Raw genomic sequence first — 144,179 nt, 5'->3', positions numbered from 1 at the left:
GTCCCTGACCTGATATCATCATACATCATATCACACAGTCCCTGACCTGATATCATCATACATCATATCATACAGTCCCTGACCTGATATCATCATACAGTCCCTGACCTGATATCATCATACAGTCCCTGACCTGATATCATCATACATCTTATCATACAGTCCCTGACCTGATATCATCATACATCATATCACACAGTCTCTGACCTGATATCATCATACATCATATCATACAGTCCCTGACCTGATATCATCATACATCATATCACACAGTCCCTGACCTGATATCATCATACAGTCCCTGACCTGATATCATCATACATCTTATCATACAGTCCCTGACCTGATATCATCATACATCATATCACACAGTCTCTGACCTGATATAATCATACATCATATCATACAGTCTCTGACCTGATATAATCATACATCATATCATACAGTACCTGACCTGATATCATCATACAGTCCCTGACCTGATATAATCATACATCATATCACACAGTCTCTGACCTGATATCATCATACATCATATCATACAGTCCCTGACCTGATATCATCATACATCATATCACACAGTCCCTGACCTGATATCATCATACAGTCCCTGACCTGATATCATCATACATCATATCACACAGTCTCTGACCTGATATAATCATACATCATATCATACAGTCCCTGACCTGATATCATCATACAGTCCCTGACCTGATATCATCATACAGTCCCTGACCTTCAGTGTGGTGGGAGAGGCCAGGGTGAAGCAGGTGTACCTGGGGATCATCCTCCCACCACTGACGTCAGCCAAGTCCACGGGCAGCCAGGACCCCCCGTCGTTGTACTCCCACACCCAGCGGATTTGCTTCCCCTCAGTCGCCCCCTGGATGCCCACAGGGTCAGAGCCGCTGGCACAGGACAAGATGACCATTCCATTGCTCGGGTAGATTCTGCGGGAAGGGATGGCACGGATGGAGATGCCCGGAGGGGAAACGGCCACGCTGAAGCTGGCGCTGGCGCTGTTGCTGCTGCGGTCACTGAGGTGGGAGTTGCACGTGTAGGAGTAGCCCGCGTCATGGCACGTGGCTGACGTCATGGTCAGCACCAGCTCTCGGTCCAAGTGGCCTGCCGTGCAAGTGATGGCTTTGTGTTGGGGTCATGAGGTCCGCTTTGTGTTGGGTCATGAGGTCAGCTTTGTGTCATCTCGTGAGGTCCGCTTTGTGTCAGGTCGTGAGGTCAGCTTTGTGTCAGCTCGTGAGGTCAGCTTTGTGTCAGGTCGTGAGGTCAGTTTTGTGTCAGGTCATGAAGTCAGCTTTGTGTCAGCTCGTGAGGTCAGCTGTGTGAAGTCAGCTTTGTGTCAGCTCGTGAGGTCAGCTGTGTGAAGTCAGCTTTGTGTCAGCTCGTGAGGTCAGCTGTGTGAAGTCAGCTTTGAGTGAGGTCGTGCGGTGAGCTTTGTGTCAGATCGTGAGGTCAGCTTTGGGAGGTGAGCTTTGTGTCAGCTCGTTAGGTCAGCTTTGTGTCATTAGGTCAGTTTTATATCCGGTCATGAGGTCAAGTGTCAGGTCATAAGGTTAGGTTTTAGGTGTCAGCTCGTGAGGTCATGAGTCAGGTTGTGAAGTCAGGATATCAGGTCGTGAGGTCAGGTTTGTGTCATGAGTTCAGGTTTGTATCAGGTCATGATGTCAGGTCATAAGGTCAGGTGTCAGTTCGTGAGGTCATGAGTCAGATTGAGAGGTCAGGATAATGTCAGGTCGTGAGGTCAGGTTTGTGTCATTAGGACAGATTTGTATGAGGTCAGGTGTCAGGTCATGAGGTCAGGCGTCAGGTCATGAGGTCAGGTGTCAGGTCGTGGTCAGGATAATGTCAGGTCGTGAGGTCAGGTTTGTGTGAGGTGAAACCCGTCCAAAGGGAAAGAAAACATAGCTGAACACATAACAGTGCATCGGTGGAGAAAGATTGAAGAAATGTGGGTCGCCACATGATACAGCAGCTCATGTCAACCAAATTCTGCAACTCTGTTTCAAGTCACTGCTGAAGTTTCTATGACAAGTATTCTAGCATCACAAAAAACAAACAAACAAAAAAACCAGGACAGGAAGGCTGTATACATACAGGGTGCCGGTGCCAAAGCACAAAACTCACTAATCACCTGAAGCTTTATTCTGACGATCACTCAATCGAATGTCCGCCAAACCAATCTTCATGTCAGCCAAGATCTGTCTGTCCGTGCTCCCTGTCCTTTGCAACAGAGGCCTCCGAATCAATGTCAACCTAGTCCCATAAACGGAAGGGGACAGCGGAAGTTGGCGACACACCACCCGAACCTTGGCTTCTTGGGACGCTTGGCTCAGCACCAGAACCTGGGGCTGGATGAGGATGTAGGTCTGGTCCTTCCTCTGGCACACACAGCTGAAGCAAAGCAAGCACAGGCAGGCGACAGGCCAGAGCGCGTGTTGCAGGGGGCCTGTCGGATCCATGTTGATCAGCAAGGGAGAGGTGGAGGGCAGAGGGCTGCAAGAATCAGCGGTGATTACATGAAGACTGTGACAGGAATGGTAGTGAGTCAGTGGTGATTACATGAAGACTGTGACAGAAATGGTAGTGAGTCAGTGGTGATTACATGAAGACTGTGACAGAAATGGTAGTGAGTCAGTGGTGATTACATGAAGACTGTGACAGAAATGGTAGTGAGTCAGTGGTGATTACATGAAGACTGACAGAAATGGTAGTGAGTCAGTGGTGATTACATGAAGACTGTGACAGAAATGGTAGTGAGTCAGCGGTGATTACATGAAGACTGTGACAGAAATGGTAGTGAGTCAGCGGTAATTACATGAAGACTGTGACAGAAATGGTAGAGTCAACAGTGATTACATGAAGATTGTGACAGAAATGGTAGTGAGTCAGTGGTGATTACATGAAGACTGTGACAGAAATGGTAGTGAGTCAGCGGTGATTATAGGAAGACTGTGACAGAAATGGTAGAGTCAGTGGTGATTACATGAAGACTGTGACAGAAATGGTAGTGAGTCAGCGGTGATTATAGGAAGACTGTGACAGAAATGGTAGAGTCAGTGGTGATTACATGAAGACTGTGACAGAAATGGTAGTGAGTCAGTGGTGATTACATGAAGACTGTGACAGAAATGGTAGTGAGTCAGCGGTAATTAAGTGAGTCACCGGTGATTATAGGAAGACTGTGACAGAAATGATATTGAGTCAGCAGTGATTATAGGAAGATTATGACAGAAATGGTTGTGAGTCAGCGGTATTTCCATGAAGACTGTGACAGAAGTTGTAGTGAGTCAGCGTGTTTATAATGAGAAAGATTGTGACAGAAATGGTAGTGAGTGGTGATTATAGGAAGATTGTGACAGAAATGGTACTGCGTCAGGGATGATTATAGGAAGATTGTGGCAGAAATGGTATTGAGTCAGCAGTGATTATAGGAAGACTGACAGAAATGGCAGTGAGTCAGCGGTGATAACAGGAAGACTGTGATAGAAATGGTAGTAAGTCAGTGGTGTTTATTGGAAGACTGTGACAGAAACGGTAGTGAGTCAGCGGTGATTACATAAAGACTGTGACAGAAATGGTAGTGAGTCAGTGGTGATTACATGAAGACTGTGACAGAAATGGTAGTGAGTCAGCGGTGATTACATGAAGACTGTGACAGAAATGGTAGTGAGTCAGCGATGATTACATGAAGACTGTGACAGAAATGGTAGTGAGTCAGCGGTGATTACATGAAGACTGTGACAGAAATGGTAGTGAGTCAGCGATGATTACATGAAGACTGACAGAAATGGTAGTGAGTCAGCGATGATTACATGAAGACTGTGACAGAAATGGTAGTGAGTCAGTGGTGATTACATGAAGACTGTGACAGAAATGGTAGTGAGTCAGCGATGATTACATGAAGACTGTGACAGAAATGTTAGTGAGTCAGCGGTGATTACATGAAGACTGTGACAGAAATGGTAGTGAGTCAGCGATGATTACATGAAGACTGACAGAAATGGTAGTGAGTCAGCGATGATTACATGAAGACTGTGACAGAAATGGTAGTGAGTCAGTGATGATTACATGAAGACTGTGACAGAAATGTTAGTGAGTCAGCGGTGATTACATGAAGACTGTGACAGAAATGGTAGTGAGTCAGTGATGATTACATGAAGACTGTGACAGAAATGGTAGTGAGTCAGTGATGATTACATGAAGACTGACAGAAATGGTAGTGAGTCAGCGGTGATTACATGAAGACTGTGACAGAAATGGTAGTGAGTCAGTGATGATTACATGAAGACTGTGACAGAAATGGTAGTGAGTCAGTGATGATTACATGAAGACTGTGACAGAAATGGTAGTGAGTCAGCGATGATTACATGAAGACTGTGACAGAAATGGTAGTGAGTCAGCGGTGATTACATGAAGACTGTGACAGAAATGGTAGTGAGTCAGCGGTGATTACATGAAGACTGACAGAAATGGTAGTGAGTCAGCGGTGATTACATGAAGACTGTGACAGAAATGGTAGTGAGTCAGTGATGATTACATGAAGACTGACAGAAATGGTAGTGAGTCAGTGATGATTACATGAAGACTGACAGAAATGGTAGTGAGTCAGCGGTGATTACATGAAGACTGACAGAAATGGTCGTGAGTCAGTGATGATTACATGAAGACTGACAGAAATGGTAGTGAGTCAGTGATGACTATAGAAAGATTATGACGGAAATGGTACTTCGTCAGAGGTGATTATAGGAAGATTTTGACAAAATGGTAATGAGTCAGTGAGGATTACAGGAAGATTGTCACAGAAATGGTAGTGAATCAGTGGTGATTATAGGTGGATTGTCACAGAAATGGTAGTGAGAAAGCAGTGATAATAGGAAGATTGTGACAGAAATTGTTGTGAGTCAGTGGTGATTACAAAAGTGAGCTGATGGTGGCAACAAAAGCAAACAGCAACAGCAGGTGGTATCAAAAGTAGCAGCAGCAACTGCACGTGGTAGCAGCAGCAGCAGCAGCAGTAGTAGTAGTAGTAGTAGTGGTGGTGGTGGTGGTGGTGGTAGTGGTGGTGGTGGTGCTGCTGCTGCTACTGCATGTAGCCTAATATACCTCCTACCAACAGAAACAGCGACAGAACTCAGTGGTAGCTAGGATCCCATTCCCCCCGAAGGTGTTGACTGTTTGTTTGTGGTAGCAGCAGCATTACAAGTAGTAGCAGGCTAATTGCTTGCAGCAACAATAGCACGTAGAAGTAACAGCAGCAGTGAGTAGTTTTAGAAGTACCAGCACCAACACAACTTTTTGTTTCAGTAGCTGCACTGATACTGATACTGTGATAGCAGCGGCAACAAAAAGCAGCAACAGCAGCAGTTTGAATTGTAGTTGGGAAACAAATAGAAGCAGCAAGAACATCAGATGAATGTAACGTGTTTACTTCTTTTTTATTTTTATTTTATTATTTATTTATTTATTTTTGTGAGGCCTTTTTATATGGCATTTTCCGTGGGGGGGGGGGGGGGGAACACACACACACAAAAAAAAAAACCAACGTGTTTTTACCTCAATACATTTTGCTCATGGTCTAGCTTAATTTTCATTGAGAAAAATTGCTTGGAAATTGTTAATCCAATACTTGTTTAAAACGAGTGTCCGACATTGTTCAAGGCTCTGCTCTTCAACCCAAGAAATGGGCCCCGTCGTGCTTGACCAGAATTTTTGCAGGAAGTACACACACACACGTCAGAGATCAAAGGCATAGCCTAACCTGACATATTCTTTTTCACCCGATAATAGCTAATCTATATTCTTTTCAATTCATTCTTCTGAACCAAATCAAAGATGCATTTCATGTGAATCTTTTCACCTACCTTGTTGCTCGAGATGTCTTTGTACAGTTTTTCAACTTGAATAAAGATCAAATTTGATTCAGTGTCAACAAAGTTTTCGCCAGCTTATTCTAAAAACAAGTTCAAACGTTCTCATCAAACATTGTATCTCACAGGTTGTGACAATAGTTGAACTAATGACAGAATTACGTCATTCGAAAAGCATGACGTTGGTCCATGTGCACACGTTGCGACCATGCGTGCACGTCAGTGTGCGTTTTCGTTCATTTGTCGGTTTATCCGTCTGTTTACAACGGCAGCATCATTTCACCCAAAGTTAAAGGCTACAGCTGGTCTGAAAACACTGTTTGTTGATGGATATTTTATGAAATAAGATCAATGATTTATTTGTCTTCTCATTGGTTTATTGGCTTACTCATTGTGTTTACACACAACCGGAGTCAATAATAACTGTTTCGGTGGTCTCTGTCACAGCCATGTATGTGTGTGTGTGTGTGTGTGTGTGTGTGTGTTGTTGTTGTTGTTGTTGTTGATGATGTTTCTGATCTTAATTTCTTCTGCAATATTGATGCCCACACCATATGCAGTCATCAATCAGATTGCTTTAATGCCACACACAAGGTTTCATACAATATTTTCACGCACGCACACACACACACACACACACACAGAGTACACACCTTCTGCATATTCTGCACTTATTCACTTTAAAAAGAAAAAAGACTGAATATCAAATAATTTTTATTCATGTCAATGTAAAAGGCAGTCAAGCAGTTCCTTAATTTACAATTTTAAAAAAAAAGGATATAAAAAGATAAAACTGCAAATTAAAAACAAACAAAACCAAACTCAAATGAATTTCATATTCAATAAATCATTAATGTACAAATTATTCAGAACTGTATTTAAAAAAAAAAAAAAAGTCAGTGCAAATATACTTCAGTTCAGATAGAAATTTATATACAGTGATAACGTGTGCATCTCCATGAATGGGAAAATCCTCCGCCCACTCAACAATCAAAAACTACCGTTATTTCCTTACCAAACTGAAAATATTTGTCTCCCCACATACATACTCACACATATACTCCTCACCCCCCACCCCCCAAATAATTGATACATTCTACATAATTAATGGCTATTCACAAAGATGGGGTAACTTAATTTGGAAATGACACTAAAATGAAGGCATGAGGATAATGATGAGCATCGTGATGATGATAAAGGGTTGGAAAGGCACAGACTCCGTCAAAAGGTTTGTATTCTGTTTGGGTGTACTGCTGTGAAGCACTAGACACTGTTCCTCTCTTGTACTGTCACTGCTAAAACACATCTGGAATACAGGCATAAAGCTATCTCAATATTATCAAGTTGAGTAAAAGTGTGTGTGTGTGTGTGTGTGTGTGTGTGCGCGCATGCGCGCGCACGCACGCATGTGTATGTGTGTGTGTGTGTTAGACTATGAATCTGTAGTTTGAGTGTGTGTGTGTGCACATGCATGACTATAAATATGTACTTTGAGAGAGAGTGTGCGTGTGCATGTGCGTGTGCGTGTGTGTGTGTGAGTGTGTGTTTGTGTGTGTGTGTGTGTGTGTGTGTGTGTGTGTGTGTGTGTGCGCTTATATATGCTTGTGTGTGTGTGTGTGTTAGACTATGAATCTGTAGTTTGAGTGTGTGTGTGTGTGTGCGCATGCATGACTATAAATCTGTACTTTGAGAGAGAGTGTGCGTGTGCATGTGCGTGTGCGTGTGTGTGTGTGTGTGCGCTTATATATGCTTGTGTGTGTATGTGTGCGTGCACGTGTATATATGTGAGTGTGTGTCTCTGAGCATATGAGTGTGCATGTGCACATGCATATACACGTGTATTTTATATATATATATATATATATATATATATATATATGCATGAAAGCACACATTTCAGATGCAATATAGGAATACATACTGCAAACCATTCACTGTGGGCCCCATTCCCTGCAATACATCCAGGCACTAAAACAATGAATTAATATACTTCAAAAACTAACAAAGAAGAAAACACAGCAGTACAGTGCATACCAGTGGCTATTGTCTCTGAACAGCTGAAACCACGCTGTCTGACAAAGAGACTCTGGGCGACTACTGTTGTCAGCTGCACCAGTGCTCTGCAGCATGATGTGTGAAACAATCCACACAGCTGATGGATTATGGACATCAATCACATCACATTCTATACACATTAATTGTGCCTGGCAGTAGAACGGCTGGGGATCCATCAATTTCATCATCGCTTTACACTATTTACTTCTTTCTTCCCTTTTTCATCCAGACAACAAAAAATATATATCTAAAATATCATTGTCAAAAAGCTATCACTAAGGTCACTTTCCTTAAGCGACTATCACACTGGACGTGGAAAATATGATTATATTGGCTGATTTAAAAAAAAAATTATAATCATTTTGTCCAATGAGCATACATGTGTTTGGATATTATTATAATACACTGTGTTTACTGTATGTGTAGGTGCACATTTCAAGAGTGCAAATGTGTAAATGCATTGAAATAAAAACTCATATGAGGTTAACAGACTAATTACTGAATGGGTGTGTGATAGCATTGTTGCTTTTTTTTGTTTGTTTGTTTTGAAACGTGCATCAGAAATATCCTAAAATGATCCATGACAATAATTTTGTTTCATATGATTTTATTATGCCTGGCTAAACACTGTCTATAATGTAGACTGATAGACATCTGTGAAGGACCGAAGAAGATATGTATCTCATATGTTCATTCTCTTTCACATACACCTCTCCCTCCCACCCTCAAGAAGACTTCATTTAGTCACAGAGAATCTAAATGGAATGAAAAACTTGCAAAGCATTAATTCACCCACATCATTCTAACATTCACCCACATCATTCTAACCCAACTGCAAGCTGGAATGTGTCTCTCGCGACAATCGGCTTTCTATGATGCTATGACATACTGTCAAAAGATTACACAGGTCTTTACATACTTTTTTCTTTCTTCATGCATAGCGCAGTCTGTGACAAAAAGTTAATTACAGAGCAGCTGCACATTTCCTTCACAAACAGACTTCACGTGGGTTTGGGATAGTTGTACGGAGAGCCAAACTCTGCATCCGCTTCCCGAGCCCCCTTGTAGAGGGCAATGGCAGCAAAGAGGGATGCCCAGCCTGACAGACAGCACAGACCATAGGACCAGGACAGGTAGTTCATGTCAGGTCGGGGCACCCACTGTCGATCCTCCTTCTTCACTCCAAACACCACCAGCACCACGAAGATACACACCACTGCACACAGGCCACCACAAACACATCTAGCCCTTTCACTTGGCTTCAGACCAACACAAAGCCCATCACAAACACGTCTAGCCCTTTCACTTGGCTTCAGACACACACACAGGCCATCACAAACACATCTAGCCCTTTCACTTGGCTTCAGACACACACACAGGCCATCACAAACACATCTAGCCCTTTCACTTGGCTTCAGACACACACACAGGCCATCACAAACACATCTAGCCCTTTCACTTGGCTTCAGACCAACACAAAGGCCATCACAAACACGTCTAGCCCTTTCACTTGACTTCAGACCAACACAAAAGCCATCACAAACACATCAACCCCTTTCAAGTTATTAGACAACACACACACCACAACAAACACATCCACCCCTTTCACTTTATCAGACCAACACACACATCACAAACACATACACCCCTTTCACTTTATCAGACCAACACACACATCACAAACACATACACCCCTTTCACTTTATCAGACCAACACACACTATCACAAACACATACAGCCCTTTCACTTTATCAGACCAACACACAGGCCACAACAAACACATCCACCCCTTTCACTTTATCAGACCAACACACAGGCCACAACAAACACATCCACCCCTTTCACTTTATCAGACCAACACACAGGCCACAACAAACACATACACCCCTTTCACTTTATCAGACCAACACACACTATCACAAACACATACAGCCCTTTCACTTTATCAGACCAACACACACATCACAAACACATACACCCCTTTCACTTTATCAGACCAACACACACATCACAAACACATACAGCCCTTTCACTTTATCAGACCAACACACACATCACAAACACATACAGCCCTTTCACTTTATCAGACCAACACACACATCACAAACACATACAGCCCTTTCACTTGACTTCAGACCAACACACAGGCCATCACAGGCATGTCCAGCCCTCTATGACATGCACACACTGTGTATTCCAAAAGATTAACAAACAAATTTATTGTGAACTTTCCTTTTCTTTTGTTGCACCCAGTGGAATTCACTACCCTCACACCTCTGTCACACTCCAACACCCACATTCAAGAGAGCACTCTTTTCAAGCTGTATGTTTCTCAGTGAAACTTTTCCATATGGTCTACATGTTTGCTGTGATCTGATTGGTTGATGTGCTCTTTTCTATACATGCATAAATTTGTAATTGTAATTTGTTTAATGCCTGGTTCTTTGGTGTATATTTTGAGAATGGTGAATGTGATACGCGCATTTGTTTAATGCCTGGTTCTTTGGTGTATATTTTGACAATGGTGAATGTGACATGTATTTGTTTAATGCCTGGTTCTTTGGTGTATATTTTGACAATGGTGAATGTGATACATGTATTTGTTTAATGCCTGGTTCTTTGGTGTATATTTTGACAATGGTGAATGTGATACATGTATTTATTCTGCTGTGATTTGGGCCTGTGTCATGTGAAACAGTGATATTGGTGATGTTGATTTTTTTATGTATACTTTTTTATGTTACTTATTGAGTTCTTCTTAAATCTATGTACAAAGCACTATGAACCAACCCCGTCTTATTGAGTTCTTACATCTATGTACAAAGCACTAGGAACCAACCCCATCTTATTGAGTTCTTAAATCTATGTACAAAGCACTAGGAACCAACCCCATCTTATTGAGTTCTTAAATCTATGTACAAAGCACTATGAACCAACCCCATCTTATTGAGTTCTTATATCTATGTACAAAGCACTATGAACCAACCCCATCTTATTGAGTTCTTCTTAAATCCATGTACAAAGCACTATGAACCAACCCCATCTTATTGAGTTCTTCTTAAATCCATGTACAAAGCACTATGAACCAACCCCATCTTATTGAGTTCTTAAATCTGGTAATTCAATTAATAGACCCAACACACAGGGCACAGACAGAGTATAAAATAGAATTTTACCATTAGTAACTGTTAATTCAATTAATAGACCCAACACACAGGGCATAGACATAGAGTATCAAATAGAATTTTACCATTACTAACTGGTAATTCAATTAATAGACCCAACACACAGGGCATAGACTAATAGAGTATAAAATAGAATTTTACCATTAGTAACTGGTAATTCAATTAACAGACCCAACACACAGGGCACAGACAGAGTATAAAATAGAATTTTACCATTAGTAACTGGTAATTCAATTAATAGACCCAACACACAGGGCACAGACAGAGTATAAAATAGAATGTTACCATTAGTAACTGGTAATTCAATTAATAGACCCAACACACAGGGCACAGACATACAGCATGAAATAGAATTTTACCATTAGTAACTGGTAATTCAATTAATAGACCCAACACACAGGGCATAGACTAATAGAGTATGAAATAGAATTTTACCATTAGTAACTGGTAATTCAATAAACAGACACAACACACAGGGCATAGACATAGAGTATCAAATAGAATTTTACCATTAGTAACTGGTAATTCAATTAATAGACCCAACACACAGGGCACAGACATAGAATATAAAATAGAATTTTACCATTAGTAACTGGTAATTCAATAAACAGACCCAACACACAGGGCACAGACAGAGTATAAAATAGAATTTTACCATTAGTAACTGGTAATTCAATTAATAGACCCAACACACAGGGCACAGACATAGAGTATAAAATAGAATTTTACCATTAGTAACTGGTAATTCAATTAATAGACCCAACACACAGGGCACAGACATAGAGCATAAAATAGAATTTTACCATTACTTAATTCTATGAATAGACAGTCACACACTAATTTATATCACAGCTGGAAGACATGTGTACATATATAACAATATTATATACAAAACTTTGATGCACATACAACATAGGACTTACATGCAAACAACATGACGGCTGCAGACCCCAGTAAGACCATGGAGTTGAGATATTTGGGGAAAAGCTTGAATATGTAGAGAACCAGAAAAATGGCGTCCACAACTTGAACCAACAGTGCCAGGCTCACCATCACTTGCATGGCAATGAACCAAGCTGAAAAAAACACGTTATTTTAACATCAACATCACTTGCATGGCAATGAACCCAGCTGAAAAAACAATGTTATTTTAACATCAACATCACTTGCATGGCAATGAACCCAGCTGAAAAAAACACATTAATTTAACATCACCATCACTTGCATCATTGAACCAAGCTGAAAAAAACACGTTATTTTAACATCACCATCACTTGCATGGCAATGAACCCAGCTCAAAAAACAACGTTATTTTAACATCACCATCACTTGCATGGCAAAGAACCCAGCTGAAAAAACAACGTTATTTTAACATCACCATCACTTGCATCATTGAACCAAGCTGAAAAAAACATTATTTTAACATCACCATCACTTGCAATAATGGTCATTCTGTGGCATGATACTGATCAATAGTGGTTATTCTGTAACATGATACTGATCAATAATGGTCATTCTGTAACATGATAGTTGATACTGATCAATAGTGGTCATTCTGTGGCATGATGATGATACTGATCAACAGTGGTCATTCTGTGGCATGATGATGATACTGATCAACAGTGGTCATTCTGTGGCATGATACTGATCAACAGTGGTCATTCTGTACATGATACTGATCAACAGTGGTAATTCTGTGGCATGATACTGATCAACAGTGGTCATTCTGTAGCATGATACTGATCAACAGTGGTCATTCTGTACATGATACTGATCAACAGTGGTCATTCTGTACATGATACTGATCAATAGTGGTCATTCTGTAACATGATACTGATCAACAGTGGTCATTCTGTGGCATGATGATGATACTGATCAATAGTGGTCATTCTGTGGCATGATGATGATACTGATCAACAGTGGTCATTCTGTACATGATACTGATCAACAGTGGTCATTCTGTACATGATACTGATCAACAGTGGTCATTCTGTGGCATGATGATGATACTGATCAACAGTGGTCATTCTGTACATGATACTGATCAACAGTGGTCATTCTGTACATGATACTGATCAATAGTGGTCATTCTGTGGCATGATACTGATCAACAGTGGTCATTCTGTGGCATGATACTGATCAATAGTGGTCATTCTGTACATGATACTGATCAACAGTGGTCATTCTGTACATGATACTGATCAACAGTGGTCATTCTGTACATGATACTGATCAACAGTGGTCATTCTGTGGCATGATACTGATCAATAGTGGTCATTCTGTGGCATGATACTGATCAACAGTGGTCATTCTGTACATGATACTGATCAACAGTGGTCATTCTGTAGCATGATACTGATCAACAGTGGTCATTCTGTACATGATACTGATCAATAATGGTCATTCTGTACATGATACTGATCATAGTGGTCATTCTGTAGCATGATACTGATCAACAGTGGTCATTCTGTACATGATACTGATCAACAGTGGTCATTCTGTAGCATGATACTGATCAACAGTGGTCATTCTGTACATGATACTGATCAATAATGGTCATTCTGTACATGATACTGATCATAGTGGTCATTCTGTGGCATGATACTGATCAACAGTGGTCATTCTGTGGCATGATACTGATCAACAGTGGTAATTCTGTACATGATACTGATCAACAGTGGTAATTCTGTACATATACTGATCAACAGTGGTAATTCTGTACATGATACTGATCAACAGTGGGAATTCTGTACATGATAATGGTAATTCTGTACATGATACTGATCAACAGTGGTAATTCTGTGGCATGATACTGATCAACAGTGGTCATTCTGTAGCATGATACTGATCAACAGTGGTAATTCTGTACATGATAATGGTAATTCTGTACATGATACTGATCAACAGTGGTAATTCTGTACATGATACTGATCAACAGTGGTAATTCTGTGGCATGATACTGATCAACAGTGGTCATTCTGTAACATGATACTGATCAACAGTGGTCATTCTGTACATGATACTGATCAACAGTGGTCATTCTGTAACATGATACTGATCAACAGTGGTCATTCTGTACATGATACTGATCAACAGTGGTCATTCTGTAACATGATACTGATCAACAGTGGTCACACACACACACACTAACAAAATAAAATGTTTGTTCTCATCTCGAAATGCAGTATATAATTTTAGCCCCCCACCCCCGCACACCCCCCACCACACTCCCCCACACCCCATCCACCACACACACGCACGCCTTCATGTAGGCAAGCACACACACACATACTACACACACGCGTGCGCGCGCGCGCACACACACACACACACACACACACATGCACGCCGCACACACGCACATCAGTGCACAGTGAATGTGACATGATAATGTAACAATGTTTTTCAAACAGTAGGAATGCGATGACTATGAGCATGACAAATTCTGGCTGGATTAAATAACTTGCTATTAATAAATAAAGTTAGTTTTATGACAGAAATCTTTATCCGTTGTAAACTTGTACGTTGGGATCACATTGAGAATAATTGTTTAAAAAGTTTGGAAAGACTTCACTCCAACTCCAAGCAGTGGACGGCAATTTCCGGTCGCCATGTTTGGTCGCGCTTCCGCGTTTGTCACCTGTTCTGGGATCTCTATGATAGCGCAGGTGTTGGCATATTCTCCCCTTAACCACCCTCCTCCACACACGCACACCAAATCTCAGACTTCCACTTACGTGGGGACAGCCATTCCCACAGCGGTCGGATGGTGTCGGAGAAGATGTAGAAGCATCCCAGGTACCGTTTACCGTTGTGATCTTTGTAGAAGGTGTAGTCATTGAAACAGAACTCCCACAGTCCCGCTTTTACAAATTGATTCCCTGTGAATTCTCCGAAAGATTCTACCCAGTAAGGACTAGCAAAGGCCAGAACCATAGTTCCGACCGCCGCAGCCACGAAGAAACATCCAACAAGAGCCACCGTTCTGCCCATGTTTGTCTTCAGTAAGTTCACACTGGCGTCGTCATTTCAAGTTGTCAACCTTTACTTCCGTGAGATGATCGGTAATTTTCGGCAGTCCTCGGTGATAAAGTGGGTCATTACACCTGACTGGGTCGGTCCATTTTGCGAGTGGGGAGGTTGGATTACGGTGTGTACATGTGTGTATGTGTGTGTGTGTGTGTGTGAGTGTTTGCGCGCGCACACACGCACCCCCCTCTCTCTCTCTCTCTCTCTCTGTGTTAGGTGATTATTATTAATTAATTATTAATTGGACGGGTCAGGTGAAGTAAGACCACGGTACCGGGGGTGTAGGCTGCAGACCTCGTGTTGACATGTTGACCTGTTGATATGTTGACATGTTGATATGTTGACCTGTTGACATGCACGTCAGGGTGATGATTCTGTGGGACTGAGGTGACTGCGGCATGATTATCTGATGTTTGACAATGACCAGTGTGCGTGATAATCTGATTGTCTGATGTTTGACAGTGGCCAGTGTGCGTGATAATCTGATTGTCTGATGTTTGACAATGACCAGTGTGCGTGATAATCTGATTATCTGATGTTTGACAATGACCAGTGTGCGTGATAATCTGATTGTCTGATGTTTGACAGTGGCCAGTGTGCGTGATAATCTGATTATCTGATGTTTGACAATGACCAGTGTGCGTGATAATCAGATTGTCTGATGTTTGACAGTGGCCAGTGTGCGTGATAATCTGATTGTCTGATGTTTGACAGTGGCCAGTGTGCGTGATAATCTGATTGTCTGATGTTTGACAGTGGCCAGTGTGCGTGATAATCTGATTGTCTGATGTTTGACAATGACCAGTGTGCGTGATAATCTGATTATCTGATGTTTGACAATGACCAGTATGCGTGATAATCTGATTGTCTGATGTTTGACAGTGGCCAGTGTGCGTGATAATCTGATTGTCTGATGTTTGACAATGACCAGTGTGCGTGATAATCAGATTGTCTGATGTTTGACAATGACCTCTGTGCGTGATAATCTGATTGTCTGATGTTTGACAATGACCTCTGTGCGTGATAATCTGATTGTCTGATGTTTGACAATGACCAGTGTGCGTGATAATCAGATTGTCTGATGTTTGACAATGGCCACTGAGTGTGCGTAATGATATCATTATCTGATGTTTGACAATGGCCAGTGTGCGTAATGATATCATTGTCTGATGTTTGACAATGACCAGTGTGCGTAATGATATCATTGTCTGATGTTTGACAATGGCCAGTGTGCGTAATGATATCATTGTCTGATGTTTGACAATGGCCAGTGTACGTAATGATATCATTGTCTGATGTTTGACAATGGCCAGTGTGCGTAATGATATCATTGTCTGATGTTTGACAATGGCCAGTGTGCGTAATGATATCATTGTCTGATGTTTGACAATGGCCAGTGTACGTAATGATATCATTGTCTGATGTTTGACAATGGCCAGTGTGCGTAATGATATCATTGTCTGATGTTTGACAATGGCCAGTGTGCGTAATGATATCATTGTCTGATGTTTGACAATGGCCAGTGTGCGTGATAATCTGATTGTCTGATGTTTGACAATGGCCACTGAGTGTGCGTAATGATATCATTGTCTGATGTTTGACAATGGCCAGTGTGCGTGATAATCTGATTGTCTGATGTTTGACAATGGCCACTGAGTGTGCGTAATGATATCATTGTCTGATGTTTGACAATGGCCAGTGTGCGTGATAATCTGATTGTCTGATGTTTGACAATGACCAGTGTGCGTGATAATCTGATTGTCTGATGTTTGACAATGGCCAGTGTGCGTGATAATCAGATTGTCTGATGTTTGACAATGACCAGTGTGCGTGATAATCTGATTGTCTGATGTTTGACAATGACCAGTGTGCGTGATAATCTGATTGTCTGATGTTTGACAATGACCAGTGTGCGTGATAATCTGATTGTCTGATGTTTGACAATGGCCACTGAGTGTACGTAATGATATCATTATCTGATGTTTGACAATGGCCAGTGTGCGTAATGATATCATTGTCTGATGTTTGACAATGACCAGTGTGCGTAATGATATCATTGTCTGATGTTTGACAATGGCCAGTGTGCGTAATGATATCATTGTCTGATGTTTGACAATGGCCAGTGTACGTAATGATATCATTGTCTGATGTTTGACAATGGCCAGTGTGCGTAATGATATCATTGTCTGATGTTTGACAATGGCCAGTGTGCGTAATGATATCATTGTCTGATGTTTGACAATGGCCAGTGTACGTAATGATATCATTGTCTGATGTTTGACAATGGCCAGTGTGCGTAATGATATCATTGTCTGATGTTTGACAATGGCCAGTGTGCGTGATAATCTGATTGTCTGATGTTTGACAATGGCCACTGAGTGTGCGTAATGATATCATTGTCTGATGTTTGACAATGGCCAGTGTGCGTGATAATCTGATTGTCTGATGTTTGACAATGGCCACTGAGTGTGCGTAATGATATCATTGTCTGATGTTTGACAATGGCCAGTGTGCGTGATAATCTGATTGTCTGATGTTTGACAATGACCAGTGTGCGTGATAATCAGATTGTCTGATGTTTGACAATGGCCACTGAGTGTGCGTAATGATATCATTATCTGATGTTTGACAATGGCCAGTGTGCGTGATGATATCATTGTCTGATGTTTGACAATGGCCAGTGTGCGTAATGATATCATTGTCTGATGTTTGACAATGGCCAGTGTGCGTAATGATATCATTATCTGATGTTTGACAATGGCCAGTGTGCGTAATGATATCATTGTCTGATGTTTGACAATGGCCAGTGTGCGTAATGATATCATTGTCTGATGTTTGACAATGGCCAGTGTGCGTAATGATATCATTGTCTGATCTTTGACAATGGCCAGTGTTCGTGATAATCAGATTCGGTCTGATCTTTGACAATGACCAGTGTATGTGATGATAATTATGATTGTCTGATCTTTGACAATGACCAGTGTATGTGATAATATGATTGTCTGATGTTTGACAATGACCAGTGTGCGTGATAATATGATTGTCTGATCTTTGACAATGACCAGTGTGCGTGATGATAATTATGATTGTCTGATCTTTGACAATGACCAGTGTGCATGATGATAATATGATTGTCTGATCTTTGACAATGACCAGTGTGCGTGATGATAATTATGATTGTCTGATGTTTGACAATGACCAGTGTGCGTGATGATAATTATGATTGTCTGATCTTTGACAATGACCAGTGTATGTGATAATATGATTGTCTGATCTTTGACAATGACCAGTGTGCGTGATAATATGATTGTCTGATGTTTGACAATGACCTCTGTGCGTAATAATGTGATTGTCTGATGTTCAAGTTGATAATGACCTCTGTGCGTAATAATGTGATTGTCTGATGTTTGATAATGACCTCTGTGCGTAATAATGCGATTGTCTGATGTTTGATGATGTCAGTCGACCTCTGTGCGTAATTATATGATTGTCTTTTTTTTCTTCTTCTTCTCTTCTTCCTGTTTGCCAGAACTGGTTCTTCTTCCTCTGGCAGCCTTTATCGGAAATGTAATCCTGATGCCGACGGTATGTGCAGTGTGTTCAGGAACTTGGAGATTCCAGAGTCGTTCTCGTCAGTCAAACCAGTCTTTATGGCTCCTCTGTACAAAGCCGAATGTGTCAGCTGCTGCTGTGTACACAGCATCACTAAAAGTGCTCCATACTTCATCTATATCAGTCGATGCAGGAATTTCTTGGAGAGCTGCTTGGATTTGCTGCTGCAGCATGTCAGTCCTTGGTGACAGGGAGGCGGTGGATGTTCAGCTTCCTAGGGGGTTTCTTCCTGGCTGGTTAGAGCTTGCGTGTAAGTCTGGTGTTCATCTTCCTGTGTACCAGGCGATGGTCCGACCAACAGACTGCTCCTCTCATGCAGCGTGTAATGGAAGTTTCACCTCTGTCCCTCTGCCGGACAATCACATAGTCCAGCATGTGCCATTGCTACGGTGGAACGGGGGTGCATCCATGTGTTCTTGTACTTGTCCGCTTGTTGGAAGAGGGTGTTGGTGATGGTCAGTCCATGCTGCGCGCAGAGCGAGAGCAAAAGCAGTCCGCTGGAGTCAGTTGCACTTGCCAGTACTGTTGTGCTGACCATGCACCTTGTCAGTGTACTGCTGTGAAACATGGACTAACGACGTAGCGCCGCCACATTCAACAACTTGAGCAGTTTCACCAGAGATGCCTACGAAAGATCCTCGGCATAAAGTGGCAAGACAGGGTCTCGTCAGTCCAACCTCCAGGTCCTAGAGAGGAGCGGCCTGCCCAGCATCGAAAGCCTGCTGATCCAATGCCAGCTACGCTGGACAGGACACATTGTCCGCATGACAGACAGCAGGATCCCGAAGATGCTTTTGTATGGCCAGCTGAAGGAAGGCCACTGGGAACTTGGAAGACCCTGCAAGCACTTCAAGGACACCTCAGTGAAGACAAACCTCAAAGCCTGTGACATAGACATCGCTTCCTGGGAAACTGATGCCCTTGACCGCTCTCGCTGAAGGATGCTGCGCTCTAGTGGCATAAAGACGTTTGAAAACAAGAGAATGCTGGCCATTAAGGAGAAGCGTGAGCGAAGGAAGCAGGGCTCAACTTCTGGAGACGTTTTCCCTTGCAACACATTTGGGAAGTGCTGCGTATCCAGAATCGGCCTCTTCTCCCACATGCGGACACACACCGACAGATAAGCCTGCCTGCCTACTCATCCGTCGGTCCGACGGGAGACTCCATCACCATAATCTTCCTGTACACAAACACTGTGTAAGGACTGTGTAATAAAGTTATGTATCAACCATCGCTAACATATACATGCATATACATATACACACATATAGAAATATACATCAACGTTGTTTTTTTTTTTTAATATATGTTATATGTCCATGCAATAACATATCCTGGAGGCCCCATCTCCCACTAAAAATGAAGTGTTATAACTGCATTCAGCACGTTAGCCTATTTTGTGTAATCGAGTTCCACTCATTCATGAAATACTCCAACTGTTTAAACCTTCTCTTTTTTTGTTGTTGTTGTCTGTTTATTGTTTGTCTGTCTTTGCCCATACATATTGCGTTTGCATTACCCATCTTTCTCTTTACATGTTGTATTATCTTCATTTTCTTTTTCTTTGTTCTTTGTGCGTTTGCATTACCATCTTTCTCTTTATATGTTCTATTATCTTCATTTTCTTTTTCTTTGTTCTTTGTTCTTTGATCGTTCTGACACTGTCCGGACCAGCTGTTGTGTTCTTTTTCACTCTCTTTCATTGTTTGAGAACGTCGTCCCCAGAGACAACTGTTCTCTCCCTTTGTTGGTCTGAAGGAATCGTGCCTTAACTGTACTTCTTGAACAGGAATTAGAACAATGACATGTTTTAATCTTGACACTGCATCCTGTACATATCCATTCGTAATTGCATGATCATATTTTTTTAATGTCTTTTTCTCTCCTGTATATATCAAACCAATTCCAGTATTACTGGCAAATGGGTGCTAAAATAAGAAATTATTGTGTATTTTATTTTGTTACACCATGTCATTGTTATTGCTGTGCTCCAACTAACCCCTCAGTTACCAGTTCAAGCTCATCTAGTCAGATGCAGAGCCGTATTGTAAATCTAAGTTGTGTTCTGTGCATTTGTCTACGGAGTATTGATTTCGCTATTCCTATTGCATTGTATCAGACTGATGATTACATTTGGCCTTTTATTTTATTTCATTAATTTTTTTTCCCATTTGTATTATATCCCCTTTTCTTTCTTCTTTTTAAATTATCTTCGCTCTTCCTCTGTGGCCGTCATCCTGTTATTGTCATGTTTCCTTGTTTCTCTATGACTCAAAAGAGTTAATGGGAATAAACAAACTCTGAAACTCTTGGTCAGGAAATCAGTCAACTCTTTTCTACCGTCACTGAAATCATAACAGTCAAAATGTGCATGTATGTCAGCGTGATGCTGTGGGCAGTATGTGTGTGTATGTCTGTATACATATATGTCAGCGTGATGCTGTGGGCAGTATGTGTGTGTATGTCTGTATACATGTATGTCAGCGTGATGCTGTGGGCAGTATGTGTGTGTATGTCTGTATACATGTATGTCAGCGTGATGCTGTGGGCAGTATGTGTGTGTATGTCTGTATACATGTATGTCAGCGTGATGCTGTGGGCAGTATGTGTGTGTATGTCTGTATACATGTATGTCAGCGTGATGCTGTGGGCAGTATGTGTGTGTATGTCTGTATACATGTATGTCAGCGTGATGCTGTGGGCAGTATGTGTGTGTATGTCTGTATACATGTATGTCAGCGTGATGCTGTGGGCAGTATGTGTGTGTATGTCTGTATACATGTATGTCAGCGTGATGCTGTGGGCAGTATGTGTGTGTATGTCTGTATACATATATGTCGGGGGTTAAGGGGTGCACGGGAGGGGTAGTACCTCTAGAGGGGGTGGGGGGGGGGGGGGGGGCTTGGCACGCTCTTCCGGGAGTGGTTTGTCCTCTATTGGTCCCCACCGGCACCCAGCTCTGACCTATGGGTCCTAGAAGCTGCTAGCATGCGGCAGCGCCCAACCCCCGGGCAACGGCTTTGACAGGCTGGCTAAACTAGCTGAGGGTAGCCGACGGGTCTCAAACCCTCAGTGAGTTAGGGCTTGTCTACCCAAGCATGTGAAGACTGGATCCGGCGGACTCTGCGGAAGAAACCTTCATGGTTCAACGCAGAGGAAGGCGGTTGCAGCAGAGCACTGTGGAGTGCTGAGGGCAGGATGAGGCACATAGGACATCCTGGTCATCCACTGCATCCGTTTCCATCTCCAGTCGTCTTCACCTCGCCTTGCCACTGGATACAGACGGTCTCGGACAAGAGAGTGAGGTCGACGGTGCGGAACTCCTCCTCACTAAAAACAAAGTCATCGCGCAAGTCATCAGTCATCCTTCATCCCATATCATCATTTTCCCCAAGCCCTGTGGCGACAGGCGAGCGACGAAGCGACAGGTGTGGGTACACTGGCAGTCGTAGCCGCGGACCTGCAAACAGGCGGCTCAGGCCATCGGGTCGTTTTTCACCGACTGGAGCAGCGGTGGAGATCGGCAGCCCCCTGAGCGACTGGGCAGCCCTCTTCAGGACAGCACTGCTCACCTCCATGGCATGAGGAAGGGGCTAGAAAACGTGCCCTAAACATTGCCTGCTCCACACCACCCTAGTCAGCATACCGCGGCTCACGGGGACCCTGCTCAAGCGGTCGACACACAAAGGAAAGAAAGAAGAAAACAAGGAGCACCCCATTGACCATTGCCACATGGAACGTGCGTACGCTTCTGGACAGAGGCGACTCAGACAGACCACAGAGACGCACAGCACTCATTGCGAATGAACTAGCCAGGTACAACATCGACATCGTTGCCTTAAGTGAGACCAGACTGGCAGAAGAAGGCGAACTCTGTGAGCGAGGCGCAGGCTACACCTTCTTTTGGAGTGGTCGCGGACCTGAGGAGAGACGTGATGCTGGAGTTGGCTTTGCAGTGAAGACAACCCTCGTTGGCAAGCTGGCTGGCCCCCCCGAAAGGAGTGAACGATCGCCTGATGACGATGAAACTCCCTTTATGCAACGGGAAGAAGTTTCCACCATTGTCAGCGCCTACGCGCCCACCATGACCAACCCGAATGAGATCAAAGACAAGTTCTACGCCTGAGAACCTGTACGCTGTCATCACCACTGTTCCCAACGCAGACAAGCTCATCATTCTTGGTGAGTTTAACGCAAGAGTTGGCTGTGACAGCACCTCCTGGGAAGGCGTGATTGGGAAGCATGGGGTTGGTAACTGTAACAGCAATGGTCAACTACTCCAAGAGACGGCCTCAGGGCATGAAAGCACCCAAACGCCTGAATGAAACGCCTGAACGCCTGAGTCCACCGTACTGGACAACCAGAATGTGGAGGCAGCATGGGGCGCACTGCATGAGACGGTGTACAACACTGCCTTGGAGTGCCTGGGGCCTTCTGCCAGGAAACACAAAGACTGGTTTGATGAGTACTGCACTGAGATCAAGCTGCTGCTAGAAGACAAACGCCAAGCCTACAGAGCCCACATTGAAGATCCTAAGTCACAGTCAAAGAAATACATACTGAAGAGCACACGCAGCACCATTCAGCTGAAGCTGCGGCAGATGCAGGATTCCTGGTTGAGCAACAAAGCTGATGAGATCCAGGGCTTTGCAGACAGGAACGACATGAAGAACTTCTATTACGGCCTGAAAGAAGTCTACGGTCCCACCACCTCCGGATCTGCTCCACTCCTCAGTGCTGATGGTTCTACCCTAATCACTGACAAGGACGGGATCCTTGAGAGATGGGCTGAACACTTTGACAGCGTACTGAACCGCCCTTCCACCATCAAAGATGAAGCCATCGACCGACTCCCCCAGGTGCCAGTCAGTGAGTCGTTGGATGCCATTCCAACTTTGGAGGAGATCCAGAAAGCTATCCGTCTGCTATCCAATGGCAAAACCCCTGGCTCAGACTCCATTCCAGCCTGAGGTCTACAAAGAAGGTGGTATGGCGCTGACTGAGAAGCTTCACTAATCAGCTGTTCCAGCTCATCTGGCAGCATGAGGCAGTTCCACAGGACTTCAAAGACGCTTCCATCATACACCTGTACAAGCGCAAAGGGAATTGTCAGGCCTGTGACAACCATCGTGGAATATCCCTATTGTCCGTCGCAGGCAAGACTCTGGCCAGAGTGCTACTCAACCGTCTCATAGCGCACCTTGAGCAAGGTCTCCTACTAGAGAGCCAGTGTGGCTTCCGGAAAGAACGCAGGACTATCGACATGGTGTTTGCTGCCAGGCAGCTCCAGGAGAAGTGTCAGGAACAGAACGCCGACCTTTACTCCACCTATGTCGATCTGACCAAGGCCTTCGATACTGTTAGCAGAGATGGCCTTTGGAGAATCATGGCGAAGTACGGATGTCCCAGAAGGTTCATCACCATCATACGGCAACTACACGATGGGATGCTGGCCCGAGTCCAAGACAACGGAGAGACTACAGAACCTTTCCCTGTCTCCAACGGATTCAAGCAAGGGTGTGTTCTTGCCCCCACCCTGTTCAGTCTCATGTTTTCAGCCATACTGACAGATGCCTTCAGAGACACTGACGTAGGCATTGGCATCAGGTACCGCACAGATGACTCACTCTTCAACCTCAGGAGGCTTCAAGCAAAATCCAAGGTGAGGACAGACACCGTCAACGACTTCCTGTTTGCTAATGACTGCACTCTCAATGCTGCCTCTGAAGCTGACATGCAACACAGCATCGACAAGTTCTCTGCTTCCTGTGACAACTTTGGCCTCACAATCAGCACAAAGAAGACTGAGGTGATGCACCAGCCAGCTCCAGGAAAGCCTTACGTTGAACCAAACATCTTCATCAACAGGCAACGACTGAACGCGGTGAACAAGTTCACATACCTGGGCAGTACACTCTCTCGCACAGTTGTCATCGACGACGAGGTGAATGCCAGACTCGCCAAAGCCAGCACTGCCTTCGGCAGACTCCATAAGAACGTTTGGAACAGGAGAGGCATCACCCTGGAGACGAAGCTCAAAGTATACAAGGCCATAGTTCTCACCACACTGCTCTATGGATGTGAATCAGGGGCGGTCTACAAACGTCACGCCAAAAAGCTGAACCACTTCCACACCACCAGCCTCAGAAAACTTCTCGGCATAAAGTGGCAAGAGAAGATCCCTGACACAGAGGTGCTCACTTGTGCAAACATGCCCAGCATCTACACCATCTTGATGCAGGCCCAGTTGCGCTGGGCAGGCCATGTAGTTCGCATGCCAGACCACCGGCTCCTCAAGAAACTGCTGTATGGCGAACTCCAACATGGCAAGCGCTCCCATGGAGGCCAAAAGAAGCACTTCAGACACTCTGAAAGCTTCTCTGAAGGCCTTCAACATCAGCCACGACACATGGGAGCTGAATGCAATAGACAGACCAAAGTGGCGTTCAGCTGTCCACAAAGGCACCAAATCCTGTGAGGCCAACAGAATCGCTGCAGCAGAGCAACGCAGACAGGCCAGGAAAAGCAGTGCCAGTAAGTCCCCGACAGCCACAACCATCCCCTGTCCACACTGCGTCAGAACCTTCCGGGCGCGGATTGGCCTGGCCAGTCATCTGCGCACCCACAGAGCCCAACCCAACCACCCCCAGGATGACAAGATGGTCCTCGTCGATCCCGACGGACGAACCACACATATATGTCAGCGTGATGCTGTGGGCAGTATGTGTGTGTATGTCTGTATACATGTATGTCAGTGTGATGCTGTGGGCAGTATGTGTGTGTATGTCTGTATACATGTATGTCAGTGTGATGCTGTGGGCAGTGTGTGTGTATGTCTGTATACATGTATGTCAGTGTGATGCTGTGGGCAGTATGTGTGTGTATGTCTGTATACAGATGTCATTGTAATACAGTAGGCCACAAGTGAATGCAGGAGACACAGACACACAGACACATGGTCATATCGACAGACAGACAGAGGTTTTAGAGAGAAAGAAACTGAAAGAATAAACTGAGTGGTCATCATAATGCAGCCACATTCACAATGCAGTAATGACCCAGGTAAGCATCAAACATTTATTCATGACCCAGGTAAGCATCGAACATTTATTCATGACCCAGGTAAGCATCAAACATTTATTCATGACCCAGGCAAGCATCAAACATATTTATTCAAAGTAAAAGAATAATAACATCATTTATGGTTAAAATTCTTATTCACAGCCAAAACAGTTTTTTTTAAAAATTGTGGCTTGTACAACTCATTAAAATTTCATTTCCTGAAAAACATTTCTTTGATATGTAATAATGTAAAAACAGAATTTGCAACGTAAATCAATCTGTCTTGCAATCCATATTTGCATATCAATTATGTACACTTACTCACAAACACACACACTCAGAAACACACTCACAACCAGTCAGAAACTATTTGACAATATTTTATATACATACATTCTGAAAGTGAATTATTCAGTGGAAAATCTACATGCTGATAACTGTTATGGACAACAAATGAAAAACTTCAGTGATAACTGTTGTGGACAACAAATGAAAAACTTCAGTTCACAACTGACAAGAAAGGGAGAGAAGAACTGAACAGAAACAAGTAACACTGTGCAGCAAGCACTGTGCAGCAAGCACTGTGCACAATCACGCACACACAAGAAAAAAAACTCACAAGAAAGAGGCAATAATCAAGATGCTGCATGCCCCCTATACAGGACCTAAAAGCTGAACATCCTTTGGAGTGGTGTTTTATTTCAGCCCCTTCCCCCACCCTACACCCCACTTTTTCTTCTGTATCTGGTGTAGTGTAACTCCTTTTCCCTGAATTAAGGTGTGTCTGTTGTGGTCATGTACTGTAACCCCTGACCTCAAGTGTATCTGGTGCAGTGAAACTCCTTTTTCCTGACTTCAAGTGTATCTGGTGTAGTGTAACTCCTTTTTCCTGACTTCAAGTGTATCTGGTGCAGTGAAACTCCTTTTTCCTGACTTCAAGTGTATCTGGTGTAGTGTAACTCCTTTTTCCTGACTTCAAGTGTATCTGGTGCAGTGAAACTCCTTTTTCCTGACTTCAAGTGTATCTGGTGCAGTGAAACTCCTTTTTCCTGATTTCAAGTGTATCTGGTGTAGTGTAACTCCCTTTTTCTGATTTCAAGTGTATCTGGTGTAGTGTAACTCCTTTTTCCTGATTTCAAGTGTATCAGCTGACTATAAAAGGATTGCAGAATTTTGCTAGGGCCGACCCTTTTGCTGGCATAGTTGTCTTTTTATATGTGCGCCAAGTGCACACTGCATGTATAGCCTGGGTTTATTGTCTGATCCAAATGACTCCCATCTTCTTGTCACTCAATAGCTGACACTGGCTGAACAGAGCGATGGACAGAGCGGACATCTGATGGGGGGTTCTGCAGTGAACAGAGCGGACATCTGGTGGGGGGTTCTGCAGTGAACAGAGCGGACATCTGGTGGGGGGTTCTGCAGTGAACAGAGCGGACATCTGGTGGGGGGTTCTGCAGTGAACAGAGCTGACATCTGGTGGGGGGTTCTGCAGTGAACAGAGCGGACATCTGATGGGGGGTTCTGCAGTGAACAGAGCGGACATCTGGTGGGGGGTTCTGCAGTGAACAGAGCTGACATCTGGTGGGGGGTTCTGCAGTGAACAGAGCTGACATCTGGTGTGTGTGTGTGGGGGGGGGGGTTCTACTGTGGACAGAGCTGACATCTGATTGGGGGGGGTGTTCTGCAGTGAACAGAGCTGACATCTGATGGGGGGTGGGGGGGTTCTACTGTGGACAGAGCTGACATCTGGTAGGGGGGTTCTACTGTGGACAGAGCTGACATCTGGTAGGGGGGTTCTACTGTGGACAGAGCTGACATCTGATGGGGGGTTCTGCAGTGAACAGAGCAGACAGCTTGTGGTTCTTTTTTTTTTATACTGTGAACAGAACGAGAAACAGAGCTGACAGCTGGCGGAGGGCTCTACTGTGAACAGAGCTGACATCTGATGGGGGTTTCTGCAGTGAACAGAGTGAGGAACATAGCTGACATCTGGTGGGGGGTTCTACTGTGAACAGAGCGAGGAACATAGCTGACATCTGGTGGGGGGTTCTACTGTGAACAGAGCTGACAGCTGATGGGGGGTTCCAATATGAACAGAGCTGACAGCTGGTGGGGGGTTCTACTGTGAACAGAGCTGACAGCTGATGGGGGGTTCCAATGTGAACAGAGCTGATAGCTGGTGGGGGGTTCTGCAGTGAACAGAGCTGACAGCTGGTGGAAGGTTCTACTGTGAACAGAGCTGACAGCTGGTGGGGGGTTCTAATGTGAACAGAGCAAGGAACAGATCTGACAGCTGGTGGGGAATTCTACTGTGAACAGAGTGAGGAACAGAGCTGACAGCTGGTGGGGAATTCCTAGGAGGGAAAAGTTCAAGAAAAGAATGGTGAACTTTTTACGGTAGTTCCTTCCTTTTTGTGTGTGTGTTTGCACATTTAAGTGATGTCACTGACTTTGTTGACCAGACAATAACACCATCCCATGAGGGAAAAGTTCAAACAAAGACTGGCAACAAACATCCTGAACAGAAAGCTCTGTGTTACCTCAGTCAGGTGACAGCCCTTCACTGACATCCTGAACAGAAAGCTCTGTGTTACCTCAGTCAGGTGACAGCCCTTCACTGACATCCTGAACAGAAAGCTCTGTGTTACCTCAGTCAGGTGACAGCCCTTCACTGACATCCTGAACAGAAAGCTCTGAGTTACCTCAGTCAGGTGACAGCCCTTCACTGACATCCTGAACAGAAAGCTCTGTGTTACCTCAGTCAGGTGACAGCCCTTCACTGACATCCTGAACAGAAAGCTCTGAGTTACCTCAGTCAGGTGACAGCCCTTCATTGACATCCTGAACTGAAAGCTCTGAGTTACCTCAGTCAGGTGACAGCCCTTCACTGACCTGCATACCTGGCAGCAGCAGCAGTTGGACAACCCAAGTTTATTCTTCCTGCTCATTATTGCTTTATGTTTATTACAATCTATTGTGTTCATTACTGCACAACAAAGTAGCACACAAAGAAGACAGTCACTACACAGAATGTAATGTCAACCCAGCAGTTCACAAGCACTGAGAAGACACTGTCACTACACAGAATGTAATGTCAACCCAGCAGTTCACAAGCACTGAGAAGACACTGTCACTACACAGAATGTAATGTCAACCCAGCAGTTCACAGCACTGAGAAGAAGACAGTCACTACACAGAATGTAATGTCAACCCAGCAGTTCACAAGCACTGAGAAGACACTGTCACTACACAGAATGTAATGTCAACCCAGCAGTTCACAAGCACTGAGAAGACAGTCACTACACAGAATGTAATGTCAACCCAGCAGTTCACAAGCACTGAGAAGACACTGTCACTACACAGAATGTAATGTCAACCCAGCAGTTCAATCAAGCACAGAGCAGAACAGTCACTACACAGAATGTAATGGTCAACCCAGCAGTCACAAGCACTGAGAAGACACTGTCACTACACAGATGTAATGTTCAACCCCAGCAGTTCACAGCACTGAGAAGACAGTCACTACACAGAATGTAATGTCAACCCAGCAGTTCACAAGCACTGAGAAGACAACTGTTACTACACAGAATGTAATGTCAACCCAGCAGTTCACAAGCACTGAGAAGACACTGTTACTACACAGAATGTAATGTCAACCCAGCAGTTCACAAGCACTGAGAAGACACTGTCACTACACAGAATGTAATGTCAACCCAGCAGTTCACAAGCACTGAGAAGACACTGTCACTACACAGAATGTAATGTCAACCCAGCAGTTCACAAGCACTGAGAAGACAGTCACTACACAGAATGTAATGTCAACCCAGCAGTTCACAAGCACTGAGAAGGACACTGTCACTACACAGAATGTAGGTCTACTCTAGGAAGCAGAAGTCTGAAGTTTGAGAACTGGGCTTGGTGTGAACAGATCCTCTTCGTCTTCACACTGCGGTACCAGTGCGGACCCTGTTACAATCAAACAGTTAGATGGACAGCAGGTATGCTGGTGTTTGTCAGTCTCTTTTTCCTTTAGTAAACTGTTTGCTGTTATTGTCTCAGACTATGGAAAATGCCAAAGGTTAGTCAAAAAGGTTAAAGGTCTCACAGCCTTTTACGACCATCAAGGCAGTGAACTCATGTCATTTACCTTGGAAAAAAAAATTGGGGAGGTGGGAGAAGAGAAAGAGAGATTGTGTGTGTAAGGAGGTGGGAGTGGTGAAGGAACTTTGGGTAGAGACAGGGGCATAGAGAAGAGTAATTCTTTAAAAAAAAGATTATTCCATACCAGTATCTATATACCCGCTATCTATGTATCAATATATGTATCTATATCTATATATATGCATAATATATACATATATATATTCACGAAGAGGATGGCTGTAAAGTTATCATCAGTATTTAGTATTCCATTGAAACTGGTGTTGAGAACAAGCCAGTGTCGTGTGTGTGTGTGTGTGTGTGCGTGTGTGCGTGCGTGCGTGCGTGCATGTGTGTGTGTGTGCGCACGCAGCACACAAATCACAATGATTATGCAAACTAATGTTGTTTACACAGGTGAGTCAAATGCCGAAAATTATTGACAAACAATAATACAGCATATCACAGCATGCATTGCAATATGCAACACTTTCAATGTACAGCATATCGCAGCATGCATTGCAATATGCAACACTTTCAATGTACAGCATATCGCAGCATGCATTGCAATATGCAACATTTTCAATGTACAGCATATCACAGCATGCACTGCAATATGCAACACTTTCAATGTACAGCATATCGCAGCATGCATTGCAATATGCAACACTTTTAATGTACAGCATATCACAGCATGCACTGCAATATGCAACACTTTCAATGTACAGCATATCGCAGCATGCATTGCAATATGCAACACTTTTAATGTACAGCATATCGCAGCATGCATTGTCAGTTGGGGTTAGGGGGAATGAGGGGAGTGTGAACTGTGAATGGAATGATATGGGTGGGGCCAGAGGCAGAGTGGAGGGAGAAGATCAGATCTGTTATGTAAGAAACACATCACCAAACACACTTGTATATGTAAGAAACACATCGCCACACACACTTGTATATGTAAGAAACACATCGCCACACATACTTGTCTCTATCTGGTCTAAACAATACCACTTTCCCTGTAATGAGGGAGATCTGGTCTGTAATGAGGGAGATCTGGTCTAAACAATACCACTTTCCCTGTAATGAGGGAGATATGGTATAATACCACTTTCCCTGTAATGAGGGAGATCTGGTCTAAACAATACCACTTTTCATGTAATAAGGGACATCTGGTCTGTAACAAGGGAGATCTGGTCTAAACAATACCGCTTTCCCTGTAATGAGAGAGATCTGGTCTAAACAATACCACTTTCCCCGTAATGAGGAATATCTGCTGAAAATTCATACATACTGCACTTTTATACTGGTCCAAAGCAACAGAACAATATGTGTGCATTTCTTATACAGGTATGCAATTCAAACAAATACAATTTTTATATTGGCATGCAATTTAAAAATATTGACTTAAAGATCTGGAAGACATCTAAATAAAATGACCAAAAAAGAAACTGCAACTAAAGAAGCCAATTTCACCAGTAAACAGAAACAGGAAAGCATGTAAACCAAAAGTAATGTTTATCTGCAAGTTCCTATGTAACCCATTTTTCTCCCCAGTCACTAGTACTTCTCAGCCTGAAATCACCTGTCATGAGTCATACGGGTAATGACAAGTGTTGTGGTCAGCCTGAAATCACCTGTCATGAGTCATATGGGTAATGACGAGTGTTGTGGTCAGCCTGAAATCACCTGTCATGAGTCATACGGGTAATGACGAGTGTTGTGGTCAGCCTGAAATCACCTGTCATGAGTCATACGGGTAATGACGAGTGTTGTGGTCAGCCTGAAATCACCTGTCATGAGTCATACGGGTAATGACAAGTGTTGTGGTCAGCCTGAAATCACCTGTCATGAGTCATACGGGTAATGACGAGTGTTGTGGTCAGCCTGAAATCACCTGTCATGAGTCATACGGGTAATGACGAGTGTTGTGGTCAGCCTGAAATCACCTGTCATGAGTCATACGGGTAATGACAAGTGTTGTGGTCAAATGGTTGGAGAGCTGGATTCTTGCCTGAGTTTCCTGAGTTCAATGCCCATCGCACCTGGAGGGTTAAAGGTGAATTTTCCGATCTCTCGGGTCAACATATGTGCAGAGCTGCTAGTGGCTGAACCCCCTTCATGTGTATATGCAAGAAGATCAAATATGCATGTTAAATATCCTGTAATCCATGTCAGTGGTCAATGGGTTATGGAAACAAGAACATACTTTGGAAGCACACCCCCCAGAAAACAGTGCATGGCTGCCTACACAGCAGAGTTAAAAACCAAGCAATGATACACATAAAATGTTACATATCTGTGTGTGACTAAAACATGACTAAATGACACAGGAAAAGAATGATGAGCACCCCAAGGCAGCTGTCAGTCCGTTCTACCTAGGTAGGCAGCCTGTTGTGCATATGGATCCATGTTTGTAAAGCACTTAGATCTTAGTCTCTGATCAAGGATAGGCACCATATAAGTAACTATATCATCTTAAAAGGAGGAAAATGAAAATGAAAAGCAAATCTCCAAGCCAACATACGCCAAGACAATTAATACAAAAAGTTATGATCAAAGAGGCACAGAAATACATCATGATTCAAAACTTTTGTTATTATCCAGAGGCAAACACAAATAATAATAATAATAATGGTATTTATATAGCACTGAATCTTGTGCAGAGACAAATCAAAGCGCTTTCGCACCAGTCATTCACACTCATGCATGATAGCATTCTGAATAATACCAATAACAGTACATGCACATACACAAACATAAAACACACGCACTACTGCAGCACACAAACGTGGCCCATTTATTCAGTCTTAATGATTATGACAGTAAGTTATGTACATATGTACATATATATATCTGTGTGTAGCCATGTAGATTCATTAGAAAGAGCGCCCACTGGAGTGATCATTCCAATCCCTGCCTGTGTACTGGTAGCATGCTGATGGCTGGCTAGATGTGCATTTCCTGCCTGTGTACGTGTGTAGCCAATGGCCTGTGATCGGCTAGGGGGGTGTTGCATTTCCTTGCCCGAGTGGAACATGGGGCTTGAGCGAGTGGGGGGCCCTTATGGTTGGGTTTGTTTGTTTATACCTATGGGGGGGGGCCTGCTAAAATGGGGGATGGTTTTGTTTTTTTTTATTTCTTTTGGGGGGTGGGCCACCTAAAAGGCCCTTGTGTGGGGGGGGCTTGAAATTTGCTGGGGGGGGCTGGGGGCCCCCATTTTTTTTTTATTTTTCTTTTGGGGAGGTGGGGCCCCTGGGTTGTTTGTTTTTCGGTTGGTGGTTTTTCTTGTATTTTAGCCCCATTGGTGGTTTTTTTTGTGGGGAAAATGTTCTGGGGGGGGGGGCCTTTATAAGGAAGTGGCCCCTGGGTTGGCCCCCAATGTAGAGGGGGGGGGGGGGGAGGTGATAATTTTTGGGCCCCTTAGATTAAAGGGGGGAAAAGGGAGGGTTTGGGTTGGGGGAGCAAATTTTTTCTATTGCCCCCTTGGGGCCCTTTGGGGTTGGTTTTTATAACACCGGGTGTTTTTAGTTTGGTTTAGGGGGGCCCCCCATTTATTGTTATTTGGTGGCTTTGGATAATAAATTTCTGGTCGGCCTTTTAAAAAAACAGGGTTGTTTTTTGGGTGTTTTTTAACTAAAAAAGGGCCCCACCCATGGGCGGGGCTTTGCGCGGAAATTTTCTGGGGGTTTTTTAGTGGGGGGGTTTGCATATTTGGTTTTCCTTGCCTTTGTGGGTATACTTTTTTTTAACGGGGGGGGTGGGTTTTGGTACTTGGCCCCCCCATGCTTTTGGGGGGAATTTTTTTCTTGGGGGGGGCTTAAGGTGGGGTGGTGGGGTGGCGGGGGGTGGGGCGGGGGGTGGGGGTGGTCTGGGCCCTAATGGGTGGGCACAAATTTTTTTCCCCTGTTTATAAAGCCCCCAGTAGCTTGGAGATGTTTATTTTGGGGGGGGGCGCCCTTTGGTTTTGGTGGGTTTACCCTTTTGTGGGGGGGGGGAGGGGGGCTTTTTTAAGGGGAGGGAGGTTTTTTTTTTTTTGGTGGGCACATTGGGCTGGATTGTTCTGGGGCCATTTCTTATTAGGGGGGAGGTGGGTGGTGTGTGGAGGGGGGGGCATTTTTGCCCTTTATTGGTTTTGTTTGGTTCACGGTGGATTTGTTTTAAAAAGGGGGGTCCCACATTTTTGGGCTTTGGGATTTTTTTTTTCCTTTTGGGACCCTTGCCCAAATATTTTATTTTTCCACTTTGGCCCCTGGGGGTTTTGTTTACGTTTTTGGTGTAAGCCCCCCCCCATTGATGTACAGTGTTGTGCAAATTTCCCATTTTGGCCCCCCTGGGTTGGGGGTAGTTTGGATAAAAATTAAATAGGGGGCCAAAATTTTAGTTTTATTTTTTATTATGCTTTGGTATTTTTGTTCCTGGGGGGGGGGCTAGGGAAGTTTGTGGCCCCCCACATTTTTATTTTTTTATGGGGGCCCCCCCTGTGATCTTTTAAATAGTGTTGGGGTGTTTGTGTTTTGGGGACCATTGAGGGGGGGGGGGGGGGGTTTTTTGGGTAATTTTTTTTCTTGGGGCTTAAGGGGGGTAGGAGTTTGTAAGCCAATTTTTTGTTTTTTTTTTTGCCCCTTTCGGAGCCTTTGTGGGGGGGGGGGGGGGGGGGGCTTTAAAAAGGGGGGGGGGGAGGGTTTTGTGTGGGGCATTTTTTGTTTTATTTTCCCCCCCCTGTTTGTTTCCTGTTTCTTGTGTTTTTAGTGTTTCATCGGGGGTGGTTTGTGATTAGGGCCAAATTGGGGGGGGGGGGCCTTTGTTGGGGGTCAATCTTGGGGGGGGGGGTGGGGGGGGTGGGCTCGTTAAAGTGGGGGGTGGGGGGGAGGGGTGATGGGGGGGTTTGGTTGGGGGGGGATGCATTTTTTTTTTTTTACCTTATTTGGGGCCCTTTGGTCGGGTTTGTCCCGGGGTGGTTATTTAAATAAAATTTTAAGGGCCCCCCAATAGCTGATGGGGGGGGGGGGGGGTAATTCCCCTAAAATTATGGGGGGAGGGCTATGGGTGGGATGGGGGTATAAAAAAAAATTTTTTCAGGTTGCTGGGGGGATCCTGGTAGGGTGGGGGGTTTTTTTAAGGTAGGGGGGGGGAAAGTGTGGGGGGGGCACAAAAAGTTGATTTGTTTCTTTTTTTTTTCCTGTGCTTGGTTTTGTTATATGGGTGTGGTTTTGTTTTTTTTGTTTTTTATTAATAAACAAAAATTAAAATAGGGCCCCCCATGGCTTTTTGGATTTTTTTGTTATTTATGGGTCCTAAAGGGAAGGGTTCATTTTATTTTGTTTTTTTTTTTTCCCCTAAAGCCCCCCCATGGGGAATGGGGGCATAAGGGGGACCCACTTTTTTGAAGTGGGGGTTCCCCCCCCACCCCCATCAATTTTTTTTTTTCTGGGGGGGGGGCCATGTTGGTTTTTGGGGGGGTTTTGTTAAGAGGGGGGGAAGGGGGGTGGGGGGTTTTTTTTTTTGTTTCATACCTTCCCAACCCCCTGGTTTTTTTAGGTTTTGTTTGGGGTACACCCATTTTTTCCCTATTAATACATTAAACTTTTTCTGTTTGTGGGGTGGGCGGGGCGGGGGGGGGGGGGGGGGGGGGGATAGGGGGGGGTGGGGAGGGGGGGAGGGGGGTGGGCCCCAGGGGGGGGCAAAAAAAAATTTTTTTCCACCCACATTTTTCCTTTCCAAAGCAATAACCAGTAAAAAAAACCAAGGGTGGGTATTGTTGATATATAAATGGGGGAGGGGGGTTTTTGTTTTTGGAGAGGGGTGGGGGGGGCCATGGGGGGGAATATAAAATAAATTAAAAAATTGGCAGGGGGGGGGGGGGAGGGTGGGGACCAAGGGGGGGGGCTCATTTTTTGGGGGGGGGGGGGGGAATAAAGGGTTTATTCACAACCTTTCTGCGGGGAATTTTTTTTTTTTTATATTTTTTTTTTTTTTCGTGGGAGGGAGGGGTGGTAGGGGGTGGGCGAGGGGGGAGGAACCCAAAAAAATCCACTCATACCAATAGGGGGGGGAGGGGGGTAATTTTTCCCCCCCCAAATGGCTATAATTGTTTTTCGTTTTTGGGGGGAATTATTTTTTGGGGCCCCCCCCCCAATATTTTTTTCCTTTGATTTTTTCTGTTGGTTTTCCCTTTTTCGTTGGGGGGGGGGCCACAAATCCATAAGGTGGGGGGTGGGGTGGTGAAAGGGGAGACATAAAGGTTTGTTTTTTGGGGGCCCCCCCCCCCACAAAACTTTGTTTTTTTTCTAAAAAATAAAAAAACTGGAAAAAATTTGTTTTTGGGGGGGGGCAACCCCCCCCCCAATAAAAAATGGCGGGGGTGGATAATTTCACATTGGGGGAGAGGGGGGGGGGAAAAAAAGCACCCCCCCAAAAATGGGGGGGGGCGAATTCAAAAATACTCCCATAAGGGGGTGGGGGGGGGTGGGGGAAATACAATTGGGGGGGGTGGGGGTGGGCAAACGGGGAAAAAAAAAATGAAATACCAAAGGGGTAAAAAAAATTGTTATCCCCCCCCCATAATGGGGTCATACTAATAAAAACCCCCCCCATAAAAAAAAAGGGGTAATTTTTTTTTTGGGGGGGAAACACTTGGGCGGGGGATTTTTTTTTTTTTTTTTTTAGTCCCCCCAGTAATCAATAGGGGGGCGTGGCCCTGGGCTTTTTTTTCCCCCCATTGGGGGGGGGGGGGGGGGGGGGGGGGAGCCGTTGTTATTTTGTTTTATCTCCCCCCCCAAAAATCCCCTTTTATTTCTTCCCCCAAGGGGGGGGGGCGGGGCCCAAAAATCGAAAAAAAAAAATAAAAAACAAAAAAAAATTATAATATAAAAAAACAATAATTATTCAAGGTCAAATTCTCAAAACGGGGGCTTGGGGGGGGGGGCAATATTGGTTTTGGGGATTTTTGGGGGGGGTGGGGCCAGGGAGGCTAGTTTCCCCCTTCAATAACCCAACCTAAAACCAAAAAATAAAAACCGGGTGTGGTGGGGGGGGGGCCCCCCGGGTATTTTATTTTTAACCCGGAGGGAACCCAAAAAAGGGGGGACAACGGGGGGGGGCCTAACCCAAACCAACCCACCAAGTATAGGGGTCCCCCAATAAGGGGGGGGGGGGGGGGGGGGCCCCCACCCACCGGGGGGGGCATTTTTTAATTTTATTTTCAGGGTGCGGGTTGGGACCTAGGTACCCAACACCAATAAAAAAACAATAATTATTGCCAATATCCTTGTGATTAATTTTGTTTTTTTTGTCCAAGTGTGGGGGGTGTTTTTATGGGTTTAGGCCAATCTATTTTTTTTTCCCCCCACCCTAAACTTTATTGGGGGTTTGGTTGGTTGTGGGGGGGGGGGGGGGGGGAACCCCCCCCCCTTAACGGGGTGCCACTGTTGTGTTAAAAAATTTTTTTTTGGCAATTAAAAAACAAAATCCCCTAAAGGGCCCATATAAAAAATACCAAAATAAACTTAACAAACACCCCAAAGGGGGGGGCTTAAAACTAAAAAATAAAAAAATAAAAATACAATAAAAAAACACCCCAAAAAAACTATAACAAACTTCTGGGGGGGGAAATAAGGGGGGGCAAATAAATATTAAAAAATAACCCAAAAAAAAAAATAAAATTGTTCATAACCTAAATTCCCCAACCTCAAAGATTATTATATCTAAAAAAAAAAAACATACAAATTAAATAAATACAAAACCAAAAAAACAAAAAAAATATAAATAATTTAATAAATAAAATAACCCACAAAAGCCGGGGGCCCCCCCGGCAGGGCCATTAACCTTACCCAATTTGTCCTCCTTGATTTTCACATGTTTCTCCTAGTTTTAAATTAGTGTTTTTGGTGTTTTAGGGGGGGTGGAGTGGGGGGGGGGTGTAACTCAATTTTTTCTGTCTGTTCATGATTTTCCTGTGATTATTTGTTTTTTCCTAAATAGGGTTTTGATGGGTTTTGTTTTTTTTCTGGGGGGGCTGGGGAGGGTAGGGTATCCCCAATGTCTCCCCCCCTTTTTTTTTCTCCTGGGGGTTTCTTGTTTTCTTTATGTCTAGGGGGGGATGGTTGTTTTTTTTATAAGGGAAGGTGTGGTTGATTACTTCCTTTATCCGGTTTTTGGTTTTTTTTCCATGTTTTATAAAGGGTTTTTGGTGTGAGGTTTGTTGTTTGGGGGGAAACATTATTGTTTTTTTTCTCACTTACTGTTTATTTCAAATTTTTGTTGTTTTTTTTCTTAAGTTGTTGTGTTTAGGGGGGGGTTCTCACTTGGGTTTTTTCCCTTTTTTCACAATTTGTCACTTTTGTTGGGGTGTTGGGGGTGATGTTTTTTTAGGGGGGGAGGGGGGGGGGGGGGGGGCGGGGGGGGTGTGGACGAAAAAAACTTGTCCCTTCGTCCACTGTTTGATTTTTTTTCAATTTTTTTCTTCTTGTGCTTCATTTTTTCTTAAGTGTTTGTTTTGTTGTTGTTGTTTGAAAGGGGGGGGGGGGGGGTAGGATTTTCATTCAATTTTTTTTTCTTTTTTCCTTTGGGTTTTAAATTTTTTTTTTTTGTTTTTCATGTTTATTTTTTTTTTTCCCTTAGATTTTTTGTTTTTAAAAGGCCCATTTGGGGTGTTTTGGGTTTTTTTTTTGTCTTTTTTTTTTTTTTTATTTTTGCTAAGTTTTTTTGTTTTAAAGGTGGGGGTGGGGGGGTGGGTGGTGGGGTTGGGGTGTGGTTGGGACATATAAAAAACCCATTTAATTTTTCCTTTGACCATGTTCCTAGGTTCCCCTGGTTTATCTTAAATTATTTTCTCCCCCCCCCTAATTTGTTTTTTTTTTTTGTTTTTTTTTTTTATTTGCCCCTGGGGGTTTTATTTTTGTTCATTCTATTTTTAATGGTCCTTTCCACTCCCCCCCATTTCTTTTGACGTCCTTGTTTTTTTTGGAGGTTGTGTGTTTCTTGTTCAGTTTTGTTCCCAGTTTGGGTTGTTTTAAGGGAGGCGGGTGTGGGGGGGGGGGGGTAACACTTTTCAGTTTTTTTGTTTTTCCGCTTGGGTATCTATATTGCCTTGTTTTTGTGATTGTTGTTTGCCCCATGGGTTTTGCCACCCATTTTTATTGGGTGGATTCCCCATTTGTTCTTTGTGCGTTGTTTGGTTGTCGGCCCTGAGTTAAACACACCCACCCCAACCTACTTACCCTTTGTTTTCTTTTTAAGTAGGGACAATTTTGGGGGCCAAAATTTTTTTTTCCCTTATTTTTTTTCATTTTGGGGGTTTAGCTTTATAAAAGGGCCATTCCGGTTCTCCTTTTATTGGGGGGGTTTTCCCACATTCATTTTTGTTATTTTTGGGGGCCTCCTCCCCCACTGGGGGGGGGGGTTCCCACCCCCATTCCCTTAGTTTCCCTGAGTTCCCTATTTATTCCCCCCCCCAACCCCACCCCCCCTTATTATCCATTTTTTTTTTTTAATTTTAGTTGGGGGTTTTAAGGGTGGGTTGGGGGTGGGGGGGCGGGGGGGGATAAAAACCCCTTTTCGACGTTCTTTTACCCTCATTGTTCCCCCCCCCCTATTTCCCCCAACCACCCAACCCCCACCATCCCCCATTTGCTTTAGGGGGGATTGTTTTCCTTTTTTGTTTTTGTTTTTTTTTTCCCCTTCCAATGTTTTTTTTTTTGGGTACTTTTTATTTAAGGGTTTTCGTTTTTATCTTATTCGGGGGAAAAACAATTTCTTTTCGTTTTGTGGTTTCCCCACTTTGCAATTTCTAAGGGGGTTGGGTTCCCCATTTTATTGGTTTGGTGTGTTTTTAGGGTGAATAAAAAAACCCAAAATTTTTTTTTTGCTTTTCCTTTTTTTGGGATTTCCCTCCTTGTATTGTTCTAATTTTGTTTTCCCCAATTTTTTTTTTTCCTTGTTCTTTTTTTCTTTGGGGTGGTTTTCTTTCCTAAATTCTAGGGGGGATGGGGGGGGGTGTGTAAGGGGGGGAGGGTGGGGGGGGGGGAATCCCAATAATTCCTTTCCCCCCTGTCCTTTTTTGGTACATGTTTTTTTTTTTTTTCCTTGATTTTGTTGGGGGGTTATAGGGGGGGGGGGGGGGGGGGGGTGGGGGGGTGCGGTGTGTGGGTGGTGAAATACAAAAATGTTTTTCTGTGCTTCCCTGGTTTCCATTTCCAATTTTTGTTCTAGGGGGGGATTTGGGTTTGTTTTGGGGGGGGGGGGGTATCTTTATGTCTTTGTGTGTTTTGCCCAATTGGTTTCAAAGGGGGCCGGGGGGGGGCGGAGCCATGTGTTTTTTTTTTTTGCCTTGCTTTTTCGTGGTGGGGTTCTTTGGTCACCTATTGAGTTGTACGAAGAATTTTTTTAAACCTATGTTCCGTGTTTTCCTTCCCTTGGACTTAATTTTGTGATATGGTTCGTATATTGGTGTGGTTTGTGTTTTGGGGGGGTCGGGTAACATTATGGTGAGTTGTGTGTTCTCAATGGGGGGCCCTGTTTTTTCTTTATGTTTTTCTATGTTTTGGGTTGTTGGTGGGGGGTGGGGATTAACATCCTGTGGCAGGGGTCACCTTCCATTTGATTTACTTGTGTGGCTGGGGGGGCGATTGGGGTGGAGGTTTGCTTCGTTTTTGTAGGGGTCCCAGGGTTGGGTTGTCTTCCCTGGGTTACCCTTTATTTTGCTGGTGTTGAGGTTTTTTGGTCCCCCCCCTTTTAAATGTGTGGTTCATTCCTTTACCATATAGCTTTTTCCCCATTTCCTTGTTAAGGGGGGGGTTTTGGTTAGTGTGTGGGTGGGTGGTGGAATACAGTTATTTTTTTTTTTTTTTGTCGTTGTGTTTTCCCCTTGTGGGGCCTTGGAGGGGGTCATTGTTATTATAGTGGGGGGGATAAATTTTATATCGCTTTTTGGTTTGTGGGTCACTCCCTGTGGTGGGGGGTTTGTTTTGTCAGTTTGGTTGTTTGTTTTAAAGGGTTTGTGTTGGGGGGTTTTTGTTATTGGGGTGTGTCTTTTCCAGTTGTGTTTGGTCTGGACCCTTTTTTTTTGTTGGTGGTATTTTGGGGGTCGGGGGGGGTTGGGGGGGTCTTTATACTTTGTGCTTGGGCTTCATTGGGTTTGCAAGTGGTGGCGGACCGGGGTTTTAACACTATGGCCGTTTTTGGTTGGGGTGTTGGTGTGGGGGGGGGGGGAGAATTTCTTTAAATTGCGGTTGGGTGGCGGGGTGGGTTTCGGACCACACTATTGCAACACTTGTGGGGGGTGTTTACGGGTTTTTTTAGGTCTTGGGCGGTGGGGGGGGGGGCGGGGACTGGTGCACAAACACCCATTGGGTGGGGAAAGTTGGGGTTGGGGTGCCCCCCCTTGGGGGGGTACAGACCCCCCTTTGTGGAAATTGGGGGGGCACATTTGTTGAAACCGTTGGGGGGGGGGTTCTTCCCCCCCCTTTTGGGCACTTTTTGTGGTGTTTATTGGGGGGGGGGGGGGGGTGTGGGGTTTTTTTTATTTTGTGCGACCGTTTGTCGACGGGTGTGGGGTGGCATAGGGAGGGTCTAGGGGGGGGGGTGGGAAGGGGCAGGGGGGAACGGGGGGATTTTTGCTTGAGGGGGGCCGGAGGTGGTGGTGACACATTATTTGGGGTGGGGTTGTGTGGGGGGGGGGGGGGGGGGGGGGGGGGTGGGGGGGGGGGAGGGGGGGGTGGGGGGGGGGGCGGTGTTGGGGGGTGAGTTTAGAATTATCGGGGGGGGGGGTGGAACCTACGGGACAACAATGGGGGGGAAGTTTTTTATTTTTTTTTTTACACATGGTGTCAGGAGGAAAAAACCCATAAAAGGGTGTCAGGGTGTGGGGGAAGGGTTGTGTTTTGTGGGGGGGGGGTTTTGGTTCCCCTCCCCTTGTTTTGTTTTTTCCTTTTGGGGGTTTTATTTCTCAATTTTTTTTTTTTTTTTGGTTTTTTTGTTTTGTTGTTTCACCACGTGTTGTTTTTTGGGGGGTATTTAAAGGGGGGGGGTGGGAAGGGTAAACAATTATATAATTATAACAATTTCCTTCCTGGGTTTTTTTTTTAATTTTTATAAAAAAAAAATTCCCGCCCTATTTTTTTCCCTGGTTGCTTTTTTTTGTAAAAATTTTCATTTTTATGTGGTGGGGTTTTTTTTCCAGGGGGGGGGAGAGGGGTGGCGGGTGGGGGGTGTTGGAACAATTTATTTTTTCCCCTTTTCTTATTTCCCTAAACAATTTAATTTCCCCTTGTTTAATATTGTTTTTTCCTTTTTTTTTTTCTAATAGTTTTTTGGGGGGGGGGTTTGTGTGGGGGGGGTGGGTGGTGGTGGGGTTGGGGGACCCTTCCTTTTCTCTTCCTTTTTGGGGGGGTTTTCTGTGTGTTCTAGGGCGGTTGGTTTTTGGGGGGGGGGGGGGTAACAAATTGTGCCATTTTCCCTGGGGGGGTGTTTTCTTTTTTCTTAATGGGTTATTTTGTGTTTTTATTAGGGGGGGGGTGGGGGGGAGGGGGGGGGGTATCCAAAAATTTTTCACAATCTTTGTGTTTTTTCCATTCCTCCCAATTTTTTTTTCCTCCCTGGGGTGGGGTTTTTGGGGCAAAAAAAATTTTCAAGATGTTTTTTAAATAAATGGGATAATTTTTCCCCTTGTTTTCCCTGTGGGTCTAGGGGGTTTTGTTGCTAGTTTGTTTGGGTTTCTTAATAGGTGGGGGAGTGGGGTCTTACCCCACTTAAAAATAAATTTGTTTTTCTTGCCCTTCCCTTGGGGTTATTTTTTTTTTCCCCAAACAAGGTTGGTTATATTATCTAACTTTTAATAATAAATTAGGGGGGAAACCCTGATTTCCATTTTTTTTTTGAGTGTTTCCTTTATTTTGCCTTAAAGGGTCATTGTGTTTTTATGTTTAAACACACTTTTTTCTCTTGCCCCCCACTTGGTTTTCCCAATTTTTTTCCACCCAAATTTGTTTTTATTGTTTTTTTTTATTTGTTCTTGGGGTTCTTGTGGTTATTAAGGGGGGGGGTGGGGTTCCTTTTATTTTTTTCCTTTTTTTTTTTTTGTTCCTTTTTTTTTTTTTCCATTTTTTGGGTTTTTTTTTAGCATTCACACTTTGGGGGGGGGGGGGGGAAAAAAAGTCACAAATAAAAAATCTTAACTGGGGGGGGGGGGGGGCCCTTAGGGCTCTTTTTCCCCCACTTAAAATTGGGATTACCCAACCCCATTTCCTTGGGGGATATTATAACTACATTTTGGGGGTGGGCTTTTTTTCAAAATATATAATCCTAATTATTTGTATATTAAATAGAATCCAAAACCAAAATGGGGGTTAATTTTTCCTTTTTGTGTCTGGAGTGTTCATTTGACATTAACTATAAACCTATGGGGTGGGGGGGGCACCCTTGGGGGGGTGGGGGGGGGGGGGGGGTATATTGTGGGGGGGGGGGGAATAAAAAATAAAAATAATAAATATAAATACATTGGGGTTGGTGTCATTTATAAATTTTTCCCCCCCCCCAGTGGTGTATAAATGTTTTTTTTGTCAATTGGCCCTCCCCTAACCCCCAAACCAAGTTAAACCCCCCCATAGATAGAGGGGGGGGGGGGGGGGGGGGTGTGTGGGGGTTTTTTTTTTTCTTGTGGATTAAATTTGGGTGTGGTTAATTAAAATCACTACAACCGTGGATTTTTTTTTGGTGTTTTTAATAAAAAATGCCTTTGTTTGATAAAAAAACAAAAATAAATAAATAAATGGCCCTGGGGTTTCCCACAAAAACGTAGGGGAAAAAATTAGTTTTTTTTTGGGGGTTTTTTTTTCCCAACACATTATTTCAAAAAAAAAAAAAAAGATTTTTTAATATGGGGGGGGGGGGGGGGGGGGGGGGTGGGGTAAAAAAAATAACTTTTTTTTTTTTTGTCCCTTATGGTGGGGTCGTTTGATTTTTAAATTCTAGAAAATTGGGTTTAAAATAAAAACCCCCATAAAACATATTTGGGGGGTGGGGGGGGGGCCATATTTTTTTTTTGGGGGGGGTTAAAAGGATTTATTTGTGGATTAAACTAAACTCTTTTTTTTTTGAAAAAAAAAATTAAATTTAATTATAAACCCATTTTTTACAAACTTTTAAAAATTAGGGGATTCTATTTTTTTTAAGTTTTTTTTTTTTTAAATATATGTTTTGGTTGTTTTTGTCCCCAACCCCCCCAAATTTGATAAAAAAAACAGCGGAAACAAACTCAAACCAAAAACACACAGGGGCGGGGGTGGGGGGCCCCACCCCAAAAAGCCCCCCCAAACCCCCCCAACCAAAAAAATTATATTTATTAAATTTTATTTTTATGTGGTTTGGTGTTTGGGGGGGGTTGGTGGGGTGTTGGGTTGGGGGTTTTAAATATTTTTTTGGTTTTTTTTTTTTTTTTTTTTTGTGATTTTTTTTTTTTTTTCTTTGGGGTTTTTTTTTTTTTATTTTAGATGTTGTAAACTTAATACAAAGATAAAAAATAGGGGGGTCAACCACCCTAAAAAAAAACAAATGGGTCAGGGGGGGATTTGTTTTTTTTTTTTTTTATCTTTTTTTTTTTTTTTCTTCTTTTAAGAGGGTTTTTTTTTTTCCCTTTTAAATCAGGGGGGGAATAAAAGGGGAGTTGGGGGGGGTGGGCTGGGGAGGGGGGGGAGGGCCCAGGGGGAGGGGGGGGGCCCCCCCCAAAAAACCCATAATAAAAACAGGGGGGAAGGGGGGGGGGGTTGCGGGGGATTGGTTGTGTGGGGTTGGGGGGGGTTTTGTCCTGTTTTTTTTAATAAGACCCCCACCAAATAAAATAAATAACATATATTAAACAAATATTTTTTTATCCCTTTTTTTTTCCCCCTTTCTGGCAAAGTTATAAGGGGAACCCATGTGTGGGTGGGGGGGCGGCGGGGGGGGGGGGGGTGGAAAATAAGGGGGGGGGTCCAATACCCCCAAGGCTTTTTGGGGGGGCAAAATTTTTTGGGGGGGGGGGGGGGGGGGGGGACAAAAAAAAAAAAAAAACCGCATAACCCTGAAAAAACCAAATAAAATTCCAAACCACCAACTCCCCACACCCCTCCCCCCCCACCCCCTCCCACCTTTTCTTTTTTTCCTAGGCGTTTCTTTTTTTTTTTTTTTTTCCATTGGGGGGGGGGGGGGTGTTTTTTTGGTGGTTTGATTTTTTCTTTTTTTATGATCTCTATTTTTTTTCCCCTTTTTTATTATTTTTTTTAAAACCAATTTTTTACCCATTGGTGGTATGATTCGGGCTGACTGTGAATAAATGGGATTTGTGGAAAAATAATTAAAATTAAAATATACACTCAAAAATTTTTCATAGTTTTTTGTATACCCCTATAACGGGGGGAGTTGGCACTTGTTAACTTTTGGGGGGGAAAGTAGATCCCGATTTTTTATTTTTTTTGAGGGGGGGGGGGGGGAGTGGGGGATTTTTAAAATTCTTTACAAATATTTTTAAATCAATAAATAATACTATTTAATTCTAAACGGTTCCCTTTTTTTATTCCTTTTTTATAATTATTAAAAAACATTTGGGGGGGGATATTTTTTTGTTGGGGGGATTTTTTAATTTTTTTTTTGGAACCCCCCCCCAAATATTATTTAAATTATCCCACCCGTCCAACAATCAGGAGGGGGGGGGCCTTTTATTTTACGTTTTAAAGGCCTTTTTTTTTCATATATATATTGGGGGGGGGGGGGTAAAATACAGGCACAAAGGGGGAGCTTTTTTAATAAAATTTTTTTTTCCCCCCCCCCACCCATTTATTTCAATAGGGGGGGGGGAAATCCCACTCCCTCACCCCCCCAATAAAAAAGGAGAAAGTGGTTTTTTATTCCCCATCCTTCTTTTGTTCGCCCCCTCTCCTCTTTTTTCTCAAATTTTCTTTTGGGGCTTGGTGAGGGTGGAAATCTCTCTCTGTGGTGTGGGGGGGAGTGGGAAACCAATTCCCTAATAAAATTTATAAAATAAAAAATGGGTGGGGGGGATTTGGTATGAGGATTGGGGAATAATGAAGTAATAAATATAATATAGTTGGGGAGGGGGGGGTGGGGGGAAAATTGTTGTGGGGAGACAATTATTTCCAATCTCCGGGGGGGGGGGGGGAATTTTTTTGTTAATGGGGGCGGGTGGGATACCCCCCTAAAAATAATTCCAAAAAAATAACCATTTTTGGGGGGTTTGGGGAATAATAAAAAATATGGGTGGGGTTTTGGTTAATATTTTTAGGGGGGGGGCTTATTGGGTGTTTTTTTTTTTTTTTATTGTGGGGGTAAATAAATAAATAAATAAGGGACTATTTTAATTTTTTTTTTTTCCTCAACACCCTACCGGGGGGGGGGGGGGGGGGGGGGGGGGAAAAACAAAAAATGGGGGGGCTGCATTGGGGTTTTTTTTTTTTGGTGTAAAAAAAATATGGGGCCCCCCCCCCCCCCCCCCCCCTATAATGTATTTTTGCCAAATCCTAGGTATTGGAGGGGGGGAAAAATTATTTGTTTTTGGTTTGTTTTTTATTAAGGCTGATTGGGGTTTTTTTGTTATTGGTGTATAAATAGGGGGGGGGTGCAATAATTTTAAAGGGTAAATTAAAATATCATTTGGGGGGAGTAATGGGGGTTGGGTGGGGGGGGGGTGGGGGGATTGTAACATTTATTTGTTTTCCCCCCCCATAACCCCATTGAGGGGGAAAAAATACTTTTTTTTGGGGGGTGGTTTTTGTTATACTGATTAATATATAAATGGGGGCCTTTGATGTGTGGTGGTTTTAAAAATGGGGGGGGAATAAACAATCTTTTTTTTTTTTTTTTTTTCCAAAACATGGGGGGGGGTTTGTTTTAAAAAATAATTAGGTTGTTTTTTTATTTATTTTAATTCCCTATTGGGGGTTGTTTGGTAAAAGGCGGGGTTTTATTGGGATTTTTTTTCAAAATTTTTCCCTAAAACCATGGGAAAAAATTTTGTTTTGGTTTTTTTTTTTTTTTAAAGAAATGGGGAACCCCCAATATTTTTTTTTCCAAACATTTGGGGTGGGGGGGGGTTTGGGGTTTGGGGGGGGAAACAAATAAATAAAATAAATTGGTTTGGTATTATTTAATAAATACCTTTTGTGTTTTTTTTTGTGGTTTTTTATAAGGGGGAAAATGGGGGGTAACAAGGGACATACTTATTTTTTTTTTTTTTTTATTTTTTTTTCCCACAAAATTAACCCCCCCCCCCCATACGTGGGGGGGGGAGGGGGGGGATAAAAATAAAATATTGTTGTTTTTTTTTTTTTTTTTCTAATATTTTTTACATCTTTATATGTTATGGGGGGTTTTTAAAGGGGAATAATGAAGTTGGGTGGGGGTATTTTTGGGCGGTGGTTTTTTTTTTTCATAAATTTTTGCCAAAAAAATTATTGGGGGGGGGGGAAAAAAAAAATAAATTTTTTTTCTATGGGTTTTGTTTTTTGGGGGGTTTTATTGAAGATTAAATTTTAAAATAAACCATTGGGGGTGGGGGGAAATATATGGTGGGGTGGGTTTATATATTAATGTTTTTCGATTATTTTTTATGGTAAAAGGGGGTGCGTGGGGGGGGTATTTTTTGGGGGAAGGTAGGGGGAAAAACCCCCAAATTTGGGGGAGGTACAATAAAAATTGGTTTGGGGGGTTACATTTATGCTTTTTGTTTTATTTTGGGTAAGGGGGGGGGAAAAAATCGGAAAGTGGGGGGGGGTGGTGGGGGGGGGGGAAAAAAAAAAAATAAACATTGGTGAAATAAAAAAAAAAATTTTTTTGTTAATTGGGGGGGGGGGTGAAAAATAACCTTTTGGGGGGGGGTGGGTGGGACCCAAAATTTTGCCCTATTAAATAAATAATAAAAACCCCCCCAACCGGGAACTTTTTGGGGGTTGTGGGTTTCCCCCCCCCTAAAAATTTATTGTTTTTTTTTTTCACAATAAACATATAAAAATCTACCCATGGGAAAATCACATTTGTTTTTGGGGGGTTTGTTTATTTGATTATTGAAGGCTTATTTTGTTTTTTTGTTTTGTTGTGGGGGGGGGGGGGGGGAAATTTCAAAAAAAACATTTTTTTTATAATTTTTTTTCCAAACGGTGGGGTTGTATGGAGGGGGGTAGGTGGTGGGGGGGGACATTTAAAAAAAATAGGGGTGGGGGTGTGTTTTTAGGAAATTTGGTTGTGGCTTTACCGGGGGGGCCTATTTTTGTTTTTTCTTGGTTTTATAAAGTGAAAATTTGACAAAAAGTTTTAGGAACTTTTGTGGGAGTTGGGGGGGGTGGTATCCTAATTTTTAATTGTTTCATAAAAAAAACATTTGTGGGGGGGAAAAAAACAAAGATACAATAAAGTGGTGTTTTGTATTTGGGCTTGGGTAAAAATTTGTTCTTGGCCTAATATTTTTGGGGGGGGGTTTTTGGGGGGTTTAAGGTTTTAAATGGTTTTTATAATAAGGGGGGGTGAAAATTGGGGATTAGAAGTTTTTTTTTCCAAAAACAAATTTTAAAAAACAATTGGGGTTTGGGCTTTTTATTATTCGGGGCTTATTTAAATTTAATGGGTCTTTATTGTTGTTTGGGTGATATATATATTTATAAAACAATTTTTTAGGGGGGGGGGGGGGGGGGTAAGAAAATATTGGGGGTTGGTGTTGTTGGGGGGGTGTATTTCCCGGCTGAAAAAATCAAAATATAAAAATTTGTCCAACAGTGGTGGTGGGAAAAGAATGGTTTTGGCGTTTGTTATTTTAATTAGCCTTTTATGTAATTAAAAAATTTTTGTTTTTTTCTAACAAATAATAACCCCCCAATTTTTTTTTGGGGGAAAAAAAAAAAAAATTTAAATTGTGGTTTGCTTTTAGGTAATTAAAAAAGGGGCCTAGGGTTGTTTTTTTTTATAGGTATAAGGGGGGGGGGGGGGTGGGATAAAATTTTTGTGGGGTTTGTATTTTCCTAGTGGGGGGTGGGGGGGGGAGGGTCCCCCCCCCCCATGTTTTAAAAAACCAATTTATGTTTACCCCCTTTTTCCTTTGTGTAAAAAATAATATACTTTAAACCCCAGGGGTGGGGGGGGGGATAAAAAACAAATAACCCTTGGTACCCCAAAAACAAATTTTACTTTTTTTATTGCCCCCCCACCCTAACCCCCAAAATAACATTGGGCCAGTTGTTTTTTTAATTTTTTGTTCCAACCCCCCCCACTTTTGGGGGTTTTTTTTTGTATTTCTAGGGCCAATTTGGGGGTTTGGTTTTTATTTCCACCCATTGTGTTTTTGTTTTTTAAATGTTTTTGTATGTGTTTATAGGGGGAAAAAAACTTAGAAAAACCCCTTTTTCCCCAAACCCCCCTCCCACAAAAAATTTCTGGGGGCCCACCAAACCCCACCAACTTACCGGTGTTTTTTTCACACCTTTTTTTTTTCTTTTTTTTATTAATCCCACCCAGGGGGTTTGTTGGAATTTTTTTTTAAATACCCCCTTATTTTTTTAAATGGGAAATATAAAAAAAGGGGGGAAAAAAAAAAATGGGGGTTGGGGGTGGAACCCCCCAATTACCCCAAATACAATAAAAATTTTTTTTTATAGAAAACAACAAAATACACCCACTGTTTTTTTTTTTTCATGTTTTTTCCCCCCCTTTTTTCCCTTAAAAGGTAAAAATGTTTTTATTCAATTTTTAATTTGGCTTTGCAAGGGGGCGGCCTTATAGGTATAAATAATCCATTAGGGGGTGGGGGCGGGGGGGGGGTTGAGGGAGCACTAAAAACAAGGTTTATTTTTTGTCATTTTTCCTATAAAAAAAAAAACCCAAAAACAAAAAAACATCATAATAAAAACCATTAGGGGTTTTGTTTTTCTATGTTGTTAGGGGGGTTTTTCATCCCATTTCTTTTGTTGTGTGGTGTGGGGTGTTGTGGGTACCCCCTTTGGGGGGGGGGGGGGGGGGAAAATATTAATAAAAACCGGGCCCGGGTCCCCGCGGATAATGGTTTTGCATATAAGGTCTTTGTTGAATATTCCCCCTTTCAGAAGGGTGACCCCAAAAAATAATCCCAGTGGCCCCGGGCCCCCAGGTTTTTCGGGGCAAGTTTTTTTCTTTTTTTTTTAGGGGGGCACGTATTCCTTGTTTTTTTTTCCCCCTTGTTATGTTTTTTTCGTGTTCCCTATGGGGTTTTTTTTTCTTTTCTGCCTGAAAAAAAAACAATTAACCCACCCCCTGGGGGAATTTTACCCCCCCCAAAAATAAAAAAAAGTTTGTGTTTCCCCCCCCATTTTACCCCCGTGTGGGGGGGCGGGCTATGCCGGGTTTTGGGGGGGGGGGGTGATATTAAAGGGCCGGGATAAACCCCAACAGGGTTTTTGCGGGTATCGGGGTTCACATTTTTTTTTAAAATAAAAACAAGGGGCCCATCCACACGGGGCGGCATGGGGGGCCATATTTTTTGGTGGGGGGGGGGGGGGAGGCCGTTTTGGCGGGGAAATATATTAACAAAACAACGGGGGGGGTGAAAAAAATAAACAGCTGAAAAAACCACCCCCCGCCGGGGGGGGGGAGGGGAAATAGAGGGGGGGGGAAAAAAACAGGCACCGGGTGGGGTGGGGGGATGGGGGAAAAATTTGTTAAATTTTTTTTTAAAACTGTTGTGTTTTTATTTTTTGAAAAAACGCTAGGGTGGTTTTAAATTTCCCTGGGGGGGCACCCTTTGGGGGAACCCCAAAAAAAAAAAAAAAAAAAATCACAAATGGGTTTTTGGGGGGGGGGGTGGGGTGGGTTATTTTTTGGGTTATTTGTTCGGATTAATAATTTAGCCGGGGGGGTGGGGGAAAATATAAACCCACTCCGGGCCGGGGCCGGGGGCAAACAGGCCCAAGTTCTGGGTTAATAAATTATTAATGTGGGGGGTGGGGGGGGGGGGTTGTTTTTGGTTTCTCTAGCCATTGTCAAGGGGGATGTATATTGGGGGATAACCGCCCTTGGGGGGGGGGTGGGGGGATTTGTATGGTTCGGGGGGGGCTTTTTTTATAATTATAGGGGGGGGGTTGGGGGTGGTGGGGGGCCGATTTTCTCCCCAGATAATAAAAAACAAAAAATAAAAAAAAAAATAAACAAAAATAGGGGGGGGGGAAAAATAAAAAATAAAAATAATAAAAATAAAATATACAAATATAAAAAACTCCCAATTCAAAAATTAAAATTACATTATATAAAATAATATTTTGAGGCCCCCCCAAAATTTTTTATAAAATCAAAATAAAATAAGGGGTTTACAATATTGTTTATTTTTTCCCCCCCATACCCCCCCCAATTTTTTTTTGATTTTTTTACATTTTTTTATTCACCCATTTTTTAAGGGGAAAATCAATTTTGAAACATCAAAAAACCCAAAAAAATAAAAAATATAAAATATTTAAATTAAAAAAAAAGTGTATCTTTTTTCTAGTTGTTTTGGTATTTTTTTTTTTTTTTTTTGGTTCTTTTGTTATTTTGTTTTTTTATATTTTAAATAAAAATTTATGTTTTTTATTGTATTGCTGGGGGGTTTTTTTTTTTTTGTTTTCTATGAGGTCTCCTGTCTAGTTTTCAGGGGGGCCCGCTTTTTTTTTTATTGTTGGTTTTTTTTTTGGTTTGTTTGTTATAAGGTGTTTGATTGTTTTGGGGGTTTTCTTTTTCCCACCCTGGGGGGGAGGGGGGGGGTGGGGGCACGGGGGGGTGGGGGGGGGGGGGGGGGGTGGGGGTAAGGGGGGGGGGGGGGTAAATTATAAAAAATAGGGGGTTCCCCCCTTTTTCCGGGGGGGGGGGTGTTTCGGGGGGGGTTGAGGGTACACCCCCCCCCTCTGTGGGGTTTGGGGTCCCCCACCGGGGGCCCAAAAAAAACCCCCCCAGTGGTTTTGGTTTCTAAACTTTTGATGGGGAGGTTTTTTCCATAGGGGGTTTTTTAGGGGGGGGGGGTGGATATATTGGGGGGGGCTTTCGTGCTTGTTTAAGGCATTGGTGGGGGGGGTGGGGGCGGGGGGGGCAAGGGGGGGTGTGGGCGCCCCCCCATACTTGGGGGGGGGGGGGGGGTAAACCTAAAAAACCCCCCCGGGTGGGTGCAAATACCGTGGGCCGGGGGGGGGGGGGCTTTTTTTTGGGGAAAATACAGGGGGGGTGGGGGGGGGGGGGGTGATGGGGGGGGGGGGGCTTTGGGGGGGAATAAAAAAATAAACCAGCCGTGGTGAGGGGAACGGGGGGTGGGGGGGGGGGGGGGGGGGGGGTTTGCTTTTTCCCCCATAATCCCCCCTTTCAGGTTTTTTGGGTTTTGGTTTTTTTGGGGGGCGGGGGGGGGGGGTGGGGCCTTCTTTTGAGGGGTTGGGGCATTGATCCCTAAAAAAAATACAATAAAAATTAATAAATTGGGGGCATGGGTTGGGAAAAAAAAAAAAAGGGGGGCGGGGGCGGGGGGGGGAAAAAAAGGAATAAATTAAAAAATAAGGGGGGGGGGGGGAAAAATAACCTTTTTTTTTTTTTTCAATGGGGCCGGGGGGTTTTTTTGCAAGGCCCAAACACTCCTTTTGGGAGGGGGCCCCATGTCCCCCCGGGGGGTTTATTTTTTTTTTTTGTTTCCCATCACTTTGTTTTGCCCCCAACAGTGGGTTGTTGTTAATCCTCGTTTTTTTCTTCCAAAACCCCTTCCCGCCCTCAGGGGGGGTAACAATAAAAAAAATAGGGGGAAATAAGGGGTGGTATATTTTTTGTGGTGATGGTCCGGGGGGGGTGGGGGGGGGAAACGGGGTTTTGTGAATGGCGGGCCCGGGGGGGGGGGCACCTTACTCCTCCCCCCCCCCCATAACCCCCCTTTATTATATTAAATTCTATTAATAATGGTGGGGGTTTTCTGTTTTTTGCCGGGGGTGCCGGGGGCCGGGGGGGTTTTTTTACCCCAACGGAGGGGGGGCACACGGGCGGTTATACAAAAGCCCGGCGGAGGGTTGTTGGGGGGAGGTTCCCCCCTTTTGCCACCCCACAACCAAACCAAAAAAAAACCCCTGATTCGGGGGGGGGGGCGGGGGGGGGGGGGGCCCCCTTCAAAGTGGGGGGACCCATTAAGGGGGGGGGGGGGATGGGGTTGGAATCGTCAGTTTTTTTATCCACCGGACTATTGGGGGGAACGCCCGGAGGCGGGGGGAGGGGGGGGGGTTGGTGGGGTGGGCCCCCCCCCCCCTGGGGGGGGGGGGGGATGGCACCTCCTTTTTCAGGGGGGGGGGGGGGGTGGGTGGGGGGTGGGGGGGACCCCCCAAAGGCACTTGGGGGGGGGGTCCTAAGGGGAAAAAAATAAAAAAACGTTTTTTTTTGCCCCTTTTTTAAAAAAAAAAAATACACATTGGAGGCCTTATTTTGTGGGGGGCTTACCCAAACCCCCCCCAAACCCCCAAAAACACCCCTTTTTGTAGTATTTTTTTTTTTTTTTCCCGGGGGGTACCCCCCCCCCCCCCCCTTCTAAACCTATTTCCCAAAAATAAATTAAAAGCGGGGGGGGGGTCCCCCGGGGGGGGGGTGGGGACCAACCACAAAAAAAAAAGGGTAGGGGGGGTAAAAGGGAATGGAAAAAAAAGAAAGTGGAAATAGGGGGGGGGTGGGGGGGGAATAAAAAAACAGGCGGGTGGAAAGGGGGGGGGAAAAAATTTCTAAATACCCAAAAAAGGGGGGGGGGGGGGGGGGGGGGGGGGGGGAACGCCCCCCTAACCCCCCAAGTGGGGGTAACCCCCATATTTTTTCCCCCCCCCCCCCATTTGGGGGGCCCCGGGGGGCTTTTTTTTCTGGTGTAACCCCAGTGTGGGGGGGGAGGGGGTGGGGGTGGGGGGGATTTACCCTAAACAATAAGGAGGGGGTGGGGGGGAAACCAAAAACAAAAAGGTGGGCCCAATTTGAAATTTTTTTTTTGCGGAATTTGTAAAAAAATAAAAAAACGAGGGGGGAGCCCCTTTTATTTTTTTGAAAGAATACGAAAAAGGGGTTTTTTTGGGGGGGAGGGGGGGGGGGGGGGGTCCCCCCCCCAAGGAAAGGTTAATTAAAATTGGGGGCAGGAAAAAGTGGGAGGGGGAAATAAAGGATAAAATAAGGGGGGGGGGGGGGCCCCCCGGGGGGGAGGGGAAATAAAAATAAAAAAAACTTCTGTTTTTAGGAAGGGGCGGAGGGCGGGTGTGGGGGGGGGGGGTTGGGCCCCGGGGGCAAAAAAGAGTGGGGGGCTTTAATAAAACATCCCCCACCCTATCTTTTTTTATTGGGGGGGCGTATTTGGTTTCCACGCGGGGTGGGGGGTGTGGGTTAAACCCCCCTGGAATTAAAAAAAGGGGGGGGGAGGGGGGGCAGTTTGAAAAAAGAGGGTGACCCACCCCAAAAAAAAATAACCCCCCCCCCCCTCGGGGGGGTTTTTTGGGGGGGGGGGGGGGGGGGGGGGGGTGGGGGGGGGGCCAAAAAAGTGGGGGGGGGTGCCCTTGGTGTGGGGTGGGGCGGGCCTTTGGGGGGGCCCCCCGGGGGGGAAAAAAAAAAGGGGGGGGTGGGAGTAGTGGGGGGGGGGGAAATACGGGATTTCCCACCCCTGTAAAAAAATAACTTTACCCTGTTTTAATTTGGGGGGGGGGGGGCAAAAAACACGGGGGGGTAAAAAAAAGGGCCCGGAGGGAAGTTTTTAATCTTCCACCCCAACCCCATTTTGCCCTTTTTGTTTACGGGGGGGCCCCCCCCCAACCCCATAAAACCCAACATTGGGGGGGGGGGGGGGGGGGAATACCCATAAATTCCGGGGTAGGGAGGAATTACCCCAAAAAACAAATAAGGGGTGGGTGGGGGTGGGTGTGTCAAAAAAAACCATTAAAAAAATAAAGTGAAAACTAAGGTTTTTCTTTAAAAACCGGGCTGGGTCTCCATTATCTTTTTTTCCCACCCACCCCCAAAAATCCCACCCCCCGCAGGGAACAAAAGGCTCAACCCCCTTTCATAAATAACCGAGCCTTCTTTTGGGGGGGGGGGGGGAAAAAGGGGCCCGGGGTTGAGGAATTTTTTGGGGGGTGGGGGGGGGGGTGGAAGGTGGGGGGGGTGGGGGCTAATGGTGGTGGGGGTGGAGGGGTTTGTCGGCAAAAAAACACCTGGGTGGGGGGGGGGGGGGGGGGCCATAAAATAAAAAAAAAAAAAAAAACCTGTGTTAGTTACAAAAAATCATAATAACTAATAACCTTTTCCCTTCCCATAAAACCCCATTTGTTTTTATTGGGGGGGGCCCCCGGGGGGGGCCCGAGGGTATAGGGGCCAACCATATATAAAACCATTTTCCTTTTTTTTTCATCAATAAACCCATCACGGAGGGGTTTGTTCTTATTTTTTTTTTTTCTTTGTTGGGGGGGGGGGCCCCCTCCCCTTAATACCCCCGTAAAATTAAAAAAAACAAAGGGGGGGGGTGGGTGTGGAAACGTATCCCCCCCCCAATGGTGGGGGGGGGATGGGGGGAATTTGGGGGGTGCACAAATCCCTCCGGGGGGGGCTTCTTTTTTGTGGGGGGGGGGGGGGGGGGGGCATATTGGGGGGGGGGGGGGGGGCAATTTAAAAAAATATTTTTTCCTCCCCCATTCCGTGGGGGGAACACAATCCTTTTTTTGGGCGGGGGGGGTTTTTTTCCCTACATTGTTTTACGTTTTTTCAGGGGGGGGGGGAAGGGGGGGGGGGGGGGGGAGGGGTGGGGGTGGGGGAAGTAAAAAAACCAGGGGAACCCAGGGGTGGCAGGGGGGGGCCCAATATTGGTGGTGGCGGGGGCCCGTGGGGGCCCGGGCCCGGGGGGGGGAAAGGGGGTTGGGTCATTTTCCCCCAAAATGCATTTTTTTTTCAAAAAAATAAAAAACAAAACACAAAACCCCCTTTTCCCGGGGGGGGCCCCCCGGTGGGGGGGCCCATTATTCTTATTATTCCCCCAGGTGGTGGGGGGCCCCCAAACGGAGGGGGGCCCTTTCCCCGGGGTGAGGGGGGGGGGCATATTTGGGGGGGTTTTTAGGTGGGGGGGGACCACGGGGAAAAAAAAAGGGGGGGGGGGCCCCTACCACCCCCACCAACAATATCCGGGGGGGAGCCACCTTGGGGGGGGGGGGGTGGGGTGGGGGGGGGGTGATGGTCGGGAGGCTTTAAGAGGGTTGTTGGGGCCAAAAAAACAAAACCAAACAATATTTCCCCAAGGGCCACACATAAGGGTGGGGGGGGGGGGGGGGGAGGGTTGGGGGGAGTGGGGGGGGTGGGAAGGGGGGGGGGGGGGGGGGGGGGGGGGGGTGGGGGGCCTTCCCCCCACCCCCCCCCACACCCCTGGGGGGGGGGGGGGGGGGGGGGGGAGGAACCCGGGGGTGGCCCCCTCGGAAATGGGGGTTCCCCCCCCCCACCCCAAAACCCCCGTTTGTTTGGGGGAGGGAGGGGGGGGGGGGGGGAAAAAATCCCCAAAGGGGGGGGGGGGGGGGGGGGGGGTGGGGTCTAAAAAAAATTATCGGGGGTGGGAAAAAAGGGGGGCCCCAAGGGGTGGGTGGGGTCCAATTGGGGGGGGGGACGCGGGCCCCGGGGGGGGGTGGGGGGGGCCCCCGGACGGGGGGCGTGGGGGGCAAATAAAAAAAAAAAAAAAAAAAATTGTTGGGGCTTGACCTGGTTGGTATTCTAAACCTTAAAACCCTAATACAAAAAAACTCTTTTGCCCCCCCATTTGGGGGAATAGGGGGTTTGTCCCCCCTGGGGAGGGGGGGGGGGAGTGGGCCCCCCTGTTTCTTGGGGGGGGGGGCCCAAGGGGGTGGGGGAAGGGCCACCCCAAAATCACCAATAAGGGGGGGGGGGGGCGGGGGGGGGAATTATTTTGGGAATGGCCCAACCTTTTGGGGGAAAAGGGGGGTGGGGGTGATTTCCCATAAAGGGGATTTTTTGGGGGGGGGGTGGGGGGGGGTGCAGGGATAGAAAACCCACCCCCATAAAAACGTGGCCCCAATAAAGTGCCCTATAATTCAGGGTTTGGGGAAATAAAAAATCTAAGTGGGGGCCACAAAACATTGGGGAAAAAAAAAAAAGATTTTCCTTCAAAAAAAAGTCCCAAAACAAGGGGTTTTTTTTCCAAAAGGGGGGGGGGGGGGGGGGAAAAAAAATATAGAAAAATAAAAGGGGGAACATTAAAAAAAAAAAAAATATTGGGGGGGATATAAAAATAAAATAAAGAATAGGGGCGGGGGCACCCCGGGGCCCCCAGGCCATATGGGGGCCCCCACCCCCTTGTTTCCAGGGGGGGCTTGGGGAAAAAAAAAAAAATAAAGGGGGGCCTTTGCGGGGGGGAAGTGGCCCCCAAGGATTCCCCCTTTTAGATGGGATGGGGGGGGGGGGGATTTGCCACTACAAAAAAAATAAATGGGGGGCTTTGTATTTTTTTTGGGGGGGGGGGGGGGGGGGGGGGGAAATTTTTTTCCACGGGGGGGGTGGCTTTTCGGGGCAGGGGGGGGGGGTACAAGGGGGGGGGGGGGGGGCTTGGGGGGGAAAAAAGGGTTAAGACTAACCAAACCCCTTTTTTTGCCCCGGGGGGGGGGGATTTTTTTTTTTTTTTAATTTTGTTTTTTTTTTCTTTTGGCTTTCCCCCCACAACCCCAAACTTCCCTTCAAAGATGCTTCTTTGGAAATTGGGGGGGTTTTTTTTTCTTTATTTTTTTTTGTTTAAAAACCCCTTTTTTTAAATATAATTTCCCCACTGAAAAACCCCACCCAAGGGGTTTCCCTTTGGATTGGGGGGGGGGAAAATTGGGGGGGGGGGGGGGGATTGGTCGTGGGTAACCCACGGCCCACCTTTTCCCCCCCCCCCCCCACCCACTTCCCCCACCCAAAATTTTTGTGGGGGGATCTATTTTTTGAATAAAATATATAATCAGGGGCCATTTTCGGGGGATAACCCCAAACCGGTGTGGGGGTGGGTGTGGAATATCCCCTTTCACCCCCCCCCCCCCCCACAAAGGGAGGGGTAGTGGGGGGGGGTGGGACTCGGGGCCCCCCACTTTTTCCATAAACGTTTGGGGGGAGGGGGGGGGATGTACCCCCCCCAGGGGGGGGGGGCAATTGGGGGGCCCCACCCCCAATTAAAAAATAGGGGGGGCCCCCCCCCCCCCTGGGGTGGGGTTTTTCCCAAGGCCCCCCTAGGGGTGGGGGGGGGGCTTGAGGGTCCTACAAAAAACGGGGGTGGGGAAAAAAGGGTGTTGGTTTAGTTAAATGGGGGCAGGTGGGGGTGGTTGTGGGTGAAAAAATCTGGGGGGGGTGATTAGGAAACGGGGGGCCATTTTTTATTTTTTCAAATTTTTTTTTTTCTAAATAGGCTTTTTATTTCCCTAGGGGGAGTATTTTTTTTTTTTTTTTTTTTTCCAAATTTTTTTTCTTGGGGTGGGGGGGGGCAAAGTGGGCTAAAAAATTTGTGGGATGGGATGGGGGGGAGGTGGGCCCCAAGTTTTTACCCCCCCCTACAGTGGGGGGGGTGGGTGGGGGGACTTTGTCAAAAAGTATTGAACCCCGGCTTTTTTCCATCCACCATTATGATTGTTTTTTTTTAACCCCACCCCTATGTTTTTTTTAAAACATAAAGGGGGCGCAAAAAAATAAAAGGGGGGGGGGGGGGGGGAGGAAAAAAAATTTTATTGTTTTTTCTCCCGTCAAGGGGGTTTTCCCCCTTGGGGTGGGGGGGGGGGGGGGTCCCCTTGGTTTTTGGGTGGGGTGGGTGGACAAAAACCCACCAATTTTTCGGTGGGGGGGGGGGGGTGGGGGGGGTGGGGGGGGGGGTGGGAATAAAAATTTAAAAAAATTTTCCCCCCCTAGTTGGGGGGTTTGTTTCGTTGTCCCACACGGTTCGGGGCCAAAAGGGGGTGAGGGGCAAAAAAAATATAAAGGGGGGGGGAAACAAACATTATTTTTTCCTTATGGGGGGGGGGGGCCCCCCAGAGGGGGAAGGGGGGGTGGGAGGGGGGCCCGGTGGGGCACCACCTTGGGGGGGGTGGGGTTCATTAAACAAAAAATAAAGTGTGTTCTTTTTTTTTTAGTCCTTTTTAACCCCCCAAGGGGTGGGCCCAGGTTGGTGGGGGGGAGGCTTTTTATTTCCAGGGTGAAAAGGATAAAAATACGTGCCCCCCATGGGGGGGGGGGTAAAATAGCCTCCCAGGGGTGGGGGGGGGGGGGGAGAGTGTGTTTTTTTTTTCAAGGGGGGGATAAAAAACTTGGGGGTGGATAACACAAAATAAACGGGGGTGGCCCAAAAATAGTCCCCCCATAATAAAAAAAAACCCCCCTAATGGGGGGTTTCGGGGGGAGGGGGGGGAATTATCCTTGGGACTTGGTTGGGGCTGGGAGGGGGGGGGGGGGGTAAGGGTGGCCCCTTTGGGGGGGGGAGTGGGGGAAATTATTCTGGGGGGGGGGGGGTGGGGGCGGGGGACATTTTTTTTTTCACCCCCCCAAATTCATATTTTACCCCGGGTGGGGGAAAATAAAAACTGTTAAATATATAATAAGGGGGCTAGGGTGGGGGGGGGGGTGGGGGGGCCCCGGGGGGGGGGGGGGGGGGGGGGGCGGGGAAAGGAGGTCCCCCATAAAACGGGGGTGGAGGGGGTGTTGGGGAGGGGGATATAATAATAACAAACGGTAAACAAAAGGAATAATCTATAAAATTTACACCCTTTGTTTTGGTTGACCCACATTTATCGGGGGGGTGATTTTTTTGCATTCCTGTTTCTTTGCCCACCCCCTTAAATTTACCCCTGGGGTTTGCCCCCCCCCCAAGTGTGCTCCTTTTTTAGTTGTGGTTTTTCAAGCAATTGGGTGCGTTGCAAAGGGGGGGGGGGGGGGGGGGGGGGGGGGGGGGGGGGAAAAGGAAGGTACAACCTTTGGTTTGTTGTTTTTTCTGGGGGTTTAAAAATTTCTAATCCCCCACCCAACTTCACACCAATAACCAAGGGTGGGGGGGTGGATTGGGGGGGAGGGGGGGGCGGCCTCATAACTTTTTTTTTTCTAACCTTTTTGAGGGGGGGGGGGGGCGGGGGGGGGGGGGGTGGGGGGTAAGGGGGGGGTGGGCTTTTCAAATAAGGGGGGGAAAAAAAAAAAAAAAAAAATAAAATAAATTAAAAATAAAAAACAAACAGGGGGGGGTAAAAACCAACCACGGGTTTTTCAAAAAAACGGGGGGGGACTTTTTTTTTTTTTTTCCCCGGTATTTAGGGCTAATAAATGAGGGGGAAATAAACTGCGGGGGCCCTCTTTTCCCAAAATCCACCTGGGGGGGGGGGGGGGGGGAGGGGCCCTTCGAAAAAACAAGGGCAAATAGTTTTTTGCTTCTGGGGGGCTTTTGCCTGGCGGGTTGTGGAGGGGGGGGGGGGTGGGCCGGGGGGGGCCCTTTTCCCACAAAAAAATAGATTCAAAGGGGCACCAAATACCCCCCACCCAGCCCCCAGCACTCCCCCCAGGGGACAAAAAAAAAAAAAAAAAAGGGGGGGGCCCCTTTTATTACGTTTTCGGGGGGAAAAAAACAAAAAACAAAAAAAACAAATTTTTCTTCAATTTTTTTTTTTTTTTTTTGTTCAATTTAAATTAAAATAAATAATAACGGGGAGGTGTGGGGGGGGGGGGTGGCAAACCGTGGGGTCTGGAGGTGGGGTGTGGGGGGGGGGAACACGGGGGCGGAGGGGGTGCCGATTAAATAAAAAAAAAAAAAAAAAACCAATAAAATAAAATATAAAAATCTTACATATAGGGGGTGGGGGGGTTTAATTCAACAATATACCCCCCTTGGGGGGGGGGGGGGCCTGTATTTTTTTTATTAAACCCCCCCCACCATTCCCTCTTTTCCTTTTTTTCCCCCAGCCCAACCCCATAAGCCCAAAAAAAACTTTTTTGGGTGGGTCCCCCCTAATTATTCGGCCCCCCACACATCAGGGGAGACTCCAAACCTTATAACGTGACGGATCGGATAACCGGGTTTTTTTAGGGGGGGTGGGGGGGGAAAAAAAAAAAAAACCGGGGGGGGTGGGGGAAGGGGGGCAACTTTCAACATAAAAACCCCCTTGGGGAACGGACACGGGGGGGGGGGGGGGGGGGGGAAAGGGCCCCCTTCAAAAAAAAAAAAATAATAATAAAAAAAAAAAGTTTAATAACCAAAAAAAAAAGGGGGGGGTGGGGGCCCCCCCCCCCCCAGAAAAAGTTTGTTTTTTTCTTTCACCACCCACCCACTAATGTGGGGGCCTCTAATGGGGGAGTGTGGGGGGGGGGGGAATTTTTTTTCCCAATGGGTGGGGGGGACCGGGGTTTTTTTCTTCCAAAAACAAAAATAAAAAAGGCATGACACACCACCCTTTTATTCATTTTTCCCAAACCAACCCCACCCCCCCCCAGGGGCCCTCAGGGTGGGGGTGGGGGAAAATAAAAAAAAAAAAAAAATATTTCTTTAGGGTGTGTGGGGGGGGGGGTGGGGCAATTTTTAAAATAAATAATAAAAATGGTGGGGGGGGGGGTATTTTGGGGGGGGGGTGGGGGGGGGGGGCCCCAAGAGGGGGGGAAGGGTGGGAGGGGGGGTATACCCTTGGGGGCGGGGTGGGAAAAAATAAATAAAACCCCCCCCCCCCCCCCCCCCCCACCCAGGGTAGGGTGGGCCCCCCCAGGGATTTTTTTCTTTCTTTATTACCCCCCACCCCCATTCTTTTTGGGGGGGAATATATTTATGGCCCCAGGGGGGTGTGGGGGGGGGGTTAGGGGCCCCCCCCCATTTTGTTTTTTTGGGCAATGGGGGGGCAGGGGCGGGGGGGGGGCGGGGGGGGGATCCCCCCCACCACCCCCAAAACTAGGGGGGGCCTCCCCCCCCCCAAGGGGGTTGAAAAAAAAATGCTGGGCTTGGTGGGGGGTACGGGGGGGTGGTGGTCCCGGGGGGGGGGGTGGGGGGACGCCCCCAAACGCGCCATTTTTTTTTTCCCCCATGGGGGGGGGGGGGAGGGGGGGGGTGGGGTGGGGGGGGCCCACAATAAAAGGGGGGGGGGGGGGGGGGGGGGGGTGGGGGGTAATACAAAAACAGGGCCCCATAACCTAGTTTTTTTCAAAAAAATAAAAAAAATCAAAATAAAAAAAAACCTATGGGAAAAAATGGGGGGCGTTTTTTTTCATTTTTTTTTTGTAGGGGTGGGGGGGGGGGCCGGGGGGGGGCGCTTTACACCCCATAGCAAAACCCCCCAATCAGGCATTGGGGGGAGGTACCCCCCAACCCCACATTTTGGGGGGAGGCTGGGGGGGGGAAAAAATGAAAAACCAAAAAGGTCGGGGGGCGGGTTTACAGTGGGGGGGGCTTGTGGGTCCCCCACAAAAAAAGTAATACTAACAAAAAACCACAAAAAAAACAAAAAAAAGGGGGCGCCCATAAAAACAAACAATTCCTGTTGTTTGGTGGGGGGTGGGGGGAATGGGGTGCCCCCCCCAAAAAACAAAAAATATGGAAAACAAAGAAATATTTGGGGGGGCACTGCCCCAAAGCAGGGAGGGAAAAAAAGCGGGGGGGGGGTGGGGGGGGGCAGGCAAAAAGAAGTGGGGGGGGGGGGGGGGGCCCCATAAAAAAAAAAAAATTACCCCCAAAAAAACCCAACAGGGGTGGGGCCCACAGGCACCCCCCCCCCCACCCACACCCCCCAATCCCAATTTTCCCCCCCCCCCGGGGTGGGGGTGGTTCCCCAATCCCCCACCCAAAAAAACTAGGCGGGGGGGGGGTGGGGTTTTTTTTTCAGGGGAAAACCCAAACCCTTTTTTTTTTTTATTTCCCGGGGGGGGGTTGGGGTGGGGGCGGCGGGGGTATTTTTTGGGGGGTGGGGTGCCCCTTGGGGGGACCCCCCCAAAAAAAAAAAGTTAACATTGTTTTGGGGCCCAATCCCTACCCAGAGGTGGGCCCCCCCCCCACAAAAACCCCCCCCCCCCAAACCCCAAACACCCCCCCCGGATGGTGAGGGGGGGGGGGGAAAAACTAAGAAACCCCCCCCCCACCCCAAAATCCCCACCCCCCCCCCCCCACCCCAACAAACCCACCAACCCAAATAATGGGGGAGGTTGTTTTTTTTATTTTTTTTTATAATTTATTTTTTAACTTGGGGGCCATACACAACCCAGGGTGGGGGGGGGAAAGGGAATTAAATTTTTAAAAAATCAAGGGGGAGGGGGATAAAAGGTATTTTTTGAATGGAAAACCAAAAAGGGGGGGATTGATTTGGGGGGGTTTTGGGATTTTTAATGGTTTCCCTCAAGGGGACTTGGGGGGAAAATCACCTACGGGCGGTTTATTTTTTTTTCCAAAAAGGGGGGGGTTTGGGGTGAACCCATACGGGGGGGGGAAAACAGAGGGGAAAAAAAGGGGGGGGGACAATTTTAAATAGGGGGGGGGATTATTTTAAAAAATTTGGGGGGGGGGGGGAAACGCAACCAAAGGGGTGGGTATTTTTTTGAATTTGGGTGGGGGGGGGGGTGGTTATTTTTCCATAATATAAAGGGGGTTTTTTGAACATATACGGGTAAAAAACAAAAAAGGAAGAAAATAAATTGAAGGGAAAAGGTAAGGTAGTTGGGGGGGGAAGGGGGGGCCCACCCCCATAAAGATTTTTTATGGGGGGGGGGGGTCCCAGGGGGATTAATGTTATTTCAAAAAAAAAAAAAAAGGGGTTGGGAGGTAGTGGGGGGTGTAGGTGAGAACAAACGGGGGGGAAATTTTTTAAAGTGGGATAATAATTTTGGGGGGGGAAAAAAATTAATCCTTCCCTCCCCTTCTCCTTGACAATGCTGGGTTCTGTGAGAAAAGTGCTGATGTGCAAGTCTAGGTCCCAGATTGGTCTGTTAACTTCAGCCAATTGGAAACGTTCTGGGTTGGAAGATAGTTTGCATACAGCACCAGCTTGTGAAGAGGATAAAATGAATAGGCAAGTGGGATTTCTTTCTTTTCCTTCCTTGAAGCAGGCCAGGAGAGCCGGACGGTCAAGACAGTACCATGGGGGCTGTGTGCTGTTAAGTTAGAGAAATAAACACCTCAATTCATCTTTCTAAAAGACCCTGCTGTGGTACGAGGAGAGAGTGGATTGTGCACCTATCCTCTGCCTGTTATCCTACTCTACCCCTTCTACCTTCTACACCTACTCCTACTCAACCCCTACCCCCACCACTACTACCCCACCTTTAACATCTAGATTAGACTATTGCAACTCTCTTCTCATTGGTTGTCCGCAAACACTCCTCAAACCACTACAACCAATACAAAACTCCGCTGCCAAACTGATTTATAAAGCAAGAAGATCCGCACACTGCACACCCCCTCTAAAAGAGTGGCACTGGTTACCTATAGAGCAAAGAATCAAATACAAAGCCGCCTGTCTCCGCTACCATGTCATACCTGGAACTGCACCCCGATACCTCTCTGACATCTTTCAAATCTATGTACCCTCCCATTCTCTTCGCTCTGCTGCCTATGATAGAACCTTCCGCGTCCCAAAATACAAAAGAAGCCAGTATGGTGGTCGAGCCTTTTCATCATCTGCTGTTCAACTGAATACGGAACTCTGCCTCACCACGTCCGTCACAGCCCCTCACTGCCTTCCTTTAAATCTGACCTCAAGACTTTCCTCTTCCAGCAGCATTTCCTCTAGACCCTCTCTCAATCATGAAAGTAGTTAGTTGATTGTGTAGGTATATTTGTAACGCTGAATTGTGTGTGCATCAAATGTATGTATGTATGTATTGTATGTACAAGGCTGTATGCACATACATATGTTTATTGTGCATGATTGTCAGCTGAGGACCAAGTGTGTTTTGTATGCGTGTGTGTGTGGATTGTAAAGCGCTTTGTGTAATGAGGAAAGCACTGATAAATGCCTAGTAATGATTATTTATTTTTATCATTATAAATGAAAAATGAAGGAAAGAGGGATTTAAAAGGAAAACAGTTCATACTTTTAGTGGTTTAACACTGTCTGTTATACACATATTCTGTTTGTTTGTGTACTGTCATGACAAATGGGGCCATCCATATTCAGATTCCCAAGTGTTTACTGCACAAGAAATTAGACCACACTGAAATGTGTATCTTCCAAGGTGAAAGACCAGCCTGTCAAACAGAAATAATTCAGTGAGTACAACGAATTCATATGGCAGACTAGAAGACATCAAAGAGAAATAATTCAGTAAGTACAATGAATACATATGGCAGACTAGAAGACATCAAAGAAAAATAATTCAGTGAGTACAATGAATACATATGGCAGACTAGAAGACATCAAAGAAAAATAATTCAGTGAGTACAATGAATACATATGGCAGACTAGAAGACAAGTGAACAAAAACAGTTGTTGCTTGAGGTAAAATTAATATCTTATACATTATCAAGTATTTTTAACTGCACTGTATATGGCATTATTTTATGTGTACCATGTAAACGTTAATACACATTGCAAAATAAATATTTTACAAGACAAGTAGGTTGATGTACATACTGCATGACTTTATACATACCAAGTAAAAATAGATCACATGAATACTACATAACTTGATACAAATTAACTGTTGAAGCCAACAAACTGTAAATATAAAAGCAAGTGAGAATGCAAATATTTATCTCAATAACAATCTGTTTCATCAATAATATAATCTTTCATCTCAATGGTGCACCATTACACTATTCCTTCATTTCAGTGCACATGCTTATTCAGGCACTGCTGTTCTGACAGTAAAGCACCCTGCTGCATTAATGCAAGGAGCTGTCACTACTGATGTTGCATTTGTCCAAAATGACATTATTGAAAGACTGATCATTTCACAATGTACTGGAAGCCATATTTTAGAAATGGTGTAAGAACGTTTTTTTGTTTGAAAAAAAATTGGCATATTTGATTCTAGAAAAAAGATAAGACACATGAGGAAATCTCCAATCTACATTGAATTCATATATAGGTATTACTGAATCATCAACAAGCCTTTTTTTTTTTTTTGGGGGGGGGGGGGGGGGGATTTATCAAAAAAAAAAAAAAAGGCTTGTTGATGATTCAGTAATACCCTATATAGTGAATACCTTTATAATGAAAAAAAAAGAAATGAAGCATCTAGTTGTGTTGGGAAGCCACTAAAACATTTTCTTCAGAAATGAAGAAGCTAAAAACACAGACAGTTGCTATTTTGTGGTTTAAAAAAGAAGAAAACAACAAACCACAGTGCAAACTGAAAGATGCTACATTCCAGAACAGCCAGCGATGTTGGGGTGAGTTGATGCTGCCAGGCCTAGTTTTCCGTACAAGGTAATACTGGGTGTGTGTAGTTCCTTGACTCTCTGAACATGGACACAGACTGCAGTATCTTTACTGTGAATTGAACTCTCTGAACATGGACACAGACTGCAGTATCTTTAATGTGAATTGAACTCTCTGAACATGGACACAGACTGCAGTATCTTTACTGTGAATTGAACTCTCTGAACATGGACACAGACTGCAGTATCTTTAATGTGAATTGAACTCTCTGAACATGGACACAGACTGCAGTATCTTTACTGTGAATTGAACTCTCTGAACATGGACACAGACTGCAGTATCTTTACTGTGAATTGAACTCTCTGAACATGGACACAGACTGCAGTATCTTTAATGTGAATTGAACTCTCTGAACATGGACACAGACTGCAGTATCTTTACTGTGAATTGAACTCTCTGAACATGGACACAGACTGCAGTATCTTTACTGTGAATTGAACTCTCTGAACATGGACACAGACTGCAATATCTTTACTGTGAATTGAACTCTCTGAATATGGACACAGACTGCAGTATCTTTACTGTGAATTGAACTCTCTGAACATGGACACAGACTGCAGTATCTTTACTGTGAATTGAACTCTCTGAACATGGACACAGACTGCAGTATCTTTACTGTGAATTGAACTCTCTGAACATGGACACAGACTGCAGTATCTTTACTGTGAATTGAACTCTCTGAACATGGACACAGACTGCAATATCTTTACTGTGAATTGAACTCTCTGAACATGGACACAGACTGCAGTATCTTTACTGTGAATTGAACTCTCTGAACATGGACACAGACTGCAGTATCTTTAATGTGAATTTTAAATTTGATCTTGCAGAAATAATGAAGTGTATATGTAATAACACATACAGCAGAATATGGCATTGGCAGATCTGCACGAAAATCAATCATTTCTAGGAGACTGCATACAGCACCTGACATCACTGCTCAAGGTGCTCCCTGGGACACAGGCCCATATCAGGATACCCAAATGAATAAGAACTCCACTGTATTAAGCACAAAACTTGGACACACAGACTATTGTAGCTGTAACACAGGGTTATGAAACAGACTCATACTGTGTGTAAACACACGTAGGTGAAAAAAGTACCCTGCAAAACAATGCAGTTCATGACATAATAATTATCTTAATTTTTCAGCTCTTCTGGCAAATAAGACTAGGCTTTGCTGAGGAAGTCAGCCCTTCTGCTGAGATTACCAAAATGTAAGAAATGATAAGAAAACAACAACAAAAAACACAGATTTCAAAGCCACATAAAAAGACATAAAAATGCCATATAGGCAAATAACATTGCAGAAAAAACAGCAAGTGCTGATCCCAATGTACACAATATGGCTACATAATGAACAGAGCAAAACAGCACAGATAGTACATCATGGACTGCAGAAAAGAGAGAAGAAAGTGTCATGGTATGCTGGAAAAAACAGAAAGACTGGGAAGGCGGTAGAAGCAGACAATAGTAAAGGAAGAAAAACAGTAGAAACAAGAGCAACAGAAAAGAGGAAGTTTCTTGCAAAGAATTTCCAGAAGGCAGGGATGCTATTCATCCTGAAAGAGCCCCGGCATCCCTTAGGTGAGAAAACAACATCTTACTGATCAGCTAACCACAGCTCAGACATCAGACCTCATGATTCCCTGGGAAAGAAGCATGATGCAACCACTGTTTGAGCTTCTGTGCCCACCAAAATATTCCAGGCCAAAACAGAATTATTTGGGTTTTTTCTCTCTGAAAAGAACAAACAGAACATGAAACATCATGGTAGAAATACTCAACAACAGATCCAATTAGATCACAAGGCACAAAACCTACCCAACAACAGACCCAAGCAGATCATAAGACCTACCCAACAACAGATCCAATCAGATCACAAGGCACAAAACCTACTCAACAACAGACCCAATCAGATCACAAGGCACAAAACCTATCCAACAACAGATCCAATCAGATCACAAGGCACAAAACCTACCCAACAACAGACCCAATCAGATCACAAGGCACAAAACCTATCCAACAATAGATCCAATCAGATCACAAGGCACAAAACCTATCCAACAATAGATCCAATTAGATCACAAGGCACAAAACCTATCCAACAACAGGTCCAATCAGATCACAAGGCACAAAACCTATCCAACAATAGATCCAATCAGATCACAGACCAACTCAACAACAGATCCAATCAAATCACAAGGCACAAGACCTACTCAACAACAGACCCAATCAGATCACAAGGCACAAAACCTACTCAACAACAGATCCAATCAGATCACAAGGCACAAAACCTACTCAACAACAGACCCAATCAGATCACAAGGCACAAAACCTACTCAACAACAGACCCAATCAGATCACAAGGCACAAAACCTTCTCAACAACAGACCCAATCAGATCACAAGGCACAAAACCTACTCAACAACAGATCCAATCAGATCACACGACACAAAACCTACTCAACAACAGATCCAATCAGATCACACGGCACAAAACCTACTCAACAACAGATCCAATCAGATCACACAGCACAAAACCTACTCAACAACAGATCCAATCAGATCACACGGCACAAAACCTACTCAACAACAGATCCAATCAGATCACACAGCACAAAACCTACTCAACAACAGATCCAATCAGATCACACAGCACAAAACCTGTTTCCACTGGTGAGGAGTCACTCCTTACTCTGCAGCACAAAAACTCTCAAGATGAGATTCAATGTTTGTCAAACCAAACACATTTTGATTCTATGAGCACCAAGTTCTGTTTTTCCCTGTTCTTCTTTTAACAGGCACAACTAGTAACTGGAAATTAACTTTCATGCCTTTTATTTATTCAGCAAGCTTTAATGAGACAAACAACAACAAACAAAAACCCTGAATATGACATACAAACACTGGCTTCAATGTCAAAACAGACCTGCTCACCATGCCCTTCCTGAATAACTCTCCATTCCTGATTATGAATAACAACCTCACCTGAAGTCAAACATGCACAAGATCTGTACAGAAACAGAATAAAACCAGCAATGTTACACACATGCAGAATGCTCCTTATTTAAAAAAAAAAGAAAAAAAACTTTACCGGAATTGGAAATGGTCAGCACCCAATCAACCAGCCTGTTGGTCTGGGTCATCACCAAGCACCAGTCTATTGACCTTGATCATCACCAGTCTATTGACCTTGATCATCACCAGTCCATTGACCTGGGTCATCATCAGTCTAATGACCTGGGTCATTATCAGTCTATTGACCTGGGTCATCATCAGTCTAATGACCTGGGTCATTACCAAGCACCAGTCTATTGACCTGGGTCATCATCAGTCTATTGACCTGGGTCATCATCAGTCTATTGACCTGGACCATCACCAGTCTATTGACCTGGGTCATCATCAGTCTAATGACCTGGGTCATCATCAGTCCATTGACCTGGGTCATCATCAGTCTATTGACCTGGGTCATCATCAGTCTATTGACCTGGGTCATCATCAGTCTAATGACCTGGGTCATCATCAGTCTATTGACCTGGGTCATCATCAGTCTAATGACCTGGATCATTACCAAGCACCAGTCTATTGACCTTGATCATCACCAGTCTATTGACCTGGGTCATCATCAGTCTAATGACCTGGATCATTGCCAAGCACCACTCTATTGACCTGGGTCATCACCAGTCTATTGAACTGGGTCATCACCAAACACCAGTCTATTGACCTGAGTCATAACCTAGATCATTTCCTACAGTATTAAAAAACCCAACTATTATACAACATCTTCCTAGCTTCTAGGACCTCTACCTGAATGACACCTTTTTTTTTACCTTTCTATAGTATCATACAACATCTTCCTAGCTTCTAGGACCTCTACCTGAATGACACATTTTTTTTTTTTACCTTTCTATAGTATCATACAACATCTTCCTAGTTTTTAGGACCTTTACCTGAATGACACATCTTTTTTTTACCTTTCTATAGTATCATACAACATCCTCCTAGTTTTTAGGACCTTTACCTGAATGACACATCTTTTTTTTTACCTTTCTATAGTATCATACAACATCCTCCTAGTTTTTAGGACCTTTACCTGAATGACACATCTTTTTTTTACCTTTCTATAGTATCATACAACATCCTCCTAGTTTTTAGGACCTTTACCTGAATGACACATCTTTTTTTTACCTTTCTATAGTATCATACAACATCCTCCTAGTTTTTAGGACCTTTACCTGAATGACACATCTTTTTTTTACCTTTCTATAGTATCATACAACATCCTCCTAGTTTTTAGGACCTTTACCTGAATGACACATCTTTTTTTTTACCTTTCTATAGTATCATACAACACCCTCCTTGTTTTTTTTTATCTCTACCTGAATGTCACACCTTTTTTTTACCTTTCTATAGTATCATACAACATCCTCCTTGTTTTTTTTATCTCTACCTGAATGTCACACCTTTTTTCACCTCTAATTTCCTACAATATTACACAACATCCTTCTCACTTCTAGAACCTCTACCTGAATGTCACACTTTTTTCACCTCTAATTTCCTACAATATTACACAACATCCTTCTTGCTTCTGGAACATCTACCTGAATGTCACACTTTTTTCACCTCTAATTTCCTATTGTATTACACAACATCCTTCTCACTTCTAGGACCTCTACCTGAATGTCACACCTTTTTTCACCTCTAATTTCCTACAATATTACACAACATCCTTCTCGCTTCTGGAACATCTACCTGAATGTCACACCTTTTTTCACCTCTAATTTCCTACAATATTACACAACATCCTTCTCGCTTCTAGGACCTCTACCTGAATGTCACACCTTTTTTCACTTTTAATTTCCTATAGTATTATACAACATCCTTCTAACTTCTAGGATTTCAAACTGAATGCCACACCTTTTTTAACCTTTAATTTCCCATAGTATTATACAACATCCTTCTAACTTCTAGGATCTCAAACTGAATGCCACACCTTTTTTTACCTTTCATTTCCTATAGTATTATATAACATCATCCTAGCTTCTAGGACCTCTACCTGATTGTCACACCTTTTTCACCTTTAATTTCCTATTGTATTACACAACATCCTCCTAGCTTCTAGGACCTCTACCTGAATGCCACACCTTTTTCACCTTTTATCACGTATATTACACAACATCCTCCTAGTTTCTAGGATCTCTAACTGAATGGCACACCTTTTTCACCTTTAATCTCGTATAATATTACACAACATCCCCATAGTTTCTAGGATCTCTAACTGAATGCTACACCTTTTTCACCTTTAATTTCCTATAATATTACACAACATCCTCCTAGCTTCCTGGACCTCTACCTGAATTGCACATATTTTATATTTTTTCAGACAAAGGACTCCCCGACCCTGGCTGGTGGTTTGGAGGGAGGGTGGGTGTGGGTCAAGGCCACATCCTGGGGGGTGGAGAAGCGGGTGGGGGGGATGTAGGTGGTGGTGGCCATCTCCGGGAGGGCACTGGCCTCCTCCTCCTTCTCCCTGGCCGCCTGCTGGTGGCGCCGGAGCTCTGCCGCTGAGTCCAAGGTGTCCAGCTCTCGTCTGTCCTTGTCCTGAAGCCGTCAGGTTGCCAACATGTATTCACTCTTTCAAGTAAGCAACATGTATTCACTCTTTCAAGTAAGCAACATGTATTCACTCTTTCAAGTAAGCAACATGTATTCACTCTTTCAAGTAGCAATATTTATTCACAGTGTCCTGAAGCCGTCAGGTTGCCAACATGTATTCACTCTTTCAAGTAAGCAACATGTATTCACTCTTTCAAGTAGCAATATTTATTCACAGTGTCCTGAAGCCATCAGGTTGCCAACATGTATTCACTCTTTCAAGTAAGCAACATGTATTCACTCTTTCAAGTAGCAATATTTATTCACAGTGTCCTGAAGCCGTCAGGTTGCCAACATGTATTCACTCTTTCAAGTAAGCAACATGTATTCACTCTTTCAAGTAGCAATATTTATTCACAGTGTCCTGAAGCAGTCAGGTTGCCAACATGTATTCACTCTTTCAAGTAAGCAACATTTATTCACAGTATCATATTAACCATTCATGCTGGTAACTTTTCATTTATAACAAAATATGCGAATCATTCATGTTGGCAACATTTGTTTATTTCATATGAAACGTTCCTGTTAACAACATTTACAAAAAAATATAAATTCAAATCATTCATGTTGGCAACATTTACATAAAATAAAAATTCAAATCATTCATGTTGGCAACATCTAAATCTATATCATATGAATTGCTCATACTGGCAATATTTAGATTATTTCATACAAATCATCATGTTAGAAACATTTATATGATGGGACTTTGTTTGAAAGTAAAACCATGAAAGGAAGATTAAATAATCAACTACTCTTAGGCACAAACCATGAAAGGAAGATTAAATAATCAACTACTCTTAGGCACAAACCATGAAAGGAAGATTAAATAATCAACTACTCTTAGGCACAAACCATGAAAGGAAGATTAAATAATCAACTACTCTTAGGCACAAACCATGAAAGGAAGATTAAATAATCAACTACTCTTAGGCACAAACCATGAAAGGAAGATTAAATAATCAACTACTCTTAGGCACAAACCATGAAAGGAAGATTAAATAATCAACTACTCTTAGGCACAAACCATGAAAGGAAGATTAAATAATCAACTACTCTTAGGCACTATGTGTTACAGTGGCCTGACTAGTTCATGTTGGCAACGTTTATATAATAAATACACAACACTGGCAACTGTTTGAAAGAAATAAGTAAAATTACAAAAGCAAGATTATACAATCATCTATATTATATAGCAATCAGTTACTATTGCATAGCTTGTTGCATTGACTCTCACAATCACATGCTATGACTTTTACCAGCTCCATCCCAGTCAACTCACGTTAATTATAAATTCAAAACCCTCTTCCTTGGACTGTACAGAGATACAGGGTGACCAGAGTTAAATCAAATCCCTCTTCCTTGGACTGTACAGAGATACAGGGTGACCAGTGTTAAATTACCCCTTTTTCCCAGCCCTCTCCTTATCAACCCTAACAACAGCAATATGTTTCACACACACACACACAAGCAACCCTATCAATAGTATTATATATATATATATATATATATATATATATATATATATATATATATATATATATATGAAGAAGTTCACAGACACACACAGACATGTGTACAAATGCATACATCCAGTAGAATGACCAGGTAGACTCTTAATACATTGTACAGAAAATGCACTTTTGTGATTTCATCTTCTCTTTCTTCTAAAATTATAGATCTATCTCTATGTGAATAAAGATTTCTTTCATCTAAAATTAGATGTGAATTCATGTCTCTTTCATCTAAAATTACAGATGTATATCAATCTCTTTCATCTAAATTCAGATGTAAAAAGATGTCTCAGTTTCATAAAAAATAACAGATGTGAACAGATGTCTCGTTCATCTAAAATTGCATATGTTAATAGATAATGTATGTCTCTTTCATCTACAACTGCAGGGATGTGAATAGATACATATCTCTTTCCTCTACAATTACAGGGATGTGAATAGATAATGTATGTCTCTTTCATCTACAACTACAGGGATGTGAACAGATACATATCTCTTTCCTCTACAATTACAGGGATGTGAATAGATAATGTACGTCTCTTTCCTCTACAATTACAGGGATGTGAATGGATAATGTACGTCTCTTTCATCTACAACTACAGGGGTGTGAATAGATACATGTATGTCTATTTCCTCTACAACTACAGGGATGTGAATAGATAATGTATGTCTATTTCCTCTACAACTACAGGGATGTGAATAAATATGTCTCTTTCTTTTACAACTACAGACATGTGAATAGATACAGAGATGTGAATAGATATGAACAGATGTCAAACAGAACTCTCTCTCTCTCTCTCTTCCCTTCAACCACACTGCTGTCCATCCTGTGGCTATCTTAAAGATATGAACAGATGTCAAACAGAATTCTCTCTCTCCCTTCCCTTCAACCACACTGCTGTCCATCCTGTGGCTATCTTAAAGATATGAACAGATGTCCAACAGAACTCTGTCTCTCCCTTGCCTTCAACCACACTGCTGTCCATCCTGTGGCTATCTTAAAGATATGAACAGATGTCCAACAGAACTCTCTCTCTCCTTCCCTTCAACCACACTGCTGTCCATCCTGTGGCTATCTTAAAGATATGAACAGATGTCAAACAGAATTCTCTCTCTCCCTTCCCTTCAACCACACTGCTGTCCATCCTGTGGCTATCTTAAAGATATGAACAGATGTCCAACAGAACTCTGTCTCTCTCTTGCCTTCAACCACACTGTTGTCCACTGTGTGGCTACCTTAAAGATATGAACAGATGTCCAACAGAACTCTGTCTCTCTCTTGCCTTCAACCACACTGTTGTCCATCCTGTGGCTACCTTAAAGATATGAACAGATGTCAAACAGAACAACTCTCTCTCTCTCTCTTGCCTTCAACCACTCTGTTGTCCATCCTGTGGCTACCTTAAAGATATGAACAGATGTTAAACAGAACTCTTTCTCTCCCTTCCCTTCAACCACACTGTTGTCTGTCCATCCTGTGGCTACCTTAAAGACGAGGCCAAGGATGAAGAGGAGCATCCCGCCAAAGGCAGCAAAGAATCCTGAGAGGACACACAGCCCATAGCTCCATGACAGGTAGTTCATCCAGGGGCGCGGCATCCAGTCCCCATCCTTACTCATCTCCGCAAACACCAGGGAAATCAGGAACACTAAAAAGGCTGTCAGAAAAAAAAAAGAAAAAAAAAAAAAAAAAGAAAAGAAAAAAAGAATGTCATATTTTTTATACATGTGTGTGTGTGAGTACTGGAAGCATGGCAATTTTTAGATTAATGACTGTCAAATAACATAACTAATGATTTTACAGCATATTAATCACTCTGATGCTTTCGTGATCAAAATGACAAATTTTCTGGAAGAAAATTTTAATTCTAACTTTCTGTAAAACAACTGATCTCCAGCAAAGTCTCTCTTTCTCTCTCTCTCTCTCTCTCTCTGTGTATACATGTAACTGCACTATGTACTCTCACACAATAGGCACAGAGACAGATTAGAAGAACAGGCTAAGTCGCTAAAGCCTAAAAAAAAAAAAAAAATCAATCCTTGAGATTTTTAACATGTTTTGTCAAATTTGCGACATGATGTTTTGAGTTTGGAGTACAACTGTCTTCGCTCTCTCTCCCCACCCCTTCACTGACACCAGCACTGTCTTAGCTCTCTCCCCCCTTCACTGACACCAGCACTGTCCTAGCTCTCTCCCCCCTTCACTGACACCAGCACTGTTCTAGCTCTATCTCCCCCCCTTCACTGACACCAGCACTGTTCTAGCTCTATCTCCCCCCTTCACTGACACCAGCACTGTTCTAGCTCTCTCCCCCCCTTCACTGACACCAGCACTGTTCTAGCTTCTCTCCCCCCTTCACTGACACCAGCACTGTCCTAGCTCTCTCCCCCCTTCACTGACACCAGCACTGTCCTAGCTCTCTCTCCCCCCTTCATTGACACCAGCACTGTTCTAGCTCTCTCCCCCCCTTCACTGACACCAGCACTGTCCTAGCTTCTCTCCCCCCCTTCATTGACACCAGCACTGTCCTAGCTCTCTCCCCCCCTTCACTGACACCAGCACTGTCCTAGCTCTCTCCCCCCTTCATTGACACCAGCACTGTTCTAGCTCTTTCCCCACCCTTCATTGACACCAGCACTGTCCTAGCTCTCTCTCCCCCCTTCATTGACACCAGCACTGTTCTAGCTCTCTCCCCCCCTTCACTGACACCAGCACTGTCCTAGCTTTCTCTCCCCCCTTCATTGACACCAGCACTGTCCTAGCTCTCTCCCCCCCTTCACTGACACCAGCACTGTCCTAGCTCTCTCCCCCCTTCATTGACACCAGCACTGTTCTAGCTCTTTCCCCACCCTTCATTGACACCAGCACTGTTCTAGCTCTCTCTCCCCCCTTCACTGACACCAGCACTGTCCTAGCTCTCTCCCCCCTTCACTGACACCAGCACTGTTCTAGCTCTATCTCCCCCCTTCACTGACACCAGCACTGTCTTAGCTCTCTCCCCCCTTCACTGACACCAGCACTGTTCTAGCTCTATCTCCCCCCCTTCACTGACACCAGCACTGTTCTAGCTCTCTCCCCCCTTCACTGACACCAGCACTGTTCTAGCTCTATCTCCCCCCTTCACTGACACCAGCACTGTTCTAGCTCTCTCCCCCCTTCACTGACACCAGCACTGTCCTAGCTCTCTCCCCCCTTCACTGACACCAGCACTGTCCTAGCTCTCTCCCCCCTTCACTGACACCAGCACTGTTCTAGCTCTATCTCCCCCCTTCACTGACACCAGCACTGTTCTAGCTCTATCTCCCCCCTTCACTGACACCAGCACTGTCCTAGCTCTCTCCCCCCTTCACTGACACCAGCACTGTCTTAGCTCTCTCTCCCCCCTTCACTGACACCAGCACTGTCCTAGCTCTCTCTCCCCCCTTCACTGACACCAGCACTGTCTTAGCTCTCTCTCCCCCCTTCACTGACACCAGCACTGTCTTAGCTCTCTCCCCCCTTCACTGACACCAGCACTGTTCTAGCTCTCTCTCCCCTTCACTGACACCAGCACTGTTCTAGCTCTATCTCCCCCCCTTCACTGACACCAGCACTGTTCTAGCTCTCTCCCCCCTTCACTGACACCAGCACTGTTCTAGCTCTATCTCCCCCCTTCACTGACACCAGCACTGTTCTAGCTCTCTCCCCCCTTCACTGACATCAGCACTGTTCTAGCTCTCTCTCCCCACCCTTCATTGACACCAGCACTGTTCTAGCTCTCTCCCCCCTTCACTGACACCAGCACTGTTCTAGCTCTCTCTCCCCCCTTCATTGACACCAGCACTGTCCTAGCTCTCTCCCCCCCTTCACTGACACCAGCACTGTCATAGCTCTCTCCCCCTTCACTGACACCAGCACTGTTCTAGCTCTCTCCCCCCTTCATTGACACCAGCACTGTTCTAGCTCTCTCCCCCCTTCACTGACATCAGCACTGTTCTAGCTCTCTCTCCCCTTCACTGACACCAGCACTGTCCTAGCTCTCTCTCCCCCCTTCACTGACACCAGCACTGTCCTAGCTCTCTCTCCCCCTTTCTGTTCTAGCTATGTGTCCACCCTTCACTGACCTGACACCAGCACTGTTCTAGCTCTCTCTCCCCACCCCCTTCACTGACCTGACACCAGCACTGTTCTAGCTATGTGTCCACCCTTCACTGACCTGACACCAGCAAAAGAATGGAGTCAGTGATGAACATCCTGCCCGTGTCCTTGTCGTACAGGTGTCTGCGGGGTCCATCCAGCAGGTAGACCAGGAGGAGGATCATGCCGCACAGATCCAGCAGCACAGTGAAGATACACAGCATCTGAATGACCCGGAACCATGCTGCAAGTGGAAAACACTCTCCTCAGCTGGTGCTCAGTCTCCAAGCAGACTGAGTGAATGTGGCCAATTTGAGTATTTTACCTGAGAACAGTTAGTCACTGGTACTGAAAGATACTGTTAATTATCGAAGTATAAAGGTGGATAAATTTGTCAATGCAGGCATCATCAATAAAGACTTATCAACAAAATAAAAACAAATATGCAACAACAAAAAAGCAACAACAACAAAATACTATTTTCCACATTTAAATTCTGACCAACAACAATGTGATATCCCACAGTCACTATATCTCACGTGTTATTTACATCAAGTTCATTAATTCTCTCACACACATATATATATATATCACATTTTATATGTATCCCCCCCATATATACACATTATTCCACCACCACCCCATATATCCAACAAACCAGATCTCTTCCATTTTTCCAGTCTGTACTCTATGTGAGTACAATGAATCTGATTTCATCAGATATTTGATTTTTTTCTCACTGACTGAAACAATGTTAAGTTAGAACAGTTAGATCTAAGATGATAATAGTAAATACATGTATAAGATCTAATCAAGATGATAACAGTATAACAGGTATATGTATAAGATCTATGATGATAATAGTATAGATCAATGTACATACAAGATCTAATATGATAATTCTATAATACAAATGGCATGTACAAGACATAAGATGATAATACTTTTGTAATATAAGAATTATAATCTACGATGGTAATAGCAAAGATAAATTTGGTATACAGATCTATGATAATGATAACATAAAATTATACATTTTGGTATACATGCATAATAACCAAGATGATAAAAAATGATGAACAGAATTCCTTTCAAGACTCTTCATAATATCTGGAAGGATCACCACCAGATCAAAAGTTTGGGAAAGTGCAACATGACGAAAGGACCGGAAGAAAAGCGCGTAACAGTTCGTGCATGGCCTATTTTTAGATCAGTACAGTGGGCACACACACACACACACACACACATGTATATACACTGACAAAAAGTTCACAACGTGCCATACATATTCATATGAGACACATAAGTGAAGAACCAGATTCTCACCTGGCATAATCTGGTTAGTCACCAGCTCAAACTCCGTGGAATGAATCCACCAGCACCCGACGTAAGACTTCATTGCTGGGTCGCGAGGCATCACGAACCCTGACATACACACATGCCACAAACCAATGTTGGCGAAAGGACTATGAACTCGCGTCCATGATTTGTACCAGAAAGGAGAGGCAAAGGCAACGAACATCAAAACAAATGCAACGATGGCACACACCGCACCCATCCGATACATAGCCTGCGTCGCCATCCTGACTCGCAGTGTCACCTCTGCGGTGACAAACGACGAATTTGAAAGAACACACCTGTGGCTCTTTTTCGCACCCAAACATCAGCAACACAAGCCAAGAAAAGCTAGCTGGCTAATGTGTAAGCGTTGTTCCACACGCTATACTTTTGTCAAGCTTTTGATTGGTCATTCCCAAGACTGGTCCATTTTGAAGACAGAAAGTCGTCGGAAATCAAAGTTGTGGGTTTCAGATTCCTTGGCTTGACTTGAAATTCAATTTGGAAAAGAGAAACGCTGTTAAAGTCCACTGTTTCTTGATAAATATTCATAGATGTCATTTTTTCCCTTGAAAATACCATTTAAAGTTGTTTCATTCTTGAAGTAATTTGGAATGTTCCATTTTTAGGTTGGGGTTCAGACCAAACTCCAAGTGTAATGTACTTCATTCATTCCACTATTTAAAGCTGATATAATGCAGAACTTTTTAATTCATACTGAGACTATTTTAAGACACATAGAAACATTAAGTACATCTACAATTCAGATCGGAATCGAAAGAATCAGACTTCGCACCTGCCGTTCCTCCTTCCTCCTCCCCGACCACACCTGAAAAAGTTAAACTCGTCCAAATAACTTGGTGTCCTCTCCAAAATTGCATTCGCCTCGGGTCGGCCGTCAACTTCCAAAATGGCGTTGACGCGGACGAAACGGCTTGTGACAACTTTCGGCTTGATTTTCACATGTCTGGCATTTGTCTGTATGGTGGTTGCCTTTTCTACTCCTCATTGGCTCGAGAGATTTCCACACAAGCGGAACACGAAGGTTTTTGTTCGAATGGGGTTATGGGAGGTGTGCTTCAATGACTGGACCTACTACAAAGATTACCTGGGCAAGAGATATAACGGGTGTTGGTGGATCTTTCACTACGAATACCGACCAGTGTGGCACTGGATCAACCCTCGTAAGTTTGATTAAATTTATTAGAACATGTGGGGATGTGCTAGAAGATTTGACCATGACCAGTGATGCAGAGACATGCGGGTTTGGGTGAAATATTTTATCATTTTTGACAGTATGCCGTACCCCGGAAGTAACCCTCTATTTTCAAATGATAAAGTCAGAAAATTGTGACTGTGCATTTGGAGACAGGCAGACAGAGATGTCTTCATTGACACACAGACAAACTGAATAGTAAAGAAAATGTTTTAAAATTTTATTTGTTTCCATTCCAATCATTGTCTGATCATGTATCATATGTTAAAGAAAATCATTTTTATTATGAAGGCCTGTGACAGGAACCTTACAAACACTGATTGAAAGTAGCAGCATGAAATCAGTAACAAGTCTGAAGTATCACAGTCTACAAACTATATAGGTATCCTTGTTTATATGACAGAATACACTCAAACACACACACACACACACACACACACACACACACACACACACACACACACTGTCATAGTAAAAAGATGTTGAAATATTGATTAAAACACACACATGCACACTCTAGAAGGGCTGATTACAAACAGTGATGAGTCAAAATATAGGGAAGAAGTACTGGAACTTGTCAGCTGGTGTGATCAAAACAACTTAGAACTCACCGTATCAAAAACAAAAGAATTAATTCTAGATTTCAGGAAGACCAGATCTGACCCCTTACCACTTGTCATTAAAGACAAGCAAGTAGAGATCATCAGCGATTTTAAATTTCTCAGACTGATCATTTCAAATGATTTGAAATGGGAGAAAAATACGGAAAAAATTGTTTAAAAGCACAACAGCGCCTGTACTTTCTTCAGCACCTCAAAAAGTTCGGAATTAAAAAAGAAATCATGGTTGATTTCTACCAAGCAGTCATTGAAAGTGTGCTGACCTTCGCTATTACTGTTTGGTATGGAAACATGTCCAAGGCAGAAGTTGCAGCCCTGAACAGAATCGTAAAAACTGCCACCAAGATTACCGGGGCTGATCTACTTTCTCTAGAAGAGGCTACTCAAAAATGCAAAATCATCAGCCAGGATGAATCACATCCAGCTTTTGGGATTTTCGAGATGCTCCCTCTGGTCGACGGTATAGAAGTATAAGGACGAAAACCAATGGCTTCGCCAATAGCTTTTTCCCCAAAGCAGTCAATGCCCTGTCTCTTGAACAAATCCAGTATGGTAAATAGAACTGCGCAATAAACAACCATCTACCTGATGGCATGGTTCCTGTCCTAACAATATGACTGTGTGCTGACAGCATGGTTCCTGCCCTAACAACATCACTGACTGTGTGCTGATAGCATGGTTCCTGTCCTAACAATATGACTGACTGTGTGCTGACAGCATGGTTCCTGTCCTAACAACATGACTGTGTGCTGACAGCATGGTTCCTGTCCTAACAACATGACTGTGTGCTGACAGCATGGTTCCTGTCCTAACAACATGACTGTGTGTGACAGCATGGTTCCTGTCCTAACAATATGACTGACTGTGTGCTGACAGCATGGTTCCTGTCCTAACAACATGACTGTGTGCTGACAGCATGGTTCCTGTCCTAACAACATGACTGTGTGCTGACAGCATGGTTCCTGTCCTAACAATATGACTGTGTGCTGACAGCATGGTTCCTGTCCTAACAATATGACTGACTGTGTGCTGACAGCATGGTTCCTGTCCTAACAACATGACTGTGTGCTGACAGCATGGTTCCTGTCCTAACAACATGACTGTGTGCTGACAGCATGGTTCCTGTCCTAACAACATGACTGTGCTGACAGCATGGTTCCTGTCCTAACAATATGACTGTGCTGACAGCATGGTTCCTGTCCTAACAATATGACTGTGTGCTGACAGCATGGTTCCTGTCCTAACAACAAGACTGTGTGCTGACAGCATGGTTCCTGTCCTAACAATATGACTGTGCTGACAGCATGGTTCCTGTCCTAACAATATGACTGTGCTGACAGCATGGTTCCTGTCCTAACAATATGACTGTGTGCTGACAGCATGGTTCCTGTCCTAACAACAAGACTGTGTGCTGACAGCATGGTTCCTGTCCTAACAATATGACTGTGCTGACAGCATGGTTCCTGTCCTAACAATATGACTGTGCTGACAGCATGGTTCCTGTCCTAACAATATGACTGTGCTGACAGCATGGTTCCTGTCCTAACAATATGACTGTGCTGACAGCATGGTTCCTGTCCTAACAACATGACTGTGTGCTGACAGCATGGTTCCTGTCCTAACAACATGACTGTACTGACAGCATGGTTCTTGTCCTAACAACATGACTGTACTGACAGCATGGTTCCTGTCCTAACAACATGACTGTGTGCTGACAGCATGGTTCTTGTCCTAACAACATGACTGACTGTGTGCTGACAGCATGGTTCTTGTCCTAACAATATGACTGTGTGCTGACAGCATGGTTCCTGTCCTAACAACATGACTGACTGTGTGTTGACAGCATGGTTCCTGTCCTAACAACATGACTGTGTGTTGACAGCATGGTTCCTGTCCTACCAACATGACTGACTGTGTGCTGACAGCATGGTTCCTGTCCTAACAACATGACTGACTGTGTGCTGACAGCATGGTTCCTGTCCTAACAGCATGACTGACTGTGTGTGACAGCATGGTTCCTGTCCTAACAACATGACTGACTGTGTGCTGACAGCATGGTTCCTGTCCTGACAACATAACTGACTGTGTGCTGACAGCATGGTTCCTGTCCTAACAACATGACTGTGTGCTGACAGCATGGTTCCTGTCCTGACAACATAACTGACTGTGTGCTGACAGCATGGTTCCTGTCCTAACAACATGACTGACTGTGTGCTGACAGCATGGTTCCTGTCCTAACAACATGACTGACTGTGTGCTGACAGCATGGTTCCTGTCCTAACAACATGACTGACTGTGTGCTGACAGCATGGTTCCTGTCCTAACAACATTACTGTGCTGACAGCATGGTTCCTGTCCTAACAACATGACTGTGCTGACAGTATGGTTCCTGTCCTAACAACATGACTGTGCTGACAGCATGGTTCCTGTCCTAACAACATGACTGTGCTGACAGTATGGTTCCTGTCCTAACAACATGACTGTGTGCTGACAGCATGGTTCCTGTCCTAACAACATGACTGTGTGCTGACAGCATGGTTCCTGTCCTAACAACAAGACTGTGTGCTGACAGCATGGTTCCTGTCCTAACAGCAAGACTGTGTGCTGACAGCATGGTTCCTGTCCTAACAACATGACTGTGCTGACAGCATGGTTCCTGTCCTAACAACATGACTGTGCTGACAGCATGGTTCCTGTTCTAACAACATGACTGTGTGCTGACAGCATGGTTCCTGTCCTAACAACATGACTGACTGTGTGCTGACAGCATGGTTCCTGTCCTAACAACATGACTGACTGTGTGCTGACAGCATGGTTCCTGTCCTAACAACATGACTGACTGTGTCCTGACAGCATGGATCCTGTCCTAACAACATGACTGTACTGACAGCATGGTTCCTGTCCTAACAACATGACTGTGTGCTGACAGCATGGTTCTTGTCCTAACAACATGACTGACAGTGTGCTGACAGCATGTTTCTTGTCCTAACAACATGACTGACTGTGTGCTGACAGCACGGTTCTTGTCCTAACAACATGAGTGTGTGTGACAGCATGGTTCCTTGGGATCCAGCTGATGATCACAGTAGCGCTGATCCTGCAGATGATCACCATCGTCTTCAACATCTGCTACTTCGTTGGCAGCTGTCCACCTCCCAAAGACCGCAGGTACACGGCCGCATCTTCAGGGATGAATTTTACAGCAGGTCAGTTCAACAGTCTGTGTATGATATAATATATATATCTATATATGTGTTGAATCAGTTGCTGTATGATATATATATATATATATATATATATATATATATATATATATATATATATATATATATATATATATATAAACATGCCCATTAAAATTAGTCACTTTGATTCACTCTTCAGTTCTTCCTGACAGCTTAAACATGAATACAATCACAGCTAATATTTTATCAGGAATTAACTTCTGATTTAATTGTCTTTTAAAAGCAAAAGAAAAGAGGAAAAGCACAAATTGTGTACCAGTCTAAAGATTTAGTTTCTTTTTCAGCATGATCATGAATAGTTATCAGGTGAAAGTTGGGTTGTCTTAAAAATAAAGTACGAATATGTAGGTGTGTGGTAGTCAGTAGAAAGTCTCATGTCCCATAGTGACAAGTCATGGTTTGCTTTTTCAGCGTTGCTCATCACGATATCAGTCTGCATCTTTGGTTATGAGGCAGATGTCGATCGACAGTGGCTGCCCAACCCCGACTCCAACTTCATGTCCTGGTCTTTTGGCTTTTGCATTCTGTCCGGCTTTTTCTGCATCTTTGCCGGCATGTGCTTGCTGGCTGACTTTCTGCGCATCGGTGAGGAGGCCAAGAGAGAGGCAAGGCAGCCAGCCTACACTGTCAAACCCAACCCCAGATACTGAGTGACAGTGAGTGCATGTAACAGTGTATGGTCTCCCAACCTACACCCAACCCCAGATACTGAGTGACAGTGAGTGCATGTAACAGTGTATGGTCTCCCAGCCTACACTCAACCCCAGATACTGAGTGACAGTGAGTGCATGTAACAGTGTATGGTCTCCCAACCTACACTCAACCCCAGATACTGAGTGACAGTGAGTGCATGTAACAGTGTATGGTCTCCCAACCTACACTCAACCCCAGATACTGAGTGACAGTGAGTGCATGTAACAGTGTATGGTCTCCCAACCTAAAGTGTCAAACCCAGCCCCAGATACTGAGTGACAGAGGGAAAGAGTGTGTGTGTGTAACAGCTGTATAGTCTGTTTGAACGGAGGAACTGATTGCATCTTTTACCATACACTGTCGTGTATCGTGTAGTTCTCTTGTACATTCCAAGGTGGATTGATCTTGCATTGAATTTGAAAGCCTTTTGTTATGATTGATCAGCTGGTCACTGATTGCAGTGCTTGGATCAATTGATTTTGAAATTAATATTAAGCAAGGTGAAATAAAGATGACAGAAACCACACTTATTGACCAGTTTGGGTGTCTCATTGTGATGCATGCACATGTAATTAAATAATATAATTAGTTGGTATGATGATACAGTACTTTATACGGTGTTTTATTTTGGGTTACATTAAGATTTGGGTTTCCTTTAAGTAGATCTGTTACATGCACTCTTTGTCTTTTGTTGAATTAGAACTCAAATCCCTTTTATTTGTAAAAAAAAGAAAAAAGAAGGAAACTGATACATGATAAAGTGCCCTTAGGTATGCCAGGAAGATAGAAAAGAAATGTGAAAAATATTGTGCACATGTATGCTTGATTTTTTTTTTATATGAAAATTAAATACTGAAGGGGTAGAGCATTCTTGGTGATCAGTAGGATGAAGGGTTTTTGTTGTTTTTTTCATACATTCATATACATTTATAGAAATCTGTTACATTGCAAGCGACGTTTGCATCTTAAATTGGTCTGGATTAAGATAACTATCTGTGTGTGAGAGACAGAGAGTGAGGAGAGAAAAACTTATTCATGTGTAGCCTGCTGTTTAGAATCAAATGTTTTGATTTTCTGTCATTTTTCACACTGTATAGTGTATTGTATATTTTTTTAATTCAGATTTGATTCTTATTGATGTGTACAAAATATGCACATCATTAGTAACATAGGCGGCTTCCAATATAACTATAATTGATAATGCTATCCTTTCATATTTGATATATTATGTGAAAAAAAAGATATGGAGAAAATAGAAGGGTGGGTGGGTGTGGGAAACCCTAAAACTGTTTAGAGTGAAGAGAGAAGGAAACACTTTGGTGTGTTCTGTCAGAAACATTCACCCAGTTCTGTAGGAAGGACTTTGGTGTGTTCCTGTCAGAAACATTCACCCAGTCTTGTGAGAAGGAAGGACTTTGGTGTGTTCCTGTCAGAAACATTCACCCAGTTTTGTGAGAAGGAAGGACTTTGGTGTGTTCCTGTCAGAAACATTCACCCAGTCTTGTGAGAAGGAAGGACTTTGGTGTGTTCCTGTCAGAAACATTCACCCAGTCCTGTGAGAAGGAAGGACTTTGGTGTGTTCCTGTCAGAAACATTCACCCAGTCCAGTGGGAAGGAAGGACTTTGGTGTGTTCCTGTCAGAAACATTCACCCAGTCATGTGGGAAGGAAGGACTTTGGTGTGTTCCTGTCAGAAACATTCACCCAGTCCTGTGAGAAGGAAGGACTTTGGTGTGTTCCTGTCAGAAACATTCACCCAGTCCTGTGAGAAGGAAGGACTTTGGTGTGTTCCTGTCAGAAACATTCACCCAGTCCTGTGAGAAGGAAGGACTTTGGTGTGTTCCTGTCAGAAACATTCACCCAGTCCAGTGGGAAGGAAGGACTTTGGTGTGTTCCTGTCAGAAACATTCACCCAGTCATGTGGGAAGGAAGGACTTTGGTGTGTTCCTGTCAGAAACATTCACCCAGTCCTGTGAGAAGGAAGGACTTTGGTGTGTTCCTGTCAGAAACATTCACCCAGTCCTGTGAGAAGGAAGGACTTTGGTGTGTTCCTGTCAGAAACATTCACCCAGTCCAGTGGGAAGGAAGGACTTTGGTGTGTTCCTGTCAGAAACATTCACCCAGTCATGTGGGAAGGAAGGACTTTGGTGTGTTCCTGTCAGAAACATTCACCCAGTCCAGTGGGAAGGAAGGACTTTGGTGTGTTCCTGTCAGAAACATTCACCCAGTCATGTGGGAAGGAAGGACTTTGGTGTGTTCCTGTCAGAAACATTCACCCAGTCCTGTGAGAAGGAAGGACTTTGGTGTGTTCCTGTCAGAAACATTCACCCAGTCCTGTGAGAAGGAAGGACTTTGGTGTGTTCCTGTCAGAAGCATTCACCCAGTCCAGTGGGAAGGAAGGACTTTGGTGTGTTCCTGTCAGAAGCATTCACCCAGTCCTGTGGGCTTCTTCTCTATTCGCTTTATTTTCATTTTCATGGCAATGTATTGTCATGAAAATATTCAGTCATCCACTTCATTGTACATTGATCATTATGATAAGTGTGATACATTGATGATTGTAAGTGTGTCATTGTGTCCAGAGATCTTGATGTACTAATTCAGTGTTACTTTACCATTCAAGTTAACACACAATGAAATATTACACGACAGCAAATAATTGCAAATTTCTTTGCATTACAGATGATTAAGATCAAGATGTATCTTATCATTTGTAAACATTCGAAAATTAAAAAAAAAAAAACGAAAAAAGGAAGTGTGTGTACTCATAATAGGAATACTAGATCTTTCATGCATCACAAAACTTTGGCGCACACACACACACAATTCTGCCTAGCAGCTTTGAAAAGTCGATGAATTGATGGCCCTTTGGTCTTTGTGGTCACTCTGAGTGTTCCTTTCTGTCTGGTAATGCATCCATGTAGGACGTGAGAACTGACTGCTCGGGATAGAATCCCACACTCACCACCTCCTCCACTAGACCTTGAGTGGTGGTCTGGATGCTTGTCATTCGGATTAGACCATGTCCTATGTGCAGCATGCACGCACTCTAACACTTGTGTATGTGTGTGTGTGATTGAAAGCCTGACAGAATGACACAGGGAACAAAAGTTGAGTGCCAAAAGGCACCTGTCAGTGGGCTGTACCCAGGTAGCTAGCCTGTTGTAGATTGGCACTATAAATATCTGTATATACTATCTATATATAATTAATAATAGTAGGAAGAAGGATGCTAATGTCAGGGCTGAATAAAATCTCTCACTGTTATAAATCAGCATGAGATATACATCTGTGCTGTCTCTCTGTGTCTCTGTCATATCTCAAGATAGAACATAAATCTGTCATCACTCTGACTCTTTAACTCTAGTGCTTGTGGGTGGGAAGTGTTTTGGGCATGAGGGGTGGGAAAAGTAATGACTATAGCAGTTCATATTGATCTACTTGTGTGTGGCATACAAAGAGTTTATTGAATAACGATATATTTTGAAATATTATTTAAACTATGACATTTTAAAGTAATAATGAATTATTATAAATTTATAATTATTGTTAGTTATATTCCCCAAACTAGCAAAAGAGACTCTCAAAGTTTTCAAACTCCAAGAGAGCTCTGGAAAAAGGGAGGATCACCTTCCAACTTATGTCAATGATTCCATATATATATATATATAAATTATGCTGTAACTGTATAAGTGCCTATATTCCTTCCAATGGTATAACGTTTTCATGCTTTTCATGCTCTTTCTGACTGGAGAGCAGTGAGCTTCAGCTTAAGGTTATCAATCTGGTTTCTAGAATTAGAAAGGAACTCACTGTGCGGTTATACTTATATTCAGTGCTGTTTGTTAAAGAGAGATTGTGAAGTTCTGGTTGAGACTAAGAAGGAAAGGATTGAGAGGGGAGCGCCGGGGAGCACTCTGAGCTTCAATGCTGTAGAGAGGACAGCTAATTAGGGCTTGGGAAATCCACTTTTCTTTAAAAGTGTGTGAAGATTAATGGGAAAACTCAAGTGTGAAGGAAATATAGAAGAGTTGATTTTCAAAGTTACTTTGCTTTGTAATATAAAATCAGTACATAATTATGATTGGTGAATCTTTGATGTTCTTATCAAACAAACCAGGAAAAAACCCTGTACATGACTGCATGCTGGAATGTATTTGTCATGTCCAATTGTCTCCCCTTCTCTACCCAGCTTTATTCATTTACAGCTGTTTAGATGCATGCCTGTGCTGGTAATTGGAAGCATTTTATTCTGGAGGTTTTGGTGTCATGTTTGTCAGTTTTTCTGAGAACATTTTTTTCATGGATGTCCACAAAGTACTGATTGTGTTTCAGAACTAAAGCAAAAACAATACTTCACATACTTGTTGAAAGTAGAAACATGTTTTTAGTTTTGTTTTTAAACATAAGCATGAAGGAGACGGTAAAGATCAGTTTTATATTTCACTGTGTAAATATTGTACAAAGTTGTTAATCATTGATTCCGCAGTAGTTATCTGCCTTGAAACATATCATGAATAAATGAGATTTTGTTTCCAACTTATTTTCAAGAGTTGTGAGAGAATTTACTGAAAGTGTAACTGGACTTTATATATTCATTGCTGAGCATTCCTTGTAGATTTTATACAATGAATCCATCTGGATTATTCCTTTGGTTGTCTGTAATTCACACTTTTTTTCATCTGATTAAAAAGGAAGATCTTATTTTATCTTTGCATGTGCAGTTTGCGTGTGTGTGTGTGTGTGCACGAGTATGCGTGTGTGTGTGTGTGTATGTGTGTGTGTGTTTGCAGATGACGAATCCTTTGCTCTTTATGGCTTTATTGCTGTTCATTTCTGGTCACACCCAACATGTCTTCAGTTTTGTGAATAGAAATTTAAAATGTAACAGTAAGTTTATTGTGCAAATAATTTGGCTTCTTTTAAAAAAAATTTTGTGCCCGTCCTAAAGGTGCATTGTCAAAGAAAACAGTATGAGTGGAAAGAAGAGAATGTTTCCTATTTCTGTGTCCAATTTGGTCTTCAATGACAAAGTATTTCCAGAGAAAATGATAATGTTAAAGGTTTTTTTTGTTTGTTTTTTTGCTGCCCCATCATCTGCACCGTTTCAGTGGTATCACTCCCATGCCGCTCATTTTGATTCCCCCATACACGGCCACACCCAGGTTCGTCTGTCACAGTTCCAGCGTCGGCAGTCTGCAGGAAACCATCGATGTTAGGTCACCAGAAGGCTACACACCAGAGGAGACCCTGCACTGCTGCTGAGTCACTTCGGTGGTGTTCTGATTTAACTTACTTAGGACACCACCTACTAAGCCCCCTGCTAATGACAATAATGGCTTAGTCGCGGAGCCAGATTAGTGATTGTCCCTCCCAGAGTGGAGAACGCCACCACGTCCCACAAACAACAGCTCCCCATGAATCTGCCAACACTGAAGACATTGACAGGACTCACCCCAAGCATGGATATCGAGGGGTATCGAAACTGAGGTCACCATGAGAGCAGGGCATGAAACGCCACACTTTGAGACTGTTTTGTTTACATTGATGATGAGGAGGAGGATGACGATGACGATGTTGCTATGGAGGTCCATTTTGGTTTGGGACTGCATGACAAGGTTGTACTCTATGCTTCCTGTCATAATGATATCCTGGCGTTAACCAGGCCAGAGAGATACAGACACTTGCAGTGTTGGTCAGGTAATTAGAGCAACACACCCAAAAACGCATCCTTGAAGTGGATGACACTCAACTGTGTGGTCCCAGTCTCCCCATTTAAGCCCACAGCACACTCAACTCTGGGTAGGAGCCGGCCACAGGCCAAAAAATCCACCTCCACTAGGATTTGAACCCGTGTCCTCCCAGCTGTCAGTCCAAGACGCTAACCACTTTGCCACGGCGGTTGGTACAATGTTAAAGTCTACCACAGACACATGCACATACAGACAACCGAAACCGGGTTATATCATAGAATCACATTGTTTACACAAGTGAGTCAAAAAACAAAGATGAGGGATAAGAGACTGGCAGTGTTCTTGCTGAACTTCACATATTTGGGATGTCCACTGCAATGTGGAATCAACTTCCTCAGCCTCTCTGTCACTCATCTTCACTGTAATCTTTCAAATCCAGTCTGAAGACCCTCCAGATTAATTCTCAACAGCTCATCCGTTTCCAGTATGAACAAAAATAACTATTTGTGAGTGAGTGAGTTTTAATAGTTTCAGGCTTGGTGGTATTTTTGATTGTGTGCTATTTACATTGTGTGCTGTGACTTGTGAGTGTGCATGCACGTGTGCTTGTGTGTATTTTATGTTTGGTATCTTGTGTTCAATTTTTCTTTTTTGATATTTACATACATGTTCTATTTGTAAACGCCTTGGGCTTATTTTCAAGATTAGGCGTAAACGCTCATAATAATAATGATAATAATGGACGGCACAACTCAAAGCTCTGTTCAAACTTGGGATGTCCACTGCAATAGATGACACAACTCAGATCTCTGTTCATGCTTGGGATGTCCACTGCAATGGATGGCACAACTCAAAACTCTGTTCATACTTGGGATGTACACTGCAATGGATGGCACAACTCAAAACTCTGTTCATACTTGGGATGTACACTGCAATGGGAGGCACAACTATCTCTGTTCATACTTGGGATGTCCACTGCAATGGATGGCACAACTCAGATCTCTGTTCATACTTGGGATGTACGCTACAATGGATGGCACAACTCAAATCTGTTCAAACTTGGGATGTCCACTGCAATGGGAGGCACAACTCAGATCTCTGTTCAAACTTGGGATGTACGCTGCAATGGATGGCACAACTCAAATCTGTTCATATTTGGGATGTCCACTGCAATGGGAGGCACAACTATCTCTGTTCATACTTGGGATGTCCACTGCAATGGATGGCACAACTCAGATCTCTGTTCATACTTGGGATGTACGCTGCAATGGGATTGCACAACTCAAAGCTCTGTTCAAACTTGGGATGTCCACTGCAATGGATGGCACAACTCAGATCTCTGTTCAAACTTGGGATGTACGCTGCAATGGATGGCACAACTATCTCTGTTCATACTTGGGATGTACGCTGCAATGGATGGCACAACTCAAATCTGTTCATACTTGGGATGTACGCTGCAATGGATGGCACAACTCAAATCTGTTCATACTTGGGATGTACGCTGCAATGGATGGCACAACTCAGATCTCTGTTCATACTTGGGATGTACGCTGCAGTGGATGCCACAACTCAAATCTGTTCATACTTGGGATGTATGCTGCAATGGATGCCACAGCTCAAAGCTGGCACAACTCGGGTCTCTGTTCAAACGTGGGATGTATGCTGCAATGGAAGGCACAACTCAGATCTCTGTTCATACTTGGGATGTACGCTGCAATGGGAGGCACAACTCAGATCTCTGTTCATGCTTGGGATGTATGCTGCAATGGGAGGCACAACTCAGATATCTGTTCATACTTGGGATGTATGCTGCAATGGGAGGCACAACTCAGATCTCTGTTCATACTTGGGATGTCCACTGCAATGGGAGGCACAACTCAGATATCTGTTCATACTTGGGATGTATGCTGCAATGGAAGGCACAACTCAGATCTCTGTTCATACTTGGGATGTATGCTGCAATGGGAGGCACAACTCAGATCTCTGTTCATACTTGGGATGTATGCTGCAATGGGAGGCACAACTCAGATATCTGTTCATACTTGGGATGTATGCTGCAATGGAAGGCACAACTCAGATCTCTGTTCATACTTGGGATGTCCACTGCAATAGATGGCACAACTCAAAACTCTGTTCATACTTGGGATGTATGCTGCAATGGATGGCACAACTCAGATCTCTGTTCATGCTTGGGATGTCCACTGCAATGGGAGGCACAACTATCTCTGTTCATACTTGGGATGTCCACTGCAATGGGAGGCACAACTATCTCTGTTCATACTTGGGATGTCCACTGCAATGGAAGGCACAACTCAGATCTCTGTTCATACTTGGGATGTCCACTGCAATGGATGGCACAACTCAGATCTCTGTTCATACTTGGGATGTACGCTGCAATGGATGGCACAACTCAAATCTGTTCAAACTTGGGATGTACACTGCAATGGGAGGCACAACTCAGATCTCTGTTCATACTTGGGATGTACGCTCCAATGGAAGGCACAATTCAAATCTGTTCATACTTGGGATGTACGCTGCAATGGATGGCACAACTCAAAGCTCTGTTCAAACTTGGGATGTACGCTGCAATGGATGGCACAACTCAAAGCTCTGTTCAAACTTGGGATGTACGCTGTAATGGATGGCACAACTCAAAGCTGTGTTCATACTTTGGATGTATGCTGCAATGGGAGGCACAACTATCTCTGTTCATACTTGGGATGTACGCTGCAATGGAAGGCACAACTCAAATCTGTTCATACTTGGGATGTACGCTGCAATGGATGGCACAACTCAAAGCTCTGTTCAAACTTGGGATGTACGCTGCAATGGATGGCACAACTCAAAGCTCTGTTCATACTTTGGATGTATGCTGCAATGGAAAGCACTACTCAATTCTTTGTTCATACTTGGGATGAACGCTGCAATGGAAAGCACAACTGAAAACTCTGTTTATACTTTTCTTATGCCTTTATTTTCAAAATCATCAAGAAAAAATATACACGATCTTATTTTTTCATGAGTATCTGTAGAATTAATTATAATAATTAGTTCTAGAAAGCTGTTTCAAGAAGATAAACTGTACATGATTTACATGGAGTCATTTATTGCTGAAATGTCAAATCTGAGACAGCACAGCACCAGCAAACTGGAATCTGCAATGTGGACAGCTCTCCACATACTAATAAAACCAATACTTTCTCTCTCTCACACACACATATATATGCTCCCTTAAACCCATACGACATACATATTTGAAGGTGGTTATATAGCTGCCATCAAGCTATTGACTGTACACATTAAGTTCTTGCACTTAGAGAAATTATGTCTATCACAACTTAATAGATCTTCAGCCAAGCAACCATTCATGACAGCACAAAACATTGTAATATATATTATCTGGCCCAAACTTGACTTTTCATGTATAAAATCATATTAATACATTATACACACTTATCCTTGTGACAGCATCCATTCAGTCGCACTGACAAGTGTCACACAGAGAAAAATATCACATTCACACATGCACGCACACTTTAAGAACAACAACAACACACACACAAAGAGGAGCATGTGGACATATTTTTAAAAAACAAACATGATATAATTTACATAGCAGATTGTACATAATATTTTAAAAAACAAACATGATATAATTTACATAGCTGATTGTACATCAGGAAAGTAAGGCCCTGTAGTATTTCTTTTCTGTTTAATACATAAAACTAAAGGAGACATACTGGCAGTCACCAAAGCCATTGTTTCTTGTCATACCACACTTAATTTACAGGGCTGGGCTGCATTAACGGTCTTAGCAGCAGTTTTTCTACAATGAGATTTTTATTTCCTTCTTTTATTTTTGCAAAGTTATTTTGAAATAACGAAAGAGTTGTGAAGTCGTTACCTGCACTGTTTTCCTTCACTACAAAGTTGTACACACAAACACACACACATATACTACAAAGTTGTACACACACACACACACACACACACATATATACTACTAAGTTGTACACACACACACACTACTAAGTTGTACACACACACACACACATATACTACTAAGTTGTACACACACACACACATATACTACTAAGTTGTACACATACACACACACACACACATATACTACTAAGTTGTACACACACACACACACACTACTAAGTTGCACACACACACACACATATATACTAAGTTGTACACACACACACACACACACATATATATATGTATGTTTCTCCTCTCCTTCAGTCTCTCCACTGGTTGCCTGTTTCTGATCGAATAGACTATAAGCTATCCACTCTGACCTTTTCTGCAGTCAACGGATCTGGCCCAACGTATCTTTCTGAACTCATCCATATCTATACCCCGTCTCGCCAGCTCCGTTCTTCCTCTGATATTCGACTTCTCAGGATACCTCACGTCAGAAGTAAGACCTATGGACACAGATCGTTTTCTTTTCAATCGCCAAAGACGTGGAACAAGCTCCCTGATAACCTCCGTCATTCTGATTCCCTCGCATCTTTTAAATCTCGTCTCAAAACTCACCTTTTCCCTCAGCAATAAGTTCAATTGTGGCAGGCCCACAACTACATGCATGTATATGAATGTGTATTGTGTGTGCGTGTGTTTATGTAAGTATGTGCCTGCCTATGTGTGTGTATGTGTTAGGGTAGCTGTTAGATACGCATGTATGTTAAAATGTATGTATGCAGTGTGTGTGTGTGTGTGTGTGCGTGCTTGCGTGCGTGCGTGCGTGCGTGTGTGTGTGTGTGTGTGTGTGTGGTCACATTTTGGTGTGTGTATGTAACATAGATATAATGTTTTATGTTATCAAAAGCGTTTTTGTAAAGCACCTAGAGCAGATTTCTGGATAGTGTGCTATATAAGTATCCATTATTATTATTATTATTATATATATGCATCTCACTCTCTCTCTATATATATACATAGAGAGAGAGAAATATATATGTATCTATCTCTATATATCTGTCTGTCTCTATATATATCTCTCTGTATATACTGTATTATATACTCAGTTATGTCCGACTAAGACCACCAGGACAGAAGGGCGGGTAAATGCTGCATCGATAGTCTGGGATGAAATTTGATTTTAGTGAAGTTTCTTGCCCAAGGTACATCCCCGCCCTCTCAGCCAAGAGGGTTTTAGGACAGTCAATCCTGGGATGGCTCAAGTGCCAGTGCAGTCTCCTCGTCTGAGAGTCATAGTCCATCACAAAAGATTAAGCTGTAAAGATTAATCTGTCAATGGAGAAACCATTGATCATACATATCTCACTTTGCTCTTGGCCCAACTGTAAGCTTATGTCAATCTCTCTCTCTCTCTCAATTTGTGTTCACTGATCCCCTTTAAGAGGGGCCATGGCCTTTATTGAATAAAAATGTTCGTTCTCTCTCTCTCTCTCTCTCTCTATATATATATATGTTAAAAGTTAATCCATGAAAACAGTTTTTTAGGTGTGTTTTTTCTTCAATGTGTTAACTCACTTGCATTGTGTACACAAAATTAAAAGAGAAAAAGAATTTAAAAGAAAGAAAAAAGGTTGAGCCAGAAGTCTTGCACTCCACAGCCAAACTGTGAAGCTGCAAAATGATTTTTGGACAATCTTTCTACCTTTGCCTGGTAAAGTCATGAATCTTCACAAGCAATGAGTTCTATCCAGGAGTCTTCTCTCTTCCGTCAATGGGAGGTGCTACAGCAAATGAAAGACCCACTGGTATGATGTTAACATGTTTTGCTTTTTATTGTCTTAAAAGAATGTATTTATACATGTCTATCATGAAAAGTGGATTTTTGTACACAATTATGTCAGGGACACACCTTTTGTTCCTGTGCGTTTTTTCACGTGTGCTAAGTGCACGCAACACACAGAACCTCCATTCATCGTCTCATCTGAATGACTGAAGGTCTAGTGGAGGGGAAGAAAATACTGGGAGAGTGGGATTCAAACCAGGGTGTTCAGATTCTCTCGCTTCCTGGGTGGATGCATTACTACAAGGCCAACACTTCGTCTATATGGAGCTTGATGAAAAGAACAACTTAAAGCATATCCTCATACACACATGCACATGCACACATACATATTTTTACAGCTGCACAGTGGTGACTGAATGTCAGTAAGCAGTCAGTAAGCAGTCAGCAGTCAGTAAGTCAGTCAGCAGTCAGTATGGCAGTCAGTAAGTCAGTCAGCAGTCAGTATGGCTGTCAGTCAGTATGGCAGTCAGTATAGCTGTCAGTCAGTATGGCTGTCAGTCAGTAAGCAGTCAGTATGGCTGTCAGTCAGTAAGCAGTCAGTATGGCTGTCAGTCAGTATGGCTGTCAGTCAGTAAGCAGTCAGTATGGCTGTCAGTCAGTCAGCAGTCAATATGGCTGTCAGTAAGCAGTCAGTATGGCAGTCAGTCAGTAAGCAGTCAGTCAGTATGGCTGTCAGTCAGTAAGCAGTCAGTATGGCTGTCAGTCAGTGTGGCTGTCAGTCAGTAAGCAGTCAGTAAGTATGGCTGTCAGTAAGTATGGCTGTCAGTCAGTAAGCAGTCAGTATGGCTGTCAGTCAGTAAGCAGTCAGTATGGCTGTCAGTAAGCAGTCAGTATGGCTGTCAGTCAGTAAGCAAGTCAATATGGCTGTCAGTCAGTCAGTACAGCTGTCAGTAAGCAGTCAGTATGGCTGTCAGTAAGCAGTCAGTATGGCTGTCAGTAAGCAGTCAGTATGGCTGTCAGTCAGGTGTCAGTAAGCAGTCAGTACGGCTGTCAGTCAGTCAGCTGTCAGTACGGCTGTCAGTAAGCGGTCAGTACGGCTGTCAGTGAGCAGTCAGTATGGCTGTCAGTCAGTCAGCAGTCAGTACGGCTGTCAGTAAGCAGTCAGTAAGCAGTCAGTATAGCTGTCAGTAAGGTGTCAGTAAGCAGTCAGTATGGCTGTCAGTAAGGTGTCAGTAAGCAGTCAGTATGGCTGTCAGTAAGCAGTCAGTATAGCTGTCAGTAAGCAGTCAGTACGGTTGTCAGTATGCTGTCAGTAAGCAGTCAGTACGGTTGTCAGTATGCTGTCAGTATGCAGTCAGTATGGCTGTCAGTAAGGTGTCAGTAAGCAGTTAGTATGGCTGTCAGTAAGCAGTCAGTACGGTTGTCAGTATGCTGTCAGTAAGCAGTCAGTACGGTTGTCAGTATGCTGTCAGTAAGCAGTCAGTACGGTTTTCAGTACTCTGTCAGTAAGCAGTCAGTATGGCTGTCAGTAAGGTGTCAGTAAGCAGTCAGTATGGCTGTCAGTAAGGTGTCAGTAAGCAGTCAGTATGGCTGTCAGTAAGCAGTCAGTACGGTTGTCAGTATGCTGTCAGTAAGCAGTCAGTACGGTTGTCAGTACTCTGTCAGTAAGCAGTCAGTATGGCTGTCAGTGTCAGTAAGCAGTCAGTATGGCTGTAAGCAGTCAGTATGGCTGTCAGTAAGCAGTCAGTACGGTTGTCAGTATGCTGTCAGTACGGTTGTCAGTAAGCAGTCAGTATGGCTGTCAGTGTCAGTAAGCAGTCAGTATGGCTGTCAGTAAGCAGTCAGTACGGTTGTCAGTATGCTGTCAGTAAGCAGTCAGTACGGTTGTCAGTAAGCAGTCAGTATGGCTGTCAGTCAGTCAGCAGTCAGTATGGCTGTCAGTAAGCAGTCAGTCAGTATGGCTCTATCACGGCTCATAGCATTCATTTGTGCGTGTGTTCGTGTGTTTGTATGTTCGTCTCCCTTCTCCCCCTCTCCTTTCCCCTCTCCTTTCCCCTCTCCTTTCCCCTCTCCCTTTCTCCCTCCTCTCTCCCCCTTTTGCTCTATCGTTCTCTTGTGTGCTCAGTTCTGTTCCAAACTGATGCACGTGAATCTGTTGTGATGTGTGTCTGACATGTCCTTAGTCATTCTCGCTCTGAACTCTTGAGATGAGTTCGGAGTTCACGTCGTTGTGAAGGAAGAGTTTTGCTTGGCCTTTGATGCCGAGCTTTGGAAGGAGAAGGGTCACCGTTCCAGCAAGTGAGCTGTTGGGTGCCCTCTTGGACAGTCGTGGGGTTCGGTTCTGGTGTGACCCCCTTCTGCCTCTGTGTGGATCTATGTTTCGTGTTCTCTCCTGGGCCAGTGGTGAGCCTGATTCCTGCCTGGTGACAGATTTGTTCCATTGATTCTTCCTGTTGGTTCTCCCTGACTGCCACCCCAATGGGACTTGAGGATTCACTTTTCCGTCCTTCCACTTCATCTCCGTCTGTTCCAAACCCCCTCACTCCCACTCCTTTCCCTGACCCCCATATTTTCCAACGCTCTCACCCACAGTCCCTCCTCCCGTTTCCACCCTCTCCGTTTCTGCGGGCGTACGACTAAAGCCAGTTCAGTGATGCTGTCCTTCAACAGATGAACGTGACTTTGGTTCAAGTGAACTGACATTTTTTTTCTTTTGCGTAGATCTGTGCTGCTGTTATTAGGGCTTACTGTGTCTTGATCAAGCTGCTACGATGTAATTCAAGAGTGTTGCTGTAGTTAAGTGTTTCAATTTGTGTGTCTGGACCAGGGTATTCAACATGTACAACAGTAAAGAATTGAGCTGATTTATCTATGTCTCTGTGTTTTGTGTTGTCGGGGTGTTAGTTAGTCTGGGAAGGTGCGGGGGGGTTCATGGGCAACCCCTTATGGGTTGTGACAGGCTCTCAGTCAGTAAGCAGTCAGTAAGGTGTCAGTAAGCAGTCAGTACGCTGTCAGTAAGGTGTCAGTAAGCAGTCAGTATGGCTGTCAGTAAGCAGTCAGTCAGTATGGCTCTCAGTCAGTAAGCAGTCAGTATGGCTGTCAGTAAGCAGTCAGTAAGCGTATGGCTGTCATAAGCAGTCAGTACGGCTGTCAGTAAGGTGTCAGTACGGCTGTCAGTAAGCAGTCAGTACGGCTGTCAGTATGCTGTCAGTAAGCAGTCAGTACGGCTGTCATAAGCAGTCAATATGGCTGTCATAAGCTATCAGTATCGCTGCCTTGTTGCTTCACGGCGTGACTGTGATTGGGATTGAGAGCGCCGTGAATTCTGTCGAGCTGGACTAGTCGTCCGACTTCGTGCAGTGCTGGAGCGTCTGTCGTACAGATTGGACTCCTCATGGCCAGACTGACACTCTGAATGACGGGCACTGCGACGAGATGATGATGGAACCGTGTCACCATGTCTGCCAGATGATCTTGTCTCCTCTGGCTCTGAACGACGTGAACGAGAATGACGTGATGTGCCGGAATATCTGTCATTGGACCTCGTTTCATTGATGTGTTGGGAATGAGATTCTGAGCGATCAGTGTTGCGTCGTGAGGGACGTTGTGTGTGTCTATCCTTTGATCGTTCTTCCTCATACTGAGAGAGAGAGTCTGACAGTGGATGGCGTGCACTATGCCCAGAGGGGCGATCAGCGTCCACATGTCTGTCATACCGTTTTTTATCGCTGTCATACCTGGGCTTTGAATCCGAGTAACGTCCAGTGTGAGAAGACGCTGTACGTCCAGTAGCGGAGCGACTGTCTGATTTTGTTTCTTCACCACACTCAGTCTCAGAATAAAGTCCGTTAGGGCGAGAAGTGTTTCGTTTGGTGGACTGCCTGCTGTAGGACTTATTTTCATTGTGTCCTGTCTCTGGCTTAGAGTTGCACTCACTTTGATGATCTGACTTATTTTCCTCAAAGTCAGTCTCAGACTCAGACTGAGGAACACTGTGATGGGGTGCTGTCACTGTGTTGGAATGCTTCCCGTATGACCTCCTCCCATCATGCCAAGAGTCGGGCTGCGGAGGTGAATAACCGGAATTTTGGTGAGAGGGTGGCACTCTGTCAGAACGTCTGTCGTAGGACTTCAAGGCCCTGTCATACTCCGGGGGGGGCCCGAAGTAGTGTGCACTTTGGCGAGACGCGGCAACCTCCACATGCAGGTCGTAGGGGTCACCCTCCATCCTAAGGCGCACAAAGTCCGTGGTCAGGCACATGGCCGCCACCAGACAAAGGATGGCCGCCAGGATGCAGAAACCAAAGGCCCAGGACAGGTAGATGGAGTCAGGCTGTGGCAGCCAGTTTCTGTCGCTGTTCACATGGACCCCAAACATGATGACTGATATGAAGAGGAATAAGGCTGGGGAACACAAGACACACAAAATAGTTTTTAGCATCATTTCTGAATAGTGTGGCAGAGGCAAAGAGAGAGAGAAGAGAATTACAGAAATACAGAGAACAAGGCAGAAAATTATGTGAATTATCCTTTTACACACACACACACACACACACACACACACACACACACATATATATATATATATATATATATATATATATATATATATATATATATATATATATATATATATATATATATATATATATATATATATATATATATATATATATATATATATATATATAAAGAGAGAGAGAAAGAGAGAAGTTCATTTAATAAAGCCATGGCCCCATTTGAAGGGGTGAATACATATTTTGTATGAATAGATTTGCATGAGGATATAATCTTACTACATGTATGCTCAAACAAAGCTCTGTTCTGTTCAACCAATCATGAAACTACGTCTCTTTAATGACTTACAAATAAATATAGCAAGATTTGAGAAAACGTTATCATTTGTTGAAGACAGAAGTAATACTAACCGAAAATTACTTGGTCTGCTATAGTATCTAAATGGAATATAACTTTGTCTTGAGTCATCTAATACAGGACAACATAATACGAAAGGGACTTCTCCCTTTGCAGATCTACATAACGGACATACCATATCAAAAAGAGAGAGCAAGAGAGAGACAGGACAAGACAAGACAAAATTCTTCATTTCGAGGATAACAGATAAGCACTGGTGTGCTTTTTTACATCCAGTCCCTGCCCTGAATAGGGTCTACACTACACAATACTAAATAAGATTAAAGCATGGTGTTAGTAGAAATACTGAGGAGAAGACATTGAGGAGTTCAGACGAGTGAAGGCAGAAGGAAGATGAGTCTTTTTTTTGCAGTACCAAGATTTGACATGACAGAATAAAGAGATTTGGTGGATGTGGCATCAAGAATTTGAGAAGAAAAGAAGTTTGTCTTCGCTGAGAGAGAGAGAGAGAGAGAGAGAGAGAGAGAGAGAGAGAGAGAGAGAGTACTAAGTACTATGCAAAATATACTTTGTTTACAAAGAATGGAACATGGCACTGACTTTCACAGAAATCCATGTTACACCTTTGCACTTTGCAAGTCATTGCTACAATGACAGAACTGCAGAAGCGTTGTTTTCCTGCAGTTACTTCCCTTCCCTTCACATTGCTCTTCACTTTGTTTTTCCTTTTCTCCATTCAAAGGTTTGATCACAATGATTATAACCAACACAGTCAGCTTTGCTCAGTTACTAGAAATATACTTTGTTTTTCCTTTTCTCCATTCTAAGGTTTTATCACACTGATTATAACCAACACAGCCAGCTTTGCTCAGTTACTAGACAAATACTTTGTTTTTCCTTTTCTCCATTCTAAGGTTTTATCACAATGATTATAACCAACACAGTCAGCTTTGCTCAGTTACTAGACATATACTTTGTTTTTCCTTTTCTCCATTCTAAGGTTTTATCACAATGATTATAACCAGCATAGGCAAATTTGCTCAGTTACTAGACATATACTTTGTTTTTCCTTTTCTCCATTCTAAGGTTTTATCACAATGATTATAACCAGCATAGGCAAATTTGCTCAGTTACTAGACAAATACATTACATGTTGTTTACTGGTGGCTTTTTAAAATAAACACATTTAGGAATAAGATGTTCAGAATCTTGACACAATAACACTTTATTAGTTTCTCACTTTCTGAAAAAAACAACAACAAAAATATTTTTCTGGTACCAACTACCATCATACTGATCTCCATCATATAAATGATATATCAATCTTAGTGAAGTGTTCTTCTGAATGTGTGGGCTGCCATTCCCCACGTTGTTTTACATCTGTGATGGGCTTTCACATGTCCAGCTGTTTTTACCATACCATGTAGGCTGCCACACTCCATTTTCAGGAGCTGGCTGTGCATGTTGGGTATGTTCATGTTCCCATAACCCACCCATCACTGACATGTTCACACCACCACCAATTAACCAATTTCATCACACAGTAAAACAACAACAGCATAACACGCATATGCACACTCACACATGCACACACACACACATACACATGTACATACACATGCACACACCCATACAGACACACAAACACAGAGAAAACCTCATGATGTTGTACATTACCAGAAAGGAAGCCGAGGACGGCAGAAACTAGGACCAGGTAGTGCTCCAGACGTCCCTGACAGCAGCGGATGAAGTAGATGATGTTGATGACCACACAGGCCAACATCTGCAGCATTGCCAGCGTCGTCATTGCTTGAACCGCTCGCATCCATGCTGTGACAATGACAATCTATTCTGATGAGTCACCTATGGTGAATGTTCTTTCTTCTTTGCTGCTCTTCACATCTGGAACAACCTTCCTCACCATATCCATGCATCTGATTCTATTTCTGCTTTTCGCTCGTCACTAAAACCTCATCTTTTTAAAAGCTATCTGTAAGCACTCCCAGCTTCCTTGTTCTCCAACACCACCCATGTCAGCTCACTTTGGATGTATGAAGAGTGGGAAAAGGAGTGTGTGTGGGGGGCTTGGGGGGGGGGAGGGGTTTTGAGAGAGTGGTCATGAATGTTTTATGTAACTTGTAATATGTTTCTTTCATGTAAAGCACCCTGAGCTGTCAGAGAGAAAGGGCGCTATATAAATGTACATCATTATTATCATTATTATTATTATTATTATCATAATACAAATGAGTTTGTCCGAGCGCAGTGACGCCTCCTTGAGCAACTGAAACTGAAACTGATAATACAAATGAGATAATTAGCCTTGCTACCTTTACCCTTGTCTGAAAGGTCAAGGACAGCGATGCCAATCGTCTCCAAGCTGGCTCCATCTGTTGGTCTGACTTACAATTAAAAAAGGAACATAACAGAGTGACATACACTGTCCTCATCAATGTCTAAATTAATCGTATCTAGCATAATATTTTGTGGTCATCTTCAAATTTTATCTTCCTATCTTCTTTCTCAAGTATCACATGACCATCATCAACTTGCTAATCATCACATAACCAACATCAACTTGCTAATCATCACATGACCAACATCAACTTGCTAATAATTCTTGTGGTTGGTGCATGCTGGGTATTTGAGTTTCTGTGATTCCACAACCCAACACACTGTGACATGGACTGCAGGGTTTTGAACATGTGTTATGATGTGATTTGGATCTTCTGCAGGACTGAACATGTGTACTGGATCTTCTGTTAGACTGAACATGTGTACTGGATCTTCTGCAGGACTGAACATGTGTACTGGATCTTCAGCAGGACTGAACATGTGTACTGGATCTTCTGTTGGACTGAACATGTGTACTTGATCTTCCGCAGGACTGAACATGTGTACTGGATCTTCCACAGGACTGAACATGTGTACTGGATCTTCTGCAGGACTGAACATGTGTACTGAACATGTGTACTGGATCTTCTGTTAGACTGAACATGTGTACTGGATCTTCTGCAGGGCTGAACATGTGTACTGAACATGTGTACTGGATCTTCTGCAGGACTGAACATGTGTACTGGATCTTCTGCAGGACTGAACATGTGTACTGGATCTTCTGCAGGACTGAACATGTGTACTGGATCTTCTGCAGGACTGAACATGTGTACTGAACATGTGTACTGGATCTTCTGCAGGACTGAACATGTGTATTGGATCTTCTGCAGGACTGAACATGTGTACTGGATCTTCCGCAGGACTGAACATGTGTACTGGATCTTCTGTTGGGCTGAACATGTGTACTGGATCTTCTGTTGGACTGAACATGTGTACTGGATCTTCTGCAGGACTGAACATGTGTATTGGATCTTCTGTTGGACTGAACATGTGTACTGGATCTTCTGCAGGACTGAACATGTGTACTGGATCTTCCGCAGGACTGAACATGTGTACTGGATCTTCTGTTGGGCTGAACATGTGTACTGGATCTTCTGTTGGACTGAACATGTGTATTGGATCTTCTGCAGGACTGAACATGTGTATTGGATCTTCTGCAGGACTGAACATGTGTATTGGATCTTCTGTTGGACTGAATATGTGTACTGGATCTTCTGCAGGACTGAACATGTGTACTGGATCTTCAGCAGGACTGAACATGTGTACTGGATCTTCTGCAGGACTGAACATGTGTACTGGATCTTCTGCAGGACTGAACATGTGTACTGAACATGTGTACTGGATCTTCTGTTGGACTGAACATGTGTACTTGATCTTCCACAGGACTGAACATGTGTACTGGATCTTCTGCAGGACTGAACATGTGTACTGGATCTTCTGCAGGACTGAACATATATACTGGATCTTCTGTTGGACTGAACATGTGTACTGGATCTTCTGCAGGACTGAACATGTGTACTGGATCTTCTGCAGGACTGCACTTGAACATGTGTACTGGATCTTCTGCAGGACTGCACTTGAACACATCGAAGGGCCAGCAGGTAAGCACAACAGTTGACCTGGGAGATATGGAAAGTCTCCACCTTTTTCCCATCAGACACCAGTTCCTGGTGTGAAACAATAAACAGCGCCTTCTGTATGCTCCTGCATGGTCATCCCTCACAGTTTCCAATTTTCAAAGTTCAGTCATTTTGATCTGGCACATGAACTGATTCAGAAGTTACAAATTAATAAAACAGTCACATGATTTTAATTCACCTATTGCTGACCAGGACACAAACACTATGCTTTCTCTCTCTCTTGTGCACACACACACAGACACAGACAGGCAGACAGACAGACACACACACACATGCACACACACACACACATGCAGACACACATCAGACGTATCACAATCCACAAACTATAAAGATGTTCTTGAACATGTGCCAGAATATATACATAATCATATTGCAAAGGAGGAGACAACATGGGTTGACTGGATAGGACAGTCAGGCCACGGGCTGCGACCATCACAAAAATAATGCATGCATGCTAACACACACACATGCACACACACACACACACACACAAACATACACACACACACAAAGTAACAAACAGTGACACACATGCACACTTACCACTCCCCCATAGAGTAACATACATACACACAGTGTAAATCCCCCAACCCCCTCACACACACACACACAAGTGTGTTGAATATGGGTGGTTCAGTAGTTGGAGGGGGGGAAATCACTACATTCCGCACATCCTTTCCCCCCTCTCACCCCCTCCCCACTCTCTCTCAGCTGTGTTTATGGGCTCTGATGACTCACACAGCGTGCCACTTCCAGAGAGATGCAAATCAAACGAAAAACAACAACAAAAAACCTTACGTGGGTAGAAGTGATCGTAGAGGTCCCTCATTTCGTGAGAGATGGCTGGCCAACAGCCCTCGTAGCGTCTGCTAGTGACGGGGCGGTTCGCGGGGTAGTAGTCGTGGAAGCAGGCTTCCCAAAGTCCCATCCGCTCAAAGCCTGACGGACTGACACCCTTATTCGATTCCACCCAGTAGGGTGAGGCAAAAGCAGCAATCAAAGAGGCAGCTGCGATGCCGCTCGTCACAAAGCCTGCGATGGCAAACACTCTTGATCTGTCCACCATGTTGACGGTCTCCACACTTCCGCTTTCGTAGTGCGACTTCGCGTTTTCCTTGTCGTTTGTCAGTCAGCCTCTCACCTGAGGGCGAGTCCATTTTCACAGGTGACAAGGGAGATAAGGTTGTGGTGGGTCTGACTGAATCTTTTTGATTTGATGTGTATTTCTATGATCGCGATTTGACACAAACAACAGCGACGAGAACGATTGAAGTAGAAATGTTCCAAGAACAAATCAAAAGAAACAACTATGTACGTGAAATAGGATAACTGTTCACAAAGAACATCAAAATAATCATGAATGATCGGGAGAATCTGAAGGCATAGGATCGAACTTCACACTCGCCGGATTCCTTTCACTCTTGACTGGTGGTCTGGACGCTAGTCGTTACGATGAGACGATAAGCTGAGGTACCGTATGCAGCACACACTAAGCACACGCAAAAGAGCCCACATTAACAAGGGGTTGTAAGAAAATTATATGCACTTTGATAGTTAAACTTGCTCGCACAAAAAAGGGCGGCGCTGTACTGTGGCGACGTGCTCTTCCAGCTCGAACTTCACACAGAGAAATCTGTTGTGAGAAAAAAAGTAATGCAAAAGAATAAAACAAATGTCTTTCAAAGAAACATACTTCTCCCAAGTTCCATCAGCCCATAAATGTGAGTGGAAAATGTTGATTTATTTTTTGTCTAAGAAGACACTGTTCTTTGTGTGCAAGGAGGAAGGTGGCAGAATGGTTAAGACGCTCAGCTGCCAATACAGAGAGTCCGTGAGGGTGTGGGTTCGAATCCCGCTCTCGCCCTTTCTCCTAAGTTTGACTGGAAAATCAAACTGAGCGTCTAGTCTTTCGGATGAGACGATAAACCGAGGTCCCGTGTGCAGCACGCACTTGGCGCACTGAAAAAGAACCCATGGCAACGAGAGTGTTGTCCTCTGGCTAAATTACGTAAAATGAAATCCACTTTCATAGGTACACAAATATGTAAGCATGCACTCAAGGTCTGACTAAGCGCGTTGGGTTATGCTGCTGGTCAGGCATCTGCTCAACAGATGTGGTGTAGCGTGTATGGATTTGTCCGAACGCAGTGACGCCTCCTTGAGAAAGTGAAACTGACAAACTGTGTGCGTTACTCGTCGAATATTTTGGAGATAAAAAACACAAAATGCATCGACCGGGAATCGAACCCGGGTCACCCGCGTGGCAGGCGAGTATTCTACCACTAGACCACCGATGCTTCGGGAAATATGGTGAAAAGTTATTTATATCTATCTTTTATGCACATATCAGATGATGTCACTTCCGTACACAAGACTCCACGTTGCGTCTGCTTCCGCTAGACGCGGTGTCCTGAGAAAAGCGTCCGAAAAAGGAAGTGTACGTGGCCTTTGGAATACAAATATGCAGCCGATACGAACAGATGAAATCACAGGGCTGTGGAGTTACTTGAAAACAGTACTGTTGTTTCTTATCTAAGAAATATTTATATCTTTGATTTTAATTGCAGTACATGACCACCCATGCAACACGCCTTTGGTGCAGTCATGGAAGTGTATCTTGGACATTGGTTTTGTAATAATTAGTAATTTAAATAAAAAAAGTACATTGGATCTCTGTAGGGACTAACTGATTTAGTTAGTAGTTCATATTATCACTCTCACTCTATCATGAGATTGTTCGTTAAAAACAAAGTATCTGTCAAAATCTCTTCCTTTCCATGGCATTTCAACCACCATCCAGGCTGCAGAGTAATCAGTACCATGTTGGTTGTGGCCGTTACGAGGATGATTTTGATGAAAATGAACGAATTGATCCTTAATTTCTCACTTTCTCAGTCAGTGTATTCATTGTATAAACCTGGCTGCATAAGGTTTTGTTCTTCAGATCAGTATAACAGAATTTTTGATGCATTATGCAACAAGTAAATACTGTAACCTTTTTATAGTTTTAATATAAGACAAAGGCTTATAATACAAACAATTGCTTCTTACCTTTCCCATCAGCTAGTGTGCAGGTAAATCAGGAGCACTGAGAAATACCCCCCCCCCCCTCCCCCACCCACCAAACCAAACACACACACACACACCTCACATCCCGTCCTCCCAACTGTCCATTCATTGATTGGACATGGAGTGAGGTAAAGAGAGATGGAGAGAAAGGGCATTATTTGAATGTCATGACTGAGATGTAATGTGAAATGAAGTGTATATTAATGAATGACCTGAAGTCTCCAGAATGACTTTAGCAACCTATCAGCTGATGGCCTTTAGGTCAAATTGTTCAATGTTGAACTGTCTGAAGTCATTTGAAGGTTTCAAGAGTTGCTATCCTGCAGCTGTCCTTTGGTGTTTATTGCAACATAGCACAGACAACAGGAGAATGGCGACCCTTGCAACAGGAGAATGGTGACCCTTACAACATAGCACAGACAACAGGAGAATGGTGACCCTTGCAACAGGAGAATGGTGACCCTTACAACATAGCACAGACAACAGGAGAATGGCGACCCTTGCAACAGGAGAATGGTGACCCTTACAACATAGCACAGACAACAGGAGAATGGTGACCCTTGCAACATAGCACAGACAACAGGAGAATGGTGACCCTTGCAACATAGCACAGACAACAGGAGAATAGCGACACTTGCAACATAGTACAGACAACAGGAGAATAGCGACTCTTGCAACATAGCACAGACAACAGGAGAATGGTGACCCTTGTAACATAGCACTGATAACAGGAGAATGGCGACTAGAACACGCCCACTCCCATTGCAGTGGCAGCCATAGACAAGGTGAGAAATGCAGACATGCTTGGCAAGGAAGGTTTCTGGCACTGCCCCCAGACCACCAGCTCAGCTAAGTTTGAAAGTCCTGGGGAGAAGTGTTGTTTGGAAGACGTGGGAAGAAGTGCTGGGGAGAAGTGTTGTTTGGAAGACGTGGGAAGAAGTGCCCTGGGAGAAGTGTTGTTTGGAAGACGTGGGAAGAAGTGCTGGGGAGAAGTGTTGTTTGGAAGACGTGGGAAGAAGTGCTGGGGAGAAGTGTTGTTTGGAAGACGTGGGAAGAAGTGCCCTGGGAGAAGTGTTGTTTGGAAGACGTGGGAAGAAGTGCTGGGGAGAAGTGTTGTTTGGAAGACGTGGGAAGAAGTGCTGGGGAGAAGTGTTGTTTGGAAGACGTGGGAAGAAGTGCTGGGGAGAAGTGTTGTTTGGAAGACGTGGGAAGAAGTGCCCTGGGAGAAGTGTTGTTTGGAAGATGTGGGAAGAAGTGCTGGGGAGAAGTGTTGTTTGGAAGACGTGGGAAGAAGTGCTGGGGAGAAGTGTTGTTTGGAAGACGTGGGAAGAAGTGCCGGGGATAAGTGTTGTTTGGAAGACGTGGGAAGAAGTGCTGGGGAGAAGTGTTGTTTGGAAGACGTGGGAAGAAGTGCCCTGGGAGAAGTGTTGTTTGGAAGACGTGGGAAGAAGTGCTGGGGAGAAGTGTTGTTTGGAAGACGTGGGAAGAAGTGCTGGGGAGAAGTGTTGTTTGGAAGACGTGGGAAGAAGTGCTGGGGAGAAGTGTTGTTTGGAAGACGTGGGAAGAAGTGCTGGGGAGAAGTGTTGTTTGGAAGACGTGGGAAGAAGTGCTGGGGAGAAGTGTTGTTTGGAAGACGTGGGAAGAAGTGCCCTGGGAGAAGTGTTGTTTGGAAGACGTGGGAAGAAGTGCTGGGGAGAAGTGTTGTTTGGAAGACGTGGGAAGAAGTGCTGGGGAGAAGTGTTGTTTGGAAGTGTTTGCACCCCTGGCCATCCTGTCCCTTGGTCTGCCTCCAGACCAACTGTACTGGGTGGTCTCTGGCAGCAGACGCTGTCACCACTTCTGGAGGTGTCCCTCAGCTGGGTCAAGCAGGTCTGTTCAGGAATGGACTCAGAGCTTCCTTTGGGTTTGGCAGGTGTCAGAGTTCTAGTCAGTCATTTTTGTCCCTTCTCCACCCTTTGACCTATCTGGCTTGGGTGGCCAGACCACAAACACAAGGCTCCAACTAGTATTGCTGTGTAGTTCACTGAGGCACACAGCCACCCATCCACTTTCTTTTAAGGAAGTTCATGGATGGACTTAGAGCTTCTTTTTAATAGACTGTTCTGGGTTTATTTCTCTGTGCCCTGACTTACATGTCCTTCCACAGGGTCACCACCTGGATGTGGTTTTGATGTGTGGCAGATCGACAGGACGGAGCCCTGTTTGATGTGGTTTTGGAGCCCTGTTTGATGTGGTTTTGGAGCCCTGTTTGATGTGGTTTTGATGACAGATTGACAGGATGGAGCCCTGTTTGATGTGGTTTGATGTGGTTTTGGAGCCCTGTTTGATGTGGTTTTGGTGCCCTGTTTGATGTGGTTTTGATGACAGATTGACAGGATGGAGCCCTGTTTGATGTGGTTTTGATGTGGTTTTGGAGCCTTGTTTGATGTGCTTTGATGACAGATTGACAGGATGGAACCCTGTTTGATGTGGTTTTGATGTGGTTTTGGAGCCCTGTTTGATGTGGTTTTGATGACCGATTGACAGGATGGAACCCTGTTTGATGTGGTTTTGATGTGGTTTTGGAGCCCTGTTTGATGTGGTTTTGATGACAGATTGACAGGATGGAACCCTGTTTGATGTGGTTTTGATGTGGTTTTGGAGCCCTGTGGTTTTGGAGCCCTGTTTGATGTGGTTTTGATGACAGATTGACAGGACGGATCTGTGTTTGATGTGATTTTGATGTGGTTTTGGAGCTTTGTTTGATGTGATTTTGATGTGTGACAGATTGGCAGGATGGAGCCCTGTTTGATGTGGCTTTGGAGCCCTGTTTGATGTGGCTTGATGTGGTTTTGGAGCCCTGTTTGATGTGGTTTTTTTGATGTGGCTTGATGTGGTTTTGGAGCCCTGTTTGATGTGGTTTTGATCTGTGGCAGATTGACTGGACGGAGCCCTGGTTTGCAGGGCTGGCATTGTTCCATGTTGTGTGTGCCATCACCACCTTCCTCACCTGTCGACATCACACACTGCAAGGCGTTGTGTTCGCCCTGTTCTGTAAGTGACAGTAAATACCACTGATGACATAGTACCACTGATAATACCACTGATGAATTTGTACCACTGATAATGCCACTGATGAATTTGTATCATTGAATACCACTGATGGCAAAGTACCATTGATAAAACCACTGATGACATAGTACCATAGATGAAAGGTTGATACTGCTGATAGTAAAATTGTATACCATTGATCATTGATGACATTGTATGAATGATGAAAGGTTGATACTGCTGATAGTAAAAATTTGTACCATTGATCATTGATGACATTGTATCAGTGGTAAAAGGTTGATACTGCTGATAGTAAAATTGTATACCATTGATGACATTGTATCAGTGATAAAAGGTTGATGCTGCTGATGGTAAAATTGTATACCATTGATGGCATTCTATCATTGATGAAAGGTTGATGCTGCTGATGGTAAAATTGTATACCATTGATGACATTCTATCATTGATGAAAGGTTGATGCTATCAAAGATCTGATCATAACAAGATTTGTACAGGTTTTTGAAGTTTTTAAGAATTTGAAAAAAAAAAAAAAAAGAAAGAAAAGAAGGACCTATCTTTTTGACTCCCTTGTGTTTACAAACAAAGTGAGTCAGTGTTATAATCTGGTGTTTGGTTGTGTGTGTGTGTGTGTGTGTATGTGTCGGTAGTAAACTTTAACATTGCCATTTTCTTCGGAAATACTTTGCCAGTACCAAATTTGGCTTAAACATAGTACTTTTTTTTAGTAGTAAAAAAATCTTCACAGTCATAACAATGATAGGCTGTATGTCTCCAGATTTTAACAGTATTTCCGAATCATTAATGGTTTATTTTGTTGATGGTGGTTCTGGATTCCGAAAACGCTGTTACCCCTTTGCAGCTGCCCGAATGTCTTGTAATAAAACGCCATGATCACATTTTTATTTTTCGCAATTGAAAGCAAAGAAATACAAATTCTAGACAGAACACATACAGTGGCACTAACTACATTATTGACGTGTTTACTGCATATGAATATTCTAAAGTGGACACTGAATTAACTAGAATGAACATAAAAGAAAATTTGAATTGACTGTTTAACTATGGTCAGCCTTGTCAACACTGGTTTGTGCAGATCTTGACAACATGTTGCAAAGCCTGACGCGATGGCAATGTCTCTTTTACTGCTGAATTAAAAGAATTTCTTACATAATGATTGACGTATTTACTTCATATGAATGTTTTAAAGTGGATTTTGAATTAACTAGAATGAATAGAAAAGAGAAATTGAATGGTCATTGTCGTACTTTTGAGGCTAGTTGAACACAGATTTCTGCAGATCTATAAATATTGAACACATATTGTAGTGTGTTTCAGGTGATGGGAACATCTCCATTACCTTGGACTTGAAAGAAATTCTTAAATTCCTGAGATATACCAAAAGAACATCATTTATATGATGTTTTTACTTTGATTATCGCTAAATGCATATATGCTTAAATAATTATTTTTGGACAACGTCGTTGAATGCTGCGTTAGCGCAGTGCACAAAAGCACTTGTTCTTGACCTGAACATCCTGGGTTCGAATCTGCTTTGAAGTCTTTACTTTTTTCGTTTTAAACTTGAAGCTTTATTTAATTATAATCACGAATTGAGAACACATTTCAACAAACTAATTCTTGTAAGTTTTTTTCCTTTATCTTTTCAGTGTGTGTCACAAGTGAGTCTTGAAGGTCTTGCCTTTCTTGTTTTAAGAAGTCTTTATAAAGAATTACCCACATCTGTTTATTTTTGATTTTGGCTTTCTATGTGGGGAGGGGGCAGTCTTTATGAAGAATTACCCACATTTGTTTATTTTTGATTTTGGCTTTCTATGTGGGGAGGGGGCAGTCTTTATGAAGAATTACCCACATTTGTTTATTTTTGATTTTGGCTTTCTATGTGGGGAGGGCGGCAGTCTTTATGAAGAATTACCCACATTTGTTTATTTTTGATTTTGGCTTTCTATGTGGGGAGGGCGGCAGTCTTTATGAAGAATTACCCACATTTGTTTATTTCCTATTTTCTAATTTTGACTTTCTATGTTGCTAAAAAAAGAAAAAAGAAAAAAAGATAGATAGTTTCTGTCAGTGAGAAAGCACGTCAGCTAATTGTTCCACCTGTGTTAAAAGTTGTAAGTAAACCAATTTAAAAACAAACCTGATCCTGAAAGGATTATTCCTCGACTGAAATTATAGTTTTCATCTTTGTTGCAGATGACAATTTGCACAAAGTTTATACATGATAGTTTTAAATTTTTGGCCTTTGTTATTTTAAATTTGAATTAGATTTAGAAATTAAAAATTTTAAAGAATGGTTTTAGATTTTGGCAGACTTCACTCAGGGAAGTTTGTTCAGCTAAACAGAGTCGTGTTATTGTGTAATCTGTTTTCCCATCTCCTGTGTTTGTGCTTTGCAACTCCCATTTTCACTCTGTGTACATGTGGTCTTTTTACCTGGTGGACTGTTTTGGCCTGCCAGTTAGGCAGCCATCTTCTGTTTTCAGGGGTGTGCATGCTGAGTATGTTCTTGTTTCCATAACCCACTGAAGACTGACATGGATTGCAGGATCTTTAATGTGCAAATTATTTTCTGCATGCATATATGATATATACACATAAAGGAGATTAGGGCACTAGAATGTATGCACATTTGTATCGTATTGTATTGTATCGTATTGTTTTGTATTGTATTACTCTTTTTGTCGCAACAGATTTCTCTGTGTGAAATTCGCGCTGCTCTTCTCAGGGAGAGCGCATCGCTACACTGAGAGCACCACCCATTAAAAAAAAAAAAAAAAAATTCTCGGTAGTGTTGACATAAAAGATTTGAAAAATGTCCCCCCTTTACTCACTAGATGTGCCAAAGCCAGGAATCAGACTCAGGAAACTCAGGTCAGAATCCTGCACAGATCCTATTTTTTGAAACAAGAACAAGAAGAATCTCTGCAGCATGTTGTGTTGTGGATGGAGATTTCATACCTGTCTCTCAGGCCAGTATTTACAGTAACCCTAACAGTTTGCAAACCCACAGTGTAATGCTGTTTAATTTCAGTGATGCTGGTTGGATGTTCAGAGTATATCAACCAGTTTGCAGCTCAGCACTGGAAGTAAGTCTGTGTGGAAAGACTGTGATGTTTGCCAGTTTGTTGAAATGGATGTCAGGATTTATATAATAAAACAACAGTGTAACTGGAAATATAAACACTGAACAGTGTGCATGAAATCAAGATGATCACTTACATAGATACACAGTCTCTGTCTGTCTGTCTGTGTCAGTGATTCTCACATGCACACACACACACACATGTGCCCTCATACTTACACACATTGACAAACATTCATGCGCACACATGCACACATATGCCCTCACATGCACGCATGTACACGCTCACACACACACACACTCACACACACACTAACACATATGTGCACACACACATGCATACCCACATGCACATGTGTTCACACATCCCCCTCCCTTCCCCCCCAACCCCCACCACACACACACAACACACACACATACCCACACCCACAACCACACATCTTTGCACACACACACCCACACCCACATTTGCACACACACACACACACACACACACACACACACCCACACCCACATTACACACACACACACACACACATCTTTGGAATAGAGTCTGTGTCACTTTGTTGTTGGCAGGAAGTTCAGCAGACAACAGTACTTTGATTCCAACGGGCTGTTCATCTCCGTCGTCTTTTCTGTGCCCATCCTTATCAATTGTCTGGTTATTGTGGTAAGTGTTTTTTCATGCCTGTCCTCATTGTGGTGTTTTTTTCCATGCCTGTCCTCATCTTATGGTGGTGTTTTTCCATGCCTGTCCTCATGTCCTCATTGTGGTGTTTTTCCATGCCTGTCCTCATCTTATTGTGGTGTTTTTCCATGCCTGTCCTCATCTCATTGTGGTGTTTTTCCATGCCTGTCCTCATCTTATTGTGGTGTTTTTCCATGCCTGTCCTCATCTTATTGTGGTGTTTTTCCATGCCTGTCCTCATCTTATTGTGGTGTTTTTCCATGCCTGTCCTCATCTTATTGTGGTGTTTTTCCATGCCTGTCCTCATTGTGGTGTTTTTCCATGCCTGTCCTCATCTTATTGTGGTGTTTTTCCATGCCTGTCCTCATTGTGGTGTTTTTTCCATGCCTGTCCTCATCTTATTGTGGTGTTTTTCCATGCCTGTCCTCATTGTGGTGTTTTTCCATGCCTGTCCTCATTGTGGTGTTTTTCCATGCCTGTCCTCATCTTATTGTGGTGTTTTTTTCATGCCTGTCCTCATCTTATTGTGGTGTTTTTCCATGCCTGTCCTCATTGTGGTGTTTTTCCATGCCTGTCCTCATCTCATTGTGGCGTTTTTCCATGCCTGTCCTCATCTTATTGTGGTGTTTTTCCATGCCTGTCCTCATCTTATTGTGGTGTTTTTCCATGCCTGTCCTCATTGTGGTGTTTTTTTCCATGCCTGTCCTCATCTTATTGTGGTGTTTTTCCATGCCTGTCCTCATCTTATTGTGGTGTTTTTTTCATGCCTGTCCTCATTGTGGTGTTTTTTCCATGCCTGTCCTCATCTTATTGTGGTGTTTTTTTCATGCCTGTCCTCATCTTATTGTGGTGTTTTTTTCATGCCTGTCCTCATCTCCTCATTGTGGTGTTTTTCCATGCCTGTCCTCATCTTATTGTGGTGTTTTTTCCATGCCTGTCCTCATCTCCTCATTGTGGTGTTTTTCCATGCCTGTCCTCATCTCATTGTGGTGTGTTTTTCCATGCCTGTCCTCATCTCATTGTGGTGTTTTTTCATGCCTGTCCTCATCTTATTGTGGCGTGTTTTTCCATGCCTGTCCTCATCTCATTGTGGTGTGTTTTTCCATGCCTGTCCTCATCTCATTGTGGTGTTTTTTCGTGCCTGTCCTCATTGTGGTGTTTTTCCATGCCTGTCCTCATCTTATTGTGGTGTTTTTTCCATGCCTGTCCTCATCTTATTGTGGTGTTTTTTCCATGCCTGTCCTCATCTTATTGTGGTGTTTTTTCCATGCCTGTCCTCATCTTATTGTGGTGTTTTTTCCATGCCTGTCCTCATCTTATTGTGGTTTTTTTTCCATGCCTGTCATTGTGGTGTTTTTTTTCCATGCCTGTCCTCATCTTATTGTGGTGTTTTTCCATGCCTGTCCTCATCTTATTGTGGTGTTTTTTCCATGCCTGTCCTCATCTTATTGTGGTGTTTTTTCCATGCCTGTCCTCATCTTATTGTGGTGTTTTTTCCATGCCTGTCCTCATTGTGGTGTTTTTCCATGCCTGTCCTCATCTTATTGTGGTGTTTTTCCATGCCTGTCCTCATCTTATTGTGGTGTTTTTTCCATGCCTGTCCTCATCTTATTGTGGTGTTTTTTCCATGCCTGTCCTCATTGTGGTGTTTTTCCATGCCTGTCCTCATCTTATTGTGGTGTTTTTTCCATGCCTGTCCTCATCTTACTGTGTTGTTTTTTCCATGCCTGTCCTCATTGTGGTGTTTTTTCCATGCCTGTCCTCATCTTATTGTGGTGTTTTTTCCATGCCTGTCCTCATCTTATTGTGGTGTTTTTCCATGCCTGTCCTCATCTCATTGTGGTGTTTTTCCATGCCTGTCCTCATCTTATTGTGGTGTTTTTTCATGCCTGTCCTCATCTTATTGTGGTGTTTTTTCCATGCCTGTCCTCATCTTATTGTGGTGTTTTTCCATGCCTGTCCTCATTGTGGTGTTTTTTCCATGCCTGTCCTCATCTTATTGTGGTGTTTTTTCCATGCCTGTCCTCATCTTATTGTGGTGTTTTTCCATGCCTGTCCTCATTGTGGTGTTTTTTTCCATGCCTGTCCTCATCTTATTGTGGTGTTTTTCCATGCCTGTCCTCATCTTATTGTGGTGTTTTTTCCATGCCTGTCCTCATCTTATTCTGGTGTTTTTCCATGCCTGTCCTCATCTCATTGTGGTGTTTTTTCCATGCCTGTCCTCATTGTGGTGTTTTTTCCATGCCTGTCCTCATCTCATTGTGGTGTTTTTTCCATGCCTGTCCTCATCTTATTGTGGTGTTTTTCCATGCCTGTCCTCATCTTATTGTGGTGTTTTTCCATGCCTGTCCTCATCTTATTGTGGTGTTTTTTCCATGCCTGTCCTCATCTCATTGTGGTGTTTTTCCATGCCTGTCCTCATCTTATTGTGGTGTTTTTCCATGCCTGTCCTCATCTTATTGTGGTGTTTTTTTCCATGCCTTTCCTCATTTCCCTATTGTGGTGTTTTTTCCATGCCTGTCCTCATCTCATTGTGGTGTTTTTTCCATGCCTGTCCTCATCTTATTGTGGTGTTTTTCCATGCCTGTCCTCATTTCCCTATTGTGGTGTTTTTTCCATGCCTGTCCTCATCTCATTGTGGTGTTTTTTCCATGCCTGTCCTCATCTTATTGTGGAAGGTGTCTGGCAGTCCTCACCTCCCACCACTGCCCAATGAATTTCTTTACCTGTGTACAGAGGATAAAGCAGTCTTCGGTTTTTAGTCTTGGTATGATTATGTAATGATCTTCTGACAGCATGTTCTGGAGTTTTGAGTCTTGGTATGATTATGTAATGATCTTCTGACAGCATGTTCTGGAGTTTTGAGTCTTGGTATGATTATGTAATGATCTTCTGACAGCATGTTCTGGAGTTTTGAGTCTTGGTATGATCATGTAATGATCTTCTGACAGCATGTTCTGGAGTTTTGAGTCTTGGTATGATCATGTAGTCATCTGTTTACACCATGTTTTGTTCTCAGATTCCAGCCTTTTCAGTCATGGATTTTTTCCTTCGCTCTGAACCCACAAGGAAAGAAGGAAAAAAAGAACTGGCTGAATCCTCCAACATCTGAAACATACCCTCTCACAGTCTGAATGATGAGCAAGTAAAAAGCAAACAAAAAACAACAAAAACAGACCCTTTTTTGTCGCTGACCTGATGTTGACAACGCAGGTGTTGTGGCTGACCTGATGATGACAATTCAGGTGTTGTGGCTGACCTGATGTTGACAATGCAGGTGTTGTGGTTGACCTGATGTTGACAATGCAGGTGTTGTGGTTGACCTGATGTTGACAATGCAGGTGTTGTGGTTGACCTGATGTTGACAATGCAGGTGTTGTGGCTGAAGATGTCCGCTGACCTGATGATGACAATGCAGGTGTTGTGGCTGACCTGATGTTGACAGTGCAGGTGTTGTGGCTGAAGATGTCCGCTGACCTGATGATGACAATGCAGGTGTTGTGGCTGACCTGATGATGACAATGCAGGTGTTGTGGCTGACCTGATGATGACAATGCAGGTGTTGTGGCTGACCTGATGATGACAATGCAGGTGTTGTGGCTGACCTGATGATGACAATGCAGGTGTTGTGGCTGACCTGATGTTGACAATGCAGGTGTTGTGGCTGAAGATGTCTGCTGACCTGATGATGACAATGCAGGTGTTGTGGCTGACCTGATGATGACAATGCAGGTGTTGTGGCTGACCTGATGTTGACAATGCAGGTGTTGTGGCTGAAGATGTCTGCTGACCTGATGTTGACAATGCAGGTGTTGTGGTTGACCTGATGATGACAATGCAGGTGTTGTGGCTGACCTGATGATGACAATGCAGGTGTTGTGGCTGACCTGATGATGACAGTGCAGGTGTTGTGGCTGACCTGATGATGACAATGCAGGTGTTGTGGCTGACCTGATGATGACAATGCAGGTGTTGTGGCTGACCTGATGATGACAATGCAGGTGTTGTGGCTGACCTGATGATGACAGTGCAGGTGTTGTGGCTGACCTGATGATGACAGTGCAGGTGTTGTGGTTGACCTGATGTTGACAATGCAGGTGTTGTGGCTGAAGATGTCCGCTGACCTGATGATGACAATGCAGGTGTTGTGGCTGACCTGATGTTGACAATGCAGGTGTTGTGGCTGAAGATGTCTGCTGACCTGATGTTGACAATGCAGGTGTTGTGGCTGACCTGATGATGACAATGCAGGTGTTGTGGCTGAAGATGTCCGCTGACCTGATGATGACAATGCAGGTGTTTTGGCTGACCTGATGATGACAATGCAGGTGTTGTGGCTGAAGATGTCTGCTGACCTGATGTTGACAATGCAGGTGTTGTGGCTGACCTGATGATGACAATGCAGGTGTTGTGGCTGACCTGATGATGACAGTGCAGGTGTTGTGGCTGACCTGATGATGACAATGCAGGTGTTGTGGCTGACCTGATGATGACAATGCAGGTGTTGTGGCTGACCTGATGATGACAGTGCAGGTGTTGTGGCTGACCTGATGATGACAATGCAGGTGTTGTGGCTGACCTGATGATGACAATGCAGGTGTTGTGGCTGACCTGATGATGACAATGCAAGTGTTGTGGCTGACCTGATGATGACAATGCAGGTGTTGTGGCTGAAGATGTCCGCTGACCTGATGCGCAACATCCGACGCAAGCAGCTGCAGCAAGGCGCCCGGAAGGAAGGGGAGGCAACAGTTGATGTTGACGGTGACAAAGGGCAGACACCCTCCAGTTGTGAGGTGGCGAGTGGTGACAGCAAGAAAGACAACTGAGCTGTGAGCAGTTAAGGGTGGCGGATGTTATGCAGGAAAAACTTGTTTCACAAGAAAGGAAACGAAAAAAAATCTTCCCCGCTCTTTGACCATGCCTCAGAGCATTCAGTATCTGGTAGTCTTCTGTTATTATTATTATTATTATTATTATTATTATTATGTTTAAATCAGCAAAGTCAGGAAACAGTTTTATTTATATTAATATTTTCTTCTTCTGTGTGAATAGGCAAAGAAATTATTAACATTTGACACACACACACACAAAAAAAAACCCCACCCTAACAACACCAGCACCACACCAAGTTAACTCAGAAATAAGGGAGAAAAGAGACAGCCAAAGCTAGCTGAAGTTTGACCAGCCAAAGCTAGCTGAAGAATGATCAGCCAAAACTAGCTGAAGAATGATCAGCCAAAGCTAGTTGAAGAATGACCAGCCAACGCTAGCTGAAGTTTGACCAGCCAAAGCTAGCTGAAGTATGAGCAGCCAAAGCTAGTTGAAGAATGACCAGCCAAAACTAGCTGAAGAATGACCAGCTAAAGCTAGCTGAAGTTTGACCAGCCAAAGCTAGCTGAAGTTTGAAAGCTAGCTGAAGTTTGACCAGCCAAAGCTGTTTAGTGTTCTGTTGAAATGAAGAGATGTGGAAGTACTGGTTACATCCTTGTTGTAGCTTTAGTGAAGTCAGGAGTGAATAGTGTAGCATTGAAAAGAAGAGATGGGGAAATAGAGGTTACGTCCTTGTTGTAGCTTTAGTGAAGTCAGGAGTGAATAGTGTAGCATTGAAATGAAGAGATGGGGAAATAGAGGTTACGTCCTTGTTGTAGCTTTAGTGAAGTCAGGAGTGAATAGTGTAGCATTGAAATGAAGAGATGGGGAAATAGAGGTTACGTCCTTGTTGTAGCTTTAGTGAAGTCAGGAGTGAATAGTGTAGCATTGAAATGAAGAGATGGGGAAACAGAGGTTACGTCCTTGTTGTAGCTTTAGTGAAGTCAGGAGTAAATAGTGTAGCATTGAAAAGAAGAGATGGGGAAATAGAGGTTACATCCTTGTTGTAGCTTTAGTGAAGTCAGGAGTGAATAGTTTAGTGTAGCATTGAAAAGAAGAGATGGGGAAACAGAGGTTACGTCCTTGTTGTAGCTTTAGTGAAGTCAGGAGTGAATAGTTTAGTGTAGCATTGAAAAGAAGAGATGGGGAAATAGAGGTTACGTCCTTGTTGTAGCTTTAGTGAAGTCAGGAGTGAATAGTGTAGCATTGAAAAGAAGAGATGGGGAAATAGAGGTTACGTCCTTGTTGTAGCTTTAGTGAAGTCAGGAGTGAATAGTGTAGCATTGAAATGAAGAGATGGGGAAATAGAGGTTACATCCTTGTTGTAGCATTGTGGGTTTGCTTTCATGCGCACTAAAGGTCAAAGGGTAGAGTTCAAAAGGTAGAGTTCATGGTGGACAAGAAAAGGATTTTTTCTTGAACACTGAAAAATGTAGATGAAAACTGCTGGTTGGTTGAAGTGTTTTTTCCTCTTTTTTTTCAATTGTGTATATTTATTCTCTCTCTGAATTGTGTGTGTGTGTGTGTGTGTGTGTGACTATTTTGTCACAACAGATTTGAATGTGAAATTTAGGTTGTTCCCCTTGTGTAGATGTGTATCCGCAGTGCAGTGGCCCCCATGCTCTGCTCTTTTTGATTTCTGCTCATGATTTGTTTTGCTATTGAAGTGGATCATTCTACAAGGGACAATTCCTTTGTTGCCATGGGTTATTTTACGTGCACCAGGGGCATGCTGCAGACGGGACCTCAGTTTATGGTCTCAACCATTGGACAAGCACCCAGACCACCACGCATGGTCTACTGCAAGTCAAACTGCAGACCCTGTGTGTGTGTGTGTGTGTGTGTGTGTGTGTGCGTGTGTGTGTGTGTGTGTGTGCGTGTGTGTGTGTGTGTGTGCACTTGCACAGAAAGAGGCAATTGTTCATTTGTTGATTGAGTTGGCATGACACACATTGTTACAATTTTTTGTTTTTTTGTTTTGTGTGTGTGTGTGTGTGTGTGTGTGTGTGTGTGTGTGTGTGTGAAGTCCATGAGGTGGGAAGCTGTTGGTTTGGCTTTACGGTCAGATATCGCTGTGGGATCTTTGTAACTTCGGCATTAAACGTTGATTGTGAACGGCAGCCAATGCTGGCTTGATTATGAATGATGTCACTGACAGTGATTGTATGTATTTATGCGTGTGTTTGTGAGCATGTGTGTGTGTGTGTGTGTGTGTGTGTGTGTGTGTGTGTGTGTGTGTCCTCATCGGTAAACTTTAACATTGCATTGTGTTGTATCATATTGAATTGTATTGTATTGTATGAAGGAGGAAGGTGGCAAAGTGGTTAAGACACTTATCTGCTGTACAGTGAAGGTATGGGTTTATCTGCCGATAAAATGTACAGTGAAGGTATGGGTTTATCTGCCGATAAAACGTACAGTGAAGGTATGGGTTTATCTGCCGATAAAATGTACAGTGAAGGTATGGGTTTATCTGCCGATAAAATGTACAGTGAAGGTATGGGTTTATCTGCCGATAAAACGTACAGTGAAGGTATGGGTTTATCTGCCGATAAAATGTACAGTGAAGGTATGGGTTTATCTGCCGATAAAATGTAGAGTGAAGGTATGGGTTTATCTGCCGATAAAACGTACAGTGAAGGTATGGGTTTATCTGCCGATAAAATGTACAGTGAAGGTATGGGTTTGAATCCCATTCTGGCCCTTTCTCCCAGGTGTTGACTGGAAAATCAAACTGAGTGTCTAGTCTTTCAGATGAGATGACAAACCGAGGTCCCTTGTGCAGCATGCACTTGGCGCACTGAAGAAGAACCTATGGCGACCAAAGTGTTATCCCCTTGCAAAATTGTGTAGAAGAAATCCACCCTGATTGATGCTCAGATGTATATGCATGCACTCAGAGCCTTACTTGTGTGCTGGCTTATGCTGCTGGTCAGCCATCTGCCTAGCAGATGTGGTCGAGCATATATGGATTTGTCCAATGCAGTGACACCTTCCTGAGAAGCTGTATTTTATGTCACAACAGTTTTCTGTGTGTGGATTTCTGGCTGTTCACAGCTTTCTGTGTGTGAACTTCTGGCTGTTCACAGCTTTCTGTGTGTGAACTTCTGGCTGTTCACAGCTTTCTGTGTGAACTTCTGGCTGTTCACAGCTTTCTGTGTGAACTTCTGGCTGTTCACAGCTTTCTGTGTGAACTTCTGGCTGTTCACAGCTTTCTGTGTGTGAACTTCTGGCTGTTCACAGCTTTCTGTGTGAACTTCTGGCTGTTCACAGCTTTCTGTGTGTGAACTTCTGGCTGTTCACAGCTTTCTGTGTGAACTTCTGGCTGTTCACAGCTTTCTGTGTGTGAACTTCTGGCTGTTCACAGCTTTCTGTGTGAACTTCTGGCTGTTCACAGCTTTCTGTGTGAACTTCTGGCTGTTCACAGCTTTCTGTGTGTGAACTTCTGGCTGTTCACAGCTTTCTGTGTGAACTTCTGGCTGTTCACAGCTTTCTGTGTGAACTTCTGGCTGTTCACAGCTTTCTGTGTGTGTGTGAACTTCTGGCTGTTCACAGCTTTCTGTGTGAACTTCTGGCTGTTCTCAGCTTTCTGTGTGAACTTCTGGCTGTTCACAGCTTTCTGTGTGGTGTGTGAACTTCTGGCTGTTCACAGCTTTCTGTGTGTGAACTTCTGGCTGTTCACAGCTTTCTGTGTGTGAACTTCTGGCTGTTCACAGCTTTCTGTGTGTGAACTTCTGGCTGTTCACAGCTTTCTGTGTGAACTTCTGGCTGTTCACAGCTTTCTGTGTGTGAACTTCTGGCTGTTCACAGCTTTCTGTGTGAACTTCTGGCTGTTCACAGCTTTCTGTGTGTGAACTTCTGGCTGTTCACAGCTTTCTGTGTGTGAACTTCTGGCTGTTCACAGCTTTCTGTGTGTGAACTTCTGGCTGTTCACAGCTTTCTGTGGTGAACTTCTGGCTGTTCACAGCTTTCTGTGTGAACTTCTGGCTGTTCACAGCTTTCTGTGTGTGAACTTCTGGCTGTTCACAGCTTTCTGTGTGTGTGTGAACTTCTGGCTGTTCACAGCTTTCTGTGTGTGTGTGAACTTCTGGCCATTCACAGCTTTCTGTGTGAACTTCTGGCTGTTCACAGCTTTCTGTGTGAACTTCTGGCTGTTCACAGCTTTCTGTGTGTGAACTTCTGGCTGTTCACAGCTTTCTGTGTGTGAACTTCTGGCCGTTCACAGCTTTCTGTGTGTGAACTTCTGGCTGTTCACAGCTTTCTGTGTGTGAACTTCTGGCTGTTCACAGCTTTCTGTGTGAACTTCTGGCTGTTCACAGCTTTCTGTGTGTGAACTTCTGGCTGTTCACAGCTTTCTGTGTGTGTGTGAACTTCTGGCTGTTCACAGCTTTCTGTGTGTGTGTGAACTTCTGGCTGTTCACAGCTTTCTGTGTGAACTTCTGGCTGTTCACAGCTTTCTGTGTGAACTTCTGGCTGTTCTCACTGGGGAGAGAGTGATCACAGTGCAGCGCCACCTTTTATACTATGGAAGTGGACTTTTCTACAGAGCTTCGCCAGAGACATCTCTTTTTGCTATGGTTTCTTTTACCTACGCTATCTGTATGCTACATACAGGACCTGAGTTTATCATCTCACCTGAATGACCATCATCCAGATCATCACTCAAACTGTAATGGAGGGTGGGGGGATTCTGGCGAGTGTAGGACTGGAACCTGCATGCTCAGATTGTTTCACTTCGCAGGCAGATGCGTCATTTCACTTCGCAGGCAGATGCGTCATTTCACTTCGCAGGCAGATGCGTCATTTCACTTCGCAGGCAGATGTGTCACCTCTAGGCCAGCACTCCTTGTATAAGAGATGAAAGGGAAAGACAGAGATCAGAATGATCCTTCAGAATGAAGACACCAAAACCAGAGCTCAGTGTGTTTGTGAAAGATAGAATGAAGACACCAAAACCAGAGCTCAGTGTGTTTGTGAAAGATAGAGGTCAGAATGATCCTTCAGAATGAAGACACCAAAACCAGAGCTCAGTGTGTTTGTGAAAGATAGAATGAAGACACCAAACCAGAGCTCAGTGTGTTTGTGAAAGATAGAATGAAGACACCAAAACCAGAGCTCAGTGTGTTTGTGAAAGATAGAATGAAGACACCAAAACCAGAGCTCAGTGTGTTTGTGAAAGATAGAATGAAGACACCAAAACCAGAGCTCAGTGTGTTTGTGAAAGATAGAGGTCAGAATGATCCTTCAGAATGAAGACACCAAAACCAGAGCTCAGTGTGTTTGTGAAAGATAGAGGTCAGAATGATCCTTCAGAATGAAGACACCAAAACCAAAGCTCAGTGTGTTATATTTTATTTCACACTCACGATCAACTTTTTGTTCTTTCCACTTCATGGAGCCTTCACAGAATATGTAGCAGCTTTATGTTATTACCACTTGATGGAGTCTTCATAGAATATGTAGCAGCTTTATGTTATTACCAATCAGTGGAGTCTTCATAGAATATGGAACAGCTTTATGCTCTTACCACTTGATGGAGTCTTCATAGAATATGGAACAGCTGTATGTTCTTTCCATTTGATGGAGTCTCCATAGAATATGGAACAGCTGTATGTTTTTTACCACTCAGTGGAGTCTCCATAGAATATGGAACACTATGTTTTTTACCACTCAGTGGAGTCTCCATAGAATATGGAACACTATGTTTTTTACCACTCAGTGGAGTCTCCATAGAATATGGAACACTATGTTTTTTACCACTCAGTGGAGTCTCCATAGAATATGGAACAGCTGTATGTTTTTACCACTCAGTGGAGTCTCCATAGAATATGGAACAGCTGTATGTTTTTACCACTCAGTGGAGTCTCCATAGAATATGGAACAGCTGTATGTTTTTACCACTCAGTGGAGTCTCCATAGAATATGGAACACTATGTTTTTTACCACTCAGTGGAGTCTCCATAGAATATGGAACACTGTTTTTTACCACTCAGTGGAGTCTCCATAGAATATGGAACAGCTGTATGTTTTTACCACTCAGTGGAGTCTCCATAGAATATGGAACAGCTGTATGTTTTTACCACTCAGTGGAGTCTCCATAGAATATGGAACACTATGTTTTTACCACTCAGTGGAGTCTCCATAGAATATGGAACACTATGTTTTTTACCACTCAGTGGAGTCTCCATAGAATATGGGACACTATGTTTTTTACCACTCAGTGGAGTCTCCATAGAATATGGAACACTATGTTTTTTACCACTCAGTGGAGTCTCCATAGAATATGGAACACTATGTTTTTTACCACTCAGTGGAGTCTCCATAGAATATGGAACACTATGTTTTTTACCACTCAGTGGAGTCTCCATAGAATATGGAACACTATGTTTTTTACCACTCAGTGGAGTCTCCATAGAATATGGAACACTATGTTTTTTACCACTCAGTGGAGTCTCCATAGAATATGGAACACTATGTTTTTTACCACTCAGTGGAGTCTCCATAGAATATGGAACAGCTGTATGTTTTTACCACTCAGTGGAGTCTCCATAGAATATGGAACAGCTGTATGTTTTTACCACTCAGTGGAGTCTCCATAGAATATGGAACACTATGTTTTTTACCACTCAGTGGAGTCTTAACATAATACGCAAAGAACATGTGCTGACAGAAATTACCTCCCCTTTGCTGGGACATTACCTCCCTTGGCCCCATTTCCCATCACTGGAACTGAAGAGATCGTTTTGAAGTCACCACATATATTATGTTTTAACTCTGTGTGTGTGTGTGGGGGGGGGGGGGGGGGGGGGGGGGGGGGGGGGGGGGGGGGGCGCGTCTCAGTGTGTGTGTGAGCGCACACCACATGCGATGTGTGTATGTGCCCACGCACGCGTGCATTGCAGTGTGTGTGAGAATGCGCGCGTGTGCGCGGCGCTGCGGGTGCGTGGATAGGAAGTCGAATGTGCTCACAAGCGTGTTTGATGAATTCACATATATTTGTTCATTGTTTCACATAGATTTATTCAACCAGGAAATGCTTATAATTTCTAAAGGCACATGTGCTCACCAAACAACGTAATGCTTATTATTTCTAAAGGCACACTTTGCTCACCAAATATTTCCATCACAGAAGGAGACATTAAAGGCATGACTGACGTAACTCAGTGCCCTCTTGAAATAGCTGATGAAAAACAAAAAGCAAAACGATCTATGACAACACGTAGTGGATGTACACTGATGAAAAACAAAAAGCAAAACGATCTATGACAACACGTAGTGGATGTACACTGATGAAAAACAAAAAGCAAAACGATCTATGACAACACGTAATGGATGTACACTGATGAAAAACAAAAAGCAAAACGATCTATGACAACACGTAGTGGATGTACACTGATGAAAAACAAAAAGCAAAACTATCTATGACAACACGTAGTGGATGTACACTGATGAAAAACAAAAAAGCAAAGCGATCTATGACAACACGTAATGGATGTACACTGATGAAAAACAAAAAGCAAAACGATCTATGACAACACGTAGTGGATGTACGCTGATGAAAAACAAAAAGCAAAACGATCTATGACAACACGTAGTGGATGTACACTGATGAAAAACAAAAAGCAAAACGATCTATGACAACACGTAATGGATGTACACTGATGAAAAACAAAAAGCAAAACGATCTATGACAACACGTAGTGGATGTACACTGATGAAAAACAAAAAAGCAAAACGATCTATGACAAAAGGCACGACATCAGTTTAACTGCCCACTTGACACGTAGTAGATGATGTACTCTGACGAAAAACAAAAAACCCCAACAAAAACGATCTTATGTCAAAACTGAGACATGACATGTTACTGCCCACTTGACACGTAGTAGATGCTGTACTCTGACGAAAAACGAAAAGCAAAACGATCTTATGTCAAAACTGAGACATGACCTGTTACTGCCCACTTGACAATTAGTAGATGTACTCTGATGAAAATCAAAACAAAACGATCTGAACATGGCATAAGCTTTTTTTTTTTTTTTTTTTTTTTTTTTTTAAAGAGAAGAAAAAAGAAAGCTTCTGGAATCAGATTCCAATATTTCACCACAAATTGAAAGGTCCGTTGACGGCTACTGGGGCCAAGTATTGATGTTATGTACATTCACTGTGTCTAAACGGGGCCTCGAATCCTGGTCACTGAGGAGCAGTTATAATAATAGTAATAATAATGGTATTTATATAGCGCTGAATCTAGAGCAGAGACAAATCAAAGCGCTTTCGCACCAGTCACTCACACGCATGCATAACACTAAAACTGGAGAAACTGAAGACAAGGAAGAGGCAGGGAAGTGAGGCTATTTTGGGAAGAGGTGGGTTTTAAGGCCATACTTGAAAGAGCTGAGTGTGGAGACTTGACGAAGCGAAAGAGGAAGTTCATTCCAACTGCAAGGTCCAGAGACAGAGAAAGAACGGCGGCCAACAATCGAGAGCTTGAATCTGGGTATGTGTAAGCAGAGGATCCGAAGCTGATCGTAGTGAGCGAGATGGAGTGTAGAGGTGAAGGCAGCCACAGAGATGGGAAGGGGCTGATTTGTGAATACATTTATAACATAGAAATCAAACCTAAACAATCAAAATCAAAACAGCCACTTGCCAAGTACAGCTGCCTCAAAACACAGACATAATCATGTGGCACGTGTGTGTGTTAGCGAACGCGTAAAATTTGGCAGACAGACAGACAGACAGACAGATGAACTGACAAAGAGACGGGCGTGGCTGCAGTGACGCACATAGTTGCAGTGACGTGCAGATGATGACGAAAGCACAAGCGTTGTCTCATCAAGGCCCCGAGTGTGATCAAAATCACGGCTTGCTGTGTGTGTGTGTGTGTGTGTGAGCACACGTTGTGTGTGTGTGTGTGTGTGTGTGTGTGTGTGTGTGTGTGAGCGCACGTTGTGTGTGTGTGTGTGTGTGTGTGTGTGTATGTGTGTGAAAGAGAGTGCGTGCATGTGTATCAAGATATCCCATGCAGTGACCCGCTGGAGAAGTTTGAACTGGCCTTTAGCAGTCTGTCGGATCGTTGTTTGGCATTGTAGGTTTCTGCACACAGAAACACACAGACACACGCACGCACGCACGCACACACACACACACACACACGAGAACTTGAAAACAACTTTTATTTGAAACGGACACACTACATCTACCCCTGCTCACGAATACATGCATTTTGCCTGTCTGTCTGTCTGTCTGTCTCTCTCTCTCAGACAAACACAATGCACAAAATTATGACAGGGAATGCACCACCAACATTAACAAAAAGATTTCCATCAAGAACCCCCACCCCCACCCCCCAAAAAAAAAATCCATGTCCCAAGCCCAAGGATCGATCCTCTGTCTCAATTCATTTGGCTTCCTCAAGCACCTCATATAGACAATCAAGCACCTCGTATAGACAATCAAGCACCTCATATAGACAATCAAACCACACCATCACCAACCACCTTCTAAAAAACATTATTTGTCCGACCTTATGTTTGATGTCTTACTCATCTATTGTTGGGATTCATGTACGCTTATGTGTATTTGATTGTGCTTTCATATCTGTGAAACTGCATGTTTGTTGCATATCTGTTATGCATATGTGGGTGAATGTGTGTCTGCATGTTTTACATTTATTTGCTTATTTATCATCATTGTTGTCTTTTTTTAATTTTTTTCTTTTCTTTTATTTATGTATTCATTTGTTTATTTATTATTAAAAAAAATTATTTATTATTTTTAATCATTTTTTAATTATACTTTTTGTACGCTTACAGTTGACTTTATCATGTTTTTGCGCCTTATAAATATTATCATTAGTAGTAGTGGTTCTCTTTTATGTATTTATCAATTATTTATTTATTTATTTACTTATTTCTTTTTATTTTATTTATTTATTTTATTGTTTTTTGTTTGTTTTGTTTTGTTATTTCATGTCATTGTATTTTATTATTTTATTTTATTCTATTTTATTTTATTTGTTTATTTATTTAATTTATTTATTTTTTTCTCAAGGCCTGACTAAGCGCGTTGGGTTGCGCTGCTGGTCAGGCATCTGCTTGGCAGATGTGGTGTAGTGTATATGGATTTGTTCGAACGCAGTGACGCCTCCTTGAGCTACTGATACCGAAACTGATTGCTCATCTATTGATACTGTTATTGTTTTTATTATTATTGTTATTATTATTATTATTTTACATTTGCCAATGTAGCTCACCCGTTCTTTATATACGTGCATTAGCTGTTATGCGTTACTAAAATTGTGATTTTCATGAGGGCAGAATGGATAATACTATGTGGGTGTGGGAATGTGTCTGCATGTGTATACATTACGTGCCCAGTATCTGTCCTCCACACTCCCAGAAAAAAAGAACAGTAAAAAAGGGTGTACTTGTCATTTTGCCTTCTGTCTAATGATAATGGTAATAATAATAATAATAATAATGGTAATAATAATAATAATAATAATAATAAGCTGTGAGACACACTGGGAAAAGAAAGATCGAGCTCACAGGATTTTATTGTCATTTCTTTCAGGATTTCATGGACTTCTGTTTCAGTTAATGGATTAAAGGAGTGGAGAGGAGTGCCGTTGAATTGAGGATCAGGATGAGCAGGTTGGAAAGGCATTTGGTCTCAGATGGTAACAATATTTTGGACTTTGTCGAAAAAGAAAGAGGAGAAGACACTGGGGAGTTCATATAAAGTGTAGGCAGAAGCAAGAGGAGTCTTTTTTGCAGTTCCAAGTAGATTTGACATGACAGAGTAAAGAGATTTGGTGGATGTGGCATCGAGAACTTGAGAAAAAAAAGACGTTTGCCTTCGCTGGTGAGATCATAATAATGTTTGACTATTTGTTTTCGCAAGATTTGACAGTGGACTTTCAGTTTTGTTGATCGCCATCGCCGCTCCAATTGGCGACGTTTGCGTTTTGCAAGTCGAATGTCTTGTGTGTACCACGGGGCGGAAGGTCTACCAGGGAGCATGCGTGTAGTGGGGGGTGCATGTTCATCCAGCAGTTGAGAGAGGACAGTGTTGTAATGTGTAGAGGCGTCGGTGCGGGAAGACATGTTGGAAAGGCGTTCAGCAGGTCGAGAAGAAAAGGTGTTAATGTTCATGGATTTCAGGTTGCGACGAGTAACGGATTTTTTGGTTCTGGTAGGTTTTGAAATATTAAGCAAGAATATGACAGCAGAATGGTCGGAAGAGAGTTCGTCAGTTACTGTCACTGACGCAATCATGGCATCCCTCTGTCTGCCTCCTTCACCGCCCCCCCTCGCCCCCCCCCGGCCCCCTCCTCTTTCTCCTCCTCTTTCTCCATCCACACGTTTCCCTTGTGTTGTAATGTTCTTTCATTATTGCAGTGTGTATCTTGTCAGTATACTTATGAATCGTTATATTTGGATGTGTGTGTTTCTTTTTTTGTTTGTTTTGTTTTGTTTTGTTTTGTTTTGTTTCTTTCAAAAACAAAATATTATTACATGCTCTGACCACCATGCCTATGTATTGTATTGTATTGTATTGTATTGTATTGGAATACTCTTTTTTGTCACGACAGATTGTGTGAAAATCGGGCTGCTCTCCCCAGGGACAGCCCTCTCCCTCTGCCTGTCTGTCTTCCTCTGCCTGTCTGTCTCTCCCTCTCCCTCTGTCTGTCTCTCCCTCTCCATCTGTCTGTCTCTCCATCTGTCTGCCTCTCCATCTGCCTGTTTCTCCCTCTATATCTGCCTGTCTCTCCCTCTGTCTGTCTCTCTCTCAATCTGCCTGTCTCTCCATCTGTCCTTCTATCTCCATCTGCCAGTCTCTCCCTCTGTCTGTCTCTCCCTCTCCATCTGCCTGTCTCTCCCTCTCCATCTGCCTGTCTCTCCCTCTGTCTGTCTCTCCCTCTCCATCTGCCTGTCTCTCCCTCTGTCTGTCTCTCCATCTCCATCTGCCTGTCTCTCCCTCTGCCTGTCTCTCCCTCTCCATCTGCCTGTCTCTCCCTCTGTCTGTCTCTCCATCTCCATCTGCCAGTCTCTCCCTCTGTCTGTCTCTCCCTCTCCATCTGCCAGTGTCTCCCTCTGCCTGTATCTCCCTCTCCATCTGCCAGTCTCTCCCTCTGCCAGTCTCTCCCTCTGTCTGTCTCTCCCTCTCCATCTGCCTGTCTCTCCCTCTGTCTGTCTCTCCCTCTCCATCTGCCAGTCTCTCCATCTGCCAGTCTCTCCCTCTCCATCTGCCTGTCTTTCCCTCTCCATCTGCCAGTCTCTCCCTCTCCATCTGCCTGTCTCTCCCTCTGCCTGTCTCTCTCTCCCTCTCCCAGTCTCTCCCTCTCCATCTACCAGTCTCTCCCTCTGCCTGTATCTCCCTCTGCCTGTATCTCCCTCTCCATCTGCCTGTATCTCCCTCTCCATCTGCCTGTATCCCCCTCTCCATCTGCCTGTATCTCCCTCTCCATCTGCCTGTATATCCCTCTCCATCTGCATGTCTCCCCCTCTCCATCTGCCTGTATCTCCCTCTCCATCTGCCAGTCTCTCCCTCTGCCTGTATCTCCCTCTATCTCCCTCTCCATCTGCCAGTCTCTCCCTCTGCCTGTATCTCCCTCTCCATCTGCCTGTATCTCCCTCTCCATCTGCCTGTCTCTCCATCTGCCAGTCTCTCCCTCTGCCTGTATCTCCCTCTCCCTCTGCCTGTATCTCCCTCTCCATCTGCCAGTCTCTCCCTCCACCTCTGCATCTCCCATCCCTTCTGCCTGTCTCTCTGCCTGTTTGTCTGTATGTCTGTCTCTGTCTGTCTGCAAGTCTACCTGCCTGTCTCTCTCTGTGTCTGCCTGCCTGTTTGTCTGTCTGTCTGACTCTCTGCCTGTTTGTTTCTCTGTCTGTCTGTCTGTCTGTCTCTTTGTCTGTCTCTCTGTCTGCCTGTTTAACTCTCTGTCTGTCTGTTTGTCTGCCTGTTTGTCTCTCTGTCTGTCTCTCTATCTGCCTGTTTGTCTCTCTGTCTGTCTGCACACCCCCAAGTAAATGTTCAACACCCACAATCTCTTTCTCTCCCTGTGTGTGTCTCTCTCTTTCACACACACACCCACACACACACACACCCACACACCCCCCCACACACACACACCCACACACACGCACACCCACACACACACGCAAACACACTGTCACGGAAGACATAATGGTTCCGCTGTTTTTTCTTTTCTTTTACGTTTATGGAGGGGGTTCAAATCCATCTCATTCCCTTTTTCTTCTATCATGACAAGCGAAGTTGGCGGAGGCTGGTGGGTCGCTGGATTATTTTTTAGAGGCGGGTGTGTTTCTTATGCGCGTGCACGATGTTTTCCATCGTGCGTGTTCCCCTTGCGTTCGAGCGTAGAGAGAGATCGTGTTGTTGTGTCATGTTTTCTATGGTTTGTAAGTGTCTCGTGCAATTGAACAGAAAAAAATATATAGGAAGCTGAGTGAACAGAGTGAGCGGAGTTCTAGTGCTTCAAATGCTCCTCGCCGGTTTGTCCCTAGCTTCACTCGAAGGGAGTCAGTCCTTGGAGATGGACGGTGGCAGAACCAGCGCTTAGCGGCTGATGTTCGTTTTTTTTCCCCTCTGTAAACGACTTTATGTCCGCCAGTGGAACTGTTCATCTGTGTTTCGATGTTAGCACCCGTTGTTCGTTTACAGAACACTGTGCGGTGGCCAGTAGGTGACTTTTGTCTTGTCCTGTCAGCGTTTCTCCAGTTGCCTGGCGCGCGTCTTGAGATGTTGTGCCTCCGTTCTAATCGTGGGGCAACGTCACGTCGCTCTAGGTAGGAGCTTGTGTTCCAGACCTGTTTATGTATTGTTTTTCTCCGTCGTGGTTCATTGCTACGTTTGTATTTTCTGTCTCCTGTTTGTTGTGACCTTTCTCTTGTCATGGTTTATTATTTTGAAAGTTATGAGCCTGTGAAGGGGCGATGAGTTGTCACATGTTGCTCAAATGTTATAGTGGAAATGTAAGGAATAAATATTGAAATGTAAGAATTGGGGAGGGTGCACGTCCGCTTTAGCACGCGTGACACACACAACTACTAAAACAAACACGACTGTCACTCCACCCACAACAGTAATTCCCCCACTCCCCCTACAATCCCCAATCCACCCAAATCACCGCAACCCTCTCACCTCTCTACCCCATATGCATCCACCCGTCGCAATCCCTCTCAACACCAACCTCACCCACCCCTTTCACGTTTCTCCACCCCAAACCCACCCGACCAACCAAACAACAACAAAAAACAATAACAGACAAATAACAGAAACAAACAGCAACAGCAAACAAAACAACAAACAAATATAAACAAACAACACACAAACAACAGAAACAATCAACCCAGACGAAACAAACACCACAGACGAAACAAACAACACAGACGAAACAAACAACAGAAACAAACACCACAGACGAAACAAACACCACAGACGAAACAAACAAACAACACAGACGAAACAAACAACACAGACGAAACAAACACCACAGACGAAACAAACAGAAACAAACACCACAGACGAAACAAACACCACACACGAAACAGAAACAAACACAGACGAAACAAACAACAGAAACAAACACCACAGACGAAACAAACAACAGAAACAAACAACGCAGACGAAACAAACAACAGAAACAAACAAAGCAGACGAAACAAACAACAGAAACAAACAAAGCAGACGAAACAAACAACAGAAACAAACAAAGCAGACGAAACAAACAACAGAAACAAACACCACAGACGAAACAAACAACAGAAACAAACAACGCAGACGAAACAAAGGAAACAACAGCCAAACGCAACAAACCCGCCACCACAAAGCCCAGGCCCCCCTCACGTGCCTACCCGAGAGGAAGATGACGCCGAAGGCCGCCCCAAGCAGGAAGGAGAGGAGGGTGAGCCAGATGACCAGCTTGCTGAAGGCGCTGTTCTTGCTGTGGCTCTTGGGCCTGCTGGCTTGCATGATGCCCTCGATGGAGCAGTCCCTGCCGAACGGGTGCACGTCCCGGCCCCCGGAGTCCAGACTGGTGCGCTGGATCAGCAGGTCCACCACGTCCGCGAACCCATGGCCAGAGGCGGGCCCAGAGGATGACCCTGCCGCTGCGGCACGCGCCAGGAAGGAGAAGGCGGAGGGCTTGGAGGAAGGGGTGGTGGGTGCGGCTCGTGGGCTGAAACCGTCTTCGTCTTCTTCGTAGGCCGCGTTCACGTAGCTGACGGACTGTTTGAGGGGTGGGTGAAGGAGGGGTGGTACGGGGTGGGGGATGGGGTGGTGTGTGTGGGATGTTGAGCGGTGGGGCGGGGGTTGGGGGGGGGGGGGGTTGTGGGGATGTGGGGAGGGGGGGGGGAGGCAGGAAGGGAGAGGAAAATAGGGTAGAGGAGGTGGGTGGTGGGTGGGCGGGGGAAGGGGTGAACGATTAGAACTGATAAAAAAAAGTGGACATTGACAGTTTGATAAAAATAAAGATGGGTGGTGAATGTGTGTGTGTGTGTGTGTGTGTGTGTGTGTGTGTGTGTGTGTGCTGGTCGTTTGGTGTGTGTGTGTGTGTGCGTGTGCGTGTGCGTGTGTGTGTGTGTGTGTGCTGGTAGTGTGGTGTGTGTGTGTATGTGTGTGTGTGTGTGTGTGTGTGTGTGTGTGTGTGTGTGCGCGCGCGCGCGCGCGTGTGCAGTAAGACACTCGTCAGCAGTTGTGTGTAGCGGGTTTGTTTTGTCTTGTCACCTGTGTACATGGTTTTTGTCTTGTCACCTGTGTACATGGTTTTTGTCTTGTCACCTGTGTACATGGTTTTTGTCTTGTCACCTGTGGACAGGGTTTGTTTTGTCACCTGTGGACAGGGTTTTTGTCTTGTCACCTGTGGACAGGGTTTGTTTTGTCTTGTCACCTGTGGACAGGGTTTGTTTTATCTTGTCACCTGTGGATAGGGTTTTTGTCTGGTCACCTGTGTACAGGGTTTGTTTTGTCTTGTCACCTGTGGACAGGGTTTGTTTTGTCTTGTCACCTGTGGACAGGGTTTTTGTCTTGTCATCTGTGTACAGGGTTTGTTTTGTCTTGTCACCTGTGGACACGGTTTGTTTTGTCTTGTCATCTGTGTAAAGGGTTTGTTTTGTCTTGTCACCTGTGGACAGGGTTTGTTTTGTCTTGTCACCTGTGGACAGGGTTTTTGTCTTGTCACCTGTGTACAGGGTTTGTTTTGTCTTGTCACCTGTGGACAGGGTTTGTTTTGTCTTGTCACCTGTGGACAGGGTTTTTGTCTTGTCACCTGTGGACAGGGTTTGTTTTGTCTTGTCACCTGTGGACAGGGTTTGTTTTGTCTTGTCACCTGTGGACAGGGTTTTTGTCTTGTCACCTGTGGACAGGGTTTGTTTTGTCTTGTCACCTGTGGACAGGGTTTTTGTCTGGTCACCTGTGGACAGGGTTTGTTTTGTCTTGTCATCTGTGTAAAGGGTTTGTTTTGTCTTGTCACCTGTGGACAGGGTTTGTTTTGTCTTGTCACCTGTGGACAGGGTTTTTGTCTGGTCACCTGTGGACAGGGTTTTTGTCTTGTCACCTGTGGACAGGGTTTGTTTTGTCTTGTCACCTGTGGACAGGGTTTGTTTTTTCTTGTCACCTGTGGACAGGGTTTTTGTCTTGTCACCTGTGGACAGGGTTTGTTTTGTCCTGTCACCTGTGGACAGGGTTTGTGTGTGTGTGTGTGTGTGTGTGTGTGTGTGTGTGTGTGTGTGTGTGTGTGAGGGGGTGGGGGGCGGGGGATGGAGAGGCAGATAGAGGCAGAGGAGAGAGAGCTAGCTGGCGGATGGGTGATAAAAACACAGAGAGAGAGACAGAGACACAACGAGAGAGAGAGACAGAGACAGAGTGACACACAACGAGAGTGAGAAAGAGAGAGAGACAGACAAAGACAGAGACACAGAGAGAGAGAGATAGAGAATTACAATGACAAATCTCTTACTGACGAATAGCGTTTAACAGCTCCAGTGCCAAGGAAGATTCAGCTAACACGAGCGACAAGAAGACATGGGAAAAGAATAAGGGGGGAATAATAGCAACACAAACACTTATGCATCATACACATTACATCACTATCTATTTCAGTCTACTCATGTATGTAAGTCAAATGACTGGCATTAAATAACACGGACATGTAACCATCCAACGGTGTAACTGAACCACGTTTTGTCATCAAATTTATTATCTTTGTATTTTTTTTTTTTAATTAGCATTACGTTTCAGTCAAGTTAACACGATCATGGGGTCAATCACAGAGAGAGAGGGAGAGAGAGGGAGAGAGAGAGAGAGAGAGAGAGAGAGAGAGTGTGTATGTCAGACAGACATACACGCCTACATAAACACACAGACACCAGCACCATATCAAACACAGAGAGAGTGTATGTCAGACAGACATACACGCCTACATAAACACACAGACACCAGCACCATATCAAACACAGGGGTAGACACACTGGGCATGTTTGTGTTTCCATATCAAACACAGGGGTAGACACACTGGGCATGTTTGTGCTTCCATATCAAACACAGGGGTAGACACACTGGGCATGTTTGTGTTTCCATATCAAACAAAGGGGTAGACACACTGGGCATGTTTGTGTTTCCATATCAAACAAAGGGGTAGACACACTGGGCATGTTTTTAACAGCCATCATGGGGTCTTTAACGTGCGCACTTGAACTTCTATGTGTGTCCACACAAACGGGGAGGGAATGAGTCACTTGCACAAAATTATATTGACTCCAAGATCGGAAAAAAAAACACAACAGCAATAACAACAAGAACAACAACAGCAGCAGCAGCAGCAGCAACAACAACGATCAGCACCCTCAAAACCCACAACTCTGAATACAAGACAACGCTCTAGTCACGTGGTCATTGTGCCCGTGTTACGGCCATGCAGCTGGTCTGGTTACAACAGACCTCGGGGAGAAACCTCACGAACAATACAATGAAATAATCAGCTCCAGGCTTGCTGAGAGCAAGGCGGCTTTCCGTTCCTGGGGATGTAAAGGGGCTTTTCCTGACCGCTGTAAGCAGTGTCCCACACCGTACACTGACTGCCTTGTAAGCAGTGTCCCACACCGTACACTGCCTTGTAAGCAGTGTCCCACACCGTACACTGCCTTGTAAGCAGTGTCACACACCATACACTGACTGCCTTGTAAGCAGTGTCCCACACCGTACACTGACTGCCTTGTAAGCAGTGTCCCACACCGTACACTGCCTTGTAAGCAGTGTCACACACCATACACTGACTGCCTTGTAAGCAGTGTCACACACCGTACACTGACTGCCTTGTAAGCAGTGTCCCACACCGTACACTGCCTTGTAAGCAGTGTCACACACCATACACTGACTGCCTTGTAAGCAGTGTCACACACCATACACTGCCTTGTAAGCAGTGTCACACACCATACACTGCCTTGTAAGCAGTGTCACACACCATACACTGCCTTGTAAGCAGTGTCTCACACCGTACACTGCCTTGTAAGCAGTGTCACACACCATACACTGAATTGTAAGCAGTGTCACACACCATACACTGACTGCCTTGTAAGCAGTGTCACATACCATACACTGCCTTGTAAGCAGTGTCACACACCATACACTGCCTTGTAAGCAGTGTCACACACCATACACTGACTGCCCTGTAAGCAGTGTCACACACCATACACTGACTGCCCTGTAAGCAGTGTCACACACCATACACTGCCTTGTAAGCAGTGTCACACACCGTACACTGCCTTGTAAGCAGTGTCCCACACCATACACTGCCTTGTAAGCTGTGTCACACACCGTACACTGACTGCCTTGTAAGCAGTGTCACACACCATACACTGCCTTGTAAGCAGTGTCACACACCATACACTGCCTTGTAAGCAGTGTCACACACCGTACACTGACTGCCTTGTAAGCAGTGTCACACACCATACACTGCCTTGTAAGCAGTGTCACACACCATACACTGCCTTGTAAGCAGTGTCACACACCGTACACTGCCTTGTAAGCAGTGTCACACACCATACACTGACTGCCTTGTAAGCAGTGTCCCACACCGTACACTGCCTTGTAAGCAGTGTCACACACCATACACTGAATTGTAAGCAGTGTCACACACCATACACTGACTGCCTTGTAAGCAGTGTCACACACCGTACACTGCCTTGTAAGCAGTGTCACACACCATACACTGCCTTGTAAGCAGTGTCACACACCATACACTGACTGCCCTGTAAGCAGTGTCACACACCATACACTGACTGCCCTGTAAGCAGTGTCACACACCATACACTGCCTTGTAAGCAGTGTCACACACCGTACACTGCCTTGTAAGCAGTGTCCCACACCATACACTGCCTTGTAAGCTGTGTCACACACCGTACACTGACTGCCTTGTAAGCAGTGTCACACACCATACACTGCCTTGTAAGCAGTGTCACACACCATACACTGCCTTGTAAGCAGTGTCACACACCGTACACTGACTGCCTTGTAAGCAGTGTCACACACCATACACTGCCTTGTAAGCAGTGTCACACACCATACACTGCCTTGTAAGCAGTGTCACACCGTACACTGCTGTAAGGTCACCGTACACTGACTGCCTTGTAAGCAGTATCACACACCATACACTGACTGCCCTGTAAGCAGTATCACACACCATACACTGCCTTGTAAGCAGTGTCACACACCGTACACTGACTGCCTTGTAAGCAGTATCACACACCATACACTGCCTTGTAAGCAGTGTCACACACCATACACTGCCTTGTAAGCAGTGTCACACACCGTACACTGACTGCCTTGTAAGCAGTATCACACACCATACACTGACTGCCCTGTAAGCAGTATCACACACCATACACTGCCTTGTAAGCAGTGTCACACACCATACACTGCCTTGTAAGCAGTGTCACACATACACATACACAGACATTCACACAGAAACACAGACAAGACATAGAGACACACTTACACAGACACACACACGTCTCACCTTATCAGAGCCCAACGCAGGCTCACTCCGCACTTTGAGAATGCCTTTAGGAGGAGTTGATCTCAGCGTTGACCCGGGGTCAGGGGGCTTGGCCCTGGGGTCAGCTTTCATGACCTCTGTCAGCACGATGTCCTTGAACGACCTCCGCACTCTCTGCACCCCCTTCCGCGCCCCGTCCTGCCCCTTTGTGCCCTCCTCGAACTGCACCTTGGCTGATGCCCCGGGGGACTCGCTTTGGGACACCGGATCCAGTTTAGCCCTCGTCAGCGTCCTTCCTGGGCTCCGATTGGTTGGCCTTGTCGGATCCTGATTCTGATTGGTCAGTTCCTTCTTCCGCAACGTCTCTGTCGGCTGGGTCCGTTTGGCCGGATTTGGAGTGAGGGGTGTCGGGTGTTGACGAAGTGTCGGGCAGGGGGTGGTCCGGTGATGCTGGGATCTGGCTGGAGTCCTGGCTGAGCTGTGTCTCGTCCATGCTGATGTCCGTTTGGTGTCTGTTCTCACCTAGGTGTGTTGTGCAGGAATTGTCTGTTCTCACCTAGGTGTGTTGTGAAGGAACGATGTCTGTTCTCACCTAGGTGTGTTGTGAAGGAACGATGTCTGTTCTCACCTAGGTGTGTTGTGAAGGAATGGTGTCTGTTCTCACCTAGGTGTGTTGTGAAGGAATGGTGTCTGTTCTCACCTAGGTGTGTTGTGAAGGAATGGTGTCTGTTCTCACCTAGGTGTGTTGTGAAGGAATGGTGTCTGTTCTCACCTAGGTGTGTTGTGAAGGAATGGTGTCTGTTCTCACCTAGGTGTGTTGTGAAGGAACGATGTCTGTTCTCACCTAGGTGTGTTGTGAAGGAATGGTGTCTGTTCTCACCTAGGTGTGTTGTGAAGGAACGATGTCTGTTCTCACCTAGGTGTGTTGTGAAGGAATGGTGTCTGTTCTCACCTAGGTGTGTTGTGAAGGAATGGTGTCTGTTCTCACCTAGGTGTGTTGTGCAGGAATTGTCTGTTCTCACCTAGGTGTGTTGTGAAGGAATGGTGTCTGTTCTCACCTAGGTGTGTTGTGAAGGAATGGTGTCTGTTCTCACCTAGGTGTGTTGTGCAGGAATTGTCTGTTCTCACCTAGGTGTGTTGTGAAGGAATTGTCTGTTCTCACCTAGGTGTGTTGTGAAGGAATTGTCTGTTCTCACCTAGGTGTGTTGTGAAGGAATGGTGTCTGTTCTCACCTAGGTGTGTTGTGCAGGAATTGTCTGTTCTCACCTAGGTGTGTTGTGAAGGAACGACGTCTGTTCTCATCTAGGTGTGTTGTGAAGGAACGATGTCTGTTCTCATCTAGGTGTGTTGTGAAGGAATGGTGTCTGTTCTCACCTAGGTGTGTTGTGAAGGAACGACGTCTGTTCTCACCTAGGTGTGTTGTGAAGGAATGGTGTCTGGTGTGTTGTGAAGGAATGGTGTCTGGTGTGTTGTGAAGGAATGGTGTCTGGTGTGTTGTGAAGGAATGACACTGAACAAACTTTACTGGACCATTACTGACAGATAAAGGGGGAAAAAAAACACACCCAAGATGGCAGTTGATTTAAAAAAAAAATCTTTGTTGAAGTGTTTGTTACTTTAAAGTATAAAATAATACTGAACACTGACCTGCAGGAACAGTTTCAAGTTTTTCTCACACAGTGCCTGCTGGAATGAACATTCACCAGTGTTTTCTATCCGCAGAAAAAAGAAACCCACACAAGGCAGGAGATATTCAAGGTGATGTGCTGAGACCCTTTCTCTACGGCTTCTGGGCCCGAGTCTGTCACAAACACCTCCACACGTAAAGATGACTGCGAGTCAGCTGTTGCTTAACATGGTGCTGTTCTGTCTCCAGGGTTGTGGTTTACAATTTCCGCCCGGGACTGCTTTCAGGATAACTCTGTACTCTCACAGAATGCCTTCAGGATAACTCTGTACTCTCACAGAATGCCTTCAGGATAACTCTGTACTCACAGAATGCCTTCAGGATAACTCTGTACTCTCACAGAATGCCTCCAGGATAACTCTGTACTCACAGAATGCCTCCAGGATAACTCTGTACTCTCACAGAATGCCTCCAGGATAAATCTGTACTCTCACAGAATGCCTTCAGGATAACTCTGTACTCACTCTAGTACAGAATGCCTCCAGGATAAAGCTGTACTCTCACAGAATGCCTTCAGGATAACTCTGTACTCACAGAATGCTTTCAGGATAACTCTGTACTCTCACAGAATGCCTTCAGGATAACTCTGTACTCTCAGAATGCCTTCATGATAACTCTGTACTCTCACAGAATGCCTTCAGGATAACTCTGTACTCTCACAGAATGCCTTCAGGATAACTCTGTACTCTCACAGAATGCCTCCAGGATAACTCTGTACTCTCACAGAATGCCTCCAGGATAACTCTGTACTCACAGAATGCCTTCAGGATAACTCTGTACTCTCAGAATGCCTTCAGGATAACTCTGTACTCTCAGAATGCCTTCAGGATAACTCTGTACTCACAGAATGCCTTCAGGATAACTCTGTACTCTCAGAATGCCTTCAGGATAACTGTACTCTCAGAATGCCTTCAGGATAACTATTACATCCGTAAGAACGTTTCACGCGCACTCGCAGATAACAGAGTAATTCTCCCCTCACTGACTCACAGATAACAGAGTAATTCTCCCCTCACTGACTCACAGATAACAGAGTAATTCTCCCCTCACTGACTCACAGATAACAGAGTAATTCTCCCCTCACTGACTCACAGATAACAGAGTAATTCTCCCCTCACTGACTCACAGATAACAGAGTAATTCTCCCCTCACTGACTCACAGATAACACTGTAATTCTCTCCTCACCGACTCACAGAGTGATGTGCGCACAAAACAGAGCTCACCTCAAAGAACGCGTGTTGCTCAGTGCTGGAAAGCACATTCACAAACATACATGATCATGTGCTGTGTTGATGACTTGTCAAAAGACAGCAGCACAGAATGAAATAGGTAAATGAAGGTGCAGGGTGAGTTGTTGACACCACACGGGGCAGGTAGGCAGGAGCAGGGAGGAGGAGGAGTCAACCCACCCCCACCACCACACCCAGGGACAGGCACGTGCCCGGGTCATACAGACCTCCAGATGACACAACACACCCACAACGACACCCACACCCACACCCACACAGCCACACCCCTCCACCTACCAACACCGGCACCAGCAGCTCTCTGAGAAGACAGGACTGGACAGGGCGTGGTCACTTGTGTGTCCCAGAAGACAGGTGTGGACAGGGCGTGGTCACTTGTGTGTCCCAGAAGACAGCTGTGGACAGGGCGTGGTCACTTGTGCGTCAGAGAAGACAGGACTGGACAGGGCGTGGTCACTTGTGTGTCAGAGAAGACAGGTGTGGACAGGGCGTGGTCACTTGTGTGTCAGAGAAGACAGGTGTGGACAGGGTGTGGTTTACTTGTGTGTCCCAGAAGACAGGTGTGGACAGGGCGTGGTCACTTGTGTGTCCCAGAAGACAGCTGTGGACAGGGCGTGGTCACTTGTGTGTCAGAGAAGACAGGACTGGACAGGGCGTGGTCACGTGTGTCAGAGAAGACAGGACTGGACAGGGCGTGGTCACTTGTGTGTCCCAGAAGACAGCTGTGGACAGGGCGTGGTCACTTGTGTGTCAGAGAAGACAGGACTGGACAGGGCGTGGTCACTTGTGTGTCAGAGAAGACAGGACTGGACAGGGCGTGGTCACTTGTGTGTCAGAGAAGACAGGTGTGGACAGGGCGTGGTCACTTGTGTGTCAGAGAAGACAGGTGTGGACAGGGTGTGGTTTACTTGTGTGTCCCAGAAGACAGGTGTGGACAGGGCGTGGTCACTTGTGTGTCAGAGATGACAGGTGTGGGCAGGGCGTGGTCACTTGTGTGTCAGAGAAGACAGGTGTGGACAGGGCGTGGTCACTTGTGTGTCAGAGAAGACAGGTGTGGACAGGGCGTGGTCACTTGTGTGTCCCAGAAGACAGCTGTGGACAGGGCGTGGTCACTTGTGTGTTAGAGAAGACAGGACTGGACAGGGCGTGGTCACTTGTGTGTCAGAGAAGACAGGTGTGGACAGGGCGTGGTCACTTGTGTGTCAGAGATGACAGGTGTGGACAGGGCGTGGTCACTTGTGTGTCAGACAGGTGTGGACAGGGCGTGGTCACTTGTGTGTCCCAGAAGACAGGACTGGACAGGGCGTGGTCACTTGTGTGTCAGAGATGACAGGTGTGGACTGGGGGTGGTCACTTGTGTGTCAGAGATGACAGGTGTGGA

At 44.3% G+C, this 144,179-nt stretch overlaps 6 protein-coding genes and 1 non-coding gene across 7 annotated transcripts; 2 read left to right on the top strand and 5 right to left on the bottom strand.

The window, feature by feature from the left end:
- Nucleotides 1-6,769: 6,769 nt before the first annotated feature.
- LOC143291049 (uncharacterized) lies at nucleotides 6,770-15,194 on the bottom strand. Its single transcript, XM_076600632.1, has 3 exons — nucleotides 14,867-15,194; nucleotides 12,053-12,205; nucleotides 6,770-9,159 (listed from the first exon to the last, which is right to left on the bottom strand). Exons 1-3 carry the CDS (start codon nucleotides 15,120-15,122, stop codon nucleotides 8,945-8,947), a joined length of 624 nt encoding a protein of 207 aa, XP_076456747.1. The 5' UTR covers nucleotides 15,123-15,194; the 3' UTR covers nucleotides 6,770-8,944.
- Nucleotides 15,195-68,113: 52,919 nt separating this feature from the next.
- LOC143291048 (uncharacterized) lies at nucleotides 68,114-79,274 on the bottom strand. The gene is made up of 4 exons (XM_076600631.1): nucleotides 78,955-79,274; nucleotides 77,708-77,872; nucleotides 74,997-75,169; nucleotides 68,114-71,943 (listed from the first exon to the last, which is right to left on the bottom strand). The coding sequence occupies exons 1-4, from the start codon at nucleotides 79,208-79,210 to the stop codon at nucleotides 71,722-71,724; spliced, it is 816 nt and encodes a 271-aa protein (XP_076456746.1). The 5' UTR covers nucleotides 79,211-79,274; the 3' UTR covers nucleotides 68,114-71,721.
- Nucleotides 79,275-79,795: 521 nt separating this feature from the next.
- LOC143291047 (uncharacterized) lies at nucleotides 79,796-89,443 on the top strand. The gene is made up of 3 exons (XM_076600630.1): nucleotides 79,796-80,150; nucleotides 83,856-84,008; nucleotides 84,459-89,443. Exons 1-3 carry the CDS (start codon nucleotides 79,877-79,879, stop codon nucleotides 84,695-84,697), a joined length of 666 nt encoding a protein of 221 aa, XP_076456745.1. The 5' UTR covers nucleotides 79,796-79,876; the 3' UTR covers nucleotides 84,698-89,443.
- A 9,855-nt stretch (nucleotides 89,444-99,298) lies between these two features.
- LOC143291045 (uncharacterized) lies at nucleotides 99,299-106,148 on the bottom strand. The gene is made up of 3 exons (XM_076600629.1): nucleotides 105,859-106,148; nucleotides 102,701-102,853; nucleotides 99,299-100,552 (listed from the first exon to the last, which is right to left on the bottom strand). Exons 1-3 carry the CDS (start codon nucleotides 106,124-106,126, stop codon nucleotides 99,411-99,413), a joined length of 1,563 nt encoding a protein of 520 aa, XP_076456744.1. The 5' UTR covers nucleotides 106,127-106,148; the 3' UTR covers nucleotides 99,299-99,410.
- A 1,138-nt stretch (nucleotides 106,149-107,286) lies between these two features.
- Trnag-gcc (transfer RNA glycine (anticodon GCC)) lies at nucleotides 107,287-107,357 on the bottom strand. Its single transcript has one exon. It is a non-coding gene; the product is annotated as a tRNA-Gly (tRNA).
- Nucleotides 107,358-107,451: 94 nt separating this feature from the next.
- On the top strand, nucleotides 107,452-122,013 carry LOC143291044 (transmembrane protein 18-like). Its single transcript, XM_076600628.1, has 5 exons — nucleotides 107,452-107,575; nucleotides 111,045-111,162; nucleotides 114,233-114,287; nucleotides 114,860-114,953; nucleotides 119,633-122,013. The coding sequence occupies exons 1-5, from the start codon at nucleotides 107,522-107,524 to the stop codon at nucleotides 119,798-119,800; spliced, it is 489 nt and encodes a 162-aa protein (XP_076456743.1). The 5' UTR covers nucleotides 107,452-107,521; the 3' UTR covers nucleotides 119,801-122,013.
- A 5,059-nt stretch (nucleotides 122,014-127,072) lies between these two features.
- Nucleotides 127,073-140,018, bottom strand: LOC143290765 (uncharacterized). The gene is made up of 3 exons (XM_076600276.1): nucleotides 139,885-140,018; nucleotides 134,726-135,098; nucleotides 127,073-128,939 (listed from the first exon to the last, which is right to left on the bottom strand). Exons 1-3 carry the CDS (start codon nucleotides 139,993-139,995, stop codon nucleotides 128,854-128,856), a joined length of 570 nt encoding a protein of 189 aa, XP_076456391.1. The 5' UTR covers nucleotides 139,996-140,018; the 3' UTR covers nucleotides 127,073-128,853.
- Nucleotides 140,019-144,179: the final 4,161 nt, after the last annotated feature.

Source organism: Babylonia areolata, chromosome 16 (assembly GCF_041734735.1).
Source record: "Babylonia areolata isolate BAREFJ2019XMU chromosome 16, ASM4173473v1, whole genome shotgun sequence".
In the NCBI taxonomy this organism is placed as follows: Eukaryota; Metazoa; Mollusca; class Gastropoda; order Neogastropoda; family Buccinidae; genus Babylonia; species Babylonia areolata.
The sequence above is the reverse complement of the archived record's forward strand: the minus strand, read 5'-3'. Positions and strand labels throughout refer to the sequence as shown.

Bases quoted from the DNA above. Each gene is read 5' to 3' on its own strand.
- LOC143291049 (XM_076600632.1), bottom strand. From the start codon at position 15,122: ATGGGCAGAACGGTGGCTCTTGTTGGATGTTTCTTCGTGGCTGCGGCG. The intron at 12,206-14,866 runs GTAAGTGGAAGT...TGTTTTTTTCAG, and splicing joins GTGGGAATGGCTGTCCCCAC to CTTGGTTCATTGCCATGCAA. The intron at 9,160-12,052 runs GTAAGTCCTATG...GCCTGTGTGCAG, and splicing joins AGCCGTCATGTTGTTTGCAT to TGGTGTGTATCTTCGTGGTG.
- LOC143291048 (XM_076600631.1), bottom strand. From the start codon at position 79,210: ATGGCGACGCAGGCTATGTATCGGATGGGTGCGGTGTGTGCCATCGTT. The intron at 77,873-78,954 runs GTGAGAATCTGG...TTCCACTTGCAG, and splicing joins GACTAACCAGATTATGCCAG to CATGGTTCCGGGTCATTCAG. The intron at 75,170-77,707 runs GTCAGTGAAGGG...TTTTTCTGACAG, and splicing joins CATTCTTTTGCTGGTGTCAG to CCTTTTTAGTGTTCCTGATT.
- LOC143291047 (XM_076600630.1), top strand. From the start codon at position 79,877: ATGGCGTTGACGCGGACGAAACGGCTTGTGACAACTTTCGGCTTGATT. The intron at 80,151-83,855 runs GTAAGTTTGATT...TGTGTGTGACAG, and splicing joins GTGGCACTGGATCAACCCTC to CATGGTTCCTTGGGATCCAG. The intron at 84,009-84,458 runs GTCAGTTCAACA...TTGCTTTTTCAG, and splicing joins AGGGATGAATTTTACAGCAG to CGTTGCTCATCACGATATCA.
- LOC143291045 (XM_076600629.1), bottom strand. From the start codon at position 106,126: ATGGTGGACAGATCAAGAGTGTTTGCCATCGCAGGCTTTGTGACGAGC. The intron at 102,854-105,858 runs GTAAGGTTTTTT...TCATTGTCACAG, and splicing joins CTACGATCACTTCTACCCAC to CATGGATGCGAGCGGTTCAA. The intron at 100,553-102,700 runs GTAATGTACAAC...TGTGTTCCCCAG, and splicing joins CGTCCTCGGCTTCCTTTCTG to CCTTATTCCTCTTCATATCA.
- LOC143291044 (XM_076600628.1), top strand. From the start codon at position 107,522: ATGCAGCCGATACGAACAGATGAAATCACAGGGCTGTGGAGTTACTTG. The intron at 107,576-111,044 runs GTACTGTTGTTT...GATCTGTGGCAG, and splicing joins TGTGGAGTTACTTGAAAACA to ATTGACTGGACGGAGCCCTG. The intron at 114,288-114,859 runs GTAAGTCTGTGT...TGTTGTTGGCAG, and splicing joins TTTGCAGCTCAGCACTGGAA to GAAGTTCAGCAGACAACAGT.
- LOC143290765 (XM_076600276.1), bottom strand. From the start codon at position 139,995: ATGAAAGCTGACCCCAGGGCCAAGCCCCCTGACCCCGGGTCAACGCTG. The intron at 135,099-139,884 runs GTGAGACGTGTG...CCCCTCAAACAG, and splicing joins CTGCGTTGGGCTCTGATAAG to TCCGTCAGCTACGTGAACGC. The intron at 128,940-134,725 runs GTAGGCACGTGA...TTCTGTGTGCAG, and splicing joins CGGCGTCATCTTCCTCTCGG to AAACCTACAATGCCAAACAA.